Consider the following 144,179-nt stretch of genomic DNA (forward strand, 5'->3'; position numbering starts at 1 on the left):
TAATTTACAATCCTTGTGAGCAGCATTAAGGGATCATGATAAGAACTGTATAATCTACTGCGTAAGTCCCTTTTGGATAATGGCGCGTCTTAAGCAGCTCTTTTAAAAAGGGGGCTAATGGGCAATGCACTCATGGTAACCTGCTATATCTTTGGCACCCTAAGGCCCTTGACTAAGGTGGTAACGGTAAGCGTAATATCCCCAAAGGTCTTTGCACAGTGTCTGTAGGATCACTTGGAACCGGGCCCTGGCCAACACATGCGCAGGTGGTTTATAGTGTTTGAAAAGGTAATGACTTCTAAGGCCACTAAGTCTTCTTAGGACTCAGAGCAAGTTCAGAGCAAGGGTCAAAGACAGGTTAGTCAAGACTTATTTTCCATTCAGGGTTGTGGCAACTGGCCCCCCGATCAGAAGCCATTGAGAAAATTCTAAACTGCATAAAAACTGATTTTAAAAAATGGTTCAATGGTGGACAGCAATAAAGTAAATATAACTTGTTACCGTCCTTAAGTCTGCTTTACAAGTGTTTTTAAGAAACTAAGTAAAATTGGATCCACCTAGTTTTTACATTCAGTGTTTTATGTGGCCATTTTAATGAACAGCAGAGTAAATAAAGATATTCGATTATAAGAGGCTAATCTTTTCACATATAATTTTAAATCTGTTAAAAAAAAATTAAGGAGCTTTAATAAATACAACTTTTGAGCGTAGATTTGATGTGGAAAGTAGATTTACGTGTAACTAATAGTTACATGTAGCACCAGGTTCCAGAGGAAGGTTGTTTTGTTTCAGTTGTACTGTATAATATGTATGTAGCTGAAATGACAATAAAGCTCAACTTGAGCTTGAAGGCAATGTTTTTTGTACTTTTATTGAAGTGGAGGACATCTGCTTTTAGTGGAGTAATATTTTACCTAGGGTGTCTCTACTTTAACTCAAGTAGCAGAGTGTTAAGTGCCCCAAGAATAAAATGCACAACGCAAAACATAGCACGTCTGCTTCCATTATTAAACCAAGCAATATTTACCAAGACCGCTGGCCCTGTTTAAAGACATTGTAATGGTGATGATGTTGGTTTTGAAAGTGCATCCATGAGCTGAATGCATCAGTGCTAAACTGGAGAACAATGAGCCCAGACACCACCATTTGGCCCGAAACAGATGGGAGGACGAGGCAGAGTATTACACTCTGGCTTTTAGTGTACCCTCCAGAGGGGAAAAGTGTGTCGAAAACACGGCGTTACCCTCGAAGCCACGTTTGGGGCGGCAAAGCACGAGCATGAGTAATATCAGTTGCTGGGATTACTCCTCGTGTGCATGTGTGTGTATGTGTGTGCGTGAGAGGGTTATGCTAGTGTGCTAATATGATTAAAGGAGATGTATGAGTGCCTAAGCTCATGACCTAGCGCATTATCCGGCTTATCCCCCAAGATACACCTGGGCTGGTGCCCCCGTGACCGTTTCTGTGGCGACGGGCGCCAAAAGCCTGACTTGTTTTCCCCGGTGGGGGTGTACGGGCGGGGGGTGTAGGTCGTCTCAGAGGGAAGTTAGCCTTTCCGGCGGGAGGGAATCGGCCTTTGCCAGAGCGAATTTGCTGACGGGGAGAGACCGGCATGTGCGCTAACGCTAGGCTAATGGAGAGTGACTAACTGGCACTGGCAGGCACAGCATGCTGAAGAGATTTCACTGAGCCAACAAGAGTGACCCAGTGAGGTTTCATTCTGCTCTAGAGACGTTTCAAGGGTGAGCGGGAAGAGGGAAAAAAGGAAAACCATCACAGAACAGCAAAAACAAGACACCAACCCTCAGTTTAGAAATCACGTTAATTAATCTTCTCTTATCAGATGATAAAACATCTCTGAAACATGACCATTTTGCTGAGAACCCCTGAAAAAACCGAATAAGAAAATCCATGGGCCTCCCATCCGTGTCTGTACTTCCATTACAGGCCTCACAAGCTCACTGACCTGGGCCTCGCTTGCCGCAGACCGAGTCCCTGAAGGCTTCGTCCACCACAGGGTGACATGTCACTGAAGTCAGTGTCATCTCAGACCAGGGCTGGATTGGTGATGGGCCAGTCTTTCATTGCTGGCTGGCATGCCAAGGTTAATTTAACTGGTCAGATGCTTGCCGTCAGATGTCGTCAGACTTTCAGAAGACGTCTGGAGTCACTTTGGACAAGGCAGTTAGCATGACCGCAGTCAGGCGATGTGGACTGAAGTTGCTGAACGTGGAACAGGAGTATTCACAAATATCATATTTGCTAATGGTATATTAGGCAACTTCAATTAATGCACTGATAATCAATCTGCATGTTTGGTGTGGTAGTAGATGTGCGCAGCAAATTTAGATGCATTTGTATTTGGATAAAAATGTAAAAATGTATTAGATTAATTTCAGTATACCACAGTGGACACGTTAGTTAAGTTGAATGTTTTGAGGAGTGTCTGAAACCGTAGTTCACTAAATAAAAGCTAATAATTTATTTGTATGTTTAGTCTGATAGACGAAGTTATTGATGTCAACGGGAACCCCAGACATGCAGTATATTAAACAAAGAAGGGAAACAGAAGAAGAAGGCATGAGGTTGGACTGGTCACACAATGTGTTGCCAGATTTGGCATTTTTAAACTTTTTATTTGAGAATAGAAAATTGCTTGTTGAGAAAGCACTTTTCATTTTTGTGTGGTACATTGAGTAATAACAGCTACTGAATACTTAACGTAAAGGGTTGAGGCAGTTTTGTGTGCATTGTCCCAAATTTTGTTTAGTTTTGGTAATAATATCTATGGCAACATTGTTGCAGGACCAGACCCCTTTCACATGCCGGTGTGACATGAAATAGTTGCTCATACTGGCAATTAGCAGGCAGATCCATTCTTGTTTGTATCTGTTTATTCCTGTAAATCCTGAACACTCCGCATGCACTACATCTATTATAGTGCCATGAAAAGCAGGCCCATAGAATTAAGCTGAATGACAAGGAGGCAACACAAGGCAGATGGAAGGATTCTTCTCCACCTTCTGTATCATTCTTTCTCATCACGCTCAGCTCCTCAAAGAGTCAGAGAGAGCCTGATCAGGGAAAAATGGCAGAGCTCCCAGTCATCCATAAAGTGTTGTTTCCTTTTATTGTGATAAAAGGGTTTCAGACATACACCACAGCAAAGGGTTCACAACACACAAAGCATGCCTTCACTAAAGGTGGTTACTCTAAATGCTATTTAATGACAAAATGGCACATTTAGTCAAAAGTGCTAGAATAGACTTTAATTATAACTCCATCTAGTGTGGATGTCAAGTGTACTGTGAAATTGAAGTTTCTTAATGTACAGGGAAAACACTTGAGTTGGGGGATTTGTCTTTTTTTTATAATTTTTTTTAAATAAAAGTATTGTTATAACAAACCTAGGCATAGATAGATTTGGTGTACATAACATAACAGGAGAGGATTTTGTTGGTTTTAATCTGCAGACATGAAGTATTTGGGTTTTTTTGTCAGACCATATTTGGTTTTGGTTTGGTGATTGTGAAATGGCATGACTGCAGTGTTTGGGTCTTCTGGTCTTGGTTAATTCTGTTACTAACTAGTCCAGTCAGTCTTCTAGGTGTGCATTTAAATTATTGTATGACTGCTTTGCTTAAGAATTATTGGCTTTGATTTGAAATGTAAAAAATAAAGGTTTCTAGAAGGATCTATGAAGGATCTCAAATTGTGCTGTTATAGCTGGTGGGTCCAGATGCAAGGCACTCCTGGCAATGAGCTTCTGACAAGACGACCCACCATTAAATGTACCAGAGGGTCACCACAGCCACCCTGATAAAGCTTCAGGATCTTCAGTAGCATTAAAATGGACATGCAGTGTTGACCATGGCACTGGACTAAAACCTACTCTGCACCGTCCAGTACCTCCAAACATGGACAGATGCTCCATACTGCACTTGTTGGACAATTTTTTCTTGGACAAATCATTACCAACTCTGCACTGACACCAACTGCAGACTATGTGAACAAGGATCAAGTGTGGGGGGTGTCAACTGTAGAGCCTGTCAAAGCCCATTGGGAGATACTCTATGTGATTATGGGCTATATAAGAAATAAATGTTGTTGTTGTCGTTTTATTAAACATTATTTTTTTATGAAATGTTCATTTAATTAGCAATTCTCAGCCATCGCTGTCAGGTGATGCATTTTAATAATCGTGAGAGATGCAAAAATGAATGTTGAGGAGGTGAAATGGAAGCACCTGGTGATTACACCCTGGTAATGCAGGGAGGGACGCTGGGGACTCAGGGGCTTGCAGCGGCAAGGGCTGCACCTGTCCAAACGGCATAGCCCTGATTTCTGTGTACAGCGTGCAATGAGGGGCTGGAGCCGCCACCATGCAGGAAGAAGGAAGAGGGTCCAGGTCCCCCAGAGCCACATAGGACCAGCATTGCCTGTAGTGCCGGAGCCCTGGGGTGGCCACCGTCCTGGGACTTGGTCACCTGTGTATAATTGTATAAAGCTACCCTGTTCGTCTCTGTTCGCGGTTGGGTCATTGTTTGGTGATGTTTCCCCTGTCCGGTCTACCATGTATTAAACCCTTTTCGTGACGTTGTGCGTATGCATCCTCCTTCCTCGCCATGTCCAGTTTGTAATTAATCATTTTAATGCATGTATGCAGGAAATAACTGGGTTTGGGGGCCCTGGCTTGTTTAAATACAGGTGGGGGGGGGTTCAGGAACAAAAGGTATGGAACCACTGTAGTAGGTGACTCACTCGCCTATGAACCAGAAGACCACATGTTACAGAGTTAAACCCCACTTACTACCATTGTGTTCCTGAGCAAGACACTGTGTGAGACTGTCTCCAGGGTGACTGTTCATATAACTACTCATTTTAAGTCACTCTGGACTGGAAAAATGTATTATTGTCACCCAAGGGACAAATAGTACCTCAGGTCTAACTCTTGGGAAATCAACCCATTTTATTTAGCAATGTTTTTCAAGTGCTATAAAAAGGTTTCTGATCTGCGGGCTATCTGACACCATGTTTATGTCTATTCATGTGACATGTTAAGATTAAGACAGATGTAATATCACTTGTATCCAGTTAAGGTCAAGTGGTTCAAGAGGTCAGTGTTGCTTTATTTGGCTCATGGCTTGAATTAAGCAAGATTTATCTCCTTGTTATCTTGTACTCTACTTTATCTACTTGCTGTGATGGCTAACAAGGAGGAAGGTAAATGCATTTTTTTTCATATCAGAATAAATATATGAGATGTTTAAGTTCAAGTTGAGATTAATTGTCATTTCAGCTATATACATGTTAGACAGTACATAGTCAAACGAAACAATGTTTCTCTGGAACCTGGTGCTACATGTAACATTTAAACAATTAAACACTTACAAAGAGCACGTGTGACACAGACAAACGGTGCAAACAGGGCACACAGGAAGTGCAAGAGTTACATTTAACAAAAAACATGTAGACAACAATGAGACAGAGGGAAAACCAGTCTGCCTGCGGTTTTCCCATAACAGTGGGAAAATGGAAATAATTAAATAAACATAACAGTATTTTATGTAATTTAAATGAAGGAGCTGAAGGAATGTACTTTTATTCCCTCGGGGCTTGCAGTAGTCGGCAACGTGCTCTCACAAGAGTGGGGGTTGGTGGTCTGAATATTCTTGTTTTTTTTGTGCACACTTTTCACTCGGTTTCATAAATAATTCCATGAAATGAACATTGTTTATGAGTTACATTTACATTTTACATTTACAGCATTTATCAGATGCCCTTATCCAGAGTGACGTACAATCAGTAGTTACAGGAACAGTCCCCCTGGAGACACTTAGGGTTAAGGGTCTTGCTCAGGGACCTGGGTCTTCTGGTTCATAGGCGAGTGTGTTACCCACTAGGCTACTACCACCCTAGCACCGTAGCGTTATGTGACTCACAAGTCACAGCATCCAAGTCTCAAGTCATTGAAGGCAAGTCTAAAGTCCAGTTGCAAGTCATTGTTTATGCAACTTAAGTGCAACTCAGTCCGAATGTGTCAAACTCATGTCCCCATCTTTGGTGTGTGTCAGTCCCAAGAATAAAGTCCCTGAGTGTTCAGGTGTATGATGGCTTATGGGATAAAACTGTTGCATAGACTGGCAAATGCTTTGGTACCTTTTTCCAGTGCATGTGAGGGGTGAGTAGAGTCCTTCACAATGCTGGTGGCTTTCTGGGTGCAGCATTTGTGGTAAGTGTCCATTTTGAATGGAAGAGAGAATCCAAATGTCTTCTCAGCTGCCCTTACTATCTGCTGCAGAGTCTTGTGGTCCGACGTGGTGCAGTTTCCAAACCAGACAGTGATGCAGCTGGTCAGAATACTCTCAATAGTGCCTCTACAGAAGGTGGTTAGATGGGCTTTCCTCATACTCTGCAGGAAGTAGAGATGCTGCTGGGCTTTCTTGGCTGTTGAGCTGCTTCAGAACCGGCTTAGTATAACAGTGATGTGGTCTGATTGGCCAAGACGGGCATCAGGCTCCACCTGGTGAATGCCAGCGATGTTCATGTAAAAGATCCAGCACCTGTTTCCCCTGTCAAGGAAGCGCACCCGCAATTGGAAGGTTGCCGCCAAGGTGCCACTGAGGTTCCACTGAGCAAAGTACCATCCCCACACACTGCTCAATGAACAGTCCGTCAGGGTGTACATTCTGCAGATCATGAATCGCTCTGTACAGCAGACAGAGCACCTCCTTAGCATTAGCACTCGGTGGAATATACACTCCTATTAAGAACACTGAGGTGAATTCCCGCACTAAATCAAAAAGCATCTCACGGTCACAAAATCCACCAGCGATGAACAGTAGCTAGAGACTAGCACCAAGAGTTCTTGCACCTTTGCATGGTGATGTATACACAGAAGCCACAGCAATGAGTCTGCATTCCTGTCGGTACGATAGGCAGTAAGCCCGTCCAGCTGGCTAGAAGTATGGATGGGAGAGCTGGCCGGCTAGGATTAGTAGTTAGGACAGCTAAAAATATTCAAGCCAAATATTCAATACCTAGTAAGCTAGAGGCATTTGCTTCATTGCTTTAACAGAGAGCACAGACAGACACCCTGATACGGGTTAAATATCAGTGTGCATGCAGGATGTAATGAATTGTGTCACTGTTCCCATTCCACCTCCCCACCCACAGGGGGCCGCCCTCGTCGGAGATCTGGAAGAGGTCGGCATCCTAAATAAATACTTGGCAGCCATTTTGAATCCTTGCCCGCTCATCATTGTGGTTTACCCTCTGTTGCTGCTCGCCTTCTTTCTGGATTGCCTTGTGCCTCACGCTGAACCTTTATGTTTGACTATTTCCTTTTGGATTTACCCTTGACTGGCATCCATTCTGCTCCTGATTATTTTCACCACCCACATCCCAATGACGTCGCCTCTGTTCAGCTCCTGTATGAACTTCACCATGACTGAAGACCCCTCTAAAGCCTGCCTTATCCAGAGCGACATTTCTACAGGGACAATCCTCCTGGTGCAGGGAAACAGGGGTTTGAACCCTTTTTAGGCAGGTGTCTTACCATCAATGCTACTACCAATTCTGACACGAGTAGCCATAGCTATGATAGCAATGTTAACCGTGAACTAAAGCTAACCATGCTTGTCCAGGACCAGACATTTATTAATTTCATTGATCACTGTGATTCGAGTTGGGTGTGACATCACTTGTGAAAAGAGACTTGTCACAGCGGCCATTCCGCAACCAGGCCCACAGCGGGCGTGCAGATGTCCAAGAGGAGGGCCACTCAGAAGCACATGAGGCCGGGGTCGGTGTCCAGTATAAAGACCCGTCGGACATTTTGAACATGGCCTGCTCATGGCAGATTTGTCTCTTTGCTGCTAGCTAAACCGCCTTACGACGACCACTTGTTTATCGACCCTTCTCTTTGGATTCTCCCTGATGGTACCTCGTTTCCCCCGAACGTTGCCAACCGCCTGCTTGGCCCTCGACTACTCTTTCATCTCGTCCTCTGATCATCCAGACCTGCCTGCAACTGACCCACGGCACCTGATGCCTCTACAGCCTGCCACCTCCCGTATGGTAACCCCAGTCTCTTCTCTTGAATGCGCTATGTCTCCTGCCATGGAGCTCGGACTGCACTGCTCCCACGAGTGCCCTCTCTCCCGTCCTTGCTCTCCATCTCCCGCGGATTTCCCTGCTGCAATTCAAATGGCCTCACTCTACAGCCTCCAGTTCATGGATAAAAGAATAGCTGTTTTGGGCTGTTTTCCATTTGAGTCCATGGAAGCTGTGGTTGCAAAGTTGCCTCCAAAACAGGCCTACCTGATGCTAATTTTGTTTCGCTTGGTGTTTTCATGTTTTTAAGTACTTTATGTAGCCTGTAAACAAAACATTGTGATGTAACAGTGTATTGTTAGCTGTTTAACCTCAACAATTAGCCAGAAAGGCTAGGACAAAAAGACAAACATTTGATTAAATTAACGGTTTGCCCACTGTGTCAGGCCACCGAAATTCACTTCAGTCCCCATTTAGTGCCTTGCTTAAGTGCCGTTTGAAACGCTTTATTGTCAAACTGTAATTTCTGGCGATCCTGGAGATTGGAGAGAGCAGCAATTTCCCTGTCTGAAGGGCAAAGAAGCGAAAGGAAGTCCCCTAAAAAGAAGTATGAACAAGGTGCCTCAATGAAAAGCAATGCTAAGAACCTTACAGCGAAGAAAAGAGGAAGGAGTTTAGGGAGTTTTTTTTTTTTTTTTTTTTTTAAAGAGAAAAACAGACGTGTGTAGAGGTTGTTAGTCACCTAGCAACAAGTCTTCCATCAACCACCACCGTCTACCCCCCTCTTCCCATTCCCCCCCCCAGAACACTTTGCCCCCTTATCCAAAGTCTCCCCACTGTGTTCCTTAATTCAGAAAATGTGCTGCGGATGTGCGGCCTCGCCCCGCTGTCCACCCCCTCCTCCATAACCCCCCTGACAAAGCGCGTTATGAGGCGGGCTGAAGGACATGGCAGCTCTATACACACACACACACACACACACACACGCATACACACACAACCCTAAAATACCCCCCAACCCCTCCTGCACACAACCACTCAGCCACCCCATTGACCGCTAGGGCCTTTCTCCCAGCATACAATGGGGCACAGGACAAAGCCCTGAAAAGAGGGGCAGGACCAACAGGGAAAACATTTGCTTGTAATTGTGATTGCCTGCATAATTAAAATGATGTTCTTTTTTTTCCCCTTCTCTCCCCCGTTTCCCTTCAGCGCGGGGCTCTAAATGCAAGGGGAGGGTGCTTGTTAAAAACTGCACTTTGTCACCCAGTAATGAGGAGAAAGCATCCCTGCTGAGAAGAGGGGCAAATATTGAGATCGCTCCAGGAAGGACCCAGTGCCTCACCTCAAGTGTCTCCACAAAGAGGGACTAGAAATGCGCGCACGGACGCGTACCTCCCGAATAAGGGGGAAAAAAATCCCCAATGCGTAGACAGTTGTATGGGGACAAAGGACGCACATACACACACGCGCGTACACAAACACTCACGCATTCTTTATCCATTGTGTACAGTGCGGAGCACAGGCGCACAAAAACGGCCTTCTGGACTATGTGGGAGGTGGTGGGACCTGGAAAATTTAGACACTTAAATATAAATATGTGGCAAAAAAAAAAAAAAGAAACGCGTAACAAAGGCGGCCATATGTGTGCGTTAGAACGGAAGTTAAGTGTCCCTTTTTGTCTCTGCATGAATGTGCAAACGTGTGTGTGTTCGTTTCCCCCGCGTTGTGAGGGTGCCATTTGCCAAAGGTTGATGGCGCACATCAGGAACTTTTAGCAGCTGCAATGGCTGCTTCTCCTTTCGTGACGTCACCAGCTTAGACCCTCAGACAAGTTTATTTGGGGGTGACGAGAGGGTGTACGCTGTGTTGTCCAATATTGGCATTCCCAACATGAAGGTGTTGGTGGTGAAGGTGGTGTTGGTATTGGCTCCACGAATACATTTGAATACACGAAAATGGGCAAAAAAACGACTTATTTTCGTTCTTTTTTTTTTTTTTTCCTAATTTCATGATCACCTTGGCGACCATTCTGTCCCTCACCTCCATCAGCAGGCTGCCACCACTGTGTCCCTTGCTATTGTCCCACCACTTGGTGGCTGCTGGGGGAGAGTGGGAGGTGCACTGAATTAAAGACAAGATGGGGACATACACACACACACACACACACACACCCCAGGGACTAATCAGACACCAGCTTGGGAATCGAATGACGCCGGGGTTTTGATTAGGGGGCCTGAACTTCAGGAATGCCTTCACGCCGATGCCGAGAGACTGTTCTGGATCTGCTTAGAGTCCAGGCCATTATATGACGAGGACATAGAAAGTGTTACCAAGGTAGCCTTTTTGTGACCCTCTGACTTACCCCCCCCAAGCTGCTCAGACCTAGTTATTTTATTCACTTCCTTTTTCTCAAAATGAAAACAGGGAAGGCCACAAAGACATGCCAAGACCTCCAGAGGGCACAGGCTGAAAGGCGAATATAAAGAGGGAAGAAGGTGGAAACAAAAACTTTAAAAAGTAAAATAAATAAATAAAAACACGATCGCCCACCAGACCTCTTGCGAACCGACGGTCGAGTCTGACTTTCCTTGAACCCTTGTTTTTTTTGTTGTTGTTGTTTGGTGAGGAGCTAAACGCAGAGCACGTTTCTCCTGAATCCACTGGCGTTTGGGCACAAAGTGACTGATGAATGGCTCAAGCCTCCGTGGAGAACGGCTGCTGCTGTATACAGGTCAGCGAGGAACATTAGGGAGGATTGGGTTGAAGAAGATTTTTTTCATTTTGTAGTTCTTTGCCTTGCTTTTTTTGTCCTTTTTTACCTTTGAGCCAACCAGACAAAAGACCACCATCACCTTTTCCCCATTTCTTTTCTTTTTAAAAAATTCAAAACCTGGCATTGTAATGGGTTTACCTTTTTGGGGAGAAATTTTCACGGTCGGAATTTTTTGCCATGCCATGTTCATGTGAAGTTCATGTCAAAAAGTGAGACATAGCCACTTGTTAGGTCACATGTAATGGGGACAAAGTGGAAAGGTCTAGAGTTCACATCTAATGGGCCCGGCTCTTAAAGCACTGACCTAAAGTCACAGCCCTGCCACCATGACCGGGGTCCTCATAGGCCGAGGCTTAAAAAAAAAGAAGAAAAAAAAAGCTACATGACCAGGGAACCTTTTAAAGATGAGCAAAAGAAGAACCTGCCGCACTCCAGCGGTCCTCGAGACGTCTCTCTCCGCGGCCCGGGCTCAGAGCTGACACCAATTAAAGAGATTACGTCTCGGGTTAAAAAGGAACGGCTCGGGACCCGCAATACACCCCCCCCCCCCCCCCCCCACACACACACACACACTTTCCCGCCTCCCTCACCCTCCCCCCGCTTCCTGCGCCTGTGATTGCATCTGACAAGGTTACCAGATGCCAGGCAGCTAGGCCTCGACCTCGGAGACGTGCTCGCGCCCCCGTGAGACTGATGTTTTCTTCACTTTCTCTTCTCGGGCCTGTGCGCACCGGCGCCTGTAAACACGCGAAAGGCCACAGAGCTGGACGACATATAAACACGCCCTGAAATGTTACATGATATGTGCAAAGAAACAAGCAAAAATAAATAAATAACAGGGTTTCACATTTCTAACAAATTGCTTGCCAGGTTATTGATTTGCAGAAGAACAACAGGAAGGTTTCTATTGTCCACCAGGAGCAACGATGCACAAAACACCAGAATTATCGTCTCATCCTGGTCTTTCATCGTAGATGTTGCTCTTTTTCTCTTTTTTTTTTTGCGCACAATTGTCTTTTTAGCATTAACATTGATTTCTCTCCTGCTGTGCCAATCAAATTTCTGCCACAATAACATGTCAAAAGAAATGTGTATATCTGTTTTTTCAGTGTGCATGATTTGTTGCAGTCAAGGCCAATTCAAGGACTGAGGTTCCATAAAAGCTCAGGTTTTAAATTGTAAGGGCTCCAGAAAATAAAACCAGAGAAGAACAAACAAACTGACTCACGGGTTGCCAGATATTTTGCATATCATGCAGGGACACGTGGATAAAGTTTGGATATGGTATGCCATGCTGCTAAGGATTAACATGTTCCGAGCCCTGATGTTGGACCTTTAAAACATAAAAAAAAACGATATATATTATCGTTTTTTTTTATGTTTTAAAGGTCCAACATCAGGGCTCGGAACATGTTAATCCTTAGCAGCATCTTTTCCTGCTACAATAACTCGACTTTAAATGGATTTGAGGGTCATGACAGGATTGGTGCTGAATGATTATTTCGCCTGAAAATTGTGTGTCCTTCTTCTCTTATTGTCAGTCAGAAGTGAACATGGTGGAGACTGGGGGTGGTCGTGACCATGCCTTTGAGGGACGAGCTGCACAGGTATTCACTTTTGCAGCGCAAGGCTGATTGTTCAAAGAATTAATAAATAAAATAATATATATAAAAAAAAAAAAAGCCAATGTGCAAAAAAAAGAACCTGACCCTACCCTTGTTAACATGGCCAATGGGAATTCAAAGGCAAATTTTGATGCCAGTTGCTGAGAACATGTTACAGGAGGAATAACAGTGAGCCCTTTAACAATTAATTACATGTATATGTATGTATGTATGTATGTATAAAATTTGCATAGAAATCTGTCAAAGAACCAATGAGAGCAGCAGAATACATCATTGGAGCATGACTGTATATGAAAGACTTCACAGTCAGTGTGTGTGTGTATGTAAAGTGAAGGCCTTCATGATGCTTTACAGAGGCTTTTGTAATAAATGCTTTTTTGCATTCACAAATGCATCAAAGCACCATAAATGCTGTTTTCATTCAAAAACTCTACAATGCATTCAAAAACTGATTTTCGGTAATGTCATGTGACACATTTGAAAAGATAAATGCTTAAAAGAGGACATTTCTTTTGCCTTTTTTTTCTTGGTATCTGAATCTGATATTTTAAATCCTTCTTGCTTAACATGCCAGATTCCACAACTCCCTATACTGAATAAAAGCAGCGGAACATCTGCATATCTTCTGTTGTGCGTTATGAACAAGTGCATGAAGGACAGGGAGCAGGATGGGTTCTTCCGAAACAGCCACAGGTGCGGATGGGGAATACTGCACTCCGGATTTGGCAGTAATGACCGTTAGTTATTGTTGTCTTCCTCTTGCAGAGACCCTCTCAGCAATGTTTGCCCATGTTTGTGTAATCACTGTGTGTGGAGCTCAGAGTGGGATTTCGTGGCCTACAAGTGGCACAGAAACCATTTTGTTTGAGCGGCCCGGGCGTCTCACAATGCACATTCAGACACAGTCCGCCCCTTTATCTGCCTTTTATTGGCTTTTGCCACAAGGTTCCGCACCTCTCCGGGGCTTCTTTGGGCTCCTGCGCGGTTCCTCCTCAGAGGCTTCCTTTCTAGAAAAGGGAATAATGAGCCATTTCCCGGCCCTTCCTCCGGCTGGGGACGGCCAGCTGCTTACAACAGCAAGTCAGGTCCTGAAGGATATGTCCTTATTCTCCCCGCAGCCGGACGGCTGCCGATGTCCGGCACTCTCCCTCAATGGGCCTGACCAAGGAGCAGGTGCTCTTCTCAGGCACACAGTCAGGCCTGACTCTTAATTTGCCTTTTTTTTTTTTTTTTTTGGGGGGTGGGGGACATTCGAACAAGAACTCTACATGTTGCAGGCTTTTAAAACTATTAATTGGTTACATTATTGAAAACTACAGCAGTTTTAAGATTTTAATGGACAACAGTTCACCAAAAGACTTTGAAATTAACTTGTTAAATCGAGTGAAAGTAAAAAAAGAAGTATTCATGTGGTAATTTTGGGTTATAAGAATGACAGAAACCATTTCCGAATTTCAAACTTGTCGCAGAAGGAGAGGTGGAGACGAATTGTGTCATTTTTAATTTGACAATTTAGAAACACGCCTTCAAGGTGTCTGCACTAAATGACTGGGCCAATTATTCTTTGTATTAAATCATTTTATTCTTACATCCGATTGACTTATCCAGAAGAAAAATGCATGATATTTTTTTAAATAACATTATTACAGAGATAATAATATCATTTATTATATCTGGGAAAATTTGCTCTCACTGTTCAATCTATTCCACCAAGCAGAAAAGCACGTCAAGATCCGTCATTACTGACGGCATCGACGACGGTCTATTCAAATGGTTGTGGTAAAAAAAAAGCCTGTTCTAATGCATTTCATCCTAATTAAGCTCCCTTTATTTCCCTAGCGGACGCAGACCACCCACGTTACGATCTGTACATTCCTGCGTGGAACAAAGCAAACATTCACCGAACTCTGTATCATTTATTAAATGATTCATTAACCAAGACAAAACATAATGATTCTGATCAAAGGAATCAAATCACATTTAATGTTGATTTCACATATGTTTTGGTGGACACACACACGTACACACACACACACACCTACCAATTCCGTAACAAACACTCCTATATCAAATTGGCTGATTTATCTGAAGTGTTTATTATAGAATCATTTTATTTCGTTCCTCCACTTTTGCTTGTAGGAGTTGGGAAAGACAGATCTTGCTGAGGTTTTTTTTCCATTCAAATGAAATTATGGCCACTTTCCCTTTTTTATTCTCATTTGCCTTAATTATTGTTATTTATGTGTTTTAGTCTTTTAAAAAGTCTGTTCCTTGCTGTATATGCAGCATAGCGTAGCCTTGGAAATTTATTTTAAGTAATACACACACTCAAACATATGAGAGAGAGAGAGAGAGAGAGAGAGACAGAGACAGAGAGAGCTATGTAAAAGAAAGGATAAAAATTTTATTTCAATTTTTGTGTCCAACATGCAATTAGAAATGTATCCTTCAGGCCTAATTCTTTACATATCTCATCTCTGGCGGCAGGGGTGGCCTACAGCAGGCATCTTTTTGAAACCAACTCACCAATTCAAAATAATCCATGAATAGGTTTATTTGATTCATCTTTTCTTCTTCTGTTGGACTCGAACTTACAGTAAAACACGTATCATAAAACTATATATATATATATATATATATATATACACACACACACACACACACACACACACACTGTATTTATATTCTGTACTTGCACACAGTCTGAAATGGAATTAAGCTATGACTTTAATTATTAAATCTGTAAATAAGGTCTGTCTATTGAGCCAGTTGTGATCAGTCTGCACCCTCAAGATAAAAAAAAAGGGAAACCACTGACAGACAGAAACAGAGGTCTCCTTTTTCGAAATATAAATGAACCTGCCAGCTCCATGATTCTTTTGACTCCCCCCGGAAAGCTAAATGGCTCTTCGCTTCCTTTTCTCAACACTGTGGCTCTTCTTTTTTTTTCTTTTTTTTATCTATTCACATTGTACACCCAGAAGACATAAAGACTGATATTACCAAACACTCCGCATGCACTACATCATAAATGCTGTTTACGTTGTAAATATATTGCAGTCTCAAATAAACCAATTCTCACTATTGCCAATACGAACAAAACAAACAAAGGGGTGGCGGAGTTTGAAAGAAGGATGCATCTGACAGCATGAACTTCCCCTTTGTGAGCTGCTGGGGTGGAAAGTGAAGACGCTTTACTTTGTGTCTGGGTCCTCCCGTCCAGCAGACAGGCTGACAGCGGTGCTTGTGCGATCGAGAAAGAAACACTCCTCTACGGGACCGAATCTGTGATAAGGACAATGGACTAGTCCCCCACTGACTGTACAAATATAGATGTAATTTTTTTTTACTTGTTAATTATCTCACCAGTTTTTAAGATTTTGAAGACAGAGATCTGTTGGTTTCACCAAGCCTCCTGTTCAATTTTGCTCTTCCCTCTTAAGCTGGGCGCACACTGTGGGATTTTTCCTGGTGGTTTCCTGTCACGGGGTAAACACCCAGATCAAAATGTATGGTCCGATGCTCGGATGCGACCTGACTGCTCACACTACGTGAGCAATAGGAACACATCAGAGGCAGAAGGAGAAGAGCCCACATCGGTAGTGAGGCTGAACAAAGCGAAACGCTCCGCTTCCAAGAAATCCAAAAGAGTCGTGATAAGAAGGCGAGGCCACGTTAAAAAGGTGTACGCCTAGCTGAGAAACTTGACATTGGCTCGTTTGCATACCAACAGCCATTGGATGTTTAGCTGCGGGGATGGTGAGTGGGGATGCGCATGGAGAGCACGGAGAGAAGAAGCCAACCAGAGGGGAAACACATCATCTAATTTGTGCCTTTTGCAGTGGATGTTTCAGCTACTGTAGTAAATCTTCTCCATATTCACTTTGTCTGTTTTCTTCTACCTCAACTCCTAAAAGTTTGATTTAAGGGGGCAGGAGGTTTGTTTAAGGGGGCATTGCCCCCTCTTGCCCCAGCAGCCCCGCTGCTTTTCCTTCACTCATGTTAATGAACATCTCATGAAGCTGCTTAGGAGGATGACAGCAGTGTGCAAAGCAGTAATGAAGGTAAAGAGAGGCGACTGAAGAATCTGACTCATTAAACACACTCTTTTTTTACATCCTTCTTTGCTCTCCTGTAGCTCTAAACTTTTGACTGGTAGCATCCAAGCTGAATCCTCTTTTTGTACGTTATATATGGATCATCCGGTTTCCTCGGGGTTCACAAAAATCTGTAACAATAACATGTGAAGTTAAATTTAATCATTTTCCACATTTTGCCATTAGACTTTTTCTGTGTGAGAAATTGTAATGTGTAAAAAAATACAACCAATTTTTTTTTTGTCATTTCTATTGTCTCAGATAATCTTCTTTGCTGTCTGTTTGTAGGAGTCATGTCACTTTTTTTCTGAATTGTCAAAATGTGACATTAAAGGATTTTTTTAGGCAATCAGCATAAGCCCTGGGACAGTGGACAAAAAATATATTTACTAATTCACAGTTTGTAGAATATGTCTGCATAGATTAATGATCACGTAATTCTTTCAGTTGTCACAGGAAGCAGCCTGACGGAGTTCAAAGCTTTTAGATAAAACTAGCTTGGTTGTTATACATTTGGCTTGCTATATTGAGAAGACTTAATTACATTACCTGCACAATTTCAATTTAATTGATTCATAAACCGTGTGTCAGATGGAAATATTAAATATTTTTATCTGGTCACTTCTGATTTGTACTCTCTGCACAGACACAAAGACACATGTGCATTGTGGACACACCACAATGCTCGAATGCCTCGAAACATTACCATTCGTCTACTTCTTTATGTAGTCTCTGAATAGAATGAAATTCGTATACGTATAATAGGTCAGAACCTTACAGGAAGTAAATATTTCAGCATTACATTGGGAATTTATGCCTAATTTAGAATTAAACATGAAATTACTTTTTAAAAATTCACGCACATGCATCCTTATTTCTAAGTAAATGTACAAATTATAACTGATGAGATAGTAAGTAGTTTAGTCATGTATATATAAATATATATATACTATACACACACGTGTGTGTGTGTGAGTGTGTATAGTATACATGCTTATATATACATGACTAAACTACTTGCTATCTCATCAGTTACAATTTTTTAATACTAGTTTGCTGTCTGACTAGACAAGTAACTAGAATGGATCCTGACCTTTGCAGTGTAGACAGGCCATGATTAGCCCATTAACAGGTGAACAAAAATGTCAGACTCAATGAGGCACTTAGCGAGACCCGTGGCGAGGGGCGACTGTCAGGGACGAGACCCTCCTCTGCTTATGTTCACCCAGCTGTAACCCATCAGCACTGTCGACCCTCATGGAAGGAACAGGAAGCGCAGCAGAACAGGGCCTCTGCTGGTGGTGGTGGGAGGGAGTCAATAGTGCATGGATCCTGCACCCAATAGCAAGCACTCAGGGGTGCACGCCTAGCATTGATTTCCTTTAGCGTTACATACACACACATGCACCCTCAAACTGAATAAAGTCAAAATATCACAATGAAGGGAAAAGAACTGTCAAGCTGTCAAGTTTTTTAAAAACTAATTAATCACACAATTCAAGACTTATGTTATATGCTATAGTGTATATTTAAAACTATGACAGAGACAACTGTGTGAAAGAGGCTCAAATGGGGAGTGACAGGGCGATGATCTGGTTATTAAAAAAAAAAGCCTGTAGACTTTAATAAAATGGAAATGAAAATCAGCGCAAATAACAATTACATTTTTTTCTGATTTAGATGATGCATCCCAAAACACACGAAATCCACTTCAGTTCACTCAGTAAGTAGCAAGAGAATGAAACTTTGAAATCTTTAACTTCTAAATATCTAAATGGATTTTAAAAGGACTTTAATGGCAAAAAATTTAGTTTTTCACAATGTGTCATTTTAATAGACAGATGCTATTTAATGCTATTTAATCCAAAGCAGAAGTTTATTCCAGTACTTGTTGAAATCATGAAAACATTTTATCAGATGCCCAATGTGAAGTCCCTGCAACGAGTGTAAGCCAAGGCCTGTCTCAACGCATTACACCAATTACGGATAACATTATCAGTAGCATACTACTGATGTCAAGACAATCCTAGCCATGAAACGATCTGCAGAAGATCAGTCGCAGTTTCAAAATGAGCCCAAGGCCAGGCAGCGAATGCTCTTCACCCCCCTCCCCGGGAGCACTTGTTCCCCGCTCTGGCAGGGGCTACGTCCCAGCAGCGCAGACAATGCCAGCCCCTGCAATGCGGGGAGGCTCCAGATGGATCGCAGCTGTGGTTCAGCGGACCGTGCGCTAACGGCCCACGTCAGCTGCCTCGCCGGCGCGAGCGTTACGCAAGTCGAAGCACTTAATGGCCGCGCGGTGACTCACCCGAACAGGGGAGAAGAGGTAAGGAGAGGTGGAGAGCGAGACCATCGCCATCGGAAGGAGCTGATTCGATTGGCCGGGACACGGAGCAAGGTCCACCATGGGGGGCCGAGAAGAATCCATCTGAAAAACTGGTTGTGCAATTAACCAACGAAACAGGGGACAGTTACCTACTAATCAACAGGACTAGGCCGATGACAAAAGCGCATCACAAGGACAGTGACAATTGAGAGCAAGGGGCCGCGTATTTTGTCCCTGCTGGCCTGTATTTCCACCAAAGCTAAAAACGAGGTCAAACGATGACAGGATATCAGTGAGGAAAATGCAGGCAGGGCCACAAGGCCTGTACCTTGCACTGCGTAATGGAGTCATAGAGAGAGTCCCTTCAAAAGACAGAAACGAAACACGCCACGGGGAGGAGGCAAGAATAATAGTGAACAGAGCCAGAAATGGAAGATACAAAAAGATGAAGAGGCTGATGGAGAGACAGCGAGAGAGGGACAGAGAGAGGTATCCTTGCCAACCACACTCTGATTGTCTTTGTTCAGTCACTGTCACAGAAATGACAGCATTTCTCCCTTCACCCAAGTGACCTCAGTTACAAATGAACGAGCCGCAAACATGCGCACACTCACTCTCTCTCTCTCTCTCTCTCTCTCTCTCTCTCTCACACACACACACACACACACACACAGACACTCTGAAGACAATAGATTATAGACACAGGGATGGAAAGAGACAGAGAAGAAGTGATACGAACTGTCACCATCTCACTCGAGGTCATTGTTTTGGGTAGAGGCATAACATTTTCATCGCGATGAGGAAGCATCGAGTTTGACCTTGGTAAAATTAGCCTTTGAGGCACGGTGCCATTTCAGTGTGAATCAATAGACAGCATAGACTAGATATACAGACACAAACAGACACACACACACACACACACACACACACACAGAGTCCTCCATTAAAAAATGATTTAATGTATCCCGAGACTGGAAGTAAACTGTAGGCGGGCGGACTGACATCAGATCCCAGGGCCCCAGGGCAGAGCTGGCTAACTGCTGCGCGGCCGCGTTAGTCACACTTAATGGGCTCAGCCAGACAAACAGAGCATGATGACACAGGCTAAATAACACAGGCAGCCCCGGCAAAGGCCCCACAGGTCCACACTGCTGAGGCTGCTGGTTTCGTCTCTTGCACGAGGGAGGGATGAATTTACAAATTGACAGCGCAGCAAAACTAAATAAAGAAATAACCTAACAAATGAAGATGACACATCTGTCGTATATGTCACGAAGCTAACGTCAGGCACGTATATGCTCAGCGCGCATACTAAACATGCAATGAATGCATGCAGCTGCACATGCATGTGTGCAAATGCATGGATGTCAACGCGGTAAAGGAAAGCATGCCCTTTGACCTGACGAGAAACTGCTACCCCAACACCCAACCTTTACTTTCGCTCAGATGGTGGAACAAGCTTAAACCAGAGTGCCTTGTGTAAACAAGCTCATGGTGCACATGGTTGTGATGGGTGGAAATAGCTTTACATAACAGGTTGTGGAGAGCGAGCGGCGTTCGAGTGGGGCGCAGCATAGCTGTGTTTCTCAGAAAGGACTGGATGCCTGGTAAGCGCTAAGCCCCGGGGAGATCTAGCACGCATTCTCAATGAATGCACTTTCAGATATCCCACGGCTGGGCAAAGAGATGAGGTCAATGAACACCCCGCCCAACTCCGCCCCGCCCCGCCACCATTTTACCCAGCATGCCCAGCAGCCTGACGGCAGCGGGCAGTAGCCCGCGTGTGGCTTTGCACACACACATTTAGCACCAACGGTGACAGAATCCCAGTAAACATCAATTACGACACATTAGCCTCCCTCGCTTGCTCGCTCTTGCCCGCTCCGGACACTATGTTTTGGTGTGGTGGCGGAGTCGCTCGTCTAAACTAATCTAATTTGCCCCTGTGCTTTCTGAACCTGGCTGTAATTGTTCCAGGAAAGATCCATATGGCTGCTCCATCTCGAGTCCTCGCAACCACTGAGGGCGTTTAGCATAAATTAACATATCTAACCAGATAGATAGATAGATAGATAGATAGATAGATAGATAGATAGATAGACAAGGTCAACTGCAAATGGCAAAAGGCTAAGGACTCAGGATGACAGCAGGAAACAAAGAGCCTCTGGCGCCACCTAGCTTTGTCCTGTCGTGCCATCGCGCCTCGGAGCTGCAGAGCCGGCAAATAGGCTGAAGGGTCACTGAAATGAAAAGCCAGGAAACGGCATAGATTTCATCCCCGGGGCGCCTTAAGGCTCTAAGGCTGCAAATGCACATTTCCATTTGACCTTCCATTTTGACCGTGTATGCGACCAGGTGTTTTCATATTCTCCAGCCTATTCTTTTACGGTCTTTTCACACCGCATTACAAGCCGCATGTGCTTTTTGCGTAATGCTTCAATGCAAATAAGTAAGCAATTACTGCATTCTTCCCTTTGCTGCTGGGTAACATCCTTGAGTGTGAAGGTGTCAGTATTAATATAAGGCAGAGATAAAACTGGATTAAGAAGAAAGTTTGACTATTAACCATGACTGATCAACAGAACTAGGGGGATTTTTTTTGTTCCAATTTAATTATAATTAGCACTACACAGAGATTGAATTGAACAAATGGTAACAGAAATGGACACTGATGAACATTGGTCCACGCTTTCCATAAAAAACAATTGCTAATTAGCATTTTAAAATGCTTTGCTTATTTAAAAGCAGCATGACATTTAAAAATGTAGCTGAAACACACCATCCTCAAAAGCAGGTTAAACCCAATTTTGTACTAAATAATCAGAAAAGACATAAGCAATCAGGTCCCATCCTGGTGGGAAACCACGTACTGCACAATATTTCTATGTCTACTTTCAAATTTGTGGACATGTTCATCAGCAGCATTATTAGAAAGCCTAAAACTCTCTTACCTATGAGCCAGAAGACCCAGGTTCAAACCCCACTTAATGCCACTGTGTCCCTGAGCAAGACACTTAGCCCAGGGGGACTGTCCCTGTGATTACTGATTGTAAGTCACTCTTAAGGACATCTGACAGAATGCCATAAATGTAAAATGTAAATGTAAAAGTCCAAAATTGCTAAATATCAGTTCACTCAGTAAGTAGCAAGAGAATGAAACTTTGAAATCATTAAATATCTAAATGGATTTTAAATGGACTAATGCATAAAAATTTAGTTTTTCACAATGTGCCATTTTAATCAACAGATGCTATTTAAACGGGAAGGTTTCACATCCATAGGCACACTGGCACATAAATCAAGTATATTTCATGCGGGGCTGAAAAGCATGCAGTTTTTTTAGGGACATGCCTGTTTGTATAAAGAATTAAAAAGGTGCAATGTGCAAGATTAAACCAAGCAACTATTAAACTAATGCCGTTGCGCCTGTACAGACGGGTTTAGGGTTAGAACACCATAAACAGGGAAAGACACAACAATATCTGTGGACAGAGACTGAGTACTAATGGCACTTACTGACACATTTTTCACATTAGTCTACGAACAGATTTGAACAGTTACTCGCTGTCGCCTCCAGAGGTATGTAGCAGTATTACAAGGCATGGTGAGCCACTGTTTGCTGGTTAAATATCTCTGTAACACAATAAGCATCCATCTGTGGCATGAAATCACATTAATTCAATCGTTTTTAATATTTTAAATTCAAAATCTTGCACATTTGACATGTAAGGACCAGATGGACTGGGTCCACTATCTTGTCAACAGATAGATGCAGACAAGTGTGTGTGCATAGCGCCTGAAATAGATTAGCCATGAAAATTGAAAATGTTGTTCCTCTGGGTCTAAGTCAGTGATGGCGATGAATTTTACATTGAAGGGCCCTAGGTATAAATCATGCAAAGAAATACAGCCTGAATTCATTAAAGTGGTCATCTTCAAGTTGTTTTTCCTTGGGCTTTTTAAAGGTTTCATATATGATTTTCTTTGCTTTTATATTTTCTGCAATCTTGGTGCAGAATTTATGCTCATTTTTATATCCAATCATGAGCAACTGCAATGCTTTGCACATTTTCAAGCCATGAGTATCGGTGGAGCTGCTTTTTTAGGGGAGGGGTGGGAAATTCTCCAGGCGGACAAAGCATGAGAAACGGGATGTAAACTTTCCCCTTACGATGACAGGGGGACAAATTCAAGATCCGACCATCTGAAATAGAATGGCGAAAGCACTCTTTACACCTATCACCAGTTTTAGCCACTGCATGACCAAAGACTCGTATTAATGTTAAATAATGTTAAATAATCTCCCAGAGTGAAATTTAAATTATAATTTATGAATTCAAATTAAAACTATTTAAAATACCATTATCTTTGATATGCTTCTGTCACCATCATCCTCCTCCTCCATATCACAGTGCTTTACATTGTAGAGCGACTTTACTTTGACAGTAAAGTAACTCACTTCTAAAGCGGGTCTCTGAAATCATATCAAAAGTGTTATTTCTACACAATCTACTATAATATTCTGTTATATTTTAATATTATAAAACAGTCTGGTGAATAAAGTACTTTAATGATGGTAGATGGATTGAGTATATTAAGTATATAAAGTTGTATTTTAATGTGTGAACTTCAGTACATACTATGAATCACTGTTTTGCAGTGCGTAGTTTCTAGCTAACGCAATGACATGACAATGACAAAAGATGGGGGAGGGCATTAAATGTTGAGATGCTGAAAATGAGGAGGCAGTTGACAGGGAAAGGCCTGCCGAAAGCTCAGAGGAATTTGATAACAGGGGAGCTCACAACTCACTCGAAATAAGGGCTGCCATTCAGAGGCCTGATTTGGATAATTACACACCCCGAGATGCCGCAGCTAATCCAAATTTGGCACAAAGCACGAAAACATTCGGCTTGCTAAATGATAACGGTTGCAGCGGTAATAAAAAAGAAAAAATTGCATAAAAAAAAAAAGTGCATGGCCCGTGGCAATAATTAATAAATGCCGCCAGGAAATCTAACAGTGCTCATTAATGTCGTTTATTACATTATTCTCACACATCTTTGTTTCCCTCTGTTGTCCAAAACTAATCCCTGAACTAACAGGCTTCCCATTCCTCAGATTTAGCTGTGAACCCATCCAGACGGCCTAGAGATTTGAACACAGACAACCAGGTGCACGTGTCTCGTGCTTTTTTTTTTTTTGGGACCGTCCGAGCAGCGCAAGTGTTCCCGTTCTCTGTGCCGCACAACGGGCCCCGGGGTCGGTGCTGCGGCACGTTAGCCATAGCATGCTAGCTAAGCCACCATATGGCCGTGGCAGCAGCAGGATGCTTAGCTTAGCCCAACACGGTTGGCTGATTTATGGGTCCCGCTCATGCTGTAATTAGACTGAGAGGTCAGCTGACCCGGTCGGTTTAGGTTTCGTATCATCCCGCCTGCTCATTAGTGATACTCTAAATAATGAGGGTTGTCTTCGTTAACCAAGGCCTCATTTGCATAATACACAGCAACAAATTAACATAAATAAAAAAGGTTGTTTCCAACTGGCTGGCTTAACAGCCGGTTTAATGTTCAGCAGTGTGATTGTTTTTGCCCTCAATATTACTAATAATACATGGCCGGTGGAGTCTTTGTTGAAAGGCACCCTGTTGTCATTCTAGACGTATGGAAAACGTGCCCCAGATCACGAAAGTGAAGTGGTTAGTTGTGCAACCCTATAAGGGACCGACCCTCTTTGTTGTTTAGGCAATTACATGCGTCCACAGGCCGAGGCGCGTCAATTTCGAACGTAATTGTTCTAGTTGTGTGCTGTGCATCGGGCCCCAAGAGACCAATTACAATGTCCATGTACACACAGCATCGTGCGCCGCTGTAGAGATGCTCTGCAGCTACATTAGCTATTGATTTTTTTGGGCAGGCTCGTTTTTGTGTGTGTAATCCGGTTCAAGGGTCAATGGTGTTGGCCAAGACCCTTTTTTTTTTTTGTTTTTTTTTTTGGCTTTAACTGGTGCTGGATATGCAGTTATATCAACAGAAAGGTAATGCGAGTACATTACTAATGCTGCTACCATTTGACTGATGCATAGCCCCCCCCGCTTTTGGTTGTCTCTGTAATTTCATTTGATCCATGTCAGCCCGCAGAAGCAAGAACGCCAGCGCTGATTTGTGATGAATCATTCGGCTGATGGCTTCAATCCGTGGGCACTGCTGCCAACGTGCAATAATATGTTCGCCGCGTCAATATTTGACTCTCCTTTGCCAGAGCAGACTCCCATCTTTAACCCAGTCCATTATTCTGAGATGTGAGGGAGGGCGAGAGAGAGAAGAGGACGACCTTGAGCCACAAAAAAAAAATGAAATAAAAAAAGGGAAGAGAAAAAAAAAAAGAGAGAGAGACTGGACAGTTGGTACGGTAGCAACCCTTTTATTTAGTTTTACAAACTAGAAATTCATTTTCAACCTGATCAGCAATAGAAAGAGAAAAGGGAAGTGAAAAGGGACAGGGAGGAGACAAAAAAAAAAGAAGCAACGATTCACAAAACTCACAAAGCAAGGAATGCAATTTGTTCAGCTGACTCCAAACATAATGTACATTTTGTTGGATATTGAAGGGGACAAATGTACAAAAAAAAAGAGAAAAAAAACAAGCCTTTTCTTTGGATAAATACATAATACAAAATATAATTATCATTTTTCATTGTGTAAAATCAAACCACAGAAAGAAGCAGGTGGAGGAGGACAACGTACTATTAATAAAGCGTTACACTTTTCCACACCCCGCGATTTTCTGTCGAACGAGTGCAAGACCAGTACAAGAGGAAATACAGGGAAATGGTCGGGCTTTAACATTGATAAACCACAACTTTATTCTTCTCACGGTTTCAACTCAGCATATCAAAAGATCAATGAGTTACTTCTCTCTCTATTCCCCCCCATCGGAAGAAATCACACACGCACTATATAGATTTATATATTTATATATATATATAGTAGAGCGGTAGCTTATGACAGTGACCAACGCAGCAAGCTGGGATACTTTCGCGGAGCAGAACCAGTCTTGCAGCTGCTGGGGTTAAAAAAAATTCGTTTCGTAAGGCAAAATGGTGAGCTTATTAGTGAATTAAAAGTTTATGAGTGAGGGGCCTACAAAGCGGCACGTGGTTAAGCCTCTACGTCCTTTGCATTTATGTTAATTTTGTGCCTAATGTGGGAATGATCATTTCATTTGGATTATTGGGCTGGGTTGTAATGAAACCTGGCAATGCCAGTTCTTCAATCTACAGTTGTTTGAAATAGTCAGGATTTTCAACCATTATTCAAAATGCATTATTAAATTTCGTTGTGTTCCTCTTAGGGCTGAAAGATTCATGCGCACCTTTTTCCACATTTGCCATTATTTCAGTGCAGGGCTTACAACTCGATTGCCCTGTCATTAGAAAGTTACTTTAGACAATCCACAAAGAAACACTGGCCACAAAAACAGTGCAAATATATTTTGATTGAAAGACCTCATACAAGTGGTCAGTTTTCCCAAATACATTGACTTGTTCAAATATATTACTCTTTTAAAGTCCTAATAACATCCCATTTTATCTTTCGCTGATGAGACAAAACCAGATTGAAACATCTAAGACAATAAAGTGATGTAACAAAAAAAAAAAAACCTAAATGAACATTCCTACCCTCTATTTCAAAATCTGGGTTAGGTCAGTCTTTCCTATTGGTTTGCAATTAATTTTCTAAATTTCCCCCAATAAATATTAGGCATCCGGGGTCACAAACATTCACTATCTGTACTAAGACTGACACAGCGAGCAAGGAGGACAAATGAAGGGGAACGGGGATCTAATCTGGCCGCTTTCGGCCATCTTGCCACATCAGCACATAAGTGAGTGAGTTTTTTGGGGGCTGCAGGAACTTTGTAGCTGACATCTTTTTTTTTTCTGCTGCCATCAGAGGCCGGGCCAGTGACTGCTCTCCAACGAGGTCACAATCTCTGTTACGAACAGGCACAGCACCGTTAGCGCCTCTTACAAATGCAGACATACCCACATATAAAGAAGGGGCAGCCATATAGTCCTGCTCCATAAGAAACAAAAGCCCCTTTTCAAGAGCTGCCTTTCATAAATTAAAGATGGGGGTAAAAAAAAAAAAGTTATAAAATAGCAGAAGAATGCCTCCACACACAAGCTGGAGGGGACAATTTTCAACTTATCAAATTTACACAAGAATGCAGACTTGTGTTTTTAACAAAAAGAAACAAACAATAATTATTCAGGGGAAAAAAATGGTTTGTGGCAGAACATAACAAAAATGTGTGTGGATTTGAATGACCCGTGATTATAAAAAAAAAAAAAAAAAACTGACAATGACTACCAGGAGGGAGAAGAGGTGGAAAAAATTATTATCCATGTTCGAAAGTAAATCCTCAGATGTCATTAAATCCCTGTGAATTAAATTCTGTGAAATGTCAACAAAAAAAAATCATAGTGACAAAACAGGGCAGGCTGAAGTAAGACTGATCCATTTTGAAGAAACCGCACACAGTAACATTATAATTTAAATAACATTGTTAAGGCAAAAAAATGTCAAGAGTATGTGGCAAGTATCTAAACCGGGTTCTGTGTGTGGTCTCAAAAAGGTATTTTGGGCTGCAGTAAATTGGGCTGCAAGTATTTGATTAACAAAATTGAAATTTGGCCAAATGAGCCTCATAAGCAGGCAGACGGTCATAAATGGTTAGCAGAATGGAAAAAAATATCTTTATGAAAAAAAAAAGTGGTGAATTTCTGTGTTTAATTAGGAACACAGTGTAGTTTTGGAATGAAAGAAAAATAACCTTAGGTGTCATTTAAATTAGTCAGGTGTCATTCTGAACGTACACATGTTTTCTACTGGAAATGGGAAAAGAAAAGGGGGGGGGGTTTAACATGTGTAGTCTACACTGAATTTGCCAACAACCAACCAGAGTTTTCAATGTCCTGAGTCATTCCTTCCACGTCAAGGGCAACAGACTCCACGCTAGCCTCCTCCTGCTCTTACAAATCTGAGAGTTACAACATAGCATAAATCACTTGAGGTTGAAGAAGAAAGCTTCACTCCAACGCGAAGCAACTGGCATGAAGCTGAAAGTGCTTTTAATTACATAATTAATCCTTGCCGTCTCAGTGGGCTTTCCTAGAGTAAGACGGCAACCCAGACGGACAATTTACAGCGTTTTCATCAATTGTGTCCAGTATAAACCAACTAATTGAGCAGTAAAAAGTTACCCCCATGTAATAATGAGAGAAATATCATCCAGTAGTCAGCGGCTACTGGTGAAACAGATCATCCAGAGACTCAGGGTTACGTGGGAAATCACATGTGGCCAGGTGAATTCACATTCATGCAACTCTGAATTGCAAGTGCTATCAAAATAATAAATTTTTTTTTTTTTTTTTTTCAAATTAAATGTGGTAACGAGAATTGTACAAGAAAGCACAATCCAGGTACTGCTGGTTCTCCAAGTTTCATATCTAGCCGATAAAGGAATTAAACTTTTAATAGACAAGTAAAGAATCTAGTTGAATTTAGGTGTCTCGCCAGGCCCACCAAAAAGCGAAGCAAATGTTTGTTTGATTTTTGAAAACGAATGTGCCGAAAAATGAAGGCGTAGTGTGCTAGCAGTAGTCTTATGTTCAACTATCAGGTGTCATTCTCGGATTCAAGACATTTGGACTAAGTAAAGGTTGCGAGTGCATACATATTCTTTTCATTATTACGTTTCATTCTTTTTTTTTTTTTTTCTTCAATTCTGAAACTTAAGCTGCATTACATACAGGCGATCTTTGAAAAAGACAATTGCACTTCACAAAAAATATACACATAAAATTCTTGCTTTGTCTCCTTTGCCACCAAACCAACCCAAGCAAAACTATTGTAATTTATTACAACAAAATAATAATTTTTAACATCAACAAGAACAAAAAAAATTAGATCCCTCTTTCAGACCTGCAGTAGAAGAATAAACAAACCAAAAAAAAAAAAAAAAACAGGACCTGTTACTGAGTTCGCTGGCAGGTTGTGATGGGGTGGTGGGAAGGCGCTTCCTCCTCGACTTTCCGTCCGCTCGTCCTCCTTTTCCCTACCACCCAAGTCTTTGTCCCTTCTTTGTAACTGACAGTGTTTCGTGTAAATGCAGAAGGACTGGCAGTGGGAACGGGGGGAAGTGTTGGTCTTGAGGTGGCCTTGGTGAAATAGCTGTGGTTTCAGATGGGCAGAGCTCTTACCACATGTCGTCCGTCGACGCAGAGTCCTTAACAAAGAAAGAAAAGAGAATGGTGGAGAGAGAGGGAGAGAGAGAGAGAGAGAGAGAGAGAGAGGGAGGGAAAGGCCGTTTACAGTCTGGAAGGTCTGCATGCACTCTCCTCATTTGCAGACCCACATTAATGTCAGGGGACCTTTAAGTTAGGTCTGTCAACCAATCAAAAATACATCACACATTTTACTTGCTAAAAATGAATCACAATCAATTTTTAACATTCAAAAATGTCTCCTGGTACTGTGTGCATTTAAATAAAGACGGGTCCCCATTTGAAAATGACACAAAAGAGATCTGAATTCATCATACGAGTCCTCCTTTTCTGTCCATTTTCCTTACATGGGCATTGACATTTAGAATAGATAGTCTAGGTTTCATCCCATAGTGTGTGTGTTAAATATTAATAAATTAATTGGAACGATTACTGTGTTACATTCCACATAATGTATTTTAGCTATGAAATTTTTGCATCTTAGAGAAGGTCCTCTTTTGATAAATATTTATTCCTTATTCTACTGAAATGACCACAAATGATCAAAAAAGCCTGTATACAGTGCTGAGCTGTGTGCTCACCTTCCCTGAATATGGAAGTAGATTTATTGTGAGTCACACATTAAAGGTAAAACATTAAAAATCTCTCTCTTAAGTACACCATTCTTCCAAACGCTGATTTGTGATGCCAAATCAAAACCACAAGTCTTTCATAATGCGCCTTTAAATAGTTTTCACAAATCAGCAATCACTGGATAACTCTCTACTACACTGAAGGTTTCATCTATGTTAAAATCATTAACTTGCAGTAGGGAAAAGTGACTGGATGGATGGTATTTGAAGAGTTACGATGCACAGTGAGTCAGCAAGGGTGTTCCTGAACTGAAGATTAACACCCACAAGTCCAATTTGTAAAAACACCTCACACACAACATGTTGCTGCACGCATTAGTGTTATTCCAATCCAATCCCTCAGTATAAATGAGGGGAAGGAGCATATAGTGACTGAAGTTATTGTCATAGTGAAACAGAGGACAGCACATGGTGCAAACAATGAAGTGTGTCCTCTGCATTTAACCATCACCCTCAGTGAGCAGTGGGCAGCCATGACAGGTGCCCAGGGTGCAGTGTGTGTGAACGGTACTTTGCTCAGTGGCACCTTGGCGGTTCAGGATTCGAACCGGCAACCTCCTGATTATGGTCCGTTCCTTTAGCCGCTAGGCCATTTACTCCTAAACTCTCCAATCAAGCGTTTCAAGTCATGTTTAATTAAGAATTCCTTGCAAAACAGAATACTTATTACGAGGTCAAATGTCAAAGTTCATCCTTCGAAGTATATGAGCACTTGTGAGTGGAACATAGCGATACTCACCGTATCATCGCTTTGGTCAGGGTTCAGTCTCCTGTACACAGATTCAACCAGACTGCGTCTGAGGTACAACAGGGAAAGATGGTGTCTTAATGAGCGAACATGACACTCCATTCTAGACAAACAAACCCATTAGTACTACAAGAACAAGCCACATTAGCAGGAAGCCCATGCACAAATACCATTTGCAAAAATGTTGGCAGTTATTCCTACGATTTATATTACTGAGGAATTACGCCTTTTTTGCTGCTGTTGTTGTTGATATTATTTATCCCTTTTATCCCTTCTAAACAAATTTACAGCTAACCTGAGTAATTGAAAGGTCTAAAACATTGCTGAAGCGCTCTAAAACAAGCCAATGTGAGCTGTCAACCAATGACAGCACGGTGCATAATTCTCACATGCGGCCGCGGCTCATAATAATCTCTGCAACAGCGACAGCATGATTTTATAAGGTCTGCTCATACTGAGTGAATTTAATAATTAACAGCGTGTTATGAATAATTTACAACAGGAATGAAAGAGTGGGGTGGGGACGGGGATAGAAGAGGAACTGGGCTTCTGTAGCAAATGTGATTAACTATTCTTCTAGGCGCCTTACAAAATGTGTCGTCTACTGCAATAGCCTAACTTCATACAAACTCCGGCCTTCAACCTACATAAGGGGACATAGTTACACATTTATAATTAATTTCATTTGGTTTTCAATTTGTGAAAAAGAAAAATTGTATATACACTAGTTCAACATATGCTTTTTAAATTGTAACTATATAGAGAGTTCCATTAAAGCTTAAGCCAATCCTAGTAGCTCGCAGCTACCACACCACCACATGGCAACACAATTGGCTACTTTAAACTATTTGAGTTGTACTGAACTTGTATTCATGTTATATAGCGAAAATGTGTATCTTCGTATTGAGCTTTAAAAAAAAAAAAGACTTAAGCACTTACTAGCTAATTAAGGCCAGGTCAGGGTTATTTCTAGAACCGATCTCATTACTAAGGTGTAAACAATATATTGAACTAAAATGCAATCAAACATCATTCATTCGATATTTAACAAAAGCAGCAAGTTAATAAAAGGCATTCATAGACATATTTGTGGCTGTGTGTGTGTGTGTGTGTGTGTGTGTGTGTACACTCACTTGCTGGCCAGCTCTCCCCCAGGTGGGAGATTGGGGATGCTCTCCGTCGCTAAAGTACGCATCACCTGGACTAAGTCTGGAACGCCCTCGTCCTCACACTGCATCATAAAGATCTCTGGGGAATCACAAGGACTTCCGTATAAGTGGGGTTTGTACTGCACAAATCACGAATATTGTAAAAATATGTATGTTATATGACAACATCTATATGTGCGTTTATGAAGGAAAGAATGCAAAAAGTAAAAAAATAAAAAGTTTAGAATTCTAATAAAAGAAAACTTGAGCAAACAGAACTAGAGTTAAATCAAAAAATGAATTGTGTCATTGGAGCGCTATTTTGTTTTCAAATTATGTAAAACTCAGGGTTTTGATAGCCCATATTGTATGTGTTGCGCAATCTTTAGTCTCCATGCATACTAACTCATGATTTATTTGTACTCAAGCTAAGTTTTGATGGAGCAGGACTTTAGTCCTTTGAATAAAAAAAGCCCAAGACCTCACGAGGTTCATGTAAATAACTTTATTTGAGTCATTGTTAACATCTAAGAAGGAGAATGACAACAACAAAGTTGGTCTCTACAGTTTGCTAATATTTGAACGCTAACGTTGAAAACAAGATGGAAAAATAAATTGGTGGTATTATTTGAAACACTTGGAATTGTGGTAAATGAGCACTATAACACAGTTAGCTTCTGAGAGGTAATACAGACATACCAAGACCCTTAATACATCGTGAACCGCATGTCTAAACCAACAATGGTCAATCAATCATACTCAGTTGGGTCCATTGATAGCTGACGTCTCCTACAGTTTGCATTTCCAACAACCATTACTCAACGGACCAACATGATGACTGACTACCGTATTCATACTTACAGGAAGTTCAACCAGACAGTTTTTCATAAATCCGTTTTTTTGTTTTTTTTTTTTTTTTCTTTTTTTTGGCAGGCCAACGTTTGCACAGAACTGTTCATTTACAACAAATGAAATAAAAACTGCATGGGCATATTTCAGTAGCTCCATATTCATAATATGGTAAACAAAACAAACCGAATTGCACTCATATTGCATCTTTGCAACTGATTATAGTTGCATCCATGGATTGTTTACTGCACAATACAATGCTATAATATATTGGAAAAAGTGGGAGAGGCTTCATGGCGTAATAAGGTAGTGTATGCTGTTGCTTGTCAAACGTGAAACATCGAAATCTGAATATGGGAAACATATTCAACACAGCAAAGAACAATACCTCTGTCAGAGCATAGTAGTTAACATCTCAAAACACACAAAATGCAATTCTGACTAATATGAGCTTGAATTACTTGTAGTTGTAGCTAAATATCGTGGCCCAAATTGAAGGGCAAGGCCTTTGAGGTTCTTTACTAAAGGTCCCTTAAAAAAGGAAGCTTGTCAAAAGTGAACAAATAAATACCGGTTATCGTCCCACCAAAAAAAATAAAAATAAATAAATTTAAAAAGGGCACAGGAACGCTACTAATTAATGCAAATTTTTAGGCTACAATGGTCCCTTATGGCCAAGGTGTATTTGCTACAACCTGTTTGAAGTTTCTACAAAATATGGTTGCATTTACTGTGCAGTTTTACAAAAGGACAAGGACACATACACTCATGTCAGCTTTCCCCTAACAAATTTAAAAGCTTGGACAGAACCAGTCATAGCTAAAACAGCATCAATATGCTCCCTGGCTTCATTTCGGTGCACTTTTAAACATTACGGCTGGTTATTAAGGAGGAGGGGCTGCCCAGGTCGACTGCTAAGAACGAATGGCCTTGTGGTGAAGTAGTGATCCAGGAATTCGCTGAGCTGATGCTTCAAGAAAACCCAGTAGAAAGAAACCTCCTCCCGGTGCACACCGTTGCTGCACTTAAGAGGCAAAAACACACACGTTCGCTCTACAAACGAACAAGCACAAAAGACAAAAAAATAAATAAATAAAAAAATAATAATAATAATTTTGCCAGCTTTGGCCATGGCTACACAGCCAGAGTTGAAATATTTCTATAGGTGCAATGTACGAATGAATAAGCGACCTTGGAAGCAACTGTAAAATAAATAAATAAATAAACGGTATCAACTTGAACGGACACAGACGGTGTTCCCTTCAACGCGATCAGCGTCTCCTGCTTCATTTAGACTGCCGCCTCAAAAAAAACGTCAACGAGAACCGACAAATCCAACAAAACAAGTCAGTTTGAGGCGAGAACTATGATAAGGGCAACGTAAACACTTTCGAATACTGTTCGTCTTAGACACGAAATACTGAATCTCAAGACAAAACAGCATGGCACAAATCATTTTACGGCAAGACATAAAACGTCCAGCGGGACGGGCACAATACCCAACTCCAGAAAGGGTCCCTGTTCTTCAATAACAGAAATCTGCATCACATGCAGCTCATAAGGTAGAAATGTATGGGTAAGTCATGCTGTAGTTACCGTGCATGCCAACATACTCATCATTATCAAAAAAAAAAAAAAAAAAAAAACAACTTGCGTCCTTTAGTGTTAAGGTTGAGTGTTCCAGGTGCTACCATCACTAACTGGAAGTTAGGTGATGCAAAATGACGGGTAAGGCAAACGCGCTGCGCAATACAAATATAAAACATGCAGAATAAAGAATATCAAGGCAACCCAGAACTACCATTGTTGCAACTGCGGGGGTTTTACCGTCATACCATGCTGTCAGACACATGTTTACATCCAGAACCAGTCCAGACATTTGTGTCTGCTTGTTTTTCTTTTTTTAGTATATATACCCACTCAAAAAATGAAAAAGAAAAAAGAAACTGTGCAAATGAAACAAGTGGCACATGCTGTACTGTACATGAACAAGACATCCTTGAACAAACGGGGTCTAATGTGACGACAGTGTGGTCGTCAAAGCACATATGGACAAAAAAAAACAAAAAACGCGAAATAGCTCAAAAATGCAAATGGTCCTTTGCTTTTGGTTAGTTTCCTTCGCACCCCATCCTTCATCTAATAATTCTTCTACTTCTATAGCAGCTTTCACTGGCATTTGCAGGACAACCCCCAAGGTCCAACAGACTTAAAAACGTTCCTCTAAAGTGACTGCTGTACAAAGCCAAAGCCCATCTGTGTGCTGTGAACTAATACAAGCAGATTAAAAAAAACGGGAAAAAAAAAAGCCTGAGACACACCCATCGAAGACGGAATGCAGTGCGTGAGGACAATTTGGCTACACTCTAGCCCGCTTGCATACGCTTGAGTTTAGTGAACGCTGATTTTGCAATAAATAAACAGCAAAAAAAAATAAATGTTACTTTTCCAAGAGACATGACCTTGGTTTCTCCCCTTGTAGGGAACATGTTTGGCTAAGCAATAAAAAAAAAAAAAGCCTACAGCGGCTATTAAAAAAAAAGGAGAAAAACCTACGTAGCAGATACAAGAGCTATCAAATTTGATATTCTGTGGGTGGAGTTTCTCAGTGTTTGACGTGTCTATTTTGGCACAAGGGTAACGCCTCCTCGCAAACTAGGTGGGAACGCTTGCACTCATCTGCAACAGACTATTTATTATCCTTTTCAGATGCTCCACCTTCTACTCGGGTCTGCAGGTACTTATCCAGCTCCTGCTCTCTCTTCACTGCTTCGGGGGAGATCTTGGGCGCGCCGGGGAAGCAGACCAGTACCACGCTCATGTTGTCCCGACTTCCCTGTTCATGGGGAGAGAAAGGAGCGAGTGAGCTGGTCGGACTTTATCCGGAAAAGAAACACAATCTGACTCACAAGGCCTCCAAAGAGCTGAAGCGCACGATGCCGTGTTTTCTGACAATTAACGTACTGGGCTGAGCATGAGACCACAATCGCATTTCAGCTGTATCTTGAACAAAAATTATAGCTTTATTGCTCTCTCATTTACAGCACACACACACACACACACACACACAGGGCAATCTTATCTTCCTGAACACTTATCTGCCTGACCTTACCTTATACAAACAGGTGTCGACGATTTCATTGCACACACTCTCCAGGTTGTCGGTCACTTCCAGCCGTGACCGGACAAAGTTGCACAGCTCGTCATTGGCCATGACGTCCCAGATCCCGTCGCAGGCCAGCACCATGAACTCATCCTCGGCCTCCGAGCGCTCAATCTCACACACCTCCGGCTCGGGCGAGACCAGCTGCTCCGTGGGACCCTTGCCGTGCACGCACTTGTAGTCGAAGTCGCCGAGGGCCCGCGAGACGGCCAGCGAGCCGTTGACCCTCTGGATCATGACGGAGCCGCCGGCGTTCTGGATGCGCTCCCTCTCCAGTGGGTTGCTGGGCTTGTGGTCCTGCGTGAAGAAGTGCACCCGGCCGCCGCGGCTGAGCAGCGCCCGCGAGTCGCCGCAGTTGATGAAGTACAAGTGCCGCGGCGAGACCATCACTCCCACCGCCGTGGAGCCGCTGCGGTCGCCGCCGTGCCGGCGCTCCAGGAAGGTGCGCATGTGGTCGTCGATCTGCAGGAAGCCCGTGCGGATGCCGCTCTTCACGCTCTCGACCGTGGGCTCCAGGCAGTCTGCCCCTTCCTTGCCCCCGCCGCCTGTCCCCCCGCCCCCCCTGAAGTCAGGGTTGCTGGTGATGTGCTCCAGCAGGTGCTCGCAGCAGTAGCGGGCTACCTGGGACCCGGCGTGCCCGTCGTAGACCGCGAAGAACGACCACTGGCCGAGGCCGTGGGGCAGGCCGATGACGGCGGTGTGCGCATCCTCCATCTCCACCCGCCAGCCCTGCATGCTGCTCAGGCCGTAGCGCAGGCCGTTCCCTTCCCCATGCGCATTATGCTTCTCCATCTTTGGTTTATCCAAGAATGCCCCCATTTTTGCCTTGGTGGTGTTCTACTCTGCTATATAAGTATAAAAAAAAAAGCCATAATAAATATTAATAATTAGCCTTATGAACCAATGAAGAAGGTACAATTAACTTGCACGAATACGACACGAATAATAACCATGAAGCATCATACTCGGAAAATGCCAAATAAAACGCTATAATATCTGACACATGGTTGAAGTTTGAATTCCCACCTAAACCAAAACGACGACACCCATTTTACCGAAACCCAACGCGAGCAGCGGCAACAACAACAACAATAGAAAAAGAGAGTGAAAATGCAACGTGCGCCCTCTCCGCAAGCCCCACGACCGCGCCGTGATTTCGGGGTGTATTCGTGATCGGGTTTGCAGCCTGACAGCTCCGAGGCGCGGCGACACCTGACATAAACAGGTGCTGCCAGTTAGCTGTTAGCCTTTAGCGTTCGCCCGGCAGAACCAGCGCAGACGTCGCATTCACACACCACGCGGTTTCTTTTATTTTCATTTTATTTTTTTTTAAATGTACTCCAGCACGGCACGCCGTGTTTTACATACGCGTATCGAAGTCTTTTTCTGTAATGTACGTTTGTCCCGCGAAACCTCTACAGCGGCTAGCGTAAACAGCTAACTAGCATGCTAGCTAGTACACAGTGTCCCACGACTCGCCGAAAAGCCGAGAACTGCCTGCGGTGAGACGAGTTCAGGAGGACGAGGCGATTTTGTTTTTGCTCAGCGGTTGCCAAAAAAGGTGCCTTACTACTCGACCGCGTCAACGTGGCGAGGCACGGACACGAAAGCTAGCCGTCCGCGTCGCTAGCCTGCGTAGCCGTTTAGCAGCCTAGCTCCAGAAACTGCACTGCCCACCCGAAAAGGCCCTGGCAAGCACCTCCTCTGAGTCGACCGGGCGGCCTGTTTTTCTCCCCAGGTCCCTCCCTTCGAGTCGCAGCGGGCTGCTGCAGCCTGGCTGGATATATGTGTCGTGGAAGCGACACGAGACGCGCGGTCGACAGTAGTCGCCACCTACCGTAGTCCACGGCTGACGGGTCGGCTGCGCGTCGAGAACACAAACAGGGAGACGGAGGACAGGGAGGCGAGACGTTAGCAGCAGGAGGGGGGGGGAAGACAGACTCAGTCGGACTAGCTGCGGTCGGCTAGCTGGCTAACTGGTGGGAACGGAGCACTGAGGGACAGGCGGGAGCAGGACGAGGAGGATGATGGTGGTGGTAGTGGTGATGAAGGGGACCGCCTTCCACGGGCTGAAATCTGTCAGGAAACTGCATCCTGGTGAACGAGAGACGCAGCACCCCTTCCAGATGTCTGACTACTTATTTATTTGCACAAATGCACTCATGCATGCTTATTTGACACAGCCAATTTTGAGACCCTCCTGTGAATAAATGGCATGTGCAGGCTGCGTGGTGACGTCATCGCCCATTAAACAGAATCTGGAATAGATCTCTCATCACCATTATGTCCTGTCAATGTGATCAGTTTCAAAGAAACTGAGGACCTGATACAATCGGCGTTCCTTTTGATGCTTTTATCGTGTAATTGTTAACTCCTTAACCGTTTGATTTATGTCCCTGGAAGAAATAATAATAAAAACAGTTGGTACAGTTTCTGTTTTTGCCACGTGCACGTCAAGCGGATTTAAAAAAAATTAAATATCATCCAATTAGCATTATTAAACAATAAGGCCTCATTTATGTTTTTCTTTTTTTCTATATTGCCTTTGTGCCTAAGCCTGGCTTTTGGACTGAATTTAATATTAAAATACAAAATATTAACTGTTTATTTTGTTGCAATGTCTAAGCAGCCCATATTCCGCATTCTATCAAAACAAAACAACTGGACAAAGGTAATTTTATATTGTGTACTTTGTGTTAACTCTAAAATTGGTAACAGCATATTAGTATATCATGAGAAGACATCACTATATGTCATTTTCACAACAGTCATTTTCACAAAAATGTTTTTAATTATTTTAGAAAACAATATTTTCTAAATATCTTCAAATATGTGTCAGAAATAAACATTCAAATCAATATATACAATAGTGTCATTGCTATTTAAGGCTTTTTACATTATTAGCTAACCTTACATTGTTACACCCTCTGGTCCATTCCTGTAATGTCCTACAGGGACAGAGTCACCATTGTTTTACTCCATCTTAATTATTAGACAGGCCTCATAATGCATATTGCCACAATACTTCATTCAATTGGGCTGCCATCTATGCACCATTCTAAACAGACTTGTTTGCAGGGTTCACTTTTACCACCATTAAAATCCAGATATACATATACCTTCACTTCCATGCTAATTAGGGAGGTAAATTATTTGCCTTGGGCTAGAGGCTGAAAATAAAAAGCGTCTTGCATTAGAGCCGTCCACTGGGCGACTTGAGTGTGTGCTTTATAATGCGGCCTGTACTTACGGTAAGTAGCTTGTTGCTCTTCACACCAAGTGCATTATGGCAGAACAAGTGGATTGTTAAACCTGTGGTTACCTTTGCCATGGTTATTCAGTGTCACCTATTGCAACTATCATGTGGCAGAATACAAAAGACACTAGGACTCTAACATCATCGCTCACACATCTTCACAATTGTGCTGCATTTCGGAAACCTTTTGGAGAACAAGAGAATACCATACAATGCTGAGATGAAGACGTGAAAATAAAGAAAATTCTGTTACATTATTACACCAAATCTTACAATACTACGCTTTTCACTACGGTTTTATATAGACACAAAGAATCTCATCTTCTCTCAAATCATCTATATCAGAAAGCACAATACCATATAACTATAAAGCCCATGGGGTGTACAGATACACAACAACAACATTTATTTCTTATATAGCCCATACATACAGCATGTCTCAATGGGCTTTGACAGGCCCTACACCTTTACACCTCCCCCCACACTTGACCCTTCTGCTTACAAGGAAAAACTCCACTGAAAAAAATTCTAGGAGAGAGAAGAAAAGAAAGGAAGAAACCTTGGGAAGGAGGGATGACCTTCCAGGGTAGAGTGAGTCTGCAGTTGGTGTCATTGCAGGGTTGGTAATGATTTGTCCAAGTCCAAAATGCAGTATAGAGCACCATGTTTGGAGGTACTGGACAGTGCAGAGTAGGTTTTAGTCCAGTGTTATGGTGTACACTGAGTGTCCATTATAATGATCCATTTGAAGATCCCTGAAGCTTTAGTTGTTACAGTGGTGGAGTCTGTGGTGACACTCGGGCTCGTTTCATGCTGGGTCTTCTTGTCAGCAGTTCATTGCCATTGCTCTGGTGGTCTCTTCATTGGACTCCGGAGGTGGTCTGCGTGCTTGAGTCAGTGCCCCGGAGAGAACAAACAGATGCAGCAGCAGACTGGTACAGAAATACACGGTTATGATGGGACATTTGTGTAATAGTGGGCCCGGCACCCTAACTAGGACAGCCTAACTAAGGTGAATTGAACACTGTCTGTGCTTGACTAGGTGACTGTAATAAAGTGCACTTAATAACTGACATTGTGTTTGGGATTTTAACAGAAGTCCAGACTGAACAGATGTGTTTTTTTTTAGTTTAGATTTAAACAGGGAGACTGTGTCCGAAACCCCAAACACTGACCGGCAAACTGTTCCATAACCCATCTGCTCCCGACTGTGACCTTTTGTACACTGGGTACAAGTAAGTACGTTCACTCAGGTACTGCGGGGCCAGACCATTTAGAGCTTTATAGATCAAGAGTAGGAATTTGTTAAATTTGGTGGGTAGCCAGTACAGCGAACATAAGCTCAGGGTGATGTTGTATCAGTTAGAACTCTGGACATAACAAGTGTCAGGACCATCCGCTCCCATGATCTGGAGTCTACAGAACTGTTCTCCATCGCGTTCCTCATGTGCTCCATATACTGGTCTGTTCCCTTTGTCATTCAGGAACTGAACAGTCTGCAGTGACCTGGGTTACGAGCGGGTTACAAGCCCAAGGGAACCTCCGTCAGCGCGAAGGCGTGGTGGAAGACTTTTTTCACGTTGTTGACTCATTTGTTGCCCAAAAAAACCCTGTTCCCTGTTTCCTGCATTCCCCTTGCATCCATGGTTCTTCTCCCACACCTCCGGCGTGACAATTACGAAGAGAGCCGCAGAAGCAAGTAATCATGAACAGCATCTGATACGACTCCTACTATAACGCTAACGTGTACCTGCCGACTCCATTTTAAATATTGTCTACAATTATCGGCCTCTTATCTCATCTCAATCTCTGCCTCAGCATTGTAGACTGAAAAGTAGATCATCTAAATGAGGTGTGACCTTTCTCTTTCGAGACACCATATAAATACGGTCTTTTACCGCACGAGTAAAGTGTCCATTCTGTTCGGTTGCTGGAGAGAACAAGGGACAGGGAGAGCAAGAGGGTCCATGGCGTCGCTCACTTGCAGCGCCTCCACTTGTTGCTCATAATGGCTTCGGTGCGAGGCCAGGCCAGTTCATGTCTCCCTCTCTCAGCTGAACGATCTCTTTGGTAACCTAGCAGGGCAGCGGAGGATAATCAATGGACGTATTGAGGATGCCCGCGTTCGCCTGAGATGGGCCTGTGTAATTTCCTCCCCTCTTACAGAGCTCGTGTTAATGGCCTCCACGGTGACTTCTCAAGGATACAGATTGTTTTCTGTAGGGCCGCGAGCTCTCCATCATGTAAGGGCGGCATTCAAACGCGAAGAAATTAACGTTTCTGAATTTGCCCCGTATTGGAAGGAGAGGGCGAAGAGGTCTGCGATTTCTCTCCCGAAGAGGGAAAACATGAATAATATGCAGAACGCAACATCCGTCATCTTGAACCTCCGTGCCACCGGTCCTGCTTCAGTTTGAAGAACCGAGGGAAACAATGAAAAATAAGCCCAGAGGATTTGTGTCTTTTTTTATTTTTTTTTATTATTATTAATAATTTTTCATTCTTCTCCTTTTTTTAAACCATTGTCACTATTGATAATCCTGAGCGTCTTTCTGGCCCATAATCCCTCGTTGGAATTAAGGGTACAGAAAAGGACTCTGGGAAATTATGAGAGGATAAGAATCAAAATTATCAGATGGGTTATATCCCCTTGTAGCCATAATACCAGACCACGATGTTCATTTTGTTCGGCTTCTAAGGAAATGACAACAACAACAGTTTTTTTTTTTTATTGTTATGACATGCCCTATGGGGACGAAGGAGGAGGAGGAGGAGGTTTACGGCTTGTAAAGATTGAATACTGTACATTAATCTTCCATCTAATCTCAGGGGGGGTTATCTTTTGTTGTATTAGCAGACGTCTTTAAAATGATTGTTGTTTTTCAGCCACCGCTCGTCCAGAGAATTGAGCGGTCGGAGACCGGAAGGAATAATTTCGCCTTCTCGTCCGTGATGTTTGTTTGCCTTAAAATGACGCATCTGATTAGATGCTAATGTTGATTTCTTACTTTTGCATTGTTTTTTTTTTTGGTTTTGTGGGGGGGTGGATTTGCCCTCACTTCTTCCTCTCTCCCCCCTGGTGTTTACTGCGAATTGAGAAAGGAGCAGATTTTTTTTTTTTTTTTCCCTGGTCTGTCGGAGAAAGTAAATGACCATGTGCTTCCATTCGCTTATTAGAGAAACATGCAGTAAAAGGCCGGTTGTTGTGAGGCCATGCGCATTGCTGGGAAATGAGCAGCATTATTAAAGGCCGAAATAAATAAGAAAACAAAAAACCTCTGTGACCAGTGCATTCTTATTCAACACAAGATGAAAAAGGGGGGAAGGTGAGGACCGAACAATCACAGCAATCATTCCAAGCGCCCCTTAACTTCTGACATGATGACGGGGGCTCATATTCTGTGATTCGGAAGTCTGTCATTCTCTTTCAGTGGCATATATGACAGTGCACTCCCATAGTTACTATGCAGTGTATGAATTCCTGGAATTCAGTGTGCACTCAAAGAAATGCTAAAACAAAACCAAGAAGATGAGTAGTGTTTTTTACATATATGTGTGTGTGTGTGTGTGTGTGTGTGTGTGTGTGTGTGTGTGTGTGTGTGTGTGTGTGTGTGTATTGACGTGTGTGTGTGTGAGTGTGTGTGTGTGTATATATATATATATATATATATATATATATATATATAATACACATAATAAGGTTTCAGAATACACATAAGAATGTTTCATTTGTACAGGGAGTGCAGAATTATTAGGCAAATGAGTATTTTGTCCACATCATCCTCTTCATGCATGTTGTCTTACTCCAAGCTGTATAGGCTTGAAAGCCTACTACCAATTAAGCATATTAGGTGATGTGCATCTCTGTAATGAGAAGGGGTGTGGTCTAATGACATCAACACCCTATAGCAGGTGTGAATAATTATTAGGCAACTTCCTTTCCTTTGGCAAAATGGGTCAAAAGAAGGACTTGACAGGCTCAGAAAAGTCAAAAATAGTGAGATATCTTGCAGAGGAATGCAGCACTCTTAAAATTGCAAAGCTTCTGAAGCGTGATCATCGAACAATCAAGCGTTTCATTCAAAATAGTCAAAAGCGTGTGGAAAAAGCGTGTGGAAAAACCAAGGCACAAAATAACTGCCCATGCCACTTGCCACCAGTTTGGCCATATTTCAGAGCTGCAACATCACTGGAGTGCCCAAAAGCACAAGGTGTGCAATACTCAGAGACATGGCCAAGGTAAGAAAGGCTGAAAGACGACCACCACTGAACAAGACACACAAGCTGAAACGTCAAGACTGGGCCAAGAAATATCTCAAGACTGTTTTTTTCTAAGGTTTTATGGACTGATGAAATGAGAGTGAGTCTTGATGGGCCAGATGGATGGGCCCGTGGCTGGATTGGTAAAGGGCAGAGAGCTCCAGTCCGACTCAGACGCCAGCAAGGTGGAGGTGGAGTACTGGTTTGGGCTGATATCATCAAAGATGAGCTTGTGGGGCCTTTTCGGGTTGAGGATGGAGTCAAGCTCAACTCCCAGTCCTACTGCCAGTTTCTGGAAGATACCTTCTTCAAGCAGTGGTACAGGAAGAAGTCTGCATCCTTCAAGAAAAACATGATTTTCATGCAGGACAATGCTCCATCACATGCGTCCAAGTACTCCACAGCGTGGCTGGCAAGAAAGGGTATAAAAGAAGAAAAACTAATGACATGGCCTCCTTGTTCACCTGATCTGAACCCCATTGAGAACCTGTGGTCCATCATCAAATGTGAGATTTACAAGGAGGGAAAACAGTACACCTCTCTGAACAGTGTCTGGGAGGCTGTGGTTGCTGCTGCACGCAATGTTGATGGTGAACAGATCAAAACACTGACAGAATCCATGGATGGCAGGCTTTTGAGTGTCCTTGCAAAGAAAGGTGGCTATATTGGTCACTGATTTGTTTTTGAATGTCAGAAATGTATATTTGTGAGTGTGGAGATGTTATATTGGTTTCACTGGTAAAAATAAATAATTGAAATGGGTATATATTTGTTTTTTGTTAAGTTGCCTAATAATTATGCACAGTAACAGTCACCTGCACACACAGATATCCCCCTAAAATAGCTAAAAAGTTTTTTGGGTTCATTGAGAACATGGTTGTTGTTCAATAATAAAATTATTCCTCAAAAAAACAACTTCCCTAATAATTCTGCACTCCCTGAAGTATGACTGTGTAGTATGACTATGCATTGCAGTAAGACTATGCATCAAATGCATCAAACCATTTATTTTCATCCACAGACACAAAATATACTATAGCTGAAGAATTTTTAGTTTTCTTTTTTTTTTCATGCTGTTTAATTTGTATTTGGATTTTTTTTATTATTATTATTATTTTTACTTTTTTACTTAAATATGTTATCTGCTCATAATCTGTCCCAAATGTCAATTACAGTGTTACACTGTAGAAGTGTCTTTTTGTGAGAACACCTCTTCATCTGTTCAGATGTTATGCAGCATTATGGCTTCAGTTTCTAGCAAGCAATAGTAATACAAATTTTTAAGTGCACCAAAATATTAAAGTGCACCAATTTATAAGACAAAGATTTGACCTTACAAACTTCATTTCGTTTTGCCTTTAGTTTGCTTGCCAATCAGTCACTTTTTGGTCATGTTTACTTAGTTTAAACTGCCTGACATTATGACCGGATCACATTATTGAGAGAAAGGTCACGGTTTGTCTATGTAATAATAATTATAACCTTGCTTGATTGCCACATAGTAATTGCCAACCTTACAATGACTTTTATGATGATTTGTTGTAGATGGGGGTATTCATGACAATTAATGAATGGAATACTCTTAAACTGTGGACACGAAAAGCCATGTGGATGATGTCAAAGCCATCAAGGATTCCAGGCTTTTCCGAAGCTTTATTTGGGAGAGCCGGGGAGAATGTGACTCACTTGGCCCAAATGAGAGTAAATGTTGCATGGCGTTGTTATTGTTTCAGACAGGTCATGTCCAAATGGTCCTTGGGCAAGGCTGAGACGAGGGCACTTTTGTTGTGACACTCGGCTTTCTGACCTGCCTGTCAGCGTCCTCCAGCGTGGCGAGCCGCCCTCAGGCCGCAGCTCATACCTGTGCACCGTTGACACCGTCAGCACGGCACACGCTTTGTTTCTCCGTCACTCAACTCAAGATGCATTGACAGCATGGAATAATCACACGGAACGGGTCCACCGAGTGGAATGAGAAACGGATCTGTTTCTCATTTGCCGGATTAAAGCGGCGCAACGCGGCATCTGTGTTGCCACTCACACAGCTGTTCGGTGATTTAGTGCCTAGTTTCTATATCAAGGATTTGTGGTTGCACTTCAGTTGGCTTCTGTTCAGAGTGAAGTGCGCTGGAGATGCTGATTTCCGTGTACACCCACTGGCCAGAAAACCAGGAGCTCTGCAGAGAGCGCGGCGCAAGTTTGTATTTTCCGATTCATATGTCTCGTCCCCCATCCCTCCCTTCCCCCCTGCTCTCCTTCTCGCTGGTTTCCAGTGGCGGGCGGATATAAACATGACCTGTCACATTCCATCCTATTAAACAGATCATGATCTATTCATTGGGCAAACACACACCCGGGCACGGACTGGGAGACAGGCCCCCTGCTTCTAATGAACAGTCCATGCGTCTTATGCAAATGGCATGTAAAGCGTGGGGTGGACGGGGGGGAGGACAATAGGTGTAGGGCATGAATGTATACACATATGCGGCCCTACCTCGCATGTGCAGGCATGCATACATGAATAAATTGTAGCCCCTCGCTTGATTGGCCTTCGGCTAAGGATATTGGCCCTCTGAGGGCGCATGAGCCTGGCTCTGAGCGAATCACGGGGGCTCATCTGGGATTCCGTCGGCGGCTCATTTGCACTAATGTAGCGAAATGCATGTGCACTCAGTCATTAAGCCTGGTTAGTGCAAGAGGGGTTTTAATGCAAATGAAGTGACTGTGTGTGTGTTACATTTGTATGGGACTGTAGCAGAGCCGTGATGCAGAAGAAATTGCTTTTCCAAGTGTCATAACCTGTACGGCAAGCAATACCGGAATTTAAGTCCCTGGACTTTAAGTGTCCTTCTGAGGACAGAGTTTGAGTCATAATCTCCACGTTGTGTTCAAACTTAATCTGGCATTGTGGCAATGTCACAAAATGATTTTGGGATTTTTGTTAAATATAGGGTAAAGGATAAACAGCATGATATGCAAATAATATTCATAAGATCGAGAGTTAATTGTATTTCCAATGCGTAGTATTTCCTGACCAAATGATGTTATTTATGACACATTCATGGTCTAAACATTACCATGGTTATCTCACGAGGCCCTCTGGTGGAAAAACGACATGGCTGCAGTAAAAGTGCTTTAGCAGCGGGTTTTATTTCATTCTTTTTCGAAGATGTACAACACATGGCACTTTAAAAAGTTTATTTATTTATACATTTATTAAATCATGCTATTCACAAAAATGAAGCTCGTCATTGACTTTGGCACATTAATCTACTTCAATCTATTTTATACTGTAAAATGATTAGATTTTATTACATTTACTTCATTCCTTGAGCCCATATGTAAATATACAAAAAAATATATACCTTATTCGGGCCTTTACATGAGCAGCGTTGAGCGACCCATTGCAATAGAAATGGACGGGCAAATTGGCCCGGAGTGGCAGTCCTCTGACACCGAGACACCACGCTTGTCATCTGGCCCTGTCAGGATGCCTCCGGTGATCCATTTGGAGCCCATTTCAGATTACAGATGTATATGAGTGGCGGGGGATTAGCGTCTGCTCCCAGGAGAGGTGTGCTAAAGCAGGATTATCCACTTGCTGTGCTCCCACTTGACCCAGCAGAATGGCCAGCAGCTGCAACCGGCCTTAACGGGGATTTTATTATTATTCTTTCTTTTTTTTTTTTTTTTTTTTTTTAGATGAAATGACTGCATGGTTAATGTTTAGTACGTGAGAGAGATAGTGTAAAGCATACGGACTCAACACACACTGAAAAGCTGCCACGTGCGCACACACGCCGTGCCCATAACGCAGTCTCCCGTCCAAATAATATTTTGGATGAAGGGAGATTTCGGATTTCAAAGCGGCATGCGGCGCGTAAAGAAACAGGACTCGCCAGAGTGTTGTTTGGGATAAGTGCTCTGGGTTTGAAAATGCGCCAAAATGACAGGCACTTTCAGTAGAGCCGGTGCGGTTTGAGGCAGCGCCGAACAAAGGCGCGATTGCACGGGCAAACTGCTGCTATTACCAAAGAATACAAGCAAATCTTTCCTCGGAAGCTGGGGAGGAGGGGGAGGAAGGCTCATCTCGTCTGCTTTCCATCACTTCCTCGTGCTTTTCCCATTGGGCCATGAGTCGCAAGGGATACGTGAAGAAAATTTGGACTTAAAAAATGAGATTAGTCATTTCCGAAAAAGAATGGCCTTTTCAGGATTTGTGTGTGTGTGTATGGTGGCTCTATATTGGTGTTAGATGCATGGCAACGTGATTGTGAATGTGTGTGCCTTGTACAAAAGTATATTTTTTCATGCGCAGCTTTAATCTGTGATATTGTGAAATCTCGACCGTCTCACTTTATTTCTTTAGCTGCTGATGCAAAAGGAAGACCTTGATCTTTAAGAAGTCCCTTGCCAATGGCCAGCCCTGAAAGGGGTACATCAAAGTCACTTCGTGGTGAGAGGAGAGCTGACATTGTGTACTTACAGGGAAGCACCACTGAGCATTAAACCAGGGCAGCTCACCCTTTTCCTACATCGGTGGCCGCCTATTGAGCGTCGCAATGTGTCGAGGCCCAGAGGATCGTTCTCCTTTAAAAGCCAAGCACTGCCAGTGATATTGGACATTTGGGGGCATTTGACATTCAGATGATGGTTTCCATGCCCGTTATATGCTCATCACCTTAAACGGGCAAGCCAAGATTTAACATTGAATTAACAGAAATGTTATAATGTGGTGTGTTTTTCGAAAGGCTTAGTCTCCTCCCGTTCACTGAAAGGGTCAGTGGTGGCTTTTAGCGGGTACGGAAGTGGACCCATGATCAAAAGATTGCGGGTGCAAATCCTTGACTGCCAAGGTGCCACTGAGGTCCCCTTGAACAAGGTACCAGCCGCCCACTGCTCCCTCGGGGGACCACATTTCACTTTGTCCACCGGGTGCCGTTCTGGGGTGTGTCACATGTGACAGCTAATCACTTGAACACATAGTTACTTAGTAGCTCACTCAAGGTCGAGCCCATCCCGGAACGCTGATATATACGCACAATGTTACGAACAATGCAGAGTCACCAATCCACCTAATTCACCTCACAAACACCAAAAACCTATTAAAGGCACGGCGTCACACTGACTTCTGTTTTTTTTTGTTTCCATTTCAGAAACTGTTCCTTCATATATTTATTTCTGCTTAAGACCAGAAATGTACCGCCATGGAGTGGCTCTGCCTCTGCACGAATGGGAAAAAGCATCTAGGCAATCGATGACACGGAGCACAGCAGTCGGCAAGAAGCAATAAACACACAAATGGCTTCGTACCTGAGATGGACAAAGACCATCTGTAATTACTTCTTCTGCTGGGAGCCTTTTTTTCCCCCGTCAGCTACTTATGTAGCAATTACACTGTTTGTTGACCTACAGAAATGGATTTGCCATCAAGTCGAAATCCAACATTAGACAAAAAAAAAAATGTAAAACATGCCACACGGCGCTTTAACAAGGTTTAATAAGAGTGCGCTGCTATGGGGCATGCTACTGCACACTTGTAATCTGTTGCATTTGCTAAGTGCACCGAAGGGACGGAGAGATATCAACTCACTCCGCCTCTGCCTTAAAGCATCTAGGCATGTGTGCAAGCAACCCCCCACCGTTTTTACAGTGCATGGTTATTTCTATGCCATGAAACGATCCCCTGACAGGGCCGCCTGTATGTAAGTTGCCCTTTTGTGTCATATTCTTTCAGAAGCAGGCTTGTGACAACGAGGGTAGCACAGACCCTCCAAACATCAGCCGTGGTGGGCAGCTACTGTCCTTAAACGGCTTTTTCACATTTCTCCACTTAATAATGTGTTTCCCTGTGAAAGTGACTGTTACTTGTGATACACAGCAGAACAGCACACGCTGCACACAGTGAAATTTGTGCTCTGTATTTAACCCATCACCCTTGGTGAGCAGTTGGCAGCCATGACAGGCGCCCGGGGAGCAGTGTGTGGGGACGGTGCTTTGCTCAGTTGTACCTCAGTTGCACCTTGGTGGATCGGGATTCGAACCGGCAACCTTCTGATTACGGGGCCGCTTCCTTACCCGCTAGGCCACCACTGCCTCAGAAGTCAGGGGAGAGCGCGAACGCAGTCCCCCACTACCAGGAATTATGTAGTCGAGATTCCCACATTTAAAGTGAAGTGATTGTCACATGTGATACACAGCAGCACAGCACACAGTGCACACAGTGAAATTTGTCCTCTGCATTTAACCCATCACCCTGAGTGAGCAGTGGGCAGCCATGACCAGCGCCCGGGGAGCAGTGTGTGGGGACGGTGCTTTGCTCAGTGGCACCTCAGTGGCACCTTAGCGGATCGGGATTCGAACCGGCAACCTTCTGATTACGGGGCCGCTTCCTTAACCGCTAGGCCACCACTGCCCCGGGATATCGCAGGGGGTGGTAGTAGCCTAGTGGGTAACACACTCGCCTATGAACCAGAAGACCCGGGTTCGAATCCCACTTACTACCATTGTGTCCCTGAGCAAGACACTTAACCCTAAATTGCTCCAGGGAGACTGTCCCTGTAATACTGATTGTAAGTCGCTCTGGATAAGGGCGTCTGATAAATGCTGTAAATGTAAATGTAAAATGTAAATGTAAAAATGGGTCAGCACAGCCGGAGTGCAATGGCTGAGCCTCGCCCTGGGTGAACCGCCTTCTTGATCACGGTATCTCCCCTGCCAGGTAAGTTCTGCACCTAGATTATGTAAAGATCTGCCGTTCCTCTTTAAACAAAACAGGTTGGTACTCAGAAGTATGCACTCTTTGGCAAAATGCTGAAATATCGAAGCTTGCATGTGGTTAGGACTGGCATGTGTCTTCCTCATGAATTCATAGTAAATGTAATCTAACATGTTTCTGTGTATGCACAGATACATGCAATTGCAAATGAAAACCCATTTGTGAATAATCAGAATAATTATATTCTGTGTAATTGATATTCTATTAAAAATTATTCTGCCAGTGGAATCATATATATATGATGTGTGTGTGTGTGTGTGTGTGTGTGTGTGTGTATATATATATTTATTTTTTCCCTCTGCCGCTGTCCATCAGTGGGTGGAGTTAAAATACTACATCCTAAACGTAAATGGCATATATATGAACATGATAGCGAGTTAAAGTTCCCCAGATCTAAATCCAATCGAGCATCTGTGTGGCAACCTGGAAAAACAAGTCCCAACATATTACCAGACTTGAAGCATCTGCACCTACTCTGTGGTGTGCAGTGGTGGCCTAGTGGATACGGAAGCGGCCCCGTAATCGGAAGATCGCCAAATCCCAATCCGCCAAGTTGCCACTGAGGTGCCACTAAACAAAGCACCGTTTCCACACACTGCTCCCCGGGCACCTGCCGACTGGGTGATGGTTAAAAGCAGAGGACACATTTCTTTATGTCACCGTGTGCTGTGTTGCAGTTAATCACAATGACTTTCACTTTCACTCTTGCTATATCATATACCATACAGATCTTGTAGAGTTGAGATGGTTCAGAACTGTTCTCAAAGCATAAGATGAATCAGCTCAGATTTAAAATCACTTTTATATTGTGGCTGATAAGATTATAAACATACTAATATGACATATTTCTTGGTAATGTTCTTGTTAATAAGGTGGTAATAGCCTAGTGGGTAACACACTCTCCTCTGAACCAAAAGACCCAGGTTAAAATTCCACTTACTATCATTGTGTCCCTGAGCAAGACACTTAACCCTGAGTGTCTCCAGGGGGACTGTCCCTGTAACTACTGATTGTAAGTTGCTCTGGATAAGGGCATCTGGTAAATGTTGTAAATGTAAATGTAATAAATAAATAATTTAATGTTCTTCATGTGTATTAATATATTATTACTATATTAATAAGCGTTTTATATATTGTTATATTACTGTATATATCTACAGTAATATATGTATTACATGCTTATAATCCGTTTATGGACATTGTGCATACTGAAAACCATGTCATGTAATCACGTGTTTTATTAAGTATATTTGCTAAGATCAACACCTAATTTTTCATGTGACAATGTAGTAATTCTACATTACAAATCAGAAGAGAATATTCAAACAGAACACTGTGTCATGGACACACCGATACAGTGTAAATGATACAGAATGAATATTCTGAAATACTCCAAAATCCATGAAACCGGACGCGTTCAGGCGCCATCTTGGTTGTGGCCCAAGGCCGCCACCAGATGGCGCCAGTTCGCCACTCAGCGCAAGACGCTTGGCGTCTGAATTTTTTTCAAACTCTCAACAAACATGTTTCATTCAGAGCTGTCTAAAAATAACATTCCGGCGGTGTTTTATTTATTTATTTGCATGCGCGCATGCAGAGAAATTGCAATTTATAAAAGGCGTATAAAGGCGTATCATTAACAAACCAAACCCATAAACTGTTCCGCGCCGATGATCATTTCCACTACGAGTACACGCAGTGGCTACTAGCAGCCGTGTTCGTGCACCGTAAGAGCGCAGCGCAGCCCAGCTACAAACAGTTAACAGTCCTGCTGCCGCCGCCGCCGCCGCCGCTGCTCTCCTTGCCCACCACAAGCTACAGACGCGGTGACGTCAGCACCGAAACACTGAACTAAACGAGCCATTTCCACGCGAGGAGAGCTCGGTGTCGCGCTCCTCTCCCCTAGACCGGCACCCCCGTCGTCCGCCCTCTCGTCGTGTTTCCGTCTCGTTCCTCGCCTTCTTCATTTCCCCGGGGGGAGTACACCGCGCACCGCCGACAACCGGACGAGTTATGACGGCGAAGCCGAACGAGGACGCGGTGGGCTCGTGGTTCGGGGACGACTACGACCAGCTCGACCGCCTCGGCGGCTCGGGGGACAGGCAGCGGACGACGGGCTGGAAGGACGACGCCGGCGAGGAGGCTCGCTTCTCCCGCCACCCGCTCCCTGTTGTCATGGAAACTGCATCTACAGGTAATCCGGGCAACCGATGTGGCCCAGCGCATCCTAAAGCCTCCATCCTCCTCCTCCTTAACTCCATATAAAAGCCACGGATAAAGAGCGGAGGTAAAAAAAAAAAAAAGACCGAGTCGGTGTCAGAACAAGGGCGTCGAACTGTCCCGAAACGGAACTGTGTATTGTTTTTGGTGTCGGCTAACCTGCTAACTCGCGCGCCCGGCTAATTCTGTACTAGGGTTTTCCGGTTATGTTGCAAATTTCTCCTCCAACTACGGGGTATCTGTTTAGGGCGTGGGGGATTTTACGTGGCTTTAGCCCTGCAAAGAAATGATCGTTTAATTTTTTTTTTTTTACTTAGAGTTTGATGTAAAGCACAGGGATGAGTTGAATGTATTTTTGCACTGGATTCAACACTTGACTATTCAGGGGATCTTTATGACTCGTTTTCTGTAAAAGTTCATTTACAAGGTTAATCCAGGAGGGAAACATATTTGGACAAGGATTCCTAAAATTCTAGGGTAGGTCCGTCATATTGGTATGCAGCATCATAAATAATAACTTATCAGTTCAAAGAGATCCTAAGGGAGATAATCAGAGACAATAAATTGTCTGACTGTTCCGTGGTGCTTGAAGTGAAGTGACTGTCATTGTGAAGCACACGGTGTCACCACGAAACGGGTCATCTGCTTTTAACCATCACCCTTAGTGAGCAGTGGGCAGCCATGACAGGTGCCCGGGGAGCAGCGTGTGGAGGACGGTGCTTTGCTCAGTGGCACCTCGGCGGATCGGGACTCAAACTGGCAACTTTCGATTATTGGGCCGCTTCCTAAACCGCTAGGCCACCACTGGGCGTCTTTGTTTATCGGCATGCATCGTTGGAACTCGTAGACAATCTTCTCTGGCTGAGCATGGTTGCCCTAAACCGTCTGATTTAAGCAGACCGGATGGACACTCATTCGTGCCGGAGGCATGGCGGAGAGAGCCCGGGTCCTGGTGGATAATTTCACTGGCTAAAGATTTGCCACCATGTGCTTGCGGTCTCTTCTCCTTCCTCGCTCGCTCGCTCTCTCTCTTTCTCTCTCTCTCCGTCTCTCCTTACGGCGCATCGCTGCCTCAGTCCATTCATATTCAACGAGATGGCAAAATGGACTGGAGCGTCTGCCGAGGCCCCTTCATTATTATTTTAAAGCTTCTTATTTTAGACGTCCTGGGCAACTTGGCCGAGGTCTTTTCTGTTCTGCACTGAGGCATGTCAAAACGTTTCAGGCAGCTTTTTTTATTAGTGTAACGCGCGCCCTTTCTCCTCAGGTCATTGCAAGATCAATATGCACCATTATGGCTGTACATCTGCTTTCAAAAAGCAGGTATTGACTCGGGTTCCTATATATATATATATATATATATAAATTAGGAACCTGATAGCCCAGAGAGAGAGAAATAAAATCCCTGGTCGAGCTAAAAGAAACTCGGACCATCCTTATTCCATTGATCCATAAGCTGGTTCCATCAATGTTTGCGATGCTTTAGTGTAGGTTATTGAGTAAATTAGTTTTTTGGGGGTAAAGCGAATGAATGCAGTCATGTTAAAGGCGTTCTTTTTCACCCCTTATTTAAATGACGGTCCTTCTAACCTGCCCTGACCTACAACTGCATTGCAAAATAAATGCAAAAAAATAAAACATTGGATAGTCACCATCGTTTGCTCTATCACCACTCCTGACAGCCACGTAGGAAGATCTGCAGTTGAACAACCCTTACAAATTTCCTGCAGCGAAACACCGGCACATGCACGCACATGCATGCTTTAAGGGAGCTACTAGTATCTTATGCAACAGCCCTTCTGGGGTCAGAACTTTGACAGAACTGCACATGAACAGGTGGAGGGGGCGGGAGAGGAAACATTCACAGCACAGTGGAAGAAACTTCCAAGTTCTGCATGACATTCAGTATGTGGTGGAAACATAAAGAGATTGGTTTACAAATCTAAGTTGATTTAGAGGATCAAATGATGCATCAAGAACCGCGCAACTGCATGCATGAAGGTCCCCAAAGAACCCACCAAATATGGCTGGGTTTTTAACCGTTACAGGAACGTCAGTGCTTTGCTGACAAGTTCTAGGGTGGCTCTGCTGAGACTTTATGAATACCACGATGTCCCTCCAAATGTGATATCATCAGGAAAGTCACCCGGGATTTATCACATCTTGGTCCTGAAGAAGGCCTGTGCACATGTGCCAGTTAGACAGACTTTCAGATTGTATTTTTCAGTAAATTCATGTTTAGTGAGACCAGGGTGGGGTGGCACCGCTAACAATCACCACATTCATGATGAATAATCAAGATATTTCTTACAGAAATAATCAATATTGAAAATCCAGTGACACTAACAATAGGGAGTTCAAATGCATCTCTGGCAAGCTGAGGCATGAGTGTTTTTTTAATCAGCATCTTGTAATATCTGCAAAAAAAAAATCTGACACTATTTGTCTTGCTTTTGATATTTAAGTCAACAAAATCTGGTGTCTCTTCTTGTTTACAGTGTCGGTAGCAGTTGCCAGCATGTGTAATATTTTCACAAAGTGGGTGGATATGATGAAACAAAGTTGAAAGAAGGGACCGTCTTGCTTGAATAGTCCTGTATATTCTGAATAAATGTAGTTGATTAGGGTTTGAATCCCACTGCTGACAGATTTTCTGGTTTGGGGCAGTGGTGGCCTAGTGGTTAAGGAAGCTGCCACTGAGCAGCCAATGAGCAAAGCACCGTCCCCACATGCTGCTCCCCGGGCGCCCGGTCATGGCTGCCCACTGCTCACCAAGGGTGATGGTTAAATGCAGAGGACACATTCCGTTGTGTCACCGTGCGCTGTGCTGCAGTGTGCAACACAATGACAATCAATTCACTTTCACTGTATTCTGGACTCTTTACAGTTAATTTTTTTCACAATTTGAGCAAGGCTTCGCTGTTCTGATAACAGGAATTACGGTATTTTAAAGATCCTGATATGCTGATGATAGTGACATCTTTATCACTATCATGGCTTGTAGAGAAGAGCACTAGTGCTGTTTCTGCTGTAGTACTCTAGAAAGTGTGGGATCCATATATACTTGCCTATTGAATCAATAAGTGTGGCCTTAAGTGGTTCTTTCCTGTGCGAAAGGCGGTTCATACAGAATCATGTTACTCCTGAAATATTCATGAGGCCGCATTTGAAATTCTTTGCACATTTTCCATCCTTACTTTCGCCATTTTCGACTCTGGATCCCAGGCAAGAGCGGTGTACTGTAAAGCTGTATCTAATTTTAGAGTTGGGAAGCAGTCATGATGGCATTCAGATTAGGAAGCGCCACTGTGATAAAGCAGCCATTACTGAGCACTTAATGTCCCGTGCCAGTGCTTTGACAACACATTAGGGCATGAAAGTCGATACTAGAAATTTCCACATTGAGCCTACGGCCTCGCTCAAAGCCGAGCACCTGACTGACATGGGCGAGGGTGAGTGTGGGGGTGATGGCTGACAGCCCTACAGTACAACCCGGATTACGAGCTCCGAGCTGTCTCAATACGAATGTGCTGACTGACGGGGCGAGGCTGTAACCCCAGGTTAGGCGTATCTCTGACCGGAGGCACTGGAGTCGTCATGTCTGTTGATCGAACAGAAGCCCATTCCATTGCAAAGTTATGGAGGTAGCTGGCCAGATAGACCAACTGTGAACCAATTGAAATAAATTTTACATCTGAAATGCTGAAATGTATTATCCAGTAATCATTCATTTTTATTCCCTGATAGGCTAATGAAAATTAATCTAATATAGATGTTATGATCTTCACAATTATTTTTTACAGCTATTCCTGTTATGGAATTCATAGATATGATTGTATAGACTCAATTTTGTATTAGACTTAGATACAAATGTGATATCTTTGCAATTCAATAAACTGTGATAAATAAATAACTAAATAGAATTACATCATTATGATAATCACTATATCATTGGGAAAATAGAGTTTCGCACTTTTTATTCTTTCAAAAAAACTATTTTTTTTTACACAGGTTGAAGTGTCCAAATGAAATTTGGATATATTTATACTAGATTCTAGCATATTGTTAATGACCAGATATCGTAAAGCATTGCTGTACTGCATTTTGGTCCCATATCTAGTATGTACCTGCTGAATAATATAAAAACCTGCTTCATAAACTGCTATTTGTGATACATTAGTTCTATTATATTCAAAAACTGCTTACACTGAAAAACTCTGGCTGAACATAAAAAATGAAGTAATCTGTCACACAAACTAAAATCATTTTTTTAAGTTCAGCCAGTGTTCACTTTTTTTTACAGTGTATGGCTAAAAGTAAACCTTAGCTGTTGTTAGTTTGCTCAAAGCTGCTTTAAGCTTGACTAAGCTGTCTAATTTATGTCAATGAGTAAATAGTTTTTTACTTTACCATAATGCTACTCACAGCAGGTTTGTTTGGTTTATTCACATTATGGAAATGCTAAAATTGATAAGTTTAGCCAGTGTTCACTTCTTACAATGTAGTGGGATGCCGCTGTTGGGTTGTTATGTGCTTTTTAGGACATTAATGCTTGTCAGAGCCAGTGTTAGAGAGCAGATTATTATAAATAATATTATTATATTAGATCCAACTGGGACAAATGTGTGAATTTTAATTGCCCACCGGTCTGCAAACGATCGAACGATCGCTGTGCTGTTGTCTCAAACCGCAGACATACAAGAAGTACAAACTGTTGCTGCCTGTAACACAATAATGCTGTGTCCAGGGGAACAGCAAGATTTCCATACTTCTAGGACAACCAGGCGCTCATTATTGAAGCCTCTTCACAGAGCTTCCGTTAAATCCCAGGGGAGGCGCACCACTGAAACATAACCAATTAATATTCGGGCCGTATAAACAATGCGTCCTGCGCCTGAAACATGGGCAACAAAGGCCACTTTTGTTCGGGGTTCGTGTTGCGTTCCCTCTGTGGCTCGTTCAGGCTACAAAGTACAGGTTGCCGGACGAAGAAGGCTCCGCAAAAGGCCAGATTTGTACGTGTAGTCGTGAAGCAATGTGGCAGCCCGCTCACAGACGTCCACAGGCTCCAAGACAGCCGCCATAATTGCAGTGGCGCGCGGCCGCGTGGAAGGACTTAATGCGCCCGCTTACGTAATGTCCAGGACGGCATGAGGCGGCAGAATGGCAGGAAAGCCGGACGTCATCATTTCCTCTTTACGATGCCACGCCTTGTCTTTTGTTTGTAGGCGCTGTTCACAGAGCCCTAACTTGGCTGACATCCCGATCGAGGGGTGGGGGCCGTTGCCGGCGCGTTTGGATCCGGCGCGTGTGCCGTATATATATATCACGGTGATGAATCTGACGTCCGAAGGACGGACGGAGACCGGCAGCACGGGGCCGAGGGCAGCGAGCCTGCGGCGGTCCCTCCGTACCGCCTGATCCGCGAATTAAACTTCCTAACTCGGCCCTAGCGCTGCTGGCACTACGTTCAAATAACAGTTCGCTGATACCTTGTCACCTTGTCCAATGTGTCCTTCGCATTAAATGAATATTTGTCTGGAGCAGACAGCAGTGTGCCTGGACACGGCACGGAAGCGTTCAGATTCAGGCTGCACTATATTTCCAGCTGAATTCCAGAACAATGGCTCTGGAATTGGAATAGCCTTCGTTATAATCTGGCAAGCCGGCACTAGACTGCAGAATTGAGTGTGGCCGTGTTCCTGTCCTCAAATGACACGCCTCCAGCCTGACAGCTAGACAGGTCGGGAATGAAATTTGCCATCTGTTACTGCGAACGCACGGGCCAATATCACTGTTTCACTATTTATGTGGGCTAACCTTAATCCATCATGGTATTGATGTCATTCCAGGATGTAAGGCAGCCCGGGGGGACGTCAGATCAGCCAACAGAGAAGGTTTCTGCTCTTTCCAGAATTTGATACGACATGATTTGGTTTATATTGCACATCAACCAAATGAATGTATGGCGTTGCACTCCATAAATAATGCAAGAGCAGAGGTGGAGGTAAAAATGTCGTCTCACTACTCATTTGGTTGTTCGGAACAAAATATTTGGTCTGGATTTTAATTTTAATTAACACTGAAATGTCCATCTTGTGCATAATTAAAAGAGAACATGGCTGTACATTTATTTATTTATTTGGTGACGGAATTAAGATATTCTCTCCACTGGCTGTCAGAGGTTCTAGAATAACTTTATTCTCTCTTTATTCAAGCTGTCCCTCCATTTAAGTCGTGACATCACTGGGTCCAAGCATGCCTCATTACTTTATGCTGTAGTGCTGTGTCGTCTGAGCAGATGTGAGTCCAAAAAATCTCCACAGATATCATTTTATAGTGTTTTAGAGGTTATAAGAAATGGCTTTAAGTTAAGTTATGATTCTGAAAAAAATTGAGAAAAACACGTTTTGATGGCAGATACCCCCGGTATAAGATTTTAAGTTGGGTTTTATAGGGCGTTCGTAGGGCAACCTAATGTTAGACTTAACAAGCAGTATGGGAAAAGACGGAGGCGGGAATTGTGTCAATTAACGGACACAGTTGCTGTTCACTCCCATTGGGAGTCTGAAACCTTCATTGTCTGCCATGGGTTTAGGTGAGGTCGTGGACAGTTTGTCTCTCTGATGTCATCTGTGGCAACATATAATGTTTATGTGTCTGTGTGTTGTTCATTCCAAAATGGCTCTTTTCGAAACACACCACTATAATCATATTATTCCATAAAATACCTTTGTCCATATCACGTGTATTATATAATCTGTTGAATTATTCTTGTGTTGCTAGGCAACTGTAACTTTTATTAATCGAGAAAATAATCGTTTGTTTTGATCTTTATAATCAGAGTAACAATGGATCTCTTACAATTTCATTTATTGAACGTGAGTGTATTTAATCGTGCTGAAACCACCAACATTTTATTAAAGCTGTAAACTCTGGATTCAAATCGCACCTCAGCCATGAAATAAAACCACTGTAACTCGTGGCCTCTCTTGCCCTATTCTCGACCACAGTTTTAATGTTGAGTGCCGGGCCCATTAATGAAGTCCAGGAGGCAGATTCAGATTCACTTCCTAAGTTCTGAAGACACTCAATTATCCACTTTTTAACATTTTTGCCTGCTGAGCTGTGGCAGGAAATGAATAACTATCACATTTTATATTGCTGTCAAAGTAAATTGCATTTTGAAGAAAAGAAAGGTCACATTAATTCAGCAGCATAGCCTGGAAAATGGACAACCATTAAAACCATGGCACTGATGACAATTAAGGAGAAAAAATGTCATTAAAGTGGAGTGAAGCAGGGAGAAGCAGGAGGCATAATACAGTATTCTCACAAACATGACACACAATGGTCTAAAACTAAATCTAATTCAATTAAATCTTGACACAAGCAAATCATCCGGTGGAGACATGGTAGAGAAAGACAAGATATTTGCGGTGAGTTAATATACATTCAAACGCAAGTGAATTAAGAATAAGATATTAGTTGAATGATGTAAGTGTATTTTGAAATAGGGCAGATCTTGGATTTGAGTCCTATTCTATAGAATCTCAGTCTATAATCTTAATGTCTAATCTAGAGTATAGAAGTTGCCACGTAAAGTCAGTCTTTTGATATACTGTGACATGAACAAAGTTTAATAGGATTGGATTTTTTTTTGTACCGACCAATCTCACCGCTGGGTCCCTGCATGCGCCACGCTCACCACAAAATTAAATGCTGCAGGAAAGCCTCATTTTTTTGCACTGTATCTGTTTTGTTGCTTCTCTATCAGACAAAGTACAGAACAGTTGAAATGACTCTTTACTGTTTACTTTCTCCACGCTCTAAAGTGTAAAAACTAAAAGTAATACTTACAGCAAATACCCTTTCCAACTCTGTCTTTCAATTCTGTTTGCTCTAGGAAATAATTCACTTCGGCACCTTAATCGAATCATTACCTCAGTCTGGTTATAGACCTTAATCAGATTATTCTGTGCATGTAGTGGATATCGTGGGGGAGATGGAACCTGACCCTGGAAACTTCACACCACGGCCGGTTCAGCATTGCCAATTCACCTAATGTGCAGGACTGTTGGAGGAAAGCAGGGCATGTTCACACGTGCTTTTACACAATTTAGATTCAGCAGACCAGCAGAACTATCCCACATTCTAAAAGTGCACTGGACACTTGAAATTAAGCTATCAAAATACCAAAAATGCCTTAATCATTGCACAAAGGCAAAGGACCAAGGGAGCAGCTGCCTGAAGGACATTTTGAATGCAGTCATATTCTGGCCATCATGTCATTACTCTGCTTCCGGACTACCAGCACTGCTGTATTTTTTCAGTATACTGAATATATTTTGAATATACAGTATATTCAGTGGGGTTTTGCCATAATGTTGATGTAATGTTACTAAAAAGCCATAATAGCATTGATCCCTTCTGTCATAATTAAGACATTGGTCTAAATACAATTCCAAATCCTTTAATTGCAAAATTATTCTTATGCAGTATTTTTGGTTTCCTGCATCTGCCATCCGGCTACACAGATGATGTCACTTGATGATGTCTGTACACAGTTGCGTTGTTAACATTCATGCTAATATACTTGTGTCTGTACTGTGTCACCTATGAACCAGAAGACGACAAAGTCACAGATTCAAATCCAACTTACTACTTGTGTTCCTGACCAAGACACTTAACCCTGAGTGTCTCTAGGTGGGACTGTCCCTGTAACTACTTATTGTAAGTCACTCTGGATAAGGGCATCTGATAAATGCTGTAAATGCTTGCACATTTTCACTTCATGTACAAACAGGTCAATTTCCACACTGTTTTAATAGCAATAGATCTTGCATGTGGAGATGCACATTTTACACCTAAAACACACCTGTCCAACTGTCCAAAACCTTCTGCTATGCGCTAGATCATCAAAATAAGACCCTTGGACTGTAAATAGAACAGCATTAAAAGGGTGCAACTTCATATTTGCTTGGTTACACCAATGTTGTACGACACACTACACATGTAACAGCAGCACTGCCAACCCCTTCTGACACCTGTTCCAGAGTACGGAGTCAAGCCTCGCCCCCTCGCCATCTGTTTCACCTGAGCACTACAACATAAAATCACTTCCTGTTTCTCACCTAGTTGTCTGGTCTTGTTCTGTCTCCGTCGCCGGTTTTGTCAAAGAGCCTAACGGCCATCTGAGACTTTCTCTAGTCCCGGTCGTGTGTTTCTCTAACAATCTGGTTCTCCGTCCACGTGTCTTTTTGCCATTGTTAGGACAGCTGTGTTCCCCTCCCTGTTCACTGAGTGTGTATTCAGTATTGCTTTCCCTGTTTGTTTCCCGGGCGTCGTCTGCTTGATCCCTTCTGTCGTCCTAAACGTATAGGGCCAGCAGATCTCACTTTTCTCCCATTTGTGTCTGAGTGATTGCAGTCCATCTTTTCTTCTTCCCCTCTCCAACCTCTCTTCTCCAAAAGTACTTGTTATAAGTCCTTTTGCTCTACTGGCCCCTGGTCCCAGTTCTCTTGTTTAAGTCTGTGTCATGATACACTAGGCTAAGTTTCTGAGACTTAAAAAAGCACTCCTTACTTCTCATGTCACAGAAGTGAAAAATGTATGCGCGTTGCGCAATTACATAATTCTAAACGTGCGAGAGAAGCAATGACAGACATTGTTATAGTTAACTTACTGAAACAGTATTGTTTGACAATGGAAATTGTAGCCTGCAAAACTGGAATTTAAGTATCGATGCCTGTGCTAATTGATATAAAAATTGATACAAAGTTTTAGTATCGATTAGTGTCTGAGAATCGTTTTTTTACAACATTACAACAAGCTATACTAGTATAAAGAGGTTTCATCTGTTTCTAAAGCTGAAACTGTCGCAAAGCAGTTAACAGATTAGCAGATGGCAGCGTTCATTTGCTGTAGACCTGCTCCTCCCATAGGATTCCATTCAAACAGTAGTCTTGGCCTCCAATCTAAGGCCTTCCTGAGACTTGACATGTGTTATAGAAATGGTTATAGAAATGCCTTTTTTCCTGCTTAACTGTTCCTTTAAATTATTTAAAAATGGCTCAGTATCACTACATTTACTACAGTTTTTCCAGTACTTGTATGTAGAGGTCAAGTAGCATCAAATCCTTGCTTCTTGTGCACAGCCACGGGTGCTTGCTATGTCCCCATTTTTACGTAAGGTCAGCTGTGAAACACAAGGGCACTTTATCATGACTGGAAAGGAATCTGGCAGGCTCAGTGCCAGACTGGAGCCGCTCAAATTATTTACCTGCTGACCTCAACAAACAGGATATGCATGGATGTTGCCTTTAAACACAGGACCCCATTTGTCCATATCATCCACTTTCTCCTGTCAGGGTTATAGGACAGCTTATCTCAGCACTTCAGGAACATCAGCCCATCACAGGGTGAATGCATGCACAAGTCACCTAAAGTGCATGTCATTCTGGCTAGATCCGTTGGCTTTTAATTTGGACAACTGTTAGAGCCAATTATAGATAGGACTCTCTCAATCTTACTCTAACTTACACTAGCCTCTTTTTTATAGAGACTGTTATATAACCATAGTGTGAACTGGAGTGTTTAAGGAGTCTGAAGAGACAGTCTGATGGAAGCCTTTGTTGTTTCATGAAAATAATGGAGGATTGTAATAGCCTGTATTCATGGGGAGAGTCCTGTGGAAACTTTCATTTGCATATTTTTTAAATAAATACCATTCACATAATTAATTTTTGCACTTGTGAATGGAACATTTTATGGTAATACATATATCATCGTTATTGTGCAATGATTATTGGGATAGGTTATACTAACATAAAAAAATATACTTAATTTTGAAAAGTTAATACCACTCTTGCTCCTCTCTTTCTGTACATTTTTAACCCCGATCTGTCATTCCTTCTCTCCCATCGACAGTCCTCCACGTACCTTTGCCAGAGGTGACTCATGTGTTATGGTGTGGGCTGATGGGAATCTGCAACGTGGGCATGAGTGTGTGTGACGCTGTTACACTCACACCTGAGTGCGTGCCCACATACACAGAGACACGTTACTGTACGTGGGTGCACTGCGGGCGAACGGAGTAGAATATAGAGCCCCTGACGGGTGGAGAGTCGCGCCCACAGGCGCCATTAAAACTGCTCAGCAGAAGCCGCCACCCAATTTCTCCGAATGCTCGAGTTCTCATGAATTTTATTACTGCTGAGTGCGCGCTGAATGCTAACCTGGCGGCGATGAATCGCCGCGCTTAGCACGGGAAGTGTTAGCATTAGAAATAAGGAACAGATGGCCGCTTGTGGTCCTGCGCTGCCCAGCACCTAGCGCGATTGCTGGAAATTGCCCCTATGGCCTAAGGACATTAGCCATTTCCTGTCTGTCACCACCACAGCTGCAGTTGGTTGGGGCGTGGAAAGGGGAGCTCGCGAAAACAGAGCCACGTTCAATAATCCAGCTGCAGTTTTCCCACATCCTGAAGGTTAAGAATAGATAGTGTCCCAGTGGGAGCCATTTATCCAGACTATGTAGGACATAGGTGTCGAGGAGCACCAACAGGACCACCATATACAAAGTGACTAATGTGCTCCCCCTCTCTCTTTCTCTGTACAAATGTAATTTGTCCAGAAGATCCCTTCAGTCCATTTACATACATACTTTCTATTTTGCAAATATTGTCTCAAATATCATTCATTCTCTCTCTCTCTCTCTCTCTCTCTCTCTCTCTCTCTCTCTATATATATATATATATATATATATATATATATATCATATATATCATATATATATATATCATATATATCTATCTCATTACTGCTCTTCCATCAATGAATACCAGTTGTTATTATATGGTCTAGGTTGTATATTAAATGGCTTTTTTCACTAACTTGACCACATTCACGTCTGGTAAATACCGTAAATGTTACGGCGTGCACCATGTCAGTTCACTTGCTCGTGTACTTCTTTATTTATTTCTGCAGAAACTGCACTGACTGCTATGCACTGGTCTGGCATTATGGGCTAATGCTAGCCTGACTCGGGGTGGTTGGCATCGTCAGCATCCAATGTCTCCTTTAGGCAGATGATGCGAAATCCCCAGTGCCTTTGACACCACTGCAGAACAACATAGTCCAGTAGAAATACACGGGCAGCAAATAGAGGTCAGAGAATAGAGGCCTCAAGCAGAAATAACAGCTGCAAACAGCATTTTGTTCTAAATTCATAGTCATGTGGTTGTTAAATTAAAATAAAATTCAACCTGTTATTTTGAAATCATATGTTATATCATTATATCAACAATACAATGTGGTATAAAATGTAATAAACAGGGCGGTAGTAGCATGTTCAAACCCCACTTACTACCATTGTGTCCCTGAGTGTCTCCAGGGTCTCTGTCCCTGTAACTACTGTTTGTAAGTGGCTGTGGATAAGGGCGTCTGATAAACGCCATAAATGTGAATATAATAAACCATGTTTTAAATTAGACTAATGTGTTGTTGTGGGTGCTAATTTTTATAATATTTGATTCTCAATAATTATTCAAATAATAATTGAATTAGTGAAACATTTTCAGTCATAGATTAACAACACCGACGCTTTATTTGTGTAAGCTGAGTTGGGAGTGTTGTGCTGCGGCAGAGGCAGTCTGGCTACCCTCTCATCATCAGAGATGACAAGTCTCAGGGCTGCCGCGTGGAACAATCCTTGTCTGTTTGGCTGCGGTCACATGCAGATCCCATTAGTTCTCTATGGCTGAGCCGCCCGTGTCCCCTTCTGCTCATTCTACTGGCCTCAACACACATTCGCCCACTCCCACACACATACACACACACACTCACGCACACACAAGTACACAAAAGATGGGATTACTGTTCTCTCAAAATAACACAAAACTGACCTAAACACACAAGTCTGACACACACACATAATTGGGGCCTTTTATGGATGCACACTAACAAGATAATTACAGCAAATTTATGTATCCATGCTAACAAGACAATTACAGCATGGTTTTATTTTTTCAGAAATCAGCTCTCACCCACGCTGTAAATATATACTGACATATTAAAATGTAAAGCACTGGCAGTGCAAGATGAAGTCAATGTGATTTTGTGGTGATTTTCATACATGTTGCACTTATGCATTTGGTATTGACTTGACACGTTCTTTAAATGAATTCGCTGTTTTTGAGGTTTTAACATGACCAAGATGCATTGAATCTGGCTGCTGACCCAGTTAGTTAATTACACATATATATATATATATTTTTTTTTTTATAATTTTTTTTTTTTAAAACAGCATCAACATCAATGTTATTATTATTGTCATCCACATCTGCAATAAACTATTTTTTTATATTGCAGCAAATGTGCTATGAAAGTATTCTCTTAGAAACATATTTCACTTAGGTATATTAAAGTAGGCTGCAATCAGACACTTTACTGAATACCTAATACAGATCTGTATACACTGCACCGTTTCCTGTTATATCACAACCCTGTGGGCGTGTGTCCTTACTGGAGCATGAGGTCAGAGAATGGCTATATGGCTATATTTTTATAAGTTCAGTTTAAGTTCAATTTAAGGCTATTAACTAATCCAGCTCTATCTGTTGTTCTTTTTATGTCTTTGTAAAACAGTCTCGGATCCTTTCAAGAAATCAGAAGGTGACCTCTACACCTCGCTTCTATCCAATCAGGACTATTCCTTCAACCAGGACTCCACCTCTTCCACATACCTCTCAGGGGAGCTGGAGTCCAAAAGAAAGAGTCCCTTCGGGGCCACAGATGACCTGATCTCTGGCCTGGAGTCCCACGCTATGTTTAGCTCAGACTCCGGCATTGAGATGACCCCTGGTGAGCCAACAGACCTGGTGTCCCACAAACTCCAGGACTCTGAGAAGACCATGACATCCGACCAGGCCTACAGCTACATGGATATCAGCTGCCGTGAAGATCCCCACGGTCAGGCGCAGAAGCAGCCCAGCCCGCTGGATGACTGGGGGATGTGTGGTACCACTGCATCAGTTAAGATCTTCTCTGGCCTGCCAGAAGAGGAAGGAGACTATCTAGAAAAAGGCGCGGCAGAGGCTGAGACCCTGGGTTCAGCGCTGGATGCTCGCACCTTCCCATACGTGGAAGAGCCGTCAGATGAGGAGCTTTCTGACTACCAGCCATACCGATCGCCAGGAGCGGGCAGCAGCGCCAGCCCCGTGAAGATCACGCTGACGGAGTCTCCCCCACGTTCCATCTCCCCGACCACAGAGGGATGGCAGGCAGCCCCCGTCGCGGTGTCAGAAAAGGAGAGCATCCTCAGCCTGGGCCTGGAGGGGGTGCCCACCGTCACCCTTTCTGAGCCTGAGGACGAGAGCCCCGGGTCTTCCACACCGCCCCTCACAGGTATGAAATATGTATTATGATGAAATATAAAATAGCTGCAGTCTCACTGGGGTTGATTTCTTGTGTTGCTTCGGTGGCGTGGGGCAGAAGGTTTACAAATGTTTACAGCCAGTCGGATCTGGTTAATTAGGTAAATTAAGAGAATTGGCTCTAATAGCAATGTGGTTTGTCAAATGATGGGCCAGACACGCCCACCACCGAACATACGTTTGAGTGCAGGGTTGACTGCTGTTCCATGATGTGCAACTTCCCATAATATATCTGCCTGAAATTGTGCCCATCTAATTTTGAGGTGCCATACATATAATGGGGAGTTTTTATGATTAAATCAGAATTCTTCAACTGGAGTGCTGTAAATCTGTGTGCATAATGTTTGGCTTGCTGTACCTGTGGACAAGGTGTATTAAGAGCAAAGAAAATGGAGGGGAGGAAGAGAGGAGTACTGACACGAGCATGGGATGGGAGATTAAATCATGCAGAATGAAAAAGTAGGGTGCATGAGCGACGTCAGACATGGCCCCTATGGCCTCCTCCTATTTTAAACTTTGTTTATGAAAATATAATAAAAATTTATGAAATAGTGCTAGAAGGGTAGGTGGTACCAAGCAGTCCTTCTCATTTGTGACATTAGCCTTCACACCCTGTGTATATATACCTATATACATAGTTCCAGAATATATGTATGTGTCTGTGTGTGTCTGGAACTAAAGTCAAAGTCTCCACTGTTTATCATTTAATGTTGAGGGCTTAGGGGGTCCTGGTCCATAGAGCTGTGTTCTGCATGTTAGTGCATGTGCAAAATGTACAAATTGCTTGGTTTGAGGCAGGTACTCTGAGATACTGGCACTACACACATTCCCACAACAGGGTACGACATCAGAACAGATGGTGTCCACAGGACACACACCTCTAGGAGTCATCTGACCTCATTGTCTCCAAACACTATTTATTCTTCTATCTGTGTCCCCATTTTTCACCGATGGTATTTTCCATTTTTGTTTTTCTCCGTGTAGAGGAGTCTGACTCCCCGTCGGAACCCAGGTTCCACGCAGACGATAAGCCCTTCGGCTCGACCCAAGACAAGAGCCCATCAACAGCACCAGCTCAACTACCCAAACTGGCCAGCCAGACCACCGGACCCTCGGTCCCCACCCCCACCCAACCACGCTCTTCCCATGATGTCGAGGGCAGCAGTGGCGGCGAATCAGGCGACTCTGAGATTGAGCTGGTGTCCGAGGAGCCGGTTAAGCAGCCGGCCAGCTCCAGCTACATGAGTTTCAGTAAACCACCAGGCCCCACCGTCCCCCGAGTCTCCGCGCCCTCCCCGGCTCCTGCACCTAACCCCACCCCTGCTCCCACACCACTGGCTGCCATGCAGTACAGCATCCTGAGGGAGGAGCGAGAAGCAGAGCTTGACAGCGAGCTGGCCCTCGAGTCCTGTGGAGAAGAGAGTCCAAAGAGGGGTCTTCACCAGGACTTTACACTCTCCAAGGGCCAGAAGCCAGAACCAAGTCTGTTAAAAGCCTCGCCAGCACCTGCTACGCCCCCAGCCCCCCCACCTACTCCAGCACCCGCTCCTAAGGAGAAGAGCCCCAGCGTCTCCAGTGTGGAGGAGGTGAAAGCCAAGCCGAGTGCCACCAGCAGCGCTCCGCTTATCAGTGTGGCCCCGGAGCTGAAGGTGGACAAGCCCACAGCAGAGGAAAGGCACGGAGAGAGGAGGCTGTCCGGCCATGGCCGACCAGCCCCGCCCCCTGCCATTTTCCAAGGCCTGACGAGAGAGAAAGGTAAGACTTGTAAAGGTCGTACTTCATTTTCACTAACAATTCATTGCAATAAAAACAATTAATTAAAATATTAAAGGACAACTATGATTTATAGCTGACAGATACATATTATATGTGACAGCGAATCAGGAGATTGAGGAGATGGAGGATTGTCCATAGACAACTCGAATTGCTAATATTGATACATTGATACATGCAAAAAGATGCTTACCAACATTTTTTAATTTTCATTAAATATAAAACTACCAGGCAAAACTCTATGGAGGGTATTGAGTCTCTGACTGGCTTGAAGAATATAATTTTAAATAATCAACTTTAACAGAAGAAAAGTCTTCACAATGTTCAAAGGACTAGTGTCTGTCTTAGGGCGTTTGCATGAAATGCTGTCATCACAGCAAAGGTTTACTTTATATGCATAATGTTATATGTATAATATACATCTAACATTGTATATTAGTTTTGTTCTACAATGTAAACACAAGAAGAATCTGAAATGGACCTGCCCCAGTCAAAAATGAACTAACTGTGGTTCCTGGTTCGAAGACCGAACTGCCAAGGTGCCACTGAGCAAAGTACTGTCCCCACACACTGCTGTCCCCCCAGGCTCCTTTCATGGCTGCCCACTGCTCACCAAGGGTGATGGTTAAAAGCATCAATGCAGTTCAGAATATAATCGATCATATCATAACCACATTGCTTGGTGATTGTCTGGCGGCGGCATAACAATTCTTGTTAAAGAGCAGTGCCGGTAGTGACCGTGGCAGCCTTGTTCTCGCACCACGAGTCGAAAGTTGAAATTTGTTGAACTTTGACCGCTGCCGTGATGTATTTTCGAAACCACACACATGAAGCGGGAATGGAGCAAAAGCTGATCTTTCTGTCTGAAATGAGTTTAGATTTTCGTATCAAGAATCATGCGTCGCTGCAGGGGTTTCCATCACGTTCTCTGCATCAGGACCGGGCAGACGACTACCTCCAGCCACAGCATAGTGACATAGAAAATATAGGGGATGCATCGCGATGCATCGATATCGAGGCATTGATAATCGGAATCGAATCGAATCGTGAGGCCAGTGAAGGTTCACACCTCTAGTATCCATGCTAGCTGTAAAATTGTAGAAGTGGCAGCAATAATGTGGTTTAAAGTGCACTCATTTAGGAACAACGGCCCCATTTTTAGCATGTACATCTATTAGTGACCACTGCTATGTGGTCTCGTTCTTGTCGTTGTCTCGACGCTATTTGGTCTTGGTCTTGTCTTGGTCTCGGATATAGCGGTCTATGATGGGATCGGTTAAAAAGACAGCGCATCCTCACAGAACAGTATGATTATTTATCACGCGGCTAAATTCAAATCAACCAGTCCGTTTTTTGTTTTTTTTTCTCGCTCACATGGTTTTCTGTCGCCCAGTAGTAGGAGCGAGGAGACGAGCATAATTCCCGGCATCTGGAGAGAAAGTAATAAAACTAACTACAAGATCATCGAGTAGCTCCGCGTACCTTGTCGTCAAAAATTCGGACAAAGAATATCGTGTATGCACACATAGTACAGTTGTTTGTTCAGTTTGGTTCTTGCAAGCAGCTAGATCACAACTACGGAGCCCCTTAAGTGCCGTGAAATACAAAAAAAATATCCTGTGAGCACAAGTTCCGGTTCCTCAAACTGTGGGCACAGGTTTAGGACAGATATGTAATATTTCTAAAGCTTCTATAAAATTGCCGTCACTGCTTGTTTTGGGTCACTGTTTTGGGTCACTGCTTGTTTTGTAGGTATAATTTTTCATGACAAGCCACCGATACTCCCACACGGCAAAAAGAATTTTGTCGAACTTTGTCGTATGAATCGATGTGCCAAATATTATGACGTCCCTTTGAGAAGTACTGTCAAGGACCTTGCAATTGTTTCTGAACGAAGTCAATAACATGACCTAAGTGTGTGAGGTCCTTCCGTCAGCTGAGCCTGTCATGTTGCAGTACGAGCAGAAAATGAGTCTATGTACAAGAGCAGCAATCATTTCATTGTATGACATGTGAAAATAAAACCTGTTTATAAATGGAACTGTAAGATCGGTGAACCAGCACTGTCTTACTAATGTGAATTTGACTAATTCGCTAGACGAAAAGGCATTTAAGAGTGTCAGTGAACATTTGAGAGCCAAATGACCGTTGTCCTCATTTTAGAGAAAGGGATCGTTCTAAAGCCGTATTCATACCCGAGGCGCCTGTCCCTGGTATAAGAGACTTAATATGAACATTTTTCTCTATCTCTTTCTTGACGAGGTCTGATAATGGTTACAAGAGAGGATTGCTAAGAATGTTACTTTCCACCAGACCTCATAGCTATGAGATATCTGGGATATTTTAAATGAGAGGCATGCGGACAATATGATTGAAAAGATAACATGAATTTGAATTTTAGCAAGTAATGTCACTTTTCAGCAATGGCCTTTTTCTCTACGGTTGATCTGTGGTGTCGATTTTCTAGCCCTTGTCGGTTTTCTCGGACACCTCTTAGTGTGTCTTGGTTTCAGTCTTGATCTAAATCTCGGTACCTATAAGTTTCCTCGGTGGTCTTGTTCTTCGTATCGTCTTGGCAATGTCTTGGTCTCAGCTTAGGCGGTCTTGACTGCAGCAGTAATATCTGTGTGGGTGCTGTGGCTTTTTCACAGTCCTATGTTGTCCTGTTCGGTGCAAGGGAAGGGACACACAATTTCAGCACATTTCGCCTCTTACCTAAAGACCTCGAGCATAAGAAAGAAGAGCAGAAATAGAAGAGGGTGGCAAGAAATGGCAAGAAGTCCCAGCAGAAAAAAGACTGTGGGTGCCCGCCCATGGCTGCTGAGATATAAAGAATGAGAGGCAGCAGAATGTTCTAGACTCCAGGCTGCAGTCGTCCAGCAGGGCTCGAGCCACGCTTCGGAATGTTTGCTGTAGATGTTGTTCCGCCTTTTGAGTCCTCGGAATGCCTTTGTGTCCCTGCTGCGGTGCCGTCTACACCTCACTCCATCGGCCCGCTGTCTGGCGCGGAGCCTTTAAGGCCACAGAGTCCTTAAAACGAACGGTCCGGAGACGTGAACTCCTGTGAGGACAGGCGGACCTTGCATAACACATTTTCTGCACCAAAAAATTCCAATAAATTTTTTCTTGGAAAAGTTCTGAGGTTGTGGATCCACCATTCACTGTGTCACGTGCAGTTTGTTGTGGTATACCATGGATCTTAGGGATATCTTCTCATAAATGTGTCTTTTTTTTTTTTTTTTTTTTTTTTGCGTTCCAAACTGCTTGCGTTGTGGACGCCTTGTCAGATCGTGCCGACGGATCAGCTGGGCCGCTGCAGGATTTCCCAGAATGGTCCAGCAGGCACACCCGCACTTAAAGGCACACTCCACTCCAGAGGGGACATGGAGTATGTTCGCGATTTGGGATGTTCATGCGGGAACTTTTGTAGCCTTTATTGAGGGCAAAAAAACTCAGATAGGGGAAGTGATGTCAGCTGTGATCAATAATTTCGCCGTTAATCAGAATGAGAAGAACAGGGTTAGATTACTGAGGTGGCACTTCACTACTTGGACTATTATTATATCATTTGGTTTAAACAATATTGATGCAGAAAATGGATAAAAGGTTGGACTGAAAAACACTTTAGTTCGGATCTGAGAAAGTACCTTTTTTTTAATGATGTGATCTTTTGATCTTGATTCTCATCTGTGATTTTAATTTTTTTTTCATGATCAAAGTCTTTATACATCTGACACGGCACAGGTCCTCCATGGATTATATCAAACATTAACCTTCATGTGACAGAACGCCCTCTTAGGCGTGTCATTGGAGCTCAGCGCCATGCGGCCATCTGCCGCCGTGCTCTGTGGATCTGTCAGCTTTGATTCGGCAACACTCATTTGCGGGCCTTCCTGTGGAAGTCGGCTGGAGCAACAAACGCTCCGTGCATGCGCGCGTGTCTCTCCGCGACGCACTCCATGCTCTTGCAGACGCCAGCGTTCATCCCTGTCGCCGTGCCCAGGGACGGGTCTCTGGTCCGCTCGGCTGAAGGCCGGCCTGTGTGTATCTGGGGCAGCTTGGTTATGTCACCCTTTTGCTGCGCTCAAGGTGAGCCCTCTTGTGGCGGAGAGCGGCGAGTGCGTCTCGGCAGAACGGGCGCATGTCTGAGGCAGGGGAGGTGAGGGTTTCGTTTTTGCAGTGATACCCTGTTTAGGTTAACATTGCCTGTTGTAACATTACCAGCTCTCCTACTGCCTGGACTGAAATGCGATGCCATAGCATCGGTCTGAAAGGAAAATCCCTCACCTACAGTTACATAATTTAGTGTTGACCTGGTTATGGTAACAATGGAAGGACAATTTATTACATATGTGAGTGTCTGTTTGAATATGAATGAATATAAGACAGTCACATGTAATGCAATAATATATTGCATACAGTGATGATACAGACTTATAATTAGGTCCTTTTATAATTATATATTTTTTGCTGTTGATTGCTATAATTTGCTACAAATAGATTTCGGCCAGCCGGCTCGTGTGTGCGGGTGGGTGTATTTGTGTGGGTTTTTTTTTTTGTGTACTGCGCAACGCAGGGCGTGGTGAGGCTGTCTGGAGTGTAAAGTGGCGCTCCTCTCCCTCCTCACCGCCGCCCCCGCCCCTTCCCATCTCTTGTGCTCAGTGTGTCAGGGAAGATTCGAGAAGCCGAGGAGAGGCCCTGCGATGATGAGGATGGATTTTATTTTCCTTGTCATTCCCTATTTGACCAGCAGGAGGCTTTAGAACACCACTGTTTTCCTCCAGCTTCTTTCTTTCAAATCAGTCTTTATTTCAGCGTCTCAGACTGTGCATAGTGAGGGTGGGGGCAACATGAATGGTTGCTGTGTATTTACTCGTTAGGTTTATGATTTATTTTAGTGTATAAGTATAGCGTTATTGCAGGAGATAATAGAAGCCCCCTTAAATAGGTTTATTTTTAGTTTGGGAGGGTTCCGGCATGCCCTGAGAGTTCCGCAGTATTGTCCAGAAAAAGATAAATATTCAAAGGTGAAGGACACTGCAGAGGATTCCACCCTCATCTCCTTTCATCTTAAAGCGTCCCACTTCTATTGGCAGAATCCAAATATAAAATATGATTAAAAAAGAAGAAGAAAAATTATTTTCCGGGGCACACATATTCACAGGGAGAGTTGCCCTTTAGTGCGGTTTCCATGGCGATAGCACTCAGTGGCTGAAGCGTATTTAGAAGCATTGATGGTGGATGTGGGTGCGGTCGAGGGGACTGTTATTTCCAAAGGTGCCAAGCGTTCACCAGTTATACCAAGAAATGGCTTTTGTTTGTTTTTTTCCTCATGAAACTGGAGCACAATTCTCTCGAATTTCACATCTACATGTTTAAATGCCTCAGAACTGCAGTAAAATTTTAATGTCATTTATTGGAGGTAAGATTGCTGAGACAAATTTAAAGAGAGTGCAGTTGCTGATATAAATTGATTATTGATAAATTAGTACCACTATATATGTTATATAAATATATAGTCATAGCTACATATTCACTTTGTAAGTCAAGGATGTGGTAACCATGACAATACATCTCATGGCCAAGTGAATTTATTTTTTATTTTAATGTACAGCACTTTGGTCAGCTCCTTTGTCGTGTTAAAGTGCTTTATTAATAAATATGGTATGGTAATATGTATTCTGACTGACCAGCGATAAGTGTGCCATTACACTAATAATGCATTCATTAGCTGTAATGCTGTTCAACAAATGCATGGCCAACCTGGACTTGTCTCTATAATTTGTCAAATTCAAATTTTATTTGTCACGTACACAGTCATACATGGTATGATATGCAGTGAAATGCTTTTGCGACTGCTATTGACCTCAGTATTGCAAGTATTGCAAGTATAAAAGTGGAACCAACATGCCAATATTGAAAACATAACCAAATATTACAATTTTATGTTTTTAGACTTAAAATATGTGTAACAGGTAGGGTGAAGGTGTGCAAATGTGTAAGGTGAAAATTTGTGCAAAAACATTTGTGTCATCGTTTTGTAGCGTGTGATTTCATTTCCTGAGACAGTTTCAGAGTAGGTCTTTCTTCACCACATGAGGAAATAACAGGTTCTATTCATTTGCTTTGTGGTGTGGATCCTGATTGTGATCCTCACCGTCTGGATTGTCATGAATTTGTACCATTTAATAATCGCCATCACTGTTGTTATTTGTTGCACACACATACAAATGTTTATGGGCTTTAATTTGGTATGTAAAAACATGTGACAGGGTATCCACCTACATTCCTCCAATATGGTGGAAGCACAGTAGCACAGCAGGTGTCCAAAAATAGTATCTGCATCTGTGAGTGCATATCTACAATCTAAGTATGAGTGCCAAATGCATGTGTGAGTTCAAAATATTCCTTATGATTTCAATGCAACTGATTCATGCTGGGTTTAAGGATAGTAGAAACACAGGTAACGTTGCTCTCAGTAACATCCACTTAATTATACATTTTGTCTAGGAGAATAAATTATTGGTAACAGGATAATATGAGGTATTCAAGTGGAAATATCTAAAAACGTTTGTTCATTCTAAACTACTTGATTTAAAAATAGATTTTTAATTTAAGTTAACAAATGTTCTAATCTACTAGGAGTGTGTATTGGAAAGGATCCTGATATGATTATATCATGATAAATTGTGATACTGTACATATTGCAATATTTTACTGTTCATTGAAAATATAAAAACAGAGCTGAAAAAAAAGATGCTGTGAATAATGAATTTTGGACTAAATTTCTAAACAAAAATATTGATATTTGATGTCCCTGTATCGCTTAAATACCACCACATATAATATCATGATGTATTGTATTGATATAATCTACATATTAATTGTGAATATCATATGATGACAAATCTCAGTGCCTCGGCTAAGTGACATTAGCTTACATTAGTTTTGGAGCTCTAATTTAATTGCTTTAAGCACAGTACTGAGCCATTGTTATAGGGAATGCATTTGCCTGTCAAATAAAGTACTTGTCTTTTAGGTTTTCACAAATCAATGTGACTAAACAAGACAGTACTGGCATATGAGATATTTTGGCCCCTTGGCATCTTTAAATGCCTTCTTTATGGTGACAGAAATAAGGGCTGGATGAGTAGATTGATACAAAATTATTAATAAGTAGATTATTATTTGTGGTATTTCAATCAATCAATGTTTTTTATGGGGCTTTTTACAATGTACATTGTCACAAGTCCCTAACAAATAGAACAGTGCTCATATTTATGTATGATCAGGGTTCGATAAATGATATTTTTGTCAGTGGAGGCCATAGAAACTTATTTCCAGCCAATAAACCAGCCATCACACGGTAGCATTAGCTGTGCAACAAGCAGAAATTCTGCCACCTTACCATAAAATTCACTTTATAATATAGATTTTAATGCTTTTATTTTCAAATAGGTTGAAAATACGAAAGTCAGGAGTTGCTTGCTCAGCACGTTGGGCCTAGTTCCTAATTGCTCTTTAGAGAATGTTTGTCTCATTTAAAATTAACAGTGAAAATGTCAATAGCGATTAGGGTTTTGGGTGTGGATCTGACGTCCTGTGGGAGCCGATGCTGTAGTCAGCAGTTGAAAATATATGTTATCTATCATGGTTCGGTGTATCAAGACTGAGACGTCATCACATGATGGCTCTACATAGATATAGGCTCCCATTGGTAAATACTGGTAAAATCCTGAATTTTGTCTTTTTTTTATCAAAGGGTTTCTTTTTCTTTAATGCTATTTTGATTATGTGGCTCTGTAAAATCTGTGCAGAGATAAGACTGGGCTCATCTGTTTTACTCCAACACACACATTTAAGGCCTTAAGCAGAACATAAGAACATAAACAACTGAACAAATGAAAGGCCAACATTTTTGGATTTTATTTTATGTGGGGTTTTTAATCATGGTGTAGATTTGAGCCTGCGGCTCTTCACTCTCAGAGAGATTAGCAATAATCTGAGAGCTAAAAAAAGACTGAAGAGGACAGACACTAGCATGTAATGGCACTGGGCGTTTTTTTTTTTTTTTTTTTCGTCTGGAGACTTTTATTGTGATACGGACAAAAGTGCCTCTCGATTTGCCAGCAATCTTTTCTGGCAGCAGCGCGTCACACCCTGTCTTTTGTCACTCCAAGGTTTTCTCCCCTCCCCTTCTTCGCCTCCTTGCATCCTTCCCTTTTCTCTCTTCCCCACCAGTCCGCAGCACCGTGGGCACGCCTCCTCCCCATGGCTCCTCCTCCGCTGGGTCATTCATGCACTAAGCAATAGAGAGAGAGAGAGAGAGAGAGAATTGGAGGCTCGGCATAGGCAGCAGCAGCATCCCCTTCACCGTCGGCAACGGCAGAGGCAGCCGAGTTGCCGTTAGCAAGGCTCTCCCTTTTTTCTTTTCTCTCTCTCTCTCTCTCTCTCTTTCTGTCTGTCTCACTCACCCCACCCCCTCTCGTCCATCTCTTCTTCGAGCCCACCAGCATGCAGGCCAGCGGCACCACGGCGGCGGCGGCGGACTCCACCAAGATGGAGGGCTTTTGGAGCAGCTGGAAGTGCCAGGGTACCGTGGGTGTGTGTGACTGGGCAGCAGGGGACGGGAGGGGATGGGTGCAGAGTGTGGGCAGGAAGCAGGATGCTGGGGTTTTGACTGGGATGAAAAGACGCCGGGAGGGGGAAGGATGGGGACGGAAGGGGAGACGGCGTGAGAGTCATGTGCCAGGCCTCGTGTCAGGGATGGAGACAAAGGAAGGAACGAGTGTGTCGATGCTGTTGGTTGGGTCTTCTGGTGGAGGAACACGGTTTTTGGGGAGCGGTTGGACAGGCCACTGAGAAGGGTGGGGGGGCATTTGGGATGCCTGACACACCCTTCGTCATCTTCCTCCTCCTTTTTCCTCAATCTTTCGTTATTCTGGCACCTCTCAGCCCACACACTGCTGTAATGATTTGTCCTCGTGTAGTTTCTGCAGGGGAATCGATGGCTGCGTCCTCCTTCATTAACGCGTGTCTCCCTTTGTTTCTGGCTGTCATGCCTATTGTCATGGCAGATGAGCGTCGAACGAGAGGGAAAGGGAGAAAAAAATAATACCGTGGGGCGTGGCTGTTTTGTACCATGCCTTGATTTTTGGAAGCCCTTCACAGATCTTTTGTTTTTCATATGCGGACGTGTTCGCGTGTGTTTGGTTGCGTCGTTTATGGTCTCCCACCATCTCCTTTGCTCCCCCCCTCGCAATGACTGTTCGCTCAGGTGCCCTAGAATGTTCCACGGGGGAGAAGCAGGGACGTGAGCCACTGCTGTTTGCCGAACGCTCATCCCGATGACATAATATCATCTGCTGATGAACGCTGCGGTCATTTCGGGGGCTGTGATGCCGGTGCTGCAGGTCCGCAAGACTCACGCCAGGCACTGCATCGTCTCGCATTTACAATTTCCTGGGCTATTGCGATAAATACACGGCGTCTCGTACGAATGTACTGAGTGCTTTATTACTTCATCTTCGGTGCCATTCAGCTGATCACAGGTTACAGGTTATTTGAATCTTGGTAGGGATTTTACCGATCTGTGGAAAATGTACCACCCTGCAAGTCCTAGCTATGCACACTGGTGTATTAGTGTAAAAACATAACAAAAAAATAAAAAGGCAACCAGCTGTATGTTACCTCCATGTGGTTTTGACATTAAAGTAACCGCTCCGTCAACTCGTTGTGCGCCTCGTGTCCATTAGTGGCGAATGCCTTTGCCCTCCATGTATCGATTGTGCGATCCCATGAAAAGACACACCTCGCCAGAGGTGCAGAGCTCATCGCGGAGTCAGCACATTGTGGTTGACGCCCAATTTGCTAAGACCGACAAGTGTGGGTGAAAACAGAAGGCGGCCATCTTGGCTCTGTTGCTAAGTGTGTGTAGAAGTCTGGCCGACCCAGTTTCAGCAGATGACAACATCACTTCTTTGGTTTTTGTGAAGGACGCCCACATCATGAAAAAGAAAAAGAATTTCAGATCAAAAGATTTTTTAATGAAATGCTTTGAATATCCTCAGTCAACAATTAGCTTGTTGCTGGTTGAAACTCTAACTTACTGTTTATCTTAACTGAACACAGTTTAATATGATAATATTATACTTGTTTTATTCAGTTACAAAAACTAAAAAAATGGTCAATACTAGGAATGGATTAGCCATTGGAAAGCTATTTATTTCTATACCCAGTTGCAGATAACCAACATTTAGCCAGTGCAAAGTTGATGAGGTAACAATTTGTGGAAGCCAACAGGCTAATGTCTATCAAGCCAATGTTATCTTATAACGATGTATGGCCGATATATCGGTGTATAGCATAAGCGATATCAGAAGATACTCAATAGATGTTCTAAGGGTGCTGATGAAGTACACTAAAGATGATGTAGTTCTGTCAAACCCAGCATCAGCTGTGTAATGATACAGCAGACCCATTAATCTGTATTGATCAGTAGACAGGACATGTGTTGAAGATAATTCATTGCCTCTTCAGTGCAGATCAGAAGATTTGTAGTTTAAATCTCTGCAACAGCAGTCACAGTGCGTGAAATAATGCCGATCAGTGGACGTTCTTGCTAAAGTACATTCTTTAAAAATAGTTGGATTTTAAAGTACATCAAGTAGCAGTTTTTAATGTGAAGTTAAACGTCTTGATCACAAAAGCTATTCCACAGTATCATGGTTTTTGATGGCACACATTGCTTAATATGTTTATATTGGTTTGATTATTTCATGTTTACTTTGTAGAACAATGTGAAAGTAACATTAAGTAAAGTAGGAAACATCATATATGGATATTGACATCAAGGGTGTTAGTAGCCTAGTGGGTCACACACTCGCTTATGAACCAGAAGACCCAGGTTCAAATCCCACTTACTACCATTTTGTCTCTGAGCAAGACACCTAAGTTGGGGGGGGACTGTCCCTGTAACTACTGATTGTAAGTCGCTCTGAATAAGTCGCGTCTGATAAATGCTCTAAATGTAAATGTAAATCTAAATATCTTCCGTTTGGCTCTTTTTCCCCCAGATGTGCGAATTTATTCAGGATAGAATAAAAATCAGTTTTAGCAATCTTTCAAAACTACCAATGGGGTCTAATGTGTTGACAGAAGTCACTGGGATTTGAGTTGTGTCCCATCTAATGCAGAATATAGATTTTATTTCCTAAATTGATCCATGCATTTTAAAAAATAATTTACGTAAGTTAATATAAAATAACCTTGTAGATCAGACAATGCAGGATGCTTTTCTGATCATCCATGCATCGGGTCAGGCCGGAAAGCGAGGGACAAATCGTCCCCCCACTGACGAGCAGATGGCTTTGCTGTGGTGGTGCGGAGACCATGCTTTGAACATCTTCCAGCAAAAGCGACAGAGGAAAAGACTTGTAAGTCAGCCCTGACTGAGATAAAAGCAGAACTCCGGAGGGAACGTCTAACCCAGAATTCATGTGGGGAGGGTGCCTCAAACTAGTTGACGTATGCCAGAGGGGAAATTCGCGGCGAAGGTGGCTCACCCAATTTTTTTGAAAGCACAGCGCAGCATCTTCAGCCTCCGAAGACGTTGGAAGTTGGTCAAGGTTTCAGCATTTTCCAGCTGATCTCTGCTGTGATGTTCTCAGGCGTGCATGACTAAGGGCACGTAGCGTAAACGCGATCTGCATCTATGCCGTTCACTCATTGGATGAAAATCGGTGCCACGCCCAGCCTCTACGAACATTTGGTGACCTCATAGCACATGACATCACAGCCCTTGCTCTATCCCTCGGGGCATTGGGATTACTCATTTAGTACACTCAGTCTAAACGGTTCTTGAGGCCAAAGTAAAACCTTTTATGAAATTTTACAAACGTTAACTATACAGATTTCCATCTCATTTATTAATTTCACATAGCTACTGTATTAATAGTATTATGTATTTGCTGTGTAAAGAGGAGATGCTGCAGAGTTAAGCATCTTAACATGAGTTTTTGGACTATTGGGAATTTAGCAGTAAATATCATGACATTTATCATTAAAAAAATTAATATCATCATAAATTTTTAATATCATCATAATATCATCACATTATGAAAGTGAATTATAACTCATTGTTTTTAAAAATACATACCTACTATAAATTAAAAAGGGATTCACAATACAGAAAGTCATTTTCATTTACACAGTTAGTACTTGGCTGAGGTTGGGCAGAAGGTTTGAAAGATTACCTCTTTTAATTCAATTATGATCACAAACCAATTTGTTTTGTTTGTTTTGCAATACTGTAACTTTTTCCAAATGCACTACTTGTCACTTTAGCGGTCTGTGCTGTTGGCTTCATTTGCCCCATAACTGCTTTGCCCTTTCTTATTATAATAATGGTATTGTCCTGTTAGTGTCTTCGACACATGAATTTCATGGCATATTGTGATAACTATGGTCACGGCGATATCACGCCTGGGCCTGTGCGTGGTGAGCAGATTGCAGTATGGGAGCTGAACCACAGGAAACCTGGGAAACGAGCCCCTACGCTCCTGTCTTCTGGCTCAGACACCCTTGCATGCAGGAGCGGTGATTGAATCAAGCTTTTGCTTGTCCTAGCGCCCAAGGTGTCTGGCTGCATTTGAAATATCGCAATAAGGTCTCACATGATACCTGTACACATTTTGCCAGTGTAAAATACATTTACAGCGTATTGTAAATATATTTATTTTCTTATTCAGTAATTGACCAGAAAAAAAGCACTCAATGCACAATGCATTTAGAGTGGTTCCATGTTAGTTGTACATTTTTCATATTTGCATTGAAATCTTGCCTGGAGGTTATGAAAATATACATTTTAAGATTATTTGTTGAACTTCAACACCAGCACACCTTCTTGAACGTGATGTTCTGCTGGTCAGATCTACCAAATCTCAGCAAACAAGGCAAGCTTCTTGAGCCACTGCTGTGGATGTAACTGCCCCGTGTTATTATTACATTACTAATCATGCCTTATTACATTTTTTTTAAAAACCAATGTCAGTTAATAAAAGTTGTTGATGATTGTAATGTAGATTCAAATATGATCAGTGGTATCATCTTTGTTTAGTATCATGACACCGTACTCGGTGACTGGAAAGCTGTAAGCGGCTTCAGATGGATGTCAGGATGATTACAGGGACAGGCGTATACCAACAAGCTCCGGCAGCATGTGGATTCGATGAGGTCTTTAACTGGTATGGCCATGAGCTGCACAACTTCAGCTGTGTACCTGTTCACCAGTTTTAAGAGGTTCTGGCTTCTTACTATCTGGAATGTTTTAGACCAAAATGGGGAAAATGCCTGGCTGTTCATGCGCTGCTGGTGAAATGTCTTCACTGTATTCCTCAGGAACGCTTCGCACTGCTGTCTGACCCCCTAGCTGGCTGGTGATTCAGTGAGGGGAAAGAGGGGACTGGTGTTATATCCCGACGCGCCCCCCCCTCAGTTGATCAGCACCTCGTTACTCCGTCTGGCAGCCAGGGCTCTGCGTGAAAGGGGGGATGGGGGGAGGGCTTTAGGGTGGTGGAGGCTGGTGCCGGAGCCGAGAATGTGGAGCATGGTCGCCATGGAAACTGCTTCAGGGGGCTCTCTCTCACTTTGTTGCTCCCTCCTCTCGGTTTCCGTGGCGACCGAGCACCATTTGATGGAGCGAGCTGGGCTGCCTGGTTTCACCGTCGACACTTTTTTTTTTAACGAGGAGCACTTTAGCGACCCATATAAATAGAGTTCTAGTTTGGTGCGTGCATTCATTACGTACATTTATATGGTTTATCCTGCGATAATTACAAAGAGAGGTTAATGCGCTTGATGTCATTATGTACATGTAAAATATGCATAAATGCATGGTCGTAAATGAGCTCACCATACCATTTGTTTGCCAGTAGTATGAATTATTGATCATGGAGAATCCCGTACTCTTTGCTCGTTGCATAATTTGCTCACAGCCACACCCCAGAAGAGCGTAACAAAGAGACCTGCTGCCCATGCGTTAGAGATGCTCCCTCTGCCTCGTCAGTTTGTTTTTCTCCCAAATATGTTGATATTGATTATTTTTGAAAAAAGAAAAAAATTATGCATTTTACATAAAAATTGTAAATTAGATTTTAACATCAAATGGCATTTTAAGGTGTGTTGAGACTCAGTGCCAATGTCTCCCATTAGAGCAGAGCCTCGTGTGGATTATTGTTGTTATACCACAGTTGCAAATATTAAAGATTAAAAAAATATTAAAGTCTTCTCTGGCAGTAGATTGCCATACCACGAAATTGAAAGCGATACATCGGAATGATGTCATCGTGAGTCATTTTACCTCCTCAGATTCCTCTGAGCAAACCGGAATGCCGGGTCAGTCTATAGTATAGTATATAGTATAGCATATAGGATGCGATGAGGCCAACCAGCATAGTTCCTTTAGTTGTCACTTAATTCACCTGGTTACCATAGTTACCATAGTCAGCCATCATTAAGGATTGGAGACCCTCAAGACAGTATGGGGAAGAACACAGCAAAGGGGAGGGAACAGAAATGAGACAAAAAGCAAGTGTTTGTGTGCACCGTTGTATCCTGTATGCTTTGCCGCATGTTTTATTTTGTCACTCCCTACAGAATAAAATTTCTGACATTTACCAGATGCCCTTATCCAGAGCGACTTACAATGAGTAGTTACAGGGACAGTCCCCCTGGAGACACTCAGGGTTAAGCATCTTGCGCAGGGACACAATGGTAGTACTCATTTAACAAAATTAAACCAAAACCTTATTAAACCTAGAAATTCCACTTTCACAAAGCCGATAAATTGTGAAAATGCGAAATAATACAGCCACTATTCCACTTTAAGGTGCTCGTTGTGCTTTTGATAGTGTGCAATGTTTCAAAATAAAAGATCCAAATGGAAAGACGGGGAAAGATTTAATATACTTTAATATAGCACCTTTCAGCTTGGGGTTAAACAACATGTGTAAATCCATCATGCACTTTCACACTTGTGAAAGCCATAAGCAATAGGGTTAGGTTTAGGGCTATATTTTGAAATGTTGCGAGCCGTCAAAAGCGCAGCAGGCAGAAGAGCAGTTGTATCATGTCGCATTTTCACAATTTATCAGCTGCAGCAATTGAAAAACCAACATGTGTGTGTGAGTTCCCAGACATACATGACTTTGTAAAAGGGGTGATTTCTGGGTTTTTGTTTAATGAGTAAGAGAACATCCAGTGAGGTTCTCCACCATAGGCGAGTGTGCCTCTCACCTGGCTGCTACCAGCCCCTTATACTTTGTCTGGACCCGGGTGCCCCTGGGTAGTAAACCGGGTAGTAAGAAAGACAAATCCCAGCTACACCCCTGGTTATTACAGGGATAGATTTATGTTTGTTTTGTTTAGCTTTTAATTTCATGTTTTAAAATAAATGAAATAAAATACATTTTCAGAACATTTTCAGAAAAAATGATCAGGTTGCCCTGAGCGAGGTGTGTTATTCATATTTACCTACTAACACTCGTCCTTCACCCCTTCTCTCTTGTTCTATATCCCTCTCTGTCCTCCTTTGCTGTCCCCCCTGTAGCTATGGAGCTGCTGTACTGGCGGGATGTGAAGCAGTCGGGGCTGCTGTTCGGAAGCGTGATGCTCCTGCTCTTCTCTCTGACCCAGTTCAGCGTGGTCAGCGTGGTGGCCTACCTGGCCCTGGCTGCCCTCTCGGCCACCATCAGCTTCAGGGTCTACAAGTCCGTCCTACAGGCCGTGCAGAAGACAGACGAGGGTCACCCCTTCAAGTACGCGTGTTACCGCCTTACTGTACACATGGTGAATTGGGGCAACTGCTTAAATCCACGGCCTTGAGTGACCCGTGGCCTGTCATACACTCATGCACAATAAATCATTGACTCTGTATTCTTTTCACACAACCTTGTTAAGATTTTTTTCTTTAGATTTCAGTTTTTCAGTTTTGCAACGGGCTTTCAGTGATTAAGTAATTCCATCAAGCTGCGTTACATTCATCTCAGCGTTTGCAGATTTATCTTCTTGTTGTGAGTAAACTCATGTTTCTGACCCCAGGGCGTACCTGGACATGGAAGTGTCCATGTCTCAAGATCAGATGCAGAAGTATGCCGAGAACGTCCAGTACTATCTCAACAGCACACTGAAGGAGCTCCGCAGACTGTTCCTGGTGCAGGACCTGGTGGACTCGCTAAAGGTCAGATGCTGCTCCTGTTATGGAAATTCGACCCCAGGAACAGTGTTGTGCTAACGTTCGCTGCTTGTGTTCCTTTCAGTTTGCAGTGTTGATGTGGCTGCTGACCTACGTGGGAGCTCTCTTCAATGGACTCACTCTTCTCATCTTGGGTAAGACGCCACTACACTTTGTCTTCTCTCAATTCGCCTGTCTCTTGGTAGTTGAATTTCTGATCATAAAAATTATATGGTGTATAAAGGAAGATATCAAATATTTTGTAAAATATTCATAATAAAATGCAGAATGCCAGGTCATATTTTTCGACTTCATACAAAATGGCAAATTTGTCACCTTAATTTCATCCAAACCATGCACACAAGGTTCAATTTAGTGTTGCGTCATATTTCAATGTGCGGTTTCTAGTTTGTATATTGTAATTAAAGTCCTATAATAAAATTATGCACAGAAATGAAACATGGGATTCAGCTCCAACAAATGGTCTCATCTGCATCTCCTTATTCTCTTACTCTAGTTTTAGCAGTAGCAGTACAGTTTCAGTTTTATTTGACCTATGTGAACGCCAACACATTACAGTGATATGTATGCTGAGAAAAACAAGTCACTCAGCATAATTTCCAATAAACAAGCTAAAACAATCATTTAGACAGTTAAGAAGAAATTTAATGTGCAATATAAAATGTGTCATTTTTAGTCATGAGTTATAAGTTATGTAAATTTGCAAGAGGAAGGTGAGATATGAATGAATAAAATAGAGAATAGAACAGAAGAGTGATTTGTTTCTCTCTCTCTCTCTCCAGCGGTGGTTTCTATGTTCTCCATGCCCGTGGTTTATGAGAAATACCAGGTGAGTGGTGGACTGTCATTTAATCAGTGATTTAGGACGTTTTCCCGTCACCGTCTGCCTCCTTCTAATCGGATTCTCCTGCTCCCATTCAGGCACAGATTGACCAGTACTTGGGCCTAATAAGGACTCAGGTCAACTCTGTTGTTGGGAAGTAAGTGTTTTTTTTTTTTGCTGGTTTTAGGGTCTGATGAAGACTCAGTAGTATGTAGAGTAGTAGCAACATAGAGGTATGTAGGTGGTGCAGCTGTTTTATTTTATATAAAAAAAGTGACAGAGCATCAAATGAAGGGCCAGTTTGGATACTTTTATACCCAACGCCTTATGTTTAAGTCAATGAGAAGATCTGGCTAGTCCTTGATTGGTTGGCCTGTCCTTGTCTGCCAGTCTCTTTGGATTGTGTGTTTCTGATGACATTGTGTGTGCTTTTTGTGTCCTCAGGATCCAGGAGAAGATCCCAGGAGCCAAGCGAAAGGCTGAGTAGGTCTGGGGGGGGGGTACATCACCCAAGAAGGTCCATATTCCCCCCTAACTACCCCCATCCCAAGGAGAGCTGGATGATGGCCGGAGGGTCCCCACACACACAAACATACATGTGTATACACACAGACACACACACAAACACACACACACACACACATCACTGGAACATAGTCTTATTTTGTGCACACTGTGGTGTTTAGAGCTGAAGCCACACAGTTTAAGGAGAAGTCCCCACCCCTGCTGTCACCGTATCGATAGAGTTAAAACAGCGCCCTCTGCTGCTCATGTCAAGCACTACGATCTAGTCAGAAAAAAATGAAAAGCATAATAACCTTAAAAAAAAACAAAACTAGGTGTTTTTGTGTCGCTTATTAAGTGCATGGAGTCAAGAGTCTGGAGCGCGGACACAATCTTTCTCTTCTTTTATTTAATTTTTTTCATTTTTTTGTACTTTCCTGCTCCTTTTCTCAGCTGTGCTGAAGCCCTATATCTGTAGTGTGTGTTGATCTCTCCAGCTTTAGTGCTCTCCTGTGATAGTCTCTTCCAATAAATACATAAGCAAGTACACACATGAATAAACAAACAGCTTTTTTTTTTTGCGTCGCCGTGGCGACAGGTGGGACTTCTCTCTGTATACCTGTAAACGTATAAACTGCATAAAAAAATAACCGTTAAATCTCCCGAACCTCTTTTGCGGATTCTTCCTTTGTGATGTCTGGCACCAACATGCGACGAGTATTTAGCAGCGTTTTTTGGAATTAGGTATGGTTAACTCGTAGCGTCTGTTACTTTGTATTAACTCTTAAGGGATTACACAGACTCTTGTTTTTAAGCACCGTCATCATACGCCATAAGGGAAAATGGAGAAAAAAAGAAAAAAAAAAAAGAAAATAGAGACGGGAGGGGGGCTCTAGTGAGCGACTGGCGGCTTGTTGAACGTGTCCGACTTTGTACTGTTTGTTCTGTGTAGTTTTTAATTTTAGCCATGGACTCTTAACTATTTGCACTTAAGATGTACCCATTAATGAATGCTAAAATAAATGTTCTTAAATGTACACAGCCTTTCTTGCCTTTTTTTAACCCATTATCGGTTGTAGCCTTCAGCTCTGCTGAGCTGCATGTCATGGGACTGCAACCCTGAGGAGAACCCATGTGAACAGGCATAATAAACCTCCACATCATATTAAATGCATTAATGACACACAGAGGACCACGACGGACTGACCTGTGGCTGTGCTGAAGTGAAATTGTAAATCACCCTATTTGTGCCATTTCTGATATTTCTGATTGATGCCGAAAGTGAGGTCAGAGTGCCTTTCACCCTCAGCACGTTTTATTATTTTTAATTTATTATTTGTTATTGTAGTTTTGGAAATATAGCAACACACACCAAAGAAAAAAGACCTGTGGGGCAGTGGTGGCCTAGTGGTTAAGGAAGCGGCCCCGTAATCAGATGATTGCCGGTTCGCATCCAGATAATTTCACAGTTAGCTCATTTTTGAACGTGAAGTGATTGTCACATGTGATACACAGCAGCACAGCACATGGTGCACACAGTGAAATTTGTCCTCAGCATTTAACCCATCACCCTGAGTGAGCAGTGGGCAGCCATGGCAGGTGCCCGGGGAGCCGTGTGTGGGGACCTTCTGATTACAAAACTGAAAATAGAACATAACTGAAGGGGAAAAAAAACATGTATATGCATATGTAAACCTTTGCTGTGCTAACAGTGGGGTTCCCTAAATCAGAAGGTTGCCAGTTCGAATCCCGATCCACCAAGGTGCCACTTAGCAAAGCTCCGTCCCCACACACTGCTCCCCGGGCACCTGTCATGGCTGCCCACTGCTCGCCAAGGGTGATGGTTAAAAGCAGAGGACACATTTCGTCACCGTGTGCTGTGCTGCAGTGTATCACAATGACAATCACTTCACTTTCACTTCACCTTAAAGAAAAAAACAAACCAAAAAAAACCTTCAAGTATTTACAAACAACAACAACAACAAAGTGAAGTGATTGTCACATGTGATACACAGCACACGGTGCACACAGTGAAATTTGTCCTCTGCATTTAACCCATCACCCTGAGTGAGCAGTGGGCAGCCATGACAAGCGCCCGGGGAGCAGTGTGTGGGGACGGTGCTTTGCTCAGTGGCACCTCAGTGGCACCTTTGCGGCTCGGGATTCGAACCGGCAACCTTCTGATTACGGGGCCGCTTCCTTAACCGATAGGCCACCACTGCCCCGGGATAACAGGATAACATCTCCTAAAGAAACTGTGTGATATCTAGATAAGATCATAAGTCAACTTCTTCAATGGTAGAAGGACAGATAATTGACTCAATCACATATCCGTAAATGCCACATTTGCAGTCGACCATAATAACAAGGTACATTTTCTAGCAAGAGAAAAATAAATACCAAGCAGGGTCCGAGTGTCACCCTCAAAAATGCCCTCATCCAAACCAGACCACCATGTTTTAGTCATGAACATATCTACCTATCTAGCTATCATGAACATATGTACCAAATATGACTATTGTTGGTACTGAGATAATGGGCAACATTTTCAAACTGATACAGCGTGCATCACTAAGCCTGGGGCTTGTTTGCTAATGTAAGGTCTGAGGTGTCCCAAGGATTCACATTAATAAATATATATAAAAAATCATCCAGAATTAAGAATTCATTTTATAAAATCACCCTTATAGATGGCTGCACATTGACATAGAAATGACACCACACCTTTGCCGCTGAGTTTCTCATGGTATTCTGGCATCTCTACTTCTGTCACCTTAAAATCTAATATAGTCACAACAATATCCCAATAGCTGCAATACAATTTGCATCATACATATATTTTTTTAATCTTTTGTCTGCAAAGCTGGGCTGAAATATCCGGTCAATGAAACCTGTCGACTGTTAAACCATTGTTCATTAAAGCATCACTTCCAAAGGCCTGACATTGCGCCCCAGCCCCCTCAGGCATGTACCTGAACTGGGCTCCAAACCCAGCAGGCTTCCATGCCAGGAGCAGGTGGCAAGGATGCGGGCACAGACTTGCCAGGACCAGTGCCAGTGACAACTCATCCAGTCTCATTCAGTGCACAGAGACAAAGATGTTTCAGTTTTAAGTTTTAAGCCTTGGATGCCAGGCAACAAAAACTGATTACAAATTAAGAGATGATGAGGCATTAATGAATTCCCATGACGACAGGTTTCCACGGGAGTTAAGGATTTGCAGGTTGCCTTATTGCAGAAATGTCAAGGTTGTGTCTCCACCCAACGGTGGAATCTGGTCACTGCATTAAAAAAAAGGTTTGTGTGTTCGATGTTTAAAAATATGAAACATTTTTAAAAGCCAACATAGAATAGAATAAAACTTGTGGATATACTGACAACTCATATTAATTAATTAATAATTCATATTATTAGAATCTGCATAACATAAATAACCTGGGCCTTGCACTTCAATTAATGAGCAGTGTGGGCCAGTTTCTCAGAAGAGTAATATATTACTTTACACCAGGCATTGAGCATGAGACACACGCATTTCAACAAGTCCACACGCCACACATGGCATTTCTCACGCTTAAAAATGATTATCTTTACCGCACAGAAATTCAACAGAGGAACGCGTAAATTGCCGTAACTCATGAACCGTTTGCGCAATTAAAATCTGAGTATCCGAAATTTCAAGTAGTATTAGCGTCATTACGGTAGTCCTTCGCACGGCGTCACGGTTCCCGGAAGAGAAAGTGTGTGAGGGAGACGGAGCTTTGCAGAATAGTTGTATTAGGTGGTGATGGGGCGTTTATCGGGTTTTCGATTGATATTTGCTTTTACCATTCGCTGCGGTATATATCAATTCTGTATCTTTTCGTGCTTTAACTACAAACGAGATGAAGATGTCGTCCCTCCACCTAAAGAAAAGAACTCCCGGTGTTCAACCTCCTGTCACAGATGCAAAATCTCCTGGTGAAATATTCTCCGGATGTGAAAATGAACAAGAATAAAGAAATAAGAGTGCACTGTGTGCAAGAGAAGTATTACTTGGATGTGTCAGCGGTGCAATGTTGCCCTCTGCTGCTTCTCAAAGTTCCATCATAGTTCATATTTATATACATTTTTTATAGTTCATATTGAACATTTTAAATAATTTTTGTGTGTGCATTCTGAGTGCCTTATGTATTATGCCTTATTTTGTGTGTTATTACACCCAAAACGTCTTATCACATGTTGAAAGAAGTTGGGACAAAGTACATACTCACAGCAGGTTTACCACACCTTTACTGCCAAAACAGCAAAACAAGTCCATGCGATCTCTTTACAATTATAGGGTTTAAAGGGTTAAAGTCCCCCCAATGAGACATTCCTCCGCACACACCCCCAAAAAAATCTCACTCCAAGCAAACTTCAAAACTCGAGAGCCCTGCTTTACATTTATTACACTCGCACATTTGGAATTACACAACCTCATGTGTGTTATTTCATAGTCCTGTGTCTTCAGTTTTGTTGTATAATGTTAGAAAATACAAGACTCATCAATGAGTTGGTATGTTATTGATTGGTAGTGCATAAATTTAATAAGTGAAATGATTCTCATTGTGTTACACTGCAGCACAGCACACAACAAAATGTCTTCTCTGTATTTAAAGATCACCCCTGGTGAGCAGTGGGCGACCGTGACAGGCGCCCGGGGAGCAGTGTGTGGGGACGGTGCCTTCATCAAGTGGCACCTTGGCACACATTTGAAGTGAAAAACACAAATACGCCAAAATCACACATTCAATACCAAATCTCCGTTTAAAAATGCAATCAATTCATTTGGCCTATACTCATATTTCCTGTAGAGGGCAGATGTGTACTTGTTCTGTTAAATCAGGTTTCACGCTCTACAGCTCTCTGGACAGGGTCTGTCGTCGGGGTCAACGACTCTCCCGTTCCGAGGGGATTTCAGAGTAGGGGGCAGGCATGAAGATGCATTACATTACACCCTCATCATCCAGCCATTTTTCTCAAGAGGGTCACACAATGCAGCACCGACACGAACATGCAAGGCTAGACAACCAAGGCAAAGTTCCACTTTATGTAGGTCATCAGAAATGACAAGCCTCAAAGCTCTAATGTGAGGCTGACCTAAGTGTAGTTTGCCCAAGTGGAATAAAAAGAACAAAAAAGTGTTTTTCCATTCTTTCTTTCGCTCTGAGTGCACCGCCGCTGGACTTCGGCACTCTCTTGGTTGCTCTCTGCCTTGAGGTGTGCACTCCTTGCCTACTGGGCACCCGTTACAAGACAGACATGCTCGTGCCTTTGCATCGCTATAATCTAACAGATCACGCAGGTGCTGAAAATAATTCACTGCAGACCACTTGTCAATCAGTTTCACCCCGAAAATGACGCCTTCTTCTTTCCCCTCTGCTGCCTGCTCCATTCAGGCTCAGCGTTCGGAAGTCATTAGTGTTCACGCCGCGCCTGTAGGCAAGCCGCTGTCCTTGTGGAACGGTTTCGTGCGGAACCTGCAGCTGTTGGCTGTACCTGCCTCCCTCCACTGGACTTTAAAAGTAGAGCCCATTTTACGCGAGACGTCCAGTGTCCTAAGGCTCTGTGTCCATTTCACTAGTGTTTTTGTGTTTTGTTTTCTGACTTGTTGTGAGCAGAATGCCCCAAATGTTTGATTTTTTTCTGTGTAGGTGTTTTTAGACCCCAAAATTGAGACAACCCCGTCGAACTGTTAAAGCACAGGTGCGCTATAACAGAGTAAAATATTAAGATACTGTCACAGTTGTAACTTTGGGGTGCTCTGGATCCGTGTGCTGGTCCGGAGTTTTTTTGGTGTCAATGTTAGTCTGCCCTTACCCAAATCTGTATGCGCCAGTTGTTGATATTTTATTGATTAAAAAAATGGGGGAACCCTATAGGACAACAGCCTGTCAAATGTTTGGTTTAACATTTTGGTATCACGACCATCATGATCATGTTCATGATACGCTGAAAATGAAAAGGTAATAAAACATGCATGTGTTGTAAAAACACAACACATGCTGGTGTTGTGCCGTGAAAAGCTGCTGTGTTATGGGCAGTTAGGGCGCAGTGTTGGGGAGTAACGGAATACATGTAACGGCGTTATGTATTTAGAATACAAAATATGAGTAACTGTATTTCGTTACAGTTACCGTTTAAATGAGTGATAATCAGAATACACTTACTTTGTTGAAATAAATGGATTACACGGCGGGTTTTTCCTGTTTTATATGTTAGGCTATCCCCTCTCTATCTCCTCTCAAATGTTGGTAATTCCACGCTGCGTGCACCACGCATAACACCTTTTCTGTCGAAACATGCTGCCTATCGAGTTGTGCTACCTAGCGGAGCTGCTCTAATGCACAGTCCATCAAGTTTGCGCTCTGTTTCAGTGCCCAAAAATCCATGCTACCCCTGAAATTATAAATAAAAATGATTTAATTCACTATTACACCATGATCTTTATACTCTTACAGTGCATATAGACTGAGTATTGGTGCCATGAAAAGTGATTTGTACCGTTATCGGAAATGCACAAATTTAAATGGAACCCTATAGGGTAGCACCAACAAAGCGGCATAAATCGGCAGTACACCGGAAACACAAACACACAATAAGCAGCTCTAATGTAAGCGGAGCCAGCACAACAGAGCCAGCAGTGGCCGGGCAGGAATGCATTTCTTACTTGGAAATTCCGACACCACTTCACATTTAAAGAAGAAAGGGATGGGCGAATCTCATCATGCAATGCAAACTCTGTTTGCCAGCAACCAAGCTGCTCTCAGCATCAAAAGACTCCACATCTCTAATTGCTACATTCATGTAGTTGTAAAAAGCATGACAATATATTAAGTTATCCAAAGTATTCAGGATACATTACTCACAAACTACATTTTGGGATTCTGTAATCTGTAATGGAATACATTTTAAAAGTAATCTTCCCAACACTGTTAGGGCGTTATGTGATTGTTGCACCCAGTGGCATATTATATGGCAGTGGTGGCCTAGCGGTTAAGGAAGCGGCCCCGTAATCAGAAGGTTGCCGGTTCGAATCCCGATCCGCCAAGGTGCCACTGAGGTGCCACTGAGCAAAGCACCGTCCCCACGCACTGCTCCCCGGGCGCCTGTCATGGCTGCCCACTGCTCACTCAGGGTGATGGGTTAAATGCAGAGGACAAATTTCACTGTGTGCACCCTGTGCTGTGCTGCTGTGTATCACATGTGACAATCACTTCACTTTAAATACAAGTTTAAATGATGCGGTCATAGGTTGTAACTGTAGCATGAGCCCCTAATTTCTTTGTCTCTTCTCTATTTTTAGTTTAAGAGTAATAACCCACTGTCCAATCAGTATTATATGAACTCAGCCGTAAATATCCAGTTGCTCCAGACTTGTAATGCCGTAAGGGTTTTCCGCTAATGGAGGCCATGAAAATATGCTGCCCCCTGTGGGCCGGATGAATTACTGCTGCCTGTCTCAACACATCACCATCCCAGCACAGCCGTCCTGCCCGCGGCAATGACATCATGCATCCCTGCTACAGACTGACAGCCGTAATTAGGCACTGTCTGTGACATCTCCGGCCCAGAACACTCTGTCTGATGACCTGCTGATGACTACACCCATTCGCCTCCACCCCTCTCTCTGTCTATGAAGCCCGCACGAGACAAAGGCAACTTGGATCCTCCTAAGGATGTCACGCCAGTTCTAGTTTCAGTCCCTCGTCACCCACTGGTTGCCCTGCTACACAACCTGTTTTAGGAGATTTCGTAGCTGTTCTTGTTTTGATATTATGAACTGGTGAAATGGCAACGAGATTTCTGAGATTGTCATGATAACTATATTTATGTGCTATAAACTAGTGTGCAGAATTCTAATACTGGTCCATTGGATTATGGAGATATTATATTTGAGTGGATTACATGTCTGGTAGGCAATGTTCTGTTATGCTAAAACCTGATTTACAGTGCTGTTCAAAAGCCTTAAGCACTGATACAAACCGGTGAAAACAAAAGAAATAGTAATTTAGCTGAGGCATTTTTTGCAGAATGTCGTTATTTTCATTAAACCGTGATATAATAAAGGACTGTTATCATATTGTTCTCAAAGCAGCAATACAGCAATCCTTAGACTAGACCTTTATTTACAGAGTTGGAGGAAACCAGCCCCCAGTTCTTGTGGCACACTTTTAAATAATTATAATATCTGTTAATGCTGGGAAGACTAGTTTCATTGATGCCTAGATTATGCACAGTACTGACATTTCTTTTGTTTTGTATTTGAAGTATGGAAGAGAATTTGTCATACACACCCCATCTACTACCAAACCCCCCAAAAAGTACAGTGAAAAAAATAAATACCAAAAATCCTGTGCATAACGCTGGTGCTATTCATGCCTTTGGTGTGACGTACCAACCTTGGCAGACCATGGTCGCTGGAGGCCGCCAGGAATAAGAGACTGTGGACTGTGCGTTATGTTCGATCGTCTGTGTCTCATTACCCTTTGTGCATTAACGTTGAGCTCTGTTTTCTGTTGTTCCTCACGGTTACACTTTTTTTCTACACTGTAGGTGTGAGTTTCTTGTTTCTACCTCATATGTTCAGAACGTTCTATTACATTTCTGTTGCTGTAGTATTTGCACATTTACACAGCACTTCATTTACACAGCACTTCATGTAGCCCAGTTTGTCTGTGCTGCACACGTGCACTTTATGTCGGTATGTAACTTTGTTTAAATGTTACCTGTAGCAACAGGTTCCGGAGAAACAGTGTTTTGTTTCATTATATACTGTCTATTATGTATATAGCTGAAATGACAATAAAGCTCCCTTGAACTTGAACTTGTAGTGACCATCTGTCTGGCATTTGCAATCTAGAGCAATGTCATGGTTGGAGATCATAAGGTATTTCACTCTCTCAAAAGCTTTGGTTCTATAACCTCATTAGCTAGTATGATTAAGACTTCCTTTATGGAGACCCTGACTTTGTCATTGCCATTAGGCATGGCGCGACAGGTAATCTGGAATGATGACTGGACATGACGTAAGAAGGATGCATTCACACAACGTCATGAAACGGGTTTAATCCATGATGAACAGGACAGGGGAGACATCCAGTAACATATAACAATGACCCGACGGTGAACAGATACGAACAGAGCAGCATTATACGATCAGACAAGGAGAACACGATCAGGAAACATTACACAGGACGAACATGAAACTCCGGTCTGGATCCCGGACCTGGAGTAACCCCTTCCAGACCAGACCATCACAGACTTAAGATAAACTTTAAGGTCTGATTGACTCCAAGCATCCTTTCATGGTCAAGGACTCATAAGGTCAATCTTAGCCTACTATGGGCTGTGGAGGTTCGATGTTGGGTCCTCTAAAGATGTGACACCAAATGACAGCACCAGCATCCCAGAATCCCTGTGAGTCATGGAAATCTGAATCACAAAGAGATGCACTAACAAAACACATGCAATGGCATGCCAACAAATGCCAGCAAGTAAGTAATGACAATGACACTGCAACCTCGGTCCTCCGGGCTGTCAAAAATCTTCTGATCTTTCATAACAACTTGAGATCAGAAGGGAATTACGGACAAAATATATTTTCCCTTTAGTCCTTCATCAGAACTAGATGAGTAGTGTTGAAACTGTGTAACTCAAGTACAGTCAATGTTGATGTTTAGGAGCCATGATTTATATTATCAGTTGAAATGATTTGCTTGCATACTGGGAAGTCATTGCATGTGCACACAGGCTTTAGAGAGACAGTGTCCAACTAAGCGTGTATTCTACAAAAAGGCAGCAATGTAGGCCAACTTGAAAAGCGATTTCTGTCACCATTTAAAGGCTCTGTCATGCAGAATAGTCATCCCCCATGACCAGTGTGTGCTGTACAGAGGTTTCCTAGGCTTGGACGATTCATATGCGTTTGTGCATTTCTTTATTTAACTACTTAAATTGAGGCATTGCATTCATTTAGCACATCAACATGTTTATTAGCGTACTTATAAATATATTAGTTCCAGTTCAGTGTGAAATATCTGCTATAAACAAGCAAAATCAAATGAAATCTAAACCACACAATTGTATTTAATAAATCCAGTTTTACAGGGGCAGTGGTGGCACCGTCCCCACACACTGTTCCCCGGGCGCCTGTCACGGCAGCCCACTGCTCACCATGGGTGATGGTTTAAAAGCAGAGGACACATTTCGTTGTCTCACCATGTGCTGTGATGCAGTGTTTCACAATGACAGTCACTTCACTTTCACTAATGCTACAAGCAAAAACAGCTACAGATACACATCTTCATATTGATTATTAACTATCTGGCACAGTGAAATTATGACCTATCATAACGCTTTGAAGAAACCCCACATTTTTTTGCCCACAGAGAAATATGAAGGTTTGTGGCCTGAGAGATGTAGTTGTGTCTCTAACAGAAGTAGTAGCAGCTGTAGCTCCAGGGATTAAAGCCCCAAGTGAACCAGTTTCCCAAAAGCCTCCATATGGACCCCAAATGCTCGAGTTAAATGCCAAACTGACTGAAATGCGTAAGACCTACTAGATCTGATTCTTTGAATATTTATGGCCAGTATGTCTTCAGGTCACCCTGCTTCCTCATCCTGGATGATTTCAATATAGGCAATGCTAAGGGCGCCATCCACCCAGGGGGCACCACAACGGGAGGAAGAGAAAAAAGGTGTAACATTCCACTGTTCTCGAAACTGCTATCAATGTGTCTTAATATGAAAAAAGAAGCCCACTGTGTATGTGTTTTTAGCCCCCAAAATTGAAACAACCCCTTCGAACTGTTATATAATTTTACTATAACAGAGTAAAATTTTAAGATACTGTCACAGTTGTGACTTTGGGGTGCTCTGGATCCGTGTGCTGGTCCGGAGTTTTTTTGGTGTCAATGTTAGTCTGCCCTTACCCAAATCTGTATGCACCAGTTGTTGTTTAAGTAGTCCAATCGTGTCTAGTCCTCGTCAGGACACTAGTACTTTGTCTGATTGTGCTGATGTATGTAGTCAGTATGTTCTGTATTAAACCTGCTTCTACAAAGGTTGTACATAGTTCAAAATATATTCCAGTGGTTTAATATGTGTACCTGCGTGTTAGAGTTGAAAGGGCTTGATGTTTTAATGATTAAAAAAAGGGGGGAACCCTATAGGACAACAGACTGTCAAATGTTTGGTTTAACATTTTGGTATCACGACCATCATGATCATGGTGGAAGAGAAAAAATATATGTAACATTCCACTGTTCTCGAAACTGCTATTAATGTGTCTTAATATGAAAAAAGAAGCCCACATGAATTATCTGCTTAGCAAAGCCAAATAACTAGTAGTAATAGTAATAATACTAATGTAAATGTCCTATGTCGTGAACATGCCCTCAACACCCAGGATGGCTGTTTTAGATCACCCCAACCTCGCCCACACACACACACACACACACACACACACACATTCTGTCTTATTCCTTTGTATACTCTGTGTGTAAAAAAAAGTCTACACATGCCCCTGGCTGCAAGTGGGTGCAAACCTGCCTTAACAGGATTAATGCAAAACATGGGGGTGTGGGATTGACTAACATTTAAAGGATCCTAATCAACCTTAACCTGACAGGTAGCACCTGAGAGTGATCAGGACCCAGCACACATGTGAATGGGTGGCACCTGGCTAGCCCAGGGCCACCGATGCAACACATTGTACGTAGCAGACACAGTCATCTTGGGACAAGGTCTGGACCAAACCAAAAAAAAGTTACCAAATCAAACCCAACCATCACACTACTGTGCAGGTACAGTACAATTCAATAATGATGAAACTCAGCCACTATCTTTACAATTGTAGAAATACAATTATAGCTTAACACACATCACCATTCTCTGTGCACAGTTGCAGTCATTTACTTGCGTTGGACCACTTGCTCTAACAGTATAATGAATATCCAGACAAATGCATATTACATCCCATCGCACATTTGCATAGGAGTCACCTGAATTAACTTCTGCTGCTTACTGTATTTTTTTGCTCTGTTAAAATTATAAATAATGAAAAACAAATCTGTCTTTACATTATCCTTTTGAAATGCACACATACATACATACACACACACACAGGCACTGAAAATGCTATGTCATGTAGCGACTACGAGATGGGCCTTTTTTTATTTCTTCCAGACATCTCTATTTTGACTTGTGGTGGTCTGGCTTCCTTTTCTTGCCCTTAGCGCTGCTGGCACATGTCACTTTCCCTCCCTCTCTCCTTCTTCTCACTCCCTCACTCCTCTATCATTAGTTATCATTCCTCAGAGTGCAGGGTGACCTTGTGCTCAGTAGCTATTGCACTGTTTGCATTGCTTTCATTCTTTCACACCTCTTGTCGTCGGTAGGTGCTTCTGATAACTGCTTTACCAGTAATTTGTTACTGTAGATGAGCGAGACGCTAGCCTCCCGGCCCAGTTTAGCTCTAATCAAACTTGGGATTAGGACAATTGTCAAGTCAGTAGTGTTAAAAAGGCAGATGGCGGGCCCTTGGGTGTCAAAAATGATGTGAGATGCAAATGTATCACCGAGTGACATCTGAAGACTTATGTGACAGAGGGGCCATGCTGGAAAAGCAGCAGTACTGTAATGCGGTGAGATAAGTCCAAGTCATTCACTGCTGCCATCTCTGCCTAATAAACTGGACACGGTTATCTCTGTTTGTGTGTTTCTGGATCAGGAATTAGGCGGCCTTTATGCCAGTAAAGTGTACATTGAAGCATAGTCAGTATGTGTATGTGTGTCTACGTGCCAGTGTGTGTGTGTGGAGGGTGTTCTGTACGTGTGCATTCAGATATGTATAAAAGCCCATCTCAAAATGCTAAATGTTCTTATAAAAACAGGAAAGCCTGCAATGTTGTAAACACACTTAAGTATGATTACACAATTAAAGCACACTACATACACACTATGTAGCATACATTAACATAATACTATTAGTACCCATATAGATCCCCACAAAAGCAATTTTCACATATAAGCATGTTTATTACTGAGAGTGCACGTCCAGAGCAAAGTATGTGTGTGTGTGTGTGTGTGTGTGTGTGTGTGGATCAGACACGGAGTTATCAGAGCGGAGAGTCAGACGGCTCTGAGCAGCGCATGTAGAAGGAGCCTCTTCTTTTCTCAACTTTACTGTCGCCAGCTCTCTCGTTCATCGCTGTCTTTCTCTCTTTCTCACTCTCATATTCCTTTACCCCTCCAGCCCTCTCTAAATATTTCATTTCTGGCACATCAGCCTCCTCTCTCTCTTCTCACTTTTTCGTTCTTGCTTTTTGTCCTCCAACTGCTCCTGCGTCCCTCCTTCTGCTGTGCATTCTCTCTTTCTGTTGGGGGGCGAATGTCTTACTCTGGGTGAGACATGGATCCACAACGCCGTGGTCAGCAGACCTGCAGGAACCAGAGGTGAGGGCTCTTCCCAGCAACACCCATCCAACATTTCCATCACTCTTTGTCCCTTAGATGCTGTAACTATATTCATCTCTTTCCCTCTTACTAAAGCTTCTCTCCCTTCATAAAAACCCGTCACATTCCTGCGTCCATTTTACGGCATATTTGTTTCTCTATGTTGATTTCTACCTTGCAATTTTCATTGTCTGCAAAATTTTCTTATGGCCTTTTTATGTCAAATCTTCGTGATTGTGGTTCCACTCGTCGAGCCACGGCAAGATGAAGACTGCGGCTGAGTGTTGCCCCGGTGCAGAAAAATGACTTGGTATTTGAGTCAGCTTGGGTTAGTGGGACCGCCTCACGCTTGCCTCTGAGCTTTTGTCAGCGCAGCTGGCTGGAAGATTCTTCTTCTTTTTTTTTTCCCTAAAAATGTAAGACAGAGGAAAACCCTCCGTTGGATAACCTCAGATCCAGTTTAAACTTCAACTTTAATTCATTCAGTGTTGAACAGTGCTGGGCTTTACCGAGGGATGCGCTGCATTCAACACGGCGCGGCTCCGGGAGTCTGAACATTTCAGCGTTAAGAGCTGTCACATCCTGTGGGCCGCGCTCCTAGCTGTCATTGGTATCAACAGTGAAGTGCCCTTCTACCCCACAGTGAGAAATGTAGCCTGACAGGTTGTGTGTGTGTGTGTGTGTGTGTGTGTGTTTGTATGTGTTTGAATGTATGAGCTGGGTATGGGTGGTGCAGGCCTTTGTGTGCCTGTGTTTTTTGTAAATAAGTGTGTGTATAAATTTGTGCATTTACATGTGTTACAGTGAATGGAAAAGTGGGGATATTTAGCGGGTGCAGTAATTCTAGTCTATGTTCTATTTTTTTGTTCAGATCAGTTTAGTTGTCGTTGGATTTACTAATGTGTAAGTAGTTTAGTTAATTTATTTAAATATGAAATATGATTTCAGCACTACTTTTCTTTTTTCCATAATAATTAGGTAAGTATATGGAAGTGAAAAAAAAATTAAATAATATATATATATATATATATATATACACACACACACACACACACATATATATATATATATATATTACTTCATTTTGTCAGATCTCTTTATTTCATTTTTTACATTTACAATCCTGGTTTCTGCCAAGAAAAAATATAATTGCTAAAAGAATACATATACAGCAGGTCTTATCTATATGAATGTAAAAACCTAAAACAGACACATGTGTTACTGGGGTTATGCATATATGTGCCAACGCCCAATGTGTGTTTTAACAAAGTGATGAGTGTGTATTTGGAGTGTGTAATATGAGTGCTGTTTGGACTCTACTGTGCCTCCTGTGCCTGTAGCTGTCCAGCTGACATATGACCCTAAGGGATGATGCTGCAAATCCTCAGAATTTGTTTAATGCCCTCACCAGATGCCTGTGATATTCTGAAATCTTCTCTCCTGAGATTCATTTACCAGGGCAGAGTAAGGCTTCGGCACAGTTTAGCAGTTTAGTTCGAACTTGATTCACCGGAAAATGGAGCTACCAATCATGACAGTAGCTTAAATGTGTGTGTGTGTGTGTGTGTGTGTGTGTGTGTGTATATATATATATATATATATATATTTAAATACATTTACTTAAATGTTGTATCTTTACTTTATCAATATTTCACTGCTCCTCAGCCCTCAGGTCCCCCTGTCTAGTTGGATGAAGTGGCCTCGTGCAGAGGGTGGCCATGTTGCAGGGTCATGCCCAGCCCCTGGAATCCCAAACCGTGTCCTTCTCCGAGAACTCCTCTGGCAACTGGAGCAGCGGGAGTATCTGGCCCGAGAGGAGGAGCTGAAGTTCCACCTTTCCTGTGGCACTGTGGGATACAGGCAACAAGGTCACCCCGGCCTACGCCCACTCATGCCCAGCTCTGAGCGCCGTCAGTTGGAGCGCCTGTGTGCCCGTGTGCCACCCTCACACACGGATGCTGTGCTCTACAGGTTAGCCTTCACCAGCTCCTTCTATTCATGTGGCTGGAATATGAGATGGCTTTTAAATTTCATTTTGTATTTAAATAAATCAATTTCAAATAGATTTATTAAGATTAATTTACATTTATTCGCCATGTCCTGGCCCTAGCAGGTCTCGGCATCTAGGGGCCGCTATTGGACAATTGGACTGCATGGTCTTATCTACGTACCATTTTGATTCCCTGTGCATATTGTGTTCCCACTCCTTCTCACCCTTATAATAACTTTTAACCTTTATCATGGCTATTGAATAATCAGAAGGCATTGATTTGTGATTACATATATTATATGTTCACTGTAGAAATATAAATGGCCTTGCAGGACATATATTATAGACAGTTTACCAAATTCCACTATTGACAAAATGTTAAGCTTAACCAATTATAGATTTCTGTAGGTACTATAGCACACACTTGATCCAATTATAGAATAAAACAATCCAAAATAAATATGAACTAACGGATGAGCTTTAAGAAATCACCTGGATATTCATGCAAAGTAACAAAAGCTTCTCCGTCAAGGATTCACATAATTTCATATTCATGAAGTTGAGCTTTGTTTCCCTGTGTTCTTATAATAGAAGCTGACATATTTTATTCAGGCAGAATTCATGCTAATGTGCTTTGATAATCCAGTAGGTCTTGACCGTTGTTGCATGGTCTAGTTGTTAGAATGCATGCAAGAGAATTTGGCTTCAGGGACAGTTATCAGCTTGAAACATCTGCACTGGGGAAAACCTGCACTTAACCAAAGCATTTTATCTTACCTCCAATTTCCCTTAACAACAAATATAGAAAATATTAACAAGATATTTAAAAAAAAAGTGTAACCAAAGTAACAATGACTGGTTACCCTACAATAAGGCTACCCGAATGTCTGCTTAAACAGCGGGTCCTATATCTTTCAGGAGAACATTTCAGTGCAAAGACTATATAAATATTACATCATCATCCCTTCAAGATATAATCATGCTAGATTTTCTTTGTGCATTCATTGTTCTGTAGTTTCACTCTTAACTGGGCCCAAAACGGTGCCTAAGGTTCAGTCAGAATGTTTTTTTTTTCTTCTCTTTTGTCTGCTGATCCCCCAGGTTTCGTGAGATACTCGCCTGCAATAACTTCCTGCCATGGGAATTGGTATGTGTCTTCAAGCAAGTGCTGAGGGACTTTGTAACCAGGCAGGAGGAGCAAATGTACTGCCGGTCGCCCCAGCCTGCCGCCATCGAATCCAGGACCAGCAGCCACCAAGCAGGCGAGCCGTCCACTTCCCCAGCTGACAGAGAAGAAAGGCGCAGGGAGGAAATCCCCACCATTTCTAGCTATGTTGACCGTCACTTGAGTGCTATCTGCCCCTACACTGTCCACAGGGACTGGAGTTTGCCATTCTGTCACACCTTTCCCTATGACTGCCCTGAGGCTTACAGCACCACACTTTAATGATGCAAAAGGTAATTTTTTTGGGATGGGTACCTCCAATCAAGTTTAATATAATATCACTAACTCTTGCTTGTCCCATCTTCAGCAACCTTTGATTTGGTCAGTGAACTCTGTAGAGTAATAGAATACATTACAAATGACTTGTGCTTGTATTGATAATCAAAACATTTACATATACCAGGTGACAGAAATACATAGTAAAAAGTGTAACTTATTAAATTGTCTCATTTACAAAAGGTTTATCGATATTCACTACCATATATGGTATAATTTTGAGCATGCAAACAAGCCATCAGGTGATGACGTATATAGTATATTAGTATACTATATATATTAGTAGTATTCAGTACAGGTCAATTGGCAAGTCAGCTGAATGGAAAGCCCATGTTAATTGCCTAGCTTAATTAAACATATCAATGAAAAATGTGGTAACATAAAAGTAGTCATATAAATCATGATTTTAGGATGTGTTTAATGAAATTACAATTTTGATTAAGATTTTAATACATTTGCTGAAATTTGTTTTTGGCTATTGTTTTAGGAAGGTCCGATAATTTGCATAGCCACGGCGAGGAGAAGACAGGATGGACCCAAAGCCATCAGGCCCATCAAAACAGAAGATGCTATTATTGTTGCATAATCCTATATGGTACCATGGTTAAGAGCTTTGGGAGTTTGACTAGACATAATTGCAATTAACAGCTTGCTATTCAACACACATTTAACACCCTGCCTAGGTCCCAACAGCACAGCACTTCAATGACAAAATAGCCTACACAAAATAATATGTCACTTTTTTTGTGAAAATTATTGTTTTTGTCATAGTGATACACTATGGTGAACAAAACAAAACGTGTCCTCTGTATTTAACCCATCACCCTTAGTGAGAAGTGGGCAGCCATGAAAGGCGCCCGGGGGGCAGTGTGTTGAGACAGTGCTTTGTTCAAGGAGAGGAGACGGCTCGGCATTTGAACTTTTTCAAACTGCTTCCTTAACAGCTAGGCCACCACTGTCCCATAAACATACATTAAAATTTTCTGAGAAATTCTTATTTTAAAACACTATGATACTAGAAGGCGGGGTTACACAATACTGATCAGAAGGCAATGAAGCAACAGCAACCTTGTTTTAACAGTCTATGGATGAATACATTTCAAGTGCAAACATTCCCTAATTGATGTTGTGCTTTTGGTCAGTGAGTGTGTTGATGCTTTTACTTTATTTAGCAGACGCTTTTATCCAAAGCGACTTACAATAGGATGCTAAGGCATATGAACCCTTTCTTTGGCAATTACTATATTATTCATGCATTTACATGGGTTTTTAAAGATAACCAACAAGGCTGTTCTTTCTTGTTGTCCACTGCTCAGTTCCCAACCTAGTTTCATTGTGCCCAAAAGGTTGCCATGCATATAACTACCTTAAGATGGAAGGTATCCAACCCTGTTTGTGTGTTGCCCATCCTCCAGCAAGAACCCCAAGGCTGTAGCATTACTTACTCTCAGGGCTTACTTACTCACTCACAACCTTTACTTCTTGCCAATAGTGTGTCATATAGTCTTGCAATATATTTATGCAGTAGATAAAGAGAGCAGACAAGAGTACCAGGGTGTCTGATGGCCATATTTTTCCATCTGTGAAATACAGATGCTCAGCGAGAAATGATTTAGGAGGCCTTAATTGTGGTGATCTTCATGTGAATGAACAAACTGTAAGATGTTCTTGTGGCAAGTAATTTAGAACAATCTGGTTTTCCATGCAGCCAAAATGCAAAGCATTTAGTGAATACATTTTATCTTTAAGGTAAAATGAATATTTTTCCAATAAAAAGTAATGTATTTTTTGTAATATTCATTATATATTCTTTTTTTAATATAAAAGCCAGGTTAATGGTAAATGCCCACTTATCTCGTTCTGTGGTGTATTTTTGGATAAAGTAGCACAAATGTGGCCAGAGGGGTGGAAGATTTTAACTGCTCTTTATCTGCTTCATTTACTTTTATTACTCTGCTTCTGCATCAACAGACACCCAAATGCTGAAAAATGATGACATCTTGAAAATAATTTGTTGTTCTGGCCACGTAAGGAATGGAGGAGATGATTCTCTTAGGGACAAAATGGAGAAAACCTGGTAAAACTGCAGGCTTTCACATGGGTAGAGTGTGGCACTAATTGGTTAAAAAATATCTTGGGGCATTGCAGAGGTGGCTCATTCAAATAGGGAACAAAAAGCAAGCGGCATGTCCTCGACTTGCATGCCTGGTGGCCAAAACAAGAAGTGGTGCAGTCTTTATCCTCCAGGAAAAGCCTTTCGTTCTTCATGCATGGTGAGAATTAATTGATATGCTACAGTAGAACTGTACTCTGGATTGTTTTTCATGTACACAGCCTTGCAATGTGTTTGAATATAAATAAAGTAATATGTGAAATGCTCAGTTCAAAAATGTCCTTCGGTACTGTTTTGAGAGCCTGTCATATGTGAGCCGTTTGTCAAGAACCTCCACTTGATGTCTTTTCCTGAATGCTTACATTTCAAATGTTATGTGAAATGACTGATGTACTGACATTTAGGGTCAGATTTCTGGTCTGTACATGATATGAATTGTGATCATTAAAAAATATTGTTAACCCTCCAAGTTAAAACATTAACAAAATTAATTGTCTTCATCCATTAACACTATACTCTATAATTTAGATATCACTCTCTCTGGCTGTATATATATTGGTGAGCTGTGAATAGTTATATATTGATAAACATTAAAGTACTCTTTCAGACCGAAAAAGGCTTGTCTGTCAGCATTGTGCTTCATATTAGATTTATTATATTCACTCGTACTCACACACTCATTCAATGACCATTCAGTCCACCACAGTATCCTATCTCATGTTACGGAGCGCAAGGCAGGGACTCACCTAAGTTGGCCCACCAGCCAACAATCACATACTTTAGAATTATATATTGCATTTATTGCATATATGCATACAGTACAGGCCCAAAGTTTGGACACACCTTCTCATTCAATGTGTTTTCTTTCTTTTCATGACCATTTACATTGGTAGATTCTCACTGAAGGTATCATAACTATGAATGAACACATGTGGAGTTATGGACTTAACTAAAAGTGGAGACCTGACCTCCACAGTCACCGGACCTGAACCCAATCCAGATGGTTTGGGGTGAGCTGGACCGCAGAGTGAAGGCAAAGGGGCCAACAAGTGCTAAACACCTCTGGGAACTCCTTCAAGACTGTTGGAGAAGCATTTCAGGTGACGACCTCTTGAAGCTCATCGAGAAAATGCCAAGAGTGTGCAAAGCAGTATTCAGAGCAAGGGGGGCTATTTTGAAGTAACTAGAATATAAAAAATGTTCTCAGTTATTTCACCTTTTTTTGTTAAGTACATAACTCCACATGTGTTCATTCATAGTTTTGATGCCTTCATTGAGAATCTACCATGAAAATAAAGGAAATAGAGAAGGTGTGTCCAAACTTTTGGCCTGTACTGTATGTGCATATATTGCATATTTTGTACACTGCCAATTTGCCACCTTGTACAGTGTGCAGGGCATATAGACGTGCCCCCTTGCCACTCAGCCTCATGGGAACAACACGGGAAATCGTCAATGAAAAACCGTCGGCGCGGTTCTTCCGCCACCTGCTGGCGGCCGGCCGCAGCTACAGACACGCAGCGGCGCGGAGGCACCGCCGGGCGGCGCTGCTCTCCGCGCCTCCTCTTCCGGCCCGGCGCGTCACGTGGTCCCGCGTTCGCTGTCCCATAATTCGTTGCTTCGCGGCGCCGAGACTGTGACCTCCACGCTGCTGAGGCTGCCGAGATCCTGAAGGTGAGCGGGGTTTCGTGGCGCGTCGGTGCTCCGCGCCGAAAGCGTCGCTTTTTTTTATTTTTCCGACGTCGAACCTCAAGGTCTTTCCGTCGTTTTTTCTCCCTCTGCCGCCGGCCTCGCTACCACCAACCAGCCTCGCCGAATTACGTAAAAAGCCCTTTAACCACGACGCGTAATTGTTATTTAATGGCGGGTTGTGTGTCTGTGCGCGCGTCTGGGCTCCGTGAATAAATATTTGTTGAGCTGCCGGCTGCTCCTGTTCGCCGGCGAGGCTTAACCGAGCGCTCGGCCGGTGACTCGGCTTCTCTCAGGCCGAGCTGAGCACCGTGGACCGTCCTAGTACACGGTGCACACAACAAACGTGTGTCCTCTGCTTTTAACCCATCACCCTTGGTGAGCTGTGGGCAGCCATGACAGGCGCCCGGGGAGCAGCGTGTGGGGACGGGGCTTTGCTTGACCGCTAGGCCACCACTGCCAAAAGCAGTTCCTTTCTGCGCTGCGAGCGGGGTGTGACCTTCTTCGTAGAACCGTGCACCGCGTGTAAACCTGTCAACACGTGACGTGTTGGTGGTGGACGATCTGCCCTGATGAATTGGTGTGGATTATTCTATTTATTTGTTCCTTTTTCAGATGGTCAGCGGTGCGTTTGCGGGATGGTGGGCGAAAATGAGCCCCTACTACACGAAGGCCTACCAGGAGATGTGGGTCGGTGTGGGGCTCATGACCTTCCTCTACTACAAAGTCTCCTATGGAGGTCAGTTGGTCGTCCTTATGCCTTTTTTTTGTGTATATACTGCAGGCTGGAACCCTGCAATTAGCTGCTCTTACCAAATGCCCGCTTCCTTAATTGGATCAATTAGCTGTATTTGGAGTTGAGCAGTGTGACGGGCCAATAAAAAATGACCAGCGGTATGACTGCTACGCATTCGTACCTGCAACACCAGGATAAATAGTGACCTCAGGTAAAACTGAGCGTATTCTTGGAACGATTGGTGTTTCTCTATTATTGAACCACGCGGTACACTTTAAATGTATCGTTTTTAATGTGTTCTTCTTGACTCGAATGTAGATAAACTGGACATGTATGCAAAAAGAAAAAAGATTCTCATTCTCACCTTCTCTCAATAATTTGTTTGCAGGAAAGAAAGCTGTGAAGTCAAGTAAGTACCAAGATCCACGTCTAATAGTATTGCTTCAAATCTGTTCATGACAATCTTATCATAAAGTCTTCTGCACCCTTTTTGATACACTGTGATTGGTTTTTGGCCGGTTGCATAAATAAGTATTTTTATAGTTGTCCGTCTGTCACACTTTGTGCTGCATTTGAGTGCTCTTGTGGTCATTTCAGAGGGATTTGCTGATTCGGTCAGGTGTTGATTTAAAGAATATGCTTAAGGCTGATATTATACCAAAAAATCACAAGGGGGAGACATTAATCTGCATTGTTAATCACTGCATTAGCATGAGTTTGAAATGCATTCAAATGATGGCAGGAAAATGACCCTAAATTTTAAATTACTCTTAAGCTCATAGAATTTGTCATTTTAACTTGTGAGTATTTTTCTTATTGGTTTTTAGATGTATTCTGATTTAGGTTTCTAAAAAATATAAAGATACAATATAAAATATTATATGGGGGTAAATCTGTGGTTTTAAGCTTAAAATAAAACAATTGTATTTTAATTGTTGCCTGCTCGTACACTTTAAGATGACTAGTTTTGTATGGTGCTCTTATTTGCTTTTTTTCTGTGCCTTTGCAAACCATTTAAATATTAAGACTGTCTTTAGAGTAGGAGACACAAGTTCTGCTTCCACTGTTTTGATTTTGTTTGGGAATTCTTTTTTTTTTTTTTTTTTTTTGGTTTTTATCTACTGTGAAACGATAAATTCTTGCACATTTAATTTGCTTAAGCTAACGGCTAACACAATTCTGCAATACTCTTAATAGTGTGTGTATGTGAATTTGTAAGTACGTAGTTGTACAATTGAGCAAGTTATATTCATGGATCTGTATGAGGTTTAATGGAAAAACTGGGCTTCTTTTGTTAACTAGCATGCGTATCAATCAGAGGTGGGTAGTAATGAGTTACATTTACTTAAGTAGCTTTTTGTAAAAAAAAAAAATATATAAAATGACTAAGAGTAGGTTTACAACTCTGTTTTACTTGAGTACATTTTTATAAAAAAAAAAAAAAAAACACCACGTATGCTATATATTTTTGCCAGACAGGTACCACCAGTAGATCTAACACGTTTCACCATTCAGACGTAGAAGCAATCAGATGTAATCACATGAGTCGTGGCAGTAGCTTACTGGGTTAGACACTCGCCTATGAACCACTTACTACCATTGTGTCCCTGAGCCAAACACCCTGAGCGTCTCCAGGGTGGGACTGTCTCTGTAACTACTGATTGTAAGTTGCTATGGATAAGGGCGTCTGGTAGAGTGGCTCAAATGGTGTTGCCAGACGTTCGATGATTATTGTTTTTGTAGCTTTTTTTTTTTTTTTTTTTTTTTTTTTTTTTTTTTTTAAGGCGCTCTGCTCCCCATCTGTGCAACGTTCAATCAATAATTCCAAAATGTACGACCATTTTACCCCTTCATTAAGTTATTTAATTTGCACAGGTACAGATCTGTTTTCATCTGGCTGTGCAGACATACTTATCTTGTTGATGCAGTCATCTCACATGCCTTTACAGTGTAGCACGTAGTGATTATGGAAAATGCAAAGAGTAAGCATACCCAACATCGCATCAGACTTCTAGAAGAGAATGGGAGAAGGACCCCAGTTTTACTGGTGGTTAAAGCCTGTAGCTAGAACTCTCATTTTCTGACCAATGTCACAATGGAAATTGTGTATCATAATTTCTGAATGATAATTAAGATGTTGATACCATACACTTTTATTAGTGTTATTGTTTAGCTTTTTTATTTAATGTCAATGCTAACACGTATTATTAGCATATTAAGATTGTTTGTACACCCAGATTTAAAGTCCATTAATTACTGCAAATCGTACTTTTTCTGTCTGAAATACAATTTCTTAAAACAATTACTCAGTACTTAAGTAGTTTTATCTCTTACTTGAGTGAATTTTGTGGATGACTTCTTTTTACTCGAGTTATTATTTTGGAGTAACGCTACTTGTACTTCAAATTTTTGGCTACTCGACCCATCTCTGTTAGCAATAGCCAGCAGTGTTAAATTTTGGGGGGGTTAACCATGTAGTTTAGTTTGGTTTGGTCTCATATTGTGTCAAGTTGTGTGACCAGTAAGCTGTAATATTCATAAGATTACTGAAGATATTTATTTCGTAGTCCATTCATGGTGACCAATGAAAAAGCTGGTCATGAATGAGCACTCTTGTGTTGCATGGACATTTTTCTCACCGATGCTCAAGGAAAATGACTAGCTTTCTCTAGCTTTTATGCAATCGGCCTGTTTCACCATGTTTGTATCACATCCTATTCAGCTTGATCTCCTTATTTCCCCAGAGCCTGCACACTGATTTGACCACCGTGCTGAGCTGTCATCCAGTTTCCTTCCCCTTTCTTGTAAATGACTTCTAAAGCCCTGCATTTAACGTTGACCTTTAACGTTTAATATTGTCTACCTGTCTTTCTCTGTGGAAATAATAATAAAATGAACTGTTTGGATCAGTTAATGAAAAACGGAAATCTAGTCTTTTCTTCTTCAAATATCTGATAGAAAGGCAAGCTTTTAAAAAACATTTTTTGCAATATTATATGCTTTATGGCCGGTTGCATAAATGTAAGGCAACTACTTATTTTTCAGTAAGTCAATATTGATTTTAGTTTAGGAGCACATTTTCAGATAGTGTAAGTTTCTCAATGTTTATCATATATAATTTTTATTTTTATTTATTTATTTATTTATTTATTTTTTTGGCTGGCTGTCTTCCTTTTGGCCGCTTATATTTGTTAAAAGTCCATAAAATGCAGCATTATGCACCAAACATTCAAATGCATCATCACCAGTGACTGACTATAAAGTAAAGACGCTTAAAACTTGTCATGTCATTAAGTCTGATTACCGAAAGCACAATTCATTTGCTTTAGGTCAGGGGTCTCAAACACTTTACCTGGGGTCTGCACAAGACACTCTTGGTGTCTAAGGTTGGGCCACACCAGGTCTTCCACAAAAAAAAATACTTTTGTAAAAACATTCTTCTGAAACGTCATTACTAATAGTTCAACTTGAATGGATTCTTCTGAATATGAATGAAATATTGAACATGACCGACAAGGCTTCTATTGCTTTTTCTTCTTGCAACACCTGCACAAAGCATAAAGAACAGCTCGGAAGCAATCGCAGTCCTTTTTTTCTTGTTGATGCTCATGTCTTTTATTATTGCATGAATATCATGACACTTTCTTATGGTAGAAAGTACCGAAATAAAATGCTACCAGATTGTTATCTGCCAGGATACATACAAGTATGTATTTTATTATACAAAACCCATGGGGTACAGTTATGGAGGTGTAATTTATTGGCATTTATTTTTTTTATAATGAATTCAGCGGTACGTCCAAGCCAACACTGATGTTCTGACTTTATAAGCGCGGTGGGTAGGCTCCAGTTTGGACTGAAGCGTGACTGAGGAGGGAGATACAGCTAAGTGGCCCTCCAGTCCTCTTGGTGACATTGTCAAAGGAACATCAGTGTTGGTCGTTAATTAGCAGATTCACCATTACAACATCACACGTGGGGAAAGTGGCGATGATCAGTCAACTTTCAAACAAATCAGCCCATTCAACTGAAAATACAATCCATATGATGCCGAATCAGACACCAGTGAAATTGATCTCTAAGTCAGACATGCTTTTTTTGAAACACAGTAAGAAGTAGTAATTCTATGATTGCAATGAGAGGTTACACAGATACTTTGTTGTTGTCAAATGTAGTTTGCATCTTCCACAAAAAATGCAGTCTGGAGAAAAAAAAAAAAAGCTGAATTTTACCCTTTTTTTGTCTTTTTTTTTTTTTTTTTTTTTTTTTTACCATCAAAAACTCAACAGACATTATTAAGATAGCATTCACTGAATAAACAACATTAACATTAAACTTTCATATCGTCCTGCAGGCCACAAAATATCACCCCACAGGTCGTACGTTTGAGACCCCTGCTTTAGGTGACTTAACAGGTTTGAGAAAGGACAATTTATTTGTAAATTAGTTACATGTTTCCTTTACTGCTTGCATCTGCATGTAATCACATGTGACCAAGTTTGATTTTTCTGAATAAGATCTCACTATTTAGAACTACAGTTTTTCCAACCGGCCGTGTAACTTCACGTTATTACAACCAGCAACAAAACCAACCGATTGGCCAACTAGTTTTTCTGAAAAATCGCATGAATAGATTTGAATTTGTGCCGAGCTTCAGCAGTTTTCATTTTCTGCAACTAGCAACACGAAGCAACAGACCCGCAATTCGGCTGGGTGGCGTACGCTGTCATACCTTCACTGCCTGAGCTGCTTTCCCACCCTGATTACGCTGATTATTCATGCCTTGTCCAGATTGCTGCTCGTGCAGATTGAAAATCACTGAATGATATGTTTTAAATTGTCAACTTAATTTAATCGGTTGTATGGATGTACACAATTCGTTTTTTTTGTAGTTTTTTTTTTTTCAAAGGACCTAAAAATACTAGTTTTGTAGGGGGCACGCTGCCGACATTGTGGTTAAAGCAGGCCTTAAATAATGAGGCTACGTTACCGCTTCGCCACTTATTGCCATTCTGACACTCATTAAATCAGTGGAGGGGGAAAAAAAAAAAAAAAACAATTAGAGTGTGACACGGTCCACCAGGATGAAGACCCCCCCCCACCCCACGGACAGGTCTGGATGCCAGAGTCTGGATGGATTCGTGCGAAGTGAGGGGGGAGCCGCACTTGCTGCACTGCTCAACAAATGCATGGCTGTCAAAATCTCTCTTGAGGTCTTAAAAATACCAACAGTTGTCATTGTGCCTTGGTTTTCTGTTAACAAGCTTGAGTTTACGTGTCTTTTTAAAATGCACCCAGGTGTTGTACCGAATTCTGTGACCCGTCGAATTTCGTGACCCTAGATGTCGCTGTGCCGCGAAAGACGGTGAACGTTAGTATGATACACGATGACTGTTAGCAGAATTGATTAATTATTTAGTGTTAATTGTGTACTTTGAGAGCAATAAACAACTAAGTGAAACGTGCAGCCTGGTTATTATCCAGGAGCGCTCATTGTTTTAACGAGGTTAAATAGAGAAATGCAACACGCACCAGAACATTTCAGGTAACTTCTTTCATTCTCTAACGCATGTAACTCCAACATTTACCATTCTAATCACGAAGAGGAACCAGGGAAAAGAGGTCCCGTTGTTTTTTAATGTTGTGATCGCGCCGTAAGTAGGACCCCGACAGTCTGTCGCGTCACAGCGCCATCTAGGGTCACGGAATTCCACGGGTCGCGGAATTCGGTACAACACCGGGACAGATTTGGTACGTTTTCCACACGGTTGTCCTTTTTAAGAGCGTCCCTGCTCCCAGAAGTAAAGCCTATTGTGCGATACTTCACGGCAACGTTTGGTTCGGCGTTGTCGCTACGCCCCTGGCCTCAGATCAGGAATTTATGAACTAATGCGGCATGAAACGTTTGGTTCTCTTTGGTTCCCTCGATTTCAGGCGCCGACCACGTGAAAAGTGAGAGCAGCCACAGTGCCAAAGCAGCGGAGCGAGGAAGCCAGCAGAGGGGACCAAACGCCGCCCAAGTCGGCGACATCACGACAAGCCACATCCTGGAAATGCAGCACAAAAATCTGCTCCTGGAGGAGCGCAAACTCGGCTTGGAGATCGAAAAGTTGGAACTTGAGAAACTGAAGCTCAGATCTGACTTGCACTTGAAGCCATGAATTGTACAGTTTCAGTCAGTTCGCAGGAACTTTAAAGGAAATATTGAAAGACTATCTATACAATAAAATTGTACAAACGTTCCGTTCCGATCTTATGTCTGTGCCCAACACACATAGAACCTGTGGAAATAAAACCTTATAAAAAAAAAAATCCTTTCTAAAAATATCGGTTCTAAAAATCGGGATGTATATGTATGCGTTTGATCATGAAACTCCGCGGTCACATAGCTGAGTGATTTCGGGATTTCATTGGTAATGTGGTTTAACTTTAAACTCGAAGTGAAAATTAAAACTATACAAATGCATTAATATTAGAATAATAATAAAAAGATAGTCGATAATCGATCCAGAACAGTGGGTGGCGCCGGCATTCTTGGCATTCCACGTCGACGCGTGACGTCACTTTACTACTCTGACAACAGCAGGTCCTGCGACGGACCGGGACGCGCTGGGAATGGGAAAGGGAAAACAGGAACCCCCTTATTCCACCGGACACCCCGTATCGCAACACGTGTAGTCGCGCTGTTCTTCTCCATCTTCTTCTTCGGACCGCGGCAGCGGGATTTGCGGGGCGACCGCCTCGGGTTATGTAGGAAAGCTCGCATTCCTCCGCGGCGCAGGTGTCTCCCAGCGCTCCAGCCAGCAGCCGCTCCGGCCTTCGTCATGTTCTCGCCCTGACCGGATCACGGCGGTGAGTCGACTATAATAGTCCGTCTATTATAAATCCACCTCGGGCCGTTTTGTCGAGTGTTGTCTCCCCCCCGAGTCCCGCCGCGCTGGTTAGCATGAGCTAGCACAGAGGCTAACGAGGCTAACGGGCTGAAGGCAGCAAACGAAATACTTCGAACGGAATGCGCAGCGGGTGACGACTCTTTCAAAACATGCGTCCTTCTCCGTCGCCGAGACGGCAATATTACTTTTGCGTGTGGCGAGAAGCAGCGTTTGTCGGAATGCTGCGTTAGCTAGTTCGGCGTTCGTTGCGCCGCTAGCGGCCGCGGGGTGGGTTTTTAGCTCGAGTCTGTGTCCCAAAACCAGGGACCCTCGTGGACTCGTCTTTAGTCTATCTGTCCGTTGGTTTTTTGTTTTGTCCAACCCGCTGTCTCCCTTCTCCGGTGTGACTTTCAGCGGATGCATCGTCGTAAACAAGCCGCCAGATTCACTGCAGCGCCAGTAGTTTTAATTCATTCAACAACAATCGGAGTCGAATCGACCGTGTTGTGAAAGATATGTCTGCAAGATTTACATTTACAGCATTTATCCCTTATCCAGAGCGACTTACAATTAGTAGTTACAGGGACAGCCCCCCCCTGGAGACACCTTGCTCAGGGACACAGTGGTAGTAAGTGGGGTTTGAACCTGGTTCATAGGCGAATGTGTTACCCACTAGGCTACTACCACCCTGTCGCTGATGATCTGTAGTAACTTTCACTTTCTGCCCTGTTGTTTTTCATTTTTATTTTATTTTGAACAGTCCAGACTGGAAATCGGATCGAGGAGCTCATGTTCGACTCTCATGTTGGTGTCTGACTGAAACCAGCGACTATGATGCCGGTAAGTGGCTGACTTGTTCACTTTATCACACGGACAGCAGAACAGTCGCTCTGTTCTGTTCTGTTTGTTCTGTTCCTGATAGAACAATGTGTCGATTATTTGGCTGATTAATCGAATGCATCATGTTCACAGTGTAAAATATGCGGCTTTTTGGTCAATTAAATTGTCGTGTTTGTGTATATATATAATGGAAACTGCCGTTTTATGTTAATTCTTTCATTCGTTAGTTACGTGCCAGTGCTTCGTTCCTAATGCCGCAATTTAAAGTAAGTATTTATTGGCAAATATGCACAGCTAAATGTGCGGGTATCCTCTTTAAGCAAAGGATTACAGGAGAGAAAGTAGCATCTTAAATACCCTTCCCCTTTTCCGAGGCCTTGTACTTTAATAGGTTTTTTGTAGTATGGTCAGAAAAGAAAAGTGGGAAAAAAAAAACGGGTGTGTACACTTCCTGATATTATAGACCATTGTATATTGTGTAATGCCTAGTCCTATATAATGGAGGGAATGCTGACAGCGTCGAAATGCAATGGGAACATTGTACCGGCATCTAGTGTAATAGCTTTATCCTTCACATAAATGTGGAACGTTACAAACTTGAAGACGGAAAAAGGAAAGTCAGTAAATAACATTGCCCTTGAGGTGTTCTGGCCGAAATGTGTGTGCACATTAACATAAAGACAAGTTATTGTTGAAAATTGAGGACGTAGAGTGCCCCTCGAACCTTTTACTCATCCTATTTATTTCAGCTGTTGTGACCCGACCGCTTATGAATGGGGTGACTTTTTTTTTTTTTTTTTTTTCTTCATGTGGCTAAAATGGACCCCGAAGGCCAGTTGGTCATTAAGAGCGATTAGTGACAGCAGTGATTAAAGATTAGCTAATCTAATCTGAGTGTCACGGAGGCGTGGCACTTTCTTCGCCTGCCTGCTGCGTGCCTTTGCTAATCTGTGTGTTTTGTGTGACGGTAAGTGACGGCGGTGTGTTAAATATTCGAGTCGGTGCGTGTGGCGGCTGTGCTCTGTTTACGCTGTAAGGGTGCGCGCCCACCCTCCGCCTTCTCCGCAACTTGTTACTACAAAGAGGGGAAACGAAGAATACGGTGGGTTGTACTTTTAGGCTGGTAAGTAGATGCCATTTTCTTTGATTTCATCTTTTACGACGCGAGGTGTGAGGAGTCCATTGTCCGCGTTGTCAGGTTTGGTTGGAAAACCGCTGTTTACCGATTTCCTCAACTGAATTCACAACCATTAGCTCCCTGTGCTGAGTGTTTTCTAAGAGTAGCCATGGCAACCAGCCTCACTAAACACACTGTCATCAAAAAGGGACCATCAAGCGGCAGAGCGGAAGGGAGAGAGCGAGAGAGAGGGAGAGTAGTAACCTCTCTCTCTCTTTTACACACACACACACACACACACACACGCATTCAGGAGGTGAGTTGATCCCACCAACCAACCCACTGACATGTTCCGTGTATTAAAACAGCACTTTGCTGTGTTCTGTTCATTTAGGAAATATTGATCAATGAGAGCAGATGTTATTGGTTATTTGGTTCTGCAGTCAGCATGTGACTACAGATGAGACTAGGTTGTTATTACCAGAAATACATTTTATTGTATTATTGGCTGTGCACATCTTTCTATTCTGTTAGGACCGTATGTGCGCACTGCGCAGTGGTCCGGAAAATGACCCCCCCCACACTGCCCGAAGGCACAATATAATGTTTGCTGGCTTGTGTGCTTTCTATGGAAGGGAAAGGATGACCTGTTGACCTGCTGACTTGGCCTGTTGTGTTATGTTTTGGCAGTAAATGGAGCATTGTTGTTTTTTTTTTTTTTGTTTTTTTTTGGTCTGCGGGATTTAAGCATTACGTCGTATATGAATTGGATTTAATAACCCATTTGCAAAGGGGAACAAAAATCACTCACAGTGACCTAGCATCATTAGTAATACTCTTGCAGGGTACCAACACTAAAAGGGACTTCCGTTTACTTACGACAGGCTCTGCCCCCCGGAGCAACACAATGGGAGTATTCAGGGTGCGCCAGTAGCAGGGCTTGAACTTTTTGACATTCTTTCGTGGTTTGTCATTATGATGCACAGCACACAGTGACACAACAAAATGTGTCCTCTGCATTTAACCATTCACCTAGTGTGCTGGGACGGTGCTTTGCTCAGTGGCACCTTGGCAGTTCAGGATTTTAACTGGCAACCTTCCGATTACGCTTCCGCATCCTTATCCGCTAGGCCACCACTGCCCTCTGACTTTGTGGGTTATCTTGTAGTCTAAATTTGCTGGACAAAACAGCCAATCTTTTTACATGTTATTTCTTACAAAATGATATTGCTAAGGGTCACAGCAGCTGCTGCACTGCTGTCCTGGGCGGGGCCGCGTCCGAGGGCAGGGAGCCAAAGCAGCTCAGGAATTCGTTAGCGGGAAATCGACAAAGCGCTGGCCGCACCGGCAGATAAGTGATGTGTTTACTCCCTCACCCCACCCCACAGGTTAATAACGCCCCCCGGGGTGAACATAGCAGGCCTGATAAATCGGCCCGGTGGAGAGGAATATGCCAAGCTGACCCAACTGTCCGTTACATCTCACACATGCAGCGCTAATCATGTGCAAAGACACACACACAACCACACACACACACACACGGTGTGGCCACAGCTAGTGCAGTGGACTAGCATGGATCTGCCACACCTACTTATTATTAGGTTTGTGGAGTGTGTGTGTGTGGTGTTGAATGTTTATATATTTCATTCCCTTTTTCATTTGCCCTCACTTAGCCTTGTGGAAAAATGATGTGCATGTACTAATCTGGTTTGCCTTGCTGGTGTTTGATGCTGGATTACAGGATAAAAGGCTGTTTAGTTTGTGTGTTTTTTTGTTATGCCTGTGCTTGTTCTTTCAGAAAACTTTTTGATCTGGAACTGGGGAGTGGGTCAGTTCACAAAAAGTTCCTTTCGTAATTAAGTACTTTTTTCAAGGGAATATTCATTTGAATTTACAGAAACAAAATATTGCTGGTTAGTCATTTTCATCTTGCCTTGTTATGTATTAAATGGTCTGGTTGGGTGATATAATGATACTATGATTTTTGTGATGTATCACAAAATTATACATGTGACTTGTGTAATGATGAATAAGCTTTTGTGTGTGGGGGGGTGCATCATAATACTGTTTTTCGTAATGAAATAAACAATATTTGATCAAATATCAAATAAAGAGTGGAACTTGTTTCCTTTAACCAGGTTCATTTTGTCAAATTCCACTGCCCTAAATATTTATTTACTTCTATGAACTGTCTTGCTAGAGTTATAGTAAGTTTGTGCAGCCGGTGTTTTAAAATCTGCTTAATTACAATTGCAGAATTGCAGTCTTTATTTTTGTCAGTGGCTCCTGGCCCATTTAAAAGTGTATTTACAGCAGCTCTGCGTGGCATAAGGACAACATGCATTTTGCTTCTATATCTGTTGCCCTCGTACACCATGACCCACAGTGGTGGTCCGTTTTAATTAAGTCTGATTGATCACCGCAAAGGTTCAGTGTGTGAGTTGTATTTTATTTTCTTTCCACCCCAACCCCCTTAACTCTTTTTGATTGTGGTCGTTCATTTCCACAGCTCTGGGCACAGCAGTAATTGAACATCCCTGCTGAAGCATAGACCGCTTTAAATGCAGCTCCGCAGAAAAGGCAAGCTGAAGCACGGGATAAAATAAATGGGGGCGTGTGGAGGTCTGGTGGCGTGATGAGTGGAAATGTAAAGGAGGAAAATGCTGAGCTGCACTGCATCATACAGATGAAGGGAGGCTTTGGCGGGGAAATGTTTGGACCCGTATTTGCTTGGTGTGCTGTTGAAAACTTTCATACCTCAAAGTCTTTTTATTATAATGATAATAATTATTAATATTATTATAATATATCTCTCAAAAGTGTGGCCTGGCAGATGTCATGTATAGATATATATGTCATACATATGGATATAAATAATTCTATAAATTAGTGTGTATGTATAGATTCATAACACAACTGTATTTCTGCACCACCAATCTGAACTCTCTCAGCGGCTCGAAATGTCCAATCAGCAGTCCGCGTTCCACTGCTCTGCCGGGCTGACGTGCGTGCCCTGTGGCAGGGAGGTGGCGGCGGCCATCAGTGTTACACAGTCAGTCAGCTGGAGAGTGCGCCCTGTCATCTCTCGTCTCATGTGACTCTCGTAGCCAATGGAGGCAGTGCGCCAGGCTGTGCTGGCTAATGCGCTGTTGTTGGGGAAATTCTGATTTGTAGGACGACCGGGCTCGGGATGACATGTACATGTATGACTTTCCAAGATTGCACTTAGGCTGCTGCCTCTTTAGGTCCTAGGTAGTGACAGCTTTAATTTTACTGAATAAGGAACATGAATAAAATATCATCCCTACTCTGGTAGTGCATTTAAATTTAAACGCACATGTTAATACTGATGGACAAGGGCTGAATGATGTCTGTGTTTGTCCTTTTACGCAACTTGCACACATGTGGAAAGATCCTTTCATTGTTAATTATTGAAGTTTATTTGTTTTTCCCGTTTCTTCTTTGCATGATTTGTCACCAATAGAGTTAAGAAGGTCCTTAAAAATGAATGCTGCCTGTCACAAGGGCTTCGAATCAGTAAGTGGACTGCTGGCAAAGTGTGTCCTCACAAGGCTCCATGATAAAGGAGACTTCTTGAAGGCAGCCTGAGGTTCTGGTACAAGTTATATGCAAGTTATATCGAATCTCGCAAGTTATATGCAAGTTATATCGAATCTCGTAGCAACTTTGAGATGTATGTTGTGTTTAACAAGGAACTACTTGTGCAGGTTCCACCTCTGGATTTCATGGGTGCACCTTTTCCCCCTTGATGTAGGTGTCCTCATTTCAAGGAACTTCTTTGTTTAGCATTAAATATATACATTTTTGAATTTGAAAGAATAGAGATTTTTGGCCCCCCACTTTAATGTGATTTAAATTCTCTCTGCTTCTCTCTCATGGCACCTTTTAACCTTTAATTCTCACCCCAGAGAGCCGGGCAGTGTGCTGAAGTAGTAAAGTGAAGGAGTTGCAGTGAAAAAGGTCTTCCCTGATCCAGACCTGGCTTTGTTGTTATTCTAACATTAGCTTGGGAGCAGTGACCATGCTCTGGGGTTGTGTTTTTTTTTTTTTTTTTTTTTTTTTTCCACAAGCAAAAAAATAAATAAGTCTGTGGTGTAGCTGTGAAAATCCAGCTCGTCTGTTTTAACTATAAAGGCAACAAATTTTGTAGCTAGTGTGACATACCATTAATGTTCTTTACAGTGCTAGAACCTGTGGGTTGTAATGTCTGTATAAACAACATCATAGCACTGAACGAGTGGTCGTCGTCGAACCCGTATGTTTCCCTGGTTGTTTCCAATGGCTTTTAACACCACTTTGCCTCAAGGCCCTTGGAATTGAGTTATTCCCAGATGATCGTTCATTTTTAGTGCCACGCAACGGTGCTGTTTTTGTCCATATCAGCAGCGCACATCGATGAAAGACACCGAGGTGGCTGAGGCATCATATTTTCAAGACGTTTTTCTGCCGCCATTTTTTTTTTTTTTTTTTTTTTTTAATCCTGTCCGCAGTACAAGGGCAGCGCTCCACCTTACTCACTTCCCCTTGATTCTGTCCTTCAGTAAACATGATGAATTAAATACCTTTCACAATGCAAAATAAAAGTGCGATTGTTCTTTAATTTAGTCAATAAATCTTTATTTAATGTTGCTCTGTAGTTTGATTGTTAGAAACAAATTAGACCAAGTAGCACTGTCACTTTTCTTTGTCATGCCGTAATACATCACATAGGAGACATTGCCAACAGCTTCTGCCTTGATTAAGTGGTTCTGTTGAGTAATTAAGTTGTCATTAATAAAAGGTTGCACCACAAATAACCAAAATTAGTGCTGCACGATTAATCTAATCGCAATCATAATCGCGATGTCAGTCTGTGCGATTACATGAACGCAAAAAGCTGCGATGATTAGTGCATGGATTGGATTGGATATGTTGCCGATCCTTTCTCTCAAAGTTGGCGAGCTGACTGAAGTCTCACATTTCAGTCGGATGTGACGTGTTTGGTCACATGACTTTCGATTCGGAGACATATGGGTAGCCATATTGCGATAGGCTCTGCTGTGGCGTGAAGCATATACATGTCTATGGAGAGAAGTGCATAAAAATGCCTCACTCTTGTGCTGCTTGGGGCTGTACAAACCGCTGTACGCTCCAAACCAGATCCCGGGGGATTACATTTCATAGGTAAGGCTGGACAATTGTTTTGAATATATTTGGCCATTATAAAATCCCGTTTTATAATTCTTAACCTTTAGCGAAGCTAGCGAAGCTATGCATCCCTGTGTTCAAGTCAGCCTCCAAACAACGTTTTGGTTAAATGTAAGAACTAAAATACGGGATTTTATAATGGCCAAATACAATCAAAACAGTTGTTTAGGCTTACCAGGGTTTGTCATTTGACTGTAATGTAAAGATTTTTTTTGTGATTTATTTACATTTTTTTGTGATTATTTTATATTTGTAAAATATTGTATTTTGAAAGCACTGGGTATTTCAGGTTGTTATAAGTAGTTTGTATGTTTCACTTTGAAGTTAAACATTTCACTTAGTATGCGACTTTTCATTGATATACAAGCAAGTGTCCTTTATCATATCGCAATCGCATATCGCAATATTGATCTCAATAATCGCAATATGTCTTTTTCCCCAAATCGTGCAGCCCTAAAAATTAGTTAGGCTACAGTTTGAAAAAGAGAAAACTATACATATACTTTAAAAATAATCAGACTATGCAGTAGCCAGTGTTTTTTGATGTCTGAACAAATCCAGCGTTAATTCCCCAGTCCTTCGTGTTTTGTAATAACTTCACAGCGACTTGTAGGAACCACTTGAAATCATGATCATGTGTCACTAAGGCAACAGTCTTAATTTAAGTAGTAATTTTTTTATATTTCATGGGCAGAGTATCAGTCCGTTTTTGGCCCAACACTAGCAAGTTTCATGCCCACTGGTGCCTGTTAACAATAATCATTGTCCAGGTAATGTTCTGGATTTTGTCAATGGTATTTATTATTATCAATTTTAAGTGATTATTTTATTTGCTCCCTCAGGGGTTAACCATTCTGGCTTTGAAAAGAATGTTCTCATAGGTCCATACTCTTGGCATCGGCTTCAGACTCTCTGCCTCTTTGACCTGAATTTATAAAAATTAACAATGGGAGGGGAAAAAAGCCATGATCAATTGCTTTTGAGTTTTGCGTGAGAATATGAAGACTTGATTGAAATGCTCTTTGAAGTCCTGTTTTTTTCATGTTTTAAGCCGTCCCTGGTATGTTTCAACAGTTTCTTATGAAAGACGGAAGTACTTGGAAACTTTCTTCTAATATTTAAAATGGCTTTCATAATTCAGGGACTTCATTCAGGCCAAGATAACTTTTTAGGGATCTTTCAGCGGCGTATCAGACGTATCTTGCATCGTAAAAATGACATGAGAGAAAGAAAGTATCCAACATTTATAAGTCCCCGAATAAGTACCAGGGTTTAGTGTATTATTAATTGCATTTCCTTGACCTGATCGAGGGCATGACTAATACTTCGCCTTCTTGATCTTGGCAGTGGGCTGAGTTCTCTTTGCCATCGTTTTTTAACAGGTAGGGGCTAGAGTTTGCAGCACTCCGTTGATCTTTATATTGCTAGCGTGCATGTGGCTCCCAGCCAGGGTTTGGATTATGGCACAAGGGCAGCAATTGATTGGTCCAAACCTGGAGCCCAGGCCAAGCATCTGCGTCTCAGTTCCCCACTGACCGCAGTAACAATCATTGCTCCCGACACCAGACACTAACCGGTCTGAGTGTCCAAAAGGGGAATTAATGACTCCAGACTGAATTGCAGTTGCCCTCATTTTTAATATTATTTTCCATTTCTCCAAAAAGATACTCTGTCTGTAATAACTGGGAGTTTGTCTCATCAGTTGGACTTGATGTAACTCTAGTTGTCAGACACGATGGCCTTTTAAATTGCTGTTTGGACAGTTCCTTCTACTACACTGGGCCAGGGTTGCGTGTTTATTTCTTGGCTTGTCTGATAAATCGCTGGTTATATCGGGGCAGCTCTGGCCATGACATTAACGTCCCTCTGATCCCAGCACCATCGGCCCCCTGGTTTTCTTCTCGGCGGTGTTGCTTTTATCCACTCGCCCTGAGGGAGGCCCGTTGAGTAACCACGGGTGCCCTCAGTGTTGGTGACGTCCCCCCTTTCTCAAAGAGCACCCTGCCTCTGCCTGCCTCTCCCTCTCTTTACCACTCATTCTCTCCACATCTCATTCCCCCCTCCTCTCCTTCTTTCACTTGCTCTATCTCAGCACTTGCTCAGAGAGAGCCTGACTGCTGAAGGGCTGCTCTGCGGGGCTGGCTCCTCGATTTGGCTCGCCACTCTCCCTGCGTAGCTCCCCGTCCGACTTGTCCTCATCTCCCTCTCCCCCCTCCCCCGGCACCTTCTCTTCTCCCCATTCGCGTAGCGATGCGGCTTGCGTGCTAGCGCAATGAAGAAGTTTGTGACTATTGTCCTGCGCAGCCTGGTCAGCATTTCAAAGGACAAGACATGGGCGAAAGAGCATGTCCACGTTCAGAAGAGAGAGGGCAGGAGAGTACGGACACCCATCAAGAGGGCCAAGGTGACGTGCTGAGGGACGCGCTTCAGAGGGGATCCTGGGCTGTTGATGTGGGATGCTTTACTGCCGTTTCCATTTTCTTATCGCAGAAGCAGCACTGGTACTTTAGTCGATGGCATGGCTGACTGTAGCAGTCAGCGAGTAATTAGCAGGATGTGAAATTTACTTTGACCCCTAGTTTTAGTTTTAGTCTAGTTTTTGCCTTTCGTTGGTGTGGTGTTCAGTTGAGTATCAGATGTGTGACTTGGGAAAGGTAAGCGCTTTCCTTCCTGTTTGCCTGCTTGATTTGATAGGCCTAGACTTAGGCTTGGCTACTCTTACATCACAAGATAGTACAGTCTGTTTGGCAGCGCTATCCCAGATTTGCAGTTGAGCTCGTTTTGCACATTTCACTAATTTGTTGTAATTACTCCAGTCTGTCTTTAATGCAAAGAGTCAAACAGTGATGTATGATTTGGGTAAATTCCCAAGGTGGCTAAAAGCATCTCGGCTTGCCAAATATCATCAGTAGTTACCTTTGTGGTCCAATAGGAGGGGTTTTATTGCACTTAATAGAATTGGTGAGTGTTATAATCATGACTTTATTTGATATATTGCTGCCGTGGGAGATACTGTATGTCCTAATGGAGGGATATTGCAGGGACGTCCGCCTGCACAGAGTTTGTTCTCACTGTTTGGCTGGCAGTCATAATCTCTTCTCAGCCCCATTGTTCAGATTAATCTCATCAGAGAAGGACGAATGCCACCATTTCCCTGGCACGGGGATGGATCAATTATGCTTGTTCGTTTGCTGGCTTTTCTATTCTCCATGGGCTTTGTTTACCCTTGACAAAAACAGAACAGTGTTATCCTCCTTTGGCTTTGTAGGGTAGTATAGGATATTTGTTCCATTTCTGATATTAGCAGTAAATGCCTTGAAGGTAATTGGCACGTGGGCTAGTGGGTGGTGAGATGTTGGCTCATCAGGCCAAATCATGCATATCCCTTCAGCCTACGCTCACTTCATATGAAAAGGTGTTTGTTTTAGCTTCAGCTGCCTCATATATATTTGTTAGTTGCTCAACCTGATGTTAGGCATCCACTCGATGTTTCACTTCGTTCTCGCTGTAATGCCTTATTGCTGTAGGCTGAGGGTACGAACATTGCATTGCTTTGGTTGCTCCCATCGCGGTGGCTGCTTGATGAATCTCCAGCTCTATAGCTGCAGTAAAAGGCAAACAGCAATGGCAAAAGTATTAATGTGCTGAAAGGTATGAATACAGAAATATGAAGGTGCACGAATGATTTTCTGCAACATCAAGTCTATGCATATAAAATAGGCTCGTCCATTTGAATGCTAATTGACACATCAGTCTAATTCTTATCAGTTGAGTATACAGGTGGAATTTAGCTTCTTTTTCCAGAGAGTTCACAAAACCTGTTTTATAGGAAACGTTAACAAATCATATTGAAGGAAAAACAAAATTTATCTTTTTTTTTTGTCTTATGGTTTGCTGAGTTTGTCTTGGTAATTTATCTTGATAGTAACCCGTTTTTTTTTCCCCCACACATTGTTAATGAAAAAACATTCCCAAATACCAGGTTACATTGTGCTACACATCATGGCAACTCATGCTCCATACAAGAATAGGTTCAATGGGTGGCAAGTTCATTTTGTAGTTCGAAGCCAAAGTTCCATGTAACATGTTACAAACCATACTGTGCATTTGATAATTGTTTATTTGATTTTTTTTTTTTTTTTTTATGTTTCCTCCCAGCCTCCAAGGATATGTGCGTTAGGTGACTTTGGTGACTAAATTGTTAGCGTAGTTCCTTGTGCCCACCTTGACTTTCAATGCAGAGGTATTTGTGATCTTGCCTGCTGTGTCTCGTCAGGGCCAGATTGTCCCTGGATTCAGGCGGTCTGACTGATCGCACGCAACTCTGTCTGAATCCCTGTAAGGAAATCCCCTTTAAGGGGCTTTTCTAGGATCATCCATCTTCTTTTTTTTTTTGGCAAAGACAAATGCAGCCCCCATCACAATTCATGATGCCTCAAGGTGTGCTTTCACTCAGTCTCAATGAAGCATGAAATATTTCTTCTAATATTTGCACAAACATTCTCATTTAGGTTCCTCATCATCCAACACACTGTTGATCTGTTTCATTTTGACAAGGCCCTATTATGTCTACATTTTGTGACTCCTATAATTTGTGGCAGTACGGGGCTCAGGCAATTTGACATTAAGATTTGGGAAGAGCCAGAAGTGTGAAGCAGGAGGTGTTGAACGACAAATGTCTATGTGTACACACACACACACACACTGTATGAAACAAGTTGTTCAGTTCGTAGTTCAGTATTGCCAAACCATGGACATCTACCAGAAAAGGTAGTAGCCTAGTGGGTAACACACTCGCCTATGAACCAGAATAAAAAATATTTTTTATTAGTCAGGACGTGTATATATACACTACATAAAGGAAAATGGATAAATGAGCAAATAAATAAATGTGTGTTTGTTTTTGAACATAACTAAAAAAGCACTCCTTGCTTCTCATGTGGCGGCACTGAAAAATATATGCACGTTGTGCAATTGCATAATTATAAAATGCGGCAAGAGAAGCAATGACACAGCCGTTCTTATAGTTAACTTGAACAGTATTCATATTATTCATATTACATTTAAAAATGTAATTTACTCTTCTCTCGAAACTCTAATATAAGTGTCGTATCCAGTGCTAACTTATATTGAAATCTGAGAATAGATCTTTTTTTGAGAACATTTGATCCCTCCAGAGAGGGTGGTACTCATGACCTTTTTGGTGTGTGGTTCTCTGTTCTGAAATCACTGAATGGCTGAATTTGGACTGTTCCTAGAAAAGTGGACCAGGGGTTGTATGGTCCCCAGGTACGTTGTGGCACAGAAAGGTATGTGAACCATCCAATGCAGCCTGAAAACATTTAGCTTTTCCTTAAAGAGGCTCTGTGGACTGAAACCTGCTGTGCATCCTTGTTTACTACAGTTTTTTTTTTTTATATTGCTTCAGTGTTTGAATGTAGGACTGTATCTGTTATTCCCCTATCAAACATCAATGGTTGATTAGGCTAAGCTAGTTTATTGTAGTACTGTATGGGCTACAATTTCCAAACTAGGTTTTCTGAACTTTTGTAATGTGTACTGCAATAATCTTCCATCAGTTAGGATTGTGAGACCTATTGGATATGCAAGAAGTAGATTTTTACCCTGCAACATTTTTTATTTTATTTTTTTCAAAATTATAAATAAAAAAAATGTATAGGTTAACTAAGAATTTTTGACCATTTTGTAAGTATTTCAAGTGCTGGTCACTTATTTTAAGAGCTAGCTACAGATTTCAGATAAAAGATGACAGAGAATAGAGGAGGTACGTTTTGTCTATCTGGGGATTTGTCAGCTGCCCATCCTGTAGTATTTCTGCAGTGTTAGCAAATCTTACTTTAGATATTTATTAGAACCTATTGCATTAGAAATTCCATCACGTTAACTAACTAAAGATACACACGGGCGGGACCTTACAGAACTGAGCGTCTCTTTCCGAGCTGCACTGAACACATGTTGATAAGCGCAGCAGAGTCAGGCAAGGACTTGTCCACGGTGGGACTTCAGGGATCAGGAAGCTGATTGTTATTCATGCGTTGTGCTGCCTGTGGCTAAAATTAACCGCGGGCATCTTTAGCAGCAAAGCTGCAGTAATGAGGTAGCTGGTCCTTACCTTGTTTTTGTTTTTCGTGCTTGGCCACCACAATGCGCTGGCTTTATTATTTTGGTTGCAGTTGCAGATTGAGTCGGGTACTGCACTTTGGTAGAAAGTGTAGACATGCTCTTGCTCTCTCATACAGCAGGTGCTTGTAAAATTCTCTGAGCCGAGTTACAGAGTACAATTGTACTGCGTTTGTGCCCCCCCCCCCCCCCCCCCCCCCTTACTCTTTATAAACAGCTCCACTCCGCACTGCAGCCCCATCCGTCTCGCGGCCTGTCACTGCGTGCTGGAGCCGGCGCTAACCAACCCTCAGCCCCTCACAGGCCAATCAGCTCCTGACTGACAGGCCTGTCTGTCAGAAGGAGATTTTTTACTTCGAGTGGCAGGCCTGTCTGCTGAAAACAAGTAAATAAACAAGTACTCTCTTTCAGCTGGGTAAATGTCTGGTTATTAATACTTAATAGCTTGTTAATACTCCGTAGGCCTTCTTATACAAATAGTATTTTATTTTCTTGGCATAACACGAGGGAGCAAAATTTAAACCAAAGAACATTTTGCGGTGATATTGCTTGCTAGTGATTTTCTTCACATGAGAATGGGAAATGTGATTCTAAGATGCTTAGACTTCTGTGCTGAACTTGCAGAAAGTAATCTGTAAGAAAATAAAATCTGCTCCATGTGTGCTGGATTGATCCAAAATTAAATGGGTTCTTCTTTTTGTGGTGTACTGCTGACAAACAGCCTCACCAAAAATATCATGTTGTTGCAGGTAATTAAACACTGAGTGGGTCAGCTCGTCACAAACCGCAAGGTTGCATTCTCGAAGTAACGCGGTATTTAAATTTTTAGGCCGGTTCTTTATTTAGTGGAACTTTGCATGTGGAGAGAGTGTAGAATTTTCTATACCGCTGTAACTGCACAGTTGCTCTGCACACACCTCTTTTAAACACATTTTTTTCCCCATTGCCTCAAACCTTGAATAAAGTGACAAAGTTCTACAAAAGTTATGAAGGATCAAACCAAAGGATCTGATTTGTAAACTACACCATTTAGGGGAAGATTCTGTATTGGTTTAAACAGCAGTGCTTCTGCACTAATAGACCATTATTAAAAATTAATAAGAAATAGTAATTGACAAAGTTATCAATATGTTTATTTGAAATAGTAATCGTTTCTTTTGAATTTTGCTTGGTCTGAGAATTCTGTATTTGCAGGAGTTACAGCTTGCCTTTGGCATTCTGGATGGTAATTTTAATAATGAATGAATATTTTAAAGTGTCCGGCTTGGGTTGATGAAAACACCATTCCTTTGGACCTCAAGATTAATTGCTGCTGATAAAGTTCCTGTCCACATATATGCAGATATTCCATTATTATCAGACATTTCCAGCTACCAGTCAGACTACATCAACATCTCTACTGGAGTTTTGATCAATTTTATTTTAATGTACAAATTCATTGTTTTCTACCTGAAACGAGGACACACATATGGAACATAAAATGAACACTGTAATCACTGTGATTTAATCTGTACATGCTTCATAAATTAAAGTAACTGCATGTGACCGACCTAGGACATGAATGTGAAATTGGTCCTAGCAAGAGACAATGCCTACCTAAGGATGGAGATGGACCGTGAATAAGTTTTAGGTCTAATTAAGATTGCTTATCTTACATGGGTTTTCTAACAGAGACTGCTGCCGAGGTTTCTCAAACGCAGGAGCAACATGCTTGCGGTTTGCAGCCAGATGAAAACATTTAAACAAAGTACCATGCGATGCAGTTGGTAGCTTTTTTGCGTGCATCACCTGAATTAGCGCTTCAGCGAATCCTTTTCTGAACTATTGAGAAATCCAAAGGGGTTTGCACGTCATTTTGTTTCCATTTTCTTTACTTTCAGAGCCTCCCCATCTGAGTCTCTCAGGAGACATCTGTTGCAGATGTCTCCTGTTGCAATGTTTTTTTTACTGGAATCTTGAACCAGTCAAAGTGTCAAATGTACCCTGTCCATGTGAAGCAAATGACCAACGGCGGTTTATTTTTCTTTCAGATGATCTTGACTGTCTACCTGAGTGACGGGGACCAGGCGGTCACTGAGGTGCCCATCACTCCAGAGACAACGTGCCGCGATGTGGTGGAGTTTTGCAAGGAACCCGGCGAGGGTGGCTGCCACCTGGCCGAAGTGTGGCGAGGCAACGGTGAGATTACTTTCACATACTTTTCTACACATACACAGAGTGGACACCGGTCAGGAATTCTTTCATTCTGGTTAAGAAGTGTTCTGAGGTCTCTCTTATAATCAATAATTTTGGCCATCATGATGACCAAAGAAAAAGTTATTAAAATTACGGATATAAACAACATCACTATCAGAGATTATTCAGTTTGGCAGCTGCTTATCCAGCAAACTGAGAAAAGAAGTGAAAGTGAAGTAATTGTCATTATGATTGGCAGCACAGCACACGGCGCACACAACGAAATGTGTCCTCTGCTTTTAATTAATCACCCTGAGTGAGCAGTGGGCAGCCATGAAATGCGCCCGGTGGACCAGTGTGTGGGGACGGTACTTTGCTTCTTGGTGGGTCTGCTTCCTTACCCACTAGGCCCCCACTACCCCAATTAAGGAGAAACAACTCCAGTTCAAAAGTGCTGCTTTAGGGAAAAACACACAAATTGGCGGCTGACTTTGCCCATAGCATGTCCATTAAAAAATAAATTCATTGGATTTTGGAAAAAAAAAAAAAAAAAACATTTCTAGATTACCCTATTTTGTTCTCTTTGCATTAATAATCTTCTCTTGAAAAGGCCTACAATTCTCAAACACATGCCTTTGTATGTTTTATAGGGTCTGTTTCCTATTCATGGATTAAAAAGTCACTTTGAGTCTAGGATTGGGCTTAAACTATGAACAGGAAACTGACCCTTAATGTATTAAAAAAAAAAACTTTCTGTGCATGTGCTCACCCATCTAGTTCACTGTACATCAGTACAGAAACCATATAGCCCCAAAAGCAAAAGTCATTTTAGACTGCAGTAATCAAAATAGCCTGTGAGAATCCTGCAGGTACTTTCATACTGTTATTAAGAGCGTGAATGTGCACAGTGACACACTAAACAGAATGAACCCAATTTCCTAGAATATTTGTTTGAAAAGCATCCCGCGCAAGTTTGTTATATTGTGTGGGTTATTCTGTAAAGCTGCATTTTGTACATTTGTGTGCATCCTTCACTGATAGCCTTGACCCAAGGCTTTCATTCGTTCTTCTCCTTTAATGAATATTGTGGGAGTTTTTTTCCACTCTCACTCAGCCATTCAGTTAGATTGCAGCAGATTGAGCTTCCCTCGCCTGCTACTATTATAGAACGAAAGAAAATCGACCTTCACCGGAGAATAGAGAAAGCCGCTCAGTTCCTCTGTGAAGCCCTCAAAGTGGCCTCTAACAGCGATGAGTGGGATCAAACGCTAGCGCACAATTAGGTTCTTACATGACGGGAAGCGTCGCACGCTGAGAAATTTGACCGAGCTTGCTTTCATTTCCACTTCTGTTGAGGAATCAACAGAGGAGCACGCAGCGACGGAGGGCGTGTCTGCACATCTGAAATCACAGGATGTTTGTGTAAAGATGTTCCCATTGACAGATGGCCATGTACACTCTGGTCCATGTGATTTAAAAAAAAAAAAAAAAAAAAAAAAAAATACTGATCAGAAAGAAAGAGATGAAATTTAAAGGAAGAATAATAAGAAAAAGAGGTCGTGGGCATAAATTACTTAAAGAAGGGCAAAACAGAGTGTTGAGGGTAGGGATCAGTCACAGTCCGACAGAGAGCAAAAATGTCCGTCTCTGTAGCAAATGGGGACGATAGCCAGCGTGAGTCCCACATCGGCACGGGAGGGGGATGGGGAATTTGGTAGCACAGCACTGCACGCAACTCACCTCCTGCCTCGCTGACACACTTACATCAGACACACACAGTTTCTCAATCAATGAAAACAACTGATTTGCTCTGCCTGCTCTGGAAACCTGTTCCTTTTATCGAAGTGATTATCAATACGGTCCAAGCAGCTCAAAGAAAAATCTGCATTTGTTTTAGTTTTTTTTTTTTTTTTTTTTTTTTTTTCCCTCTTTTGTTTCTTTACACTTCATGCTCCCTCTCTCCTGCTTTTATCCGCATTCCCTCTCAGGGTGTGTGCAGCACTGATGACCTTGACCTTTAGCGCTGTAATGCACCACTGTATTCTTTTTTTCTATTGGTCTCCCCGCTCACAGAGAGGGCCATCCCCTTTGATCACATGATGTATGAGCACCTGCAGAAGTGGGGGTCCAGGAAGCAGGAGGTGAAGTTCTACCTCCGCCACGAAGACTCGCCCGGCGAAAGTGACCAGGGTGAGTCCACTGCAGCCATCGATAGGCTGCTTACCGGTTTCCTATTATAACATACAACACCAACGCACAAGACTCGATCATTGATAATTTAGCTGTTTGTACACATTCAGTTTGCGGTCACATCCACGAGGGACCTTTGGTGAAGCCGGCACTCTCAGGGCTCTTGGAAACCTAGTTGTTGGAAGAAAGTTAGCCACGTCTGTGTTTATTGGCTGTTACATGTTATATAACTAAGCAGCTTTATCTGTAATTGGCCTTACTGTCTGTGACCCTTCCCTGCTGCCTTGTGTGTTGGAAGCCTGTGGACCTGAAACTATATATTCAATGCTTTCAATGACAGACACAATAATTATATATTTACATTACGTCATGCAAGTATGTTCAACAATTTCAATTTCAACAAGTCTCATCATTGTTTACACCTTATGAAGAAGGGAGCATTCGTGGACATGACGTCATCAACACCATTCATCAACCACAATGTTTGCTGCAGACAGGAAGCCGTGTTTTTTCGGAAAAAATTTAATGAACTCTGAAGTGATTGTCACATGTGATACACAGCAGCACAGCACACAGTGAAAATTGTTCTCTGTGCTTTACCATATTGAAATCAAACCCTGCACCCTTTTTGTTAGTCTCATTATGTTTTGCTCTTTCTCTCTCTTGTGCACACTCTTGCTGGAAACAACAAATTTCCCACATCTTGTATTTAATTTTCAGTCGTCAGGGAGCAGTCATCAATATACAGGAGACTAACAGGACCTCAGGAGGTGATGTTTGTATAGCCACAGTCAGTCATTTTCCATGTATTTAGTAACTCTGCACCAGCAGTAGCCACAGTGGAACTGCGGTGGCATTTGTCTTCCCATGTACGGAATATTGGAGGGGACTTTGGAGATGCTGGGGTTTCTGCAGATTTGTCCCATTAAAAAAAGCCGCTCCCTCCCTCCCAAGTTATTAGGCTTTCCTTTCTCGTTTGGCTGAAAACCAAAATGCAACACAGCACAATTTTCCCCTTGATTCTCTACTCAGGCAGTTATATATAGAAGCATCATGAAAAAAAACATCACCACATACCAGTCAACCATCATTTGGTTTATAAAAATATGAAATTGTTGGCCCAAATGTGATTTATGTGAGGCATCAGCAGCATTGCCTGATGTGTTACATTTGTAAGTGCCACTGCTGCCTACGGGGTTAGTGTGTCAGGTAAAGTCTAGGTCATCAAAATTTGTGGAAATATTTGCGTTTTATCCCTATAGACTCGTCTCCTTCTTGGTTTCTCCTTTGCTGGCCCTGGGGCAGCATTTATGGCTGTAGTACACAATGAGCTAGACCAAGAGTGTCTCCAGTGGTATTCTAAAAATAAAAAGTGAACATCACCCTCCACTGAGTGGCCGGTTATGACAGTCTGCTTCACTACAGCCAGGCTCTCCTCGGTCCCATTATGTTTCTTAAAATTTCTTTACCTTTTGCATTACCAGCAACTGCTTAGTCTACTTAGCAGTGTACTTTAGATCAGTGGACCAGGTTTCTGCGGATCCTGAAAAAGTCTTTAATATCATTAATAATTACTAGCAATCTTTAAATCCAGAGTTTAAATCAATGAATCAAACTTTAAGTAATGTCAGTAATCCATGCATATAGAAAGGACTGGAGGTAGTCCGAGCCTTGTTGGTGCGTTGTGCGAATGCCCAGCTGGATATCCCATGCCACTCCACCTTGCAAATGGGCAATAGTAAACCACACATAAAAATTCATTTCACAATGCCTCACATGTCAACCATGTCAAAAAGCATCACTGGAAATGACTCATTAACAGTATAAACCAAAACTATCATGGTTGACCCCTAGTGGCTTACAACTGCTAATATGAGTATGTTAACATTGACAAACCTACAGAAATTTGGAAGGAAACTTTATATCAAATTTATATATTACAGTTTATATTGTATTTTAGAAGAGCATCTGGCTGTAGTTGACGACAGTTGATGAAAGTGGCCTTAAAAATGGTCTTTCTTAAACCTCTGAAACCCTGAGTAGAGAGTTATGTGCAGCATATGGATGTGTGCTGGTGTCCAATATCATTCCAATCCTCATGTGCATGTTTCTCTTTTCTTTTAGGAAGTCAACAGTCTCAGGAGCATGCCAACAGAAGGATTGCAAGCGTCTCAGAAAAGTACACTGAGAATGGGGTAGGTTATGCTGTTAGTATCATCCGGAATCACTGGCGAGGAATGTGCTCCGATTCTAAAGATTTCGGTCCAGAAAAACTCTCAGCCAGTCAGATTCAAGTACCTGTATTTTCTCGACCGCAGACCTGGTGTGGGATTTGTAGATTTGGAGATTGTCACTATGGCGACAGTGTTATATCACCCATAATACTGTGTGCATAACAGTATACTCTTTAGAACTCTTTAGCAGGAGGATGTAATATCCAGTAGCTTCTCAGAAGGGTGACTTGACACAATGACAATCATTTCACTTTAACTTTCACTTTCACGTTACCATCTTTATCGCACCAAGGGTTAGTGCCAAAGCTGCTTGGCTATTTTTTTCCCTTTGAGTCTATGAGACAATGGCTAACCATGGAAAAACCGAGCCGAGTCTAAGTCAGGCTGCAGTAAACATCAGGAAAATCCACAGTCGGATGATGCCAAAAGTCTGTTGCTGGGTATGAGACGAATGATGGACTAGATACGAACCGACATCATTGAAAAACTTGACTCCTTCATTTCCGAAACAGTCTGAAGGGAGAAAACAGAGGCTCTGGTAGTTTTTGACTGCATGGTGGCTGCACAAGGAGAGACAATTGCGAACCTCGAACGTTGGGCGAACGGTCATGATGGTAATCTATAACTGACCTCCAAGCTAATGTTAGCATGCAAATAGCACAGGTCAATAACCTGCTCAGGAGGTGTGAAGACCTGGAAAGTCGTATCTGTAACCTGCCGGTCTCATTCCCCACTGCACTTACTACCCTTCAATCATTCTCTCAGATTTCTGGTTATAAATTGAATTTGAATAAAAGTGAATTATTTCCCATTAGTACTGCTGCTAAGAATTACCCTCTTTATAGATTATCTTTATAGGTTTATTTTGTTTCCTTGCTGTCTAAGGTTCGCGTGGATTGTGAACGGTGGTCCATTCTTAATCTGTCTCTGGCTGCACATGTTAATACAGTTGAAAATGAATATTCTACCACATTTTTCTTACTTATTTCAATGTATAGTAATATTTCTGCCTCTTAGTTTATCTGGAACAAGAAGGTTCCGAGACTACGCAGGCAGTACTTACAAAGACCAAGAAAACTTGGTGGGTTAGCCTTACCACATTTTAGGTTTTATTATTTATTATCAGTCCATTGTGTGACCGATGTAAGCAGTCCTCTGCCAATATTATTCATATGTTCTGGCTTCTTTACACCAGTACTGAACTGAGAAATTTGACATGTTGTCAGAATGTGTGGGGAAAAGAGTCGAGCCCAACCCGCTTGGGGCATTGTTTGGGATTTTTCTCCTCACCTCCTTCGCTGGGACGCGAAAGGGACACGCTAGCTTTTTCTACTTTACTTTATATATGTGTGTGTGTGTGTGTGTGTGTGTGTGTGTGTGTGTGTGTATATATATATAAACCTATGTTGCATGTGCGTGCATGCACATTTCGCTGTCCAGATATGGCAAATGTTTGCAGGTTAATGCCAGACTCAAACTACTAAATAAAATGAAGTCATCGCGGTAACCTCAGTCTAGATTGCTATATTGCTCCTATATTTTTTGGAAAACAACTATGCTTTGTCTCAATTGTATCATCAAAGTGCTACCCTTTCCAACACTATTTACACCATGTTTATTTTGGTAAATGCCATGTATTCTTTGACAGATCTACCCTACATTTTAACTGAAGTCCTGTTGCAGCCTTATGTGTCCTCAGGCGTAGCCCCCTCCCCCTTGTTTCAGCATCTGTCCCAGATTCTGGACTAGTTGAATCCATGGAGATGGAACTAATTTCACCTTTAGGGAGAGGGGAAACGAAACGAAGAGGGACTCTCTGGGATAGCAGTTTGGCGTCAGACTCGAGTGCTGTGGTGCATTGGTCCCCCCCCGTCCCTCTCACGAGCCGCCACGTGACGACAGAATGGGAGACGCCCTTGTGGTTATTTATTACTGTGAGAATTTGCTCATTTCCATTACCAGGTAGCAGATTTGGAAGTGAGGGACCTTGTATTTGAGATTGGGTTGATGACCGATTACTAGCACCTTTCTTCAACAGTCAAACACAGTGTATATTAAGATAATTGGGAGAATTGAAAACAGGGTATGTTTAACCCATCCAGCCTGGTTTATATTTGATTTCGTAATCCAAACTTTATTCTCTTTATTCTAAGAGAAAGCTACAGTGTCACAAAAAAAAAAAAACCCAACAATACTATTTTAGACCATGACACACCCTAGATACAAATAAGATAACTTTCAGCACATCTGAAAAGTATTATTATTGTTGTTAATATAAATTTTTAGAATAATCAACTTCTCATAACATGTTTAGTATATTTGCATAAATATAAAATCTGTGAAAATATAACATAATGTTTGGCGACGCTCACACTGCTGTATTTGTTTGGGATGTTTAATCGGATGACTCCCTGTTGTTGGGCAACTTTTCCAGCAATGGCTTAGTCAGCCCTCCTGGAGTAAAATGCAACGAATGTCAACACCGCCCGATCCTGACCGCACCACGGCAGCCACATTACACCCGGCAGTCGTGACTGCATGTGCTTTATTTTAGCCATTAGCTGGCCTGTTGTGAAGATGGCCGTCCCACGCTATAATTTTAAGAAGTGCAGTTGTTTCATGGCATAACAGCCTTTAAGAGGATCGCTGTCCTCGTTCTCAAGTGGCTTTAGATGGGCTTTTCTCTGCTAGTCCCCCTCTGCCCATGCTGTGGCCTGAATACACACAGTTACACTTAGCAACGAGCACACCCGAACTTTGGAGTGCTCATAATCTCGAAAATGCGTCCCCTGTCTTTAGAAAGAGGGACGTGCTTTCCCCGAGACGCCCATTCCCTCTTTTTCTTTCTGATGCCCTCTCCCGTCTCTCTATGTTCTCCTGCAGCCCCAGTACCACAAGCTGTCACCTGAGCTCACTAAAGCATTGCTGTGAATGCTGGGGGAATCTATTCTATCTTCATTCCTCGACTGTCCACTCCCCAAATTCTTCTTCATCTATTCACTCTTTCTCTAACGCTTCCACTTGCTGCATTGGCTATTTACGCAGTCACGTCTGACTCGGGAGGGACTGGGGTAATGGAGCTTGAAATGGGCCGGAGTGGCGTTGATACCATCCTGTCTTGGCTGCTGCTTTTAGGATTTATTTAAGATTTGTCCTAGGCATCAATACTCATCGATATACTCATCAATATAAAAATGTTATTTTTATTTTAATGGAATAAATGATTTGCGGTCTCAACGCGGATTCGTTAGTATGGCTGGTTGTGTTAGTCTGCTGCGCGGTGACCCGTTTCTGTGAGGAGATTAAATGCGTACTTAGACCGCTGACAGTCAGCACATCAGTCGCCCGCCTGACCGATATTCAGGACACTTCCTGAGGAGCCTTCACTGCCTGCAGGAATCTTTATTGCAAATAAGGTAGTGTTCTCATTATTCCTCATTTTGTCTGTCACCACCTTTTAAACCAGCTAGTGCATTTACTGTAGTGAACTTAGTTTATTGGAAGTGTATTTATTGGATGTCGTCTTCCTTCGGCTGCTCCCACAGCGGATCGGTGGTTCTGGCTGATGCCCTTCCTTCTCTCAATCCTCCCCATTTACCCAGGCTTGGCACCGGCCCAGAGAAATGCACTGTCATGTGACCCCATGTATTGGTATTGTTGGTTATTGTACAATATTGGTGTTTCCTCTGTAATGTATTCGTTCATGTAGCTCAATAGGGGATCTCACCCTGTGGCTTCTTTCCCCCCCCCCTTCCCACTTTTTCGCTCTTTCTCTCTTCCCCCCACCCGTACTTGCATCCAATTGTGCTTGCGAGTCAGCTTCTTCCTGCCCAGTCAGGCCTTAAGTGAAATTAGCAACTCTGGCACTTTTTACGCTGCCAAACCATCGCCCGACGCCCCCTGTTGTCCTTTGAATGGAGTGTTTGATCTGTTCCAGTCACTACTGACCACGGTTTGACGTGGCTACAACTTTAGATGACTGATGATTACTCTGGGATCCCACCTGAATTCCCATCATGGTTGTGTTGTTCCATATGCAGATCACAGCTCTGGAATGTTGTTTACTTACTGATATTTTTCTTTTGTCACACACATATATGCATGCAAATCATTGGCAGCCAGAGACCAGTTTGGCAGGTCCTTGCCCTGGAATCCCAAGCAGCGTTGACCAGAGCGGCCGTATCGCATTCAGAATTCAGCATAGCCACGCCTGGTTGAATACGGCATGTTTCGGTGGCTGATAAGGCTAAAAATGTAGCAGATGTCCTATTGGACCCTCTTCCAGGGACAAGTTCCAAGAATGTTCCTGGTAGTGAAAGTTTATACATTGGGGAAAAGTTCTGGGAGTATCCGTCCGTTCTGGGGGTATTCTTAATCTCGTTTCTCCCGTGGATATCAAAGCAGATGTAGGCTTTTCGTCTTCTTGGGTCTGTTCGTACAGCTTGCCTCAGTTTGGAAGGTTATGCTGGGTCTGGTGCGCCTTCCCCCGTCCATTCTCAGAAAATCTGAGTTTGTGACAAAGCAGAAACCCTCATCACAGCTGACCAATTAGCCTTAGCCTGTATGCTTCCATCGCCATGGTGACTGCCTCTCGCTGCCCACGAGATCATGTGATCCGGTCCTCCGATCTTTTTTTTTTTTTTTTTTTTTTTTTTTTTCTTTCTTCTCTTCTCCGCCTTCTCCCTGCATGCACAAACCGAGGCTGACACAGTCGCCCTTTGAGCCGCGCATCACTCCCCCGTTCCAAATTGAGTCAAGGCGCTCTTGTCGCGCCGTAATGAAATCGGGAGGCTGGTTGCGGCGCTGGCTCCGGTGAAGACTGCTGCATGTCCACCTCTGCAGTGTCTGTGTTGATCATGAGCTGAGCAGAGCGGCTTTCCTGAGGTATGTCACCCATTGGTTTTGTACTGTAGGTTACTCTTTTTCTGTTGTGAATTTTAGAAATAGTTAAAAAAAAACTGCCATCAAAGCTCTTAGGTTCAGGTCTTATTAACTGTTTTTTTAAGCATGTAAAATTCTTTTGCCCCTTTTTTTTTTTTTTTTTTTTTACCCCAACTAATACTAAATAAATAGTTTTAGCTGTGGGCCAGTGGCTATGGTATTAATGAACTATTTCATTATGTAAACCATTTAAGATTTTGTACTGTGTATTTATTTTTCAATGGTGCATGTTTTTGAATTAAATTAAACTGATTATTGTTTCATATATGGTACATCATTTGAAAGTTAAAGGATTATTTGAATAATTGACTTTTGCAATGTTTTTTATATATTTTTTTTCCCCAAATTTAGCTTTATCAGAGATTTATTTAGCTATTATTTACCCTGCCTTCCCCCCATCTAACCCAGTATCAGGGGTCTACGTAACTCACCTTAACTTTCCTGCAAAGACAGCAGAACTTTTTTTTTTCCCCCTATACTCGAATTTTATCATTTTAAAATAATTATGAGTTCTGTAGACAAGGTTAGGGAAAATTGCATGTTATTGAAGGACCAAATAAACTGGTTCTGCAATTGAGTTAATCTGGCAGATTTCCAGTGACTGCTGATTTGTCCTTCTGCATCGCTGACTGGCGGCAAAATCCAGTGGAACGTCTCATTTATTTATTAAATTCTGTATCTGAGTCCTCGGCCGCTGCTGAGCGTCCGCACATGGGAGAGCAGCTCTCTTGGTCAGGGACACAGAGAAAGAAAGGAAGATCGGGGATTTGTGTAAGAAGATTGAGGGAGTTGGTCTGGTTTAAGTCCTCTAGGTACATGGCTGAACCCGAATCTCTTTTTTTTGGGGGGGGGGGGATTCCTGCAGGCATCAGCTGCTGGGGAGTGCAGGGGAATGCAGGCGTAATGTTCATACAGTCATTGCCTGCATTCATCTATGTGTTTTATGTTATAAATGTATAAAATTTGAGATGTTTCCTTTTTATGAATTAATTGTTGAATTGGTGTGATGAAGGGTATGCTGAATGTTTTATGCAATTTATCGTAGCTGAGACAGCAATGTGTGCGTTTGTTTAAAAATAAAGCACATGTACAATGATGTACGCTCCGTGTGCGTATTGTGAGTGTAGATTTCTCGCTGATGTCTCATTGGCCTTTCGTCTCTAGTATCATAGCTCTTGCTCATGACAGTGGCTCCGTCAGTGCCCTAGTTTGACCCAGAGAAGGGGTGACTGTCCTTAGCAAATTGCCATGACTTCCTCTCCTGTCTGACTTAATTGTTTAAACCTCCTAACATGAAGCAGTGGAGACATACAGCAGGGTGGGAGGGCTCCTTGGTGTTTTATTACAGAATAACCCTGGTTTTTATGTATTATCCAAAAACTAATGAAACATCAATATCTTATTGATTATCACTTATTAGTAGCTGTAACAATAAATTAATACTTTAAGAATACATCTGCTGATATAGAAAAAAATAGTATACATGTTTATGCTGATATGCCAGTTGCCGATTGTAGTGTGACATCATGTTTTGTTATGGATTTTGACTGATTCTATGATCACATTTAATAGCCACATTAAATATCACTTACAGCGGTATTAAATTGTGCTGTAACAGAGTACATCAGGTTTATAGCAATATTTTCAGTATTTATCAGTCACTACTTTTTCAGTGTGTTGATGTGACTTTCATGTGTGTAGATGTTATTGAAGAGGGTGTGGATGGACTGGGGAGATTGTGCTGCATCAGCTTTAGACTTTACAGTCATACTAATGAGTTTTTTTGTTTTTTTTTCCCTCTCCTCCCTCACTTCCCTATTACTATTACCCAATTACTACATCATTTTAAGGTTCTTTAAGGACATTTTGCAATAGTTTATTTTTAGGGCCCTATTTGACTATATTCAGTTTGTTTGTTTTTTCCAAATTTTCTGAATTGCATTTTTTCCATAAACTTATTCACCTAAAAACTGTGTGGTTATGAAGTGGGTGGGGAAAAAAGAACCTGCAATACCTGTTCAAAAACGTGCTTGGGCATTTACTGTTTGCTTTTGCATTTCACGCAAAGAACTATTTCACCTTTGAAATCAACATAAATAATCATTGGCGAGACCTGAATTACAAAAGTTGTGCCCACTTGCATAATGAACCATGACAATAAAACCACATTTTGAATCTGCTGATTTGTTTGCTGGCGTGAGCGGCTCACGCTAGTTTGCTTCTTATCTTTGTTTGTGAGTTATTGACTGTAAGTGGTCGTCACATATGTTCTTATAAAAGAGTTGTTCCTCTGATTCATAAAAAAATAGTTTGTGTATTGGTTCACTCTAAACTAAGAGCACTAAGTTGAATTTTGTCATTGTCCGAGGTCCTTTTTTTTTTTCCCCAGAGAGCCAAGCATTGCATATACACGCATGTGCAGAACCGATCGGGGCAAGTGGTACGGATTCGACACTGACAGCCTCTTTGCCATCGCTGACCGCCCGTTTACATCGCGTTGGTCTGTGTGAACGTCCCGCCTCGCCAGCAAACACTGACCGTGGGCCATTTTATTTGTTGGATCCTGCGATTCCATTCGCCCCCCTCTTATCTCCCAGAATTCAGAGTCACACACACGCACAGAGAGAGAGAGAGACAGAGCACTTCTCCATTTCTCACCAGCCCGTTTACCTTCCTGGCTTGAAGCTCTGCCATTAATCTCCCTGATGAGCTCAGACCAGCGCTGCGCTAGGCTAGAATTAGGCTGCAGCCTGTAATTACGCTGCTGGAGTGGTGTTTATGTGGTGTTTATTCATATTTATGTATTTGTGTTTTGCAAGCGTTGTGTGTTTGTGTTTGTGTTTGCATGCTTCCAGGAAGGTAGAATATTAAATTATCCAGTTAACTGGAAACATCTGACGTGTTGAATAGCCCCCCAGGGTCGGTTGTCCTCGGATCCAGACCCTCGTGCTCGGCTGCAGCGCAGTGCCGGCAGACAGGCGGGGCCCGGTTTGTCCCAGTTTGCTTTGCAGCTGTTTATGTCCAGGCTGCGGTCGAGGCGGCGTAATAGTCACTCGGATGAAGATGTTATTTTGGGGAGGGTGTGTGTGTGCGCATATTTGGGGAAAGGTTATCCGTCATTATCCTCACTCCGTCTGTCTGTAGGTGGGGAACCCTCGCGTGGAGCTGACCCTTTCAGAGCTGCAGGAGATGGCCACACGGCAGCAGCAGCAGATAGAGGCGCAGCAACAGATGCTCGTCGCTAAGGTAACACACTCAAATGCTGGGGTTTGTGGGTGGTTGTTTCATATCTCTTTCCATGGCTTCTGTCCGTATGAGACCTTTGGACCAAGCAGCCATCAATGTTAATCAATACCAATGCGTCATTGCCTGTTTGTGGAAGTGAAATGAACTCTGCGCTGTAGTAGACCTCTGTAGCTTCCCCTCGGGTAAACCCAGCATTTGTGAATGTGCGGTGTTCTCCCAAGCACAATAATGGTGTGTGTTGTAGTGTAAAAGGCTTTGGGCATGTTGTGCGTTGGATCTTCTCTCGCGCTCTCACACACACACACACACCTTCAGCCAGGTGTTTTTTTTTTTTTTTTTTTTTTTAAACCAGGCCTCCCAATCGGTAGCCTGTGGAGAATAATATCATATATACATAAAAATATCACGATGAATACACTTCTTTTTTTTTATAATGCCGACCAGCCCTAGATTTAATGCACTTAAATGTATTGCACAGTAAATGTTAGGAATCTCTTAGCGTGTAATTGGTGTGACAAACAGGGATCACAGTGATGTGGTGATAGTCACTATATTTAGCGGCAGTGTCCAGGCTGTCCTCAGCATTTTTAATTTATTTTCCTTTGGGAAAAACTGCTGTGTAATTTTTTTGTGATGGTCATAGTCAGTCTTCCTTAGTTTTGCCTGTTCTGATTCGGTGATTTACTAACATTCTCTGAATTCTTAGCTCCCCCTCAGCGGTAAGGACTGAACTGATGAGCACAGTCGGTGTCGTACCCCTCACCGGCTTCAGATGCTGTGTGGGCCTATGTGCAAAGAGAGAATTTTTTTTTTCTCTTGTGTGGGTGATTTACAAAAAGTCGTTTTCTTTCCGGCTCTCTGCAGGAGCAGCGCCTGCGCTACCTCAAGCAGCAGGAGCGGCGGCAGCAGCAGGCCGTGTCCGAGACGGAGAAGCTGCAGCGGCTGAAGGAGCGCGTGGACACCCAGGAGGCCAAGCTGAAGAAAATCCGTGCCATGAGGGGTCAGGTGGACTACAGCAAAGTCATCAACGGCAACCTGTGTACGCATGTAGAACACCGCATCACCACACGCTTCACAAGAGTCAAATAGACGCACACAAACGACATATCGGGCTATATCTATTTACTTATTGAACGAATACATGAAATATCCACTATTTAGATTGTGTCTATAATGGCAAGGGATTTGTGAAAAAATTTATAGTACATTTATTCTGTGTAATCTGGCGGTCGAGACATTTTTTTCTAAATTAGATGTTCGAAAATCAGTGTTAAAGGGTCAAACAGTAGTTCTAGATCCATTATTTTGTTTGTCCATTCTGGCCTGCTATAGAAACAGGGAGACAATAGCCTGTTAGTGATTATACACTAATGAATGCATGCTGATGAATATTATGTCCCATTCCTGATAGATCCCCCCCAAATCCATCATACTGCACCTTTTAAATACATATAAAAGAAAATCTATTGATTGTAACAGGATTTACAGTCATGTGGTTTGCCAAGGAAGCACTTTGATATAATTAGAATGTATTGATAATAATCACTTAACTACTTTCCGTGTCTGTGCGTGTGCAGCTGCTGAGATCGAGCACATCAGCGGCCTGTTCCAGGAGAAGCAGGCGGAGCTGCAGGCGGCTGTTTTACGGGTGGAGCAGCTCAGCCAGCAGCTGGAGGATCTGCGACGCGGGAAACTCA

At 42.5% G+C, this 144,179-nt stretch overlaps 5 protein-coding genes and 1 pseudogene across 17 annotated transcripts in view; 4 read left to right on the forward strand and 2 right to left on the reverse strand.

Moving 5' to 3' along the window:
• Window positions 1-25,284: 25,284 nt before the first annotated feature.
• On the reverse strand, window positions 25,285-37,742 carry ppm1ab (protein phosphatase, Mg2+/Mn2+ dependent, 1Ab). Of its 4 annotated transcripts, none has more exons than XM_029002991.1 (6): window positions 37,551-37,742; window positions 35,663-36,555; window positions 35,269-35,386; window positions 31,687-31,801; window positions 30,545-30,602; window positions 25,285-29,175 (listed from the first exon to the last, which is right to left on the reverse strand). In XM_029002991.1, exons 2-6 carry the CDS (start codon window positions 36,530-36,532, stop codon window positions 29,146-29,148), a joined length of 1,191 nt encoding a protein of 396 aa, XP_028858824.1. In that variant the 5' UTR covers window positions 36,533-36,555; window positions 37,551-37,742; the 3' UTR covers window positions 25,285-29,145. The 4 variants fall into 4 exon arrangements, with proteins under 4 accessions (XP_028858824.1, XP_028858821.1, XP_028858823.1 ...); XM_029002988.1 differs by having other exon boundaries at window positions 35,663-36,558; XM_029002990.1 differs by lacking the exon at window positions 37,551-37,742 and adding an exon at window positions 37,391-37,497 and having other exon boundaries at window positions 35,663-36,558.
• Window positions 37,743-49,827: 12,085 nt separating this feature from the next.
• LOC114763910 (uncharacterized) lies at window positions 49,828-49,958 on the reverse strand (annotated as a pseudogene).
• A 1,806-nt stretch (window positions 49,959-51,764) lies between these two features.
• On the forward strand, window positions 51,765-86,019 carry rtn1b (reticulon 1b). 3 transcript variants are annotated; one of them, XM_029002553.1, is made up of 9 exons: window positions 51,765-52,201; window positions 65,874-66,632; window positions 67,646-68,416; window positions 84,042-84,249; window positions 84,533-84,671; window positions 84,751-84,820; window positions 85,469-85,515; window positions 85,608-85,666; window positions 85,954-86,019. In XM_029002553.1, the coding sequence occupies exons 1-9, from the start codon at window positions 52,021-52,023 to the stop codon at window positions 85,994-85,996; spliced, it is 2,277 nt and encodes a 758-aa protein (XP_028858386.1). In that variant the 5' UTR covers window positions 51,765-52,020; the 3' UTR covers window positions 85,997-86,019. The 3 variants fall into 3 exon arrangements, with proteins under 3 accessions (XP_028858386.1, XP_028858387.1, XP_028858388.1); XM_029002554.1 differs by lacking the exons at window positions 51,765-52,201; window positions 65,874-66,632; window positions 67,646-68,416 and adding an exon at window positions 76,766-77,036; XM_029002555.1 differs by lacking the exons at window positions 51,765-52,201; window positions 65,874-66,632; window positions 67,646-68,416 and adding an exon at window positions 76,766-77,027.
• Window positions 86,020-99,159: 13,140 nt separating this feature from the next.
• rd3l (RD3 like) lies at window positions 99,160-105,562 on the forward strand. The gene is made up of 4 exons (XM_028953102.1): window positions 99,160-99,489; window positions 101,155-101,460; window positions 102,581-102,937; window positions 103,468-105,562. The coding sequence occupies exons 1-3, from the start codon at window positions 99,446-99,448 to the stop codon at window positions 102,924-102,926; spliced, it is 696 nt and encodes a 231-aa protein (XP_028808935.1). The 5' UTR covers window positions 99,160-99,445; the 3' UTR covers window positions 102,927-102,937; window positions 103,468-105,562.
• Window positions 105,563-106,657: 1,095 nt separating this feature from the next.
• atp5mj (ATP synthase membrane subunit j) lies at window positions 106,658-113,761 on the forward strand. Its single transcript, XM_029002211.1, has 4 exons — window positions 106,658-106,767; window positions 107,398-107,521; window positions 107,907-107,927; window positions 113,453-113,761. The coding sequence occupies exons 2-4, from the start codon at window positions 107,398-107,400 to the stop codon at window positions 113,677-113,679; spliced, it is 372 nt and encodes a 123-aa protein (XP_028858044.1). The 5' UTR covers window positions 106,658-106,767; the 3' UTR covers window positions 113,680-113,761.
• A 139-nt stretch (window positions 113,762-113,900) lies between these two features.
• ppp1r13bb (protein phosphatase 1, regulatory subunit 13Bb) overlaps window positions 113,901-144,179 on the forward strand; it is a 41,604-nt gene continuing 11,325 nt past the window's right edge. The window contains exons 1-8 of one of the 8 annotated variants that reach the window (XM_029002207.1): window positions 113,901-114,370; window positions 115,151-115,230; window positions 129,727-129,874; window positions 131,945-132,061; window positions 134,186-134,256; window positions 142,381-142,482; window positions 143,347-143,521; window positions 144,060-144,179. The exon at window positions 144,060-144,179 is cut by the window's right edge and continues 77 nt beyond it. In XM_029002207.1, coding sequence (XP_028858040.1) covers window positions 115,222-115,230; window positions 129,727-129,874; window positions 131,945-132,061; window positions 134,186-134,256; window positions 142,381-142,482; window positions 143,347-143,521; window positions 144,060-144,179 — 742 coding nt within the window. In that variant the 5' untranslated portion in view covers window positions 113,901-114,370; window positions 115,151-115,221. Of the gene's footprint in view, window positions 114,371-114,416; window positions 115,231-116,201; window positions 116,354-129,726; window positions 129,875-131,944; window positions 132,062-134,185; window positions 134,257-137,608; window positions 137,712-139,044; window positions 139,180-142,380; window positions 142,483-143,346; window positions 143,522-144,059 lie in introns of those variants that run through there. The other 7 variants (XM_029002203.1, XM_029002208.1, XM_029002204.1 and 4 more) reach the window with 7 other exon arrangements.

This window comes from Denticeps clupeoides, chromosome 14, assembly GCF_900700375.1.
Source record: "Denticeps clupeoides chromosome 14, fDenClu1.1, whole genome shotgun sequence".
Lineage (NCBI taxonomy): Eukaryota > Metazoa > Chordata > Actinopteri > Clupeiformes > Denticipitidae > Denticeps > Denticeps clupeoides.

Bases quoted from the DNA above. Each gene is read 5' to 3' on its own strand.
- atp5mj (XM_029002211.1), top strand. From the start codon at position 107,398: ATGGTCAGCGGTGCGTTTGCGGGATGGTGGGCGAAAATGAGCCCCTAC. The intron at 107,522-107,906 runs GTCAGTTGGTCG...ATTTGTTTGCAG, and splicing joins CTACAAAGTCTCCTATGGAG to GAAAGAAAGCTGTGAAGTCA. The intron at 107,928-113,452 runs GTAAGTACCAAG...CCTCGATTTCAG, and splicing joins AAAGAAAGCTGTGAAGTCAA to GCGCCGACCACGTGAAAAGT.
- rd3l (XM_028953102.1), top strand. From the start codon at position 99,446: ATGGATCCACAACGCCGTGGTCAGCAGACCTGCAGGAACCAGAG. The intron at 99,490-101,154 runs GTGAGGGCTCTT...ACTGCTCCTCAG, and splicing joins CAGACCTGCAGGAACCAGAG to CCCTCAGGTCCCCCTGTCTA. The intron at 101,461-102,580 runs GTTAGCCTTCAC...CTGATCCCCCAG, and splicing joins ACGGATGCTGTGCTCTACAG to GTTTCGTGAGATACTCGCCT.
- ppm1ab (XM_029002991.1), bottom strand. From the start codon at position 36,532: ATGGGGGCATTCTTGGATAAACCAAAGATGGAGAAGCATAATGCGCAT. The intron at 35,387-35,662 runs GTAAGGTCAGGC...CCCCATGAACAG, and splicing joins TCGACACCTGTTTGTATAAG to GGAAGTCGGGACAACATGAG. The intron at 30,603-31,686 runs GTGAGTGTACAC...GTTGTACCTCAG, and splicing joins GGGGGAGAGCTGGCCAGCAA to ACGCAGTCTGGTTGAATCTG.
- rtn1b (XM_029002553.1), top strand. From the start codon at position 52,021: ATGACGGCGAAGCCGAACGAGGACGCGGTGGGCTCGTGGTTCGGGGAC. The intron at 84,250-84,532 runs GTACGCGTGTTA...TTCTGACCCCAG, and splicing joins GACGAGGGTCACCCCTTCAA to GGCGTACCTGGACATGGAAG. The intron at 84,672-84,750 runs GTCAGATGCTGC...TGTTCCTTTCAG, and splicing joins ACCTGGTGGACTCGCTAAAG to TTTGCAGTGTTGATGTGGCT.